The sequence below is a fragment of the Mytilus edulis genome, chromosome 12 (assembly GCF_963676685.1).
Source record: "Mytilus edulis chromosome 12, xbMytEdul2.2, whole genome shotgun sequence".
Taxonomy (NCBI): domain Eukaryota; kingdom Metazoa; phylum Mollusca; class Bivalvia; order Mytilida; family Mytilidae; genus Mytilus; species Mytilus edulis.
In genome coordinates this window covers 20869174-20982205 of record NC_092355.1, presented here as the reverse complement: position 1 = coordinate 20982205, position 113032 = coordinate 20869174, and the positions used below count along the sequence as shown (strand labels likewise).

The 113032-nt window shown below is 31.5% G+C and overlaps 3 protein-coding genes across 20 annotated transcripts; 2 read left to right on the top strand and 1 right to left on the bottom strand.

The window, feature by feature from the left end:
* Positions 1 to 18329: 18329 nt before the first annotated feature.
* Positions 18330 to 39081, top strand: LOC139497960 (dentin sialophosphoprotein-like). Its single transcript, XM_071286212.1, has 11 exons — positions 18330 to 18468; positions 21171 to 21227; positions 22885 to 25818; positions 27889 to 27982; positions 29830 to 29916; positions 31986 to 32039; positions 32720 to 32817; positions 33678 to 33779; positions 35388 to 35466; positions 36107 to 36262; positions 37124 to 39081. The coding sequence occupies exons 1-11, from the start codon at positions 18397 to 18399 to the stop codon at positions 37189 to 37191; spliced, it is 3801 nt and encodes a 1266-aa protein (XP_071142313.1). The 5' UTR covers positions 18330 to 18396; the 3' UTR covers positions 37192 to 39081.
* A 6426-nt stretch (positions 39082 to 45507) lies between these two features.
* LOC139498004 (putative peptidyl-tRNA hydrolase PTRHD1) lies at positions 45508 to 47235 on the bottom strand. The gene is made up of 2 exons (XM_071286293.1): positions 46968 to 47235; positions 45508 to 45741 (listed from the first exon to the last, which is right to left on the bottom strand). The coding sequence occupies exons 1-2, from the start codon at positions 47154 to 47156 to the stop codon at positions 45571 to 45573; spliced, it is 360 nt and encodes a 119-aa protein (XP_071142394.1). The 5' UTR covers positions 47157 to 47235; the 3' UTR covers positions 45508 to 45570.
* A 27-nt stretch (positions 47236 to 47262) lies between these two features.
* Positions 47263 to 108096, top strand: LOC139497999 (dyslexia-associated protein KIAA0319-like protein). 18 transcript variants are annotated; one of them, XM_071286267.1, is made up of 30 exons: positions 47263 to 47348; positions 52070 to 52196; positions 59488 to 59808; positions 60717 to 60899; positions 65417 to 65575; positions 66929 to 67108; positions 67752 to 67943; positions 68598 to 68786; positions 70606 to 70634; positions 71730 to 71790; positions 72513 to 72611; positions 72998 to 73098; positions 73926 to 74013; positions 75062 to 75151; positions 76309 to 76441; positions 77067 to 77131; positions 78213 to 78373; positions 78733 to 78856; positions 79618 to 79750; positions 80684 to 80841; positions 81389 to 81540; positions 82170 to 82308; positions 83852 to 83922; positions 84461 to 84564; positions 85565 to 85713; positions 86585 to 86707; positions 94795 to 94891; positions 96602 to 96693; positions 100931 to 100964; positions 103334 to 103975. In XM_071286267.1, the coding sequence occupies exons 2-29, from the start codon at positions 52121 to 52123 to the stop codon at positions 100948 to 100950; spliced, it is 3489 nt and encodes a 1162-aa protein (XP_071142368.1). In that variant the 5' UTR covers positions 47263 to 47348; positions 52070 to 52120; the 3' UTR covers positions 100951 to 100964; positions 103334 to 103975. The 18 variants fall into 18 exon arrangements, with proteins under 18 accessions (XP_071142368.1, XP_071142369.1, XP_071142367.1 ...); XM_071286268.1 differs by lacking the exon at positions 100931 to 100964 and adding an exon at positions 99251 to 99267 and having other exon boundaries at positions 103334 to 103471; XM_071286266.1 differs by lacking the exon at positions 100931 to 100964 and having other exon boundaries at positions 103334 to 105090.
* Positions 108097 to 113032: the final 4936 nt, after the last annotated feature.

Here is a 113032-nt window from a genome sequence, read left to right as displayed (position 1 = left end):
GTCGGTTCCTTTTTATGAATGACAAGGAATTAACAACAGAAAAGAGACACGGCTTCACCATGGGAAAATAAACGTATGGCTTTCCTACCTGTACAATTTTTGACTTCAAACTATACTGCGTGGAAATGCCGTCGTTCACTTGTACTATGGATTTTTTGGTGTTTTGTGATATTTTTGACTTGGATACATGTACAGAAAATTGTGCCAAGCTATATGTATTTTTGTAAGACATTCGGACTAAAGCATTCACTTATTTTCTTTTGCATTATCTCTGAAATTAGTTGCATTTGGGTACAAACTGAACGATTTATAATAATAATTCATAGTCCCTTAATATTCTGCATAATGGCGTAGAGAAATGATAAACAAAAAATCGTTATGTTTTGAGGAGGTTGTTCAGAATTCTAACTTCAAAACAGAAAAAAATATAATTCACAGTTTCGTCTGTGTCATTTAGGCTTTATATATAAGTTATTACTTTTTTTAAATTGTTATTTGGATGGAGAGTTATCTCATTGTCACTCACACCACATCTTCCTATATCTATTTATATATTATTCTACAAAATAGTATTATTTTGTCCGAAATTTATTACAAATATATTCATTGACAAAACAATGAATATCAGATAACACTAGCAAATCATTCAATTGCATTACCCCCTATATTGCTTTACTTTAAAGAGGTTGACGCCAAAAGGAGTAGGTCCGGTAAGCCGCGGCCTCCGAGTCCAGGTTTATCTGATGAAATATTTTGGACACTTTTTAAACACTTAAGTGTCTATTTCATCTGTTCATTCGATTCAATTAGTTTATGTGAAAGATTTGAACTGATTTACTCATTAGAGACGCTCAAATGCAAGCTTAGCTATGAAAAAATTATCAAATATGCCATAATATGTCGCTTTTCAGATAGTTTAGTTTTTGTCAAAAATGAAAGTGGCAGCATCCGTGTTCATTTTCAACCTTTATATATGTTATGTATCATCATCAAATACAACTTAAAATTAGATATCAAGAATTACCACAAATGCGGCCACTTTCATTTCAGACGGAACCCGTCAAAACCAAAATGCTAAAATTTCGAAGATGTTAGTGACCGATACATGTGCATTGTATTGTCAGAAAAACAGCCCATTTTTATGTAACAGAAGTATTCTTCTTTCAAATAAATAGCTAAAAGTTTACATTTTAACAATTTTGTAAAACTGCTAAATTTTTGGGCAAAAAAGGGTCTTACTGAGCCTACTCCTTTGTACGGACTGTGGATATATATATGGCGAAGTATAGATTTAAAGTTACCTGTTAAAAATAAATTTCTTTAAAAGATACGGCACTAAGGTGTATAGATTTATTATGGAACAAATTCCAATGAGGTCCCAAACTCAAACAATTAAAATATTTTTTATGTATATATTCTGTAATGAAATCTTCTGCATTTCACTTTTTTCTTTTGCTATGTATGTTAAAGGCATACTTTAGTACAAAAAGCTTGTTATAATAGTTTGAAAATGTATCTTCAATTTTATACGAATATGAATAAAAAGAAAACACTTAACAATATGAAACTTTAATATCGTTAAACCAGATGAAATAAATACAGATAAAGGTAAAACAATACTCGAAACTACGGAAGCCGATAAGGGCCATTCAAAAAAAAAGATTATGTCGTAATTACGACATAGCATGTCGTAATTTCGACATAACATGTCGTTATTACGACATCGCTATGTCGTAATTTCGACATAACATGTCGTTATTACGACATCGCTATGTCGTAATTTCGACATAACATGTCGTTATAACGACATCGCTATGTCGTAATTTCGACATATCATGTCGTAATAACGACATCACTATGTCGTTAAAACGACATAGCTATCGCTATATATAAAAGAATATGTATTATGATTGCCAAGAGACTAAATGACACAGAAATTAACAACTATAGGTCATCATAATGCCCCCAATAATTAGAAAAGCCCCACATAGTCAGCTATAAAAGAGGGAGGAAAGATACCAGAGGAAGAGCCCCCGAAATGCTGTGTGGCAGACAGTGTTATAATTAATTATTAGCTCCCTTGGTAAAACTCCAAATTTTATATTTAATGTATTTCATTGTTAAATAATTTACATGAAGCTTAATAAGTACATATTTGTGAATTGCATAGACTTTGCTATTTGAATTCATTGGTTAAAGATATTTATTTATATTGTAAAGTTTAATATTTGCATCGTCGCAAAATCTTTGGTTACCTTCTTTGAATATATTCAGTGAGAAACTTGTATATTTTATAGATCCCATGAAATGATACCGACCCGACCGTGTATGTTAGGTCTAACAATCATTCCTACCAAGGCAAGTCAAGCTATTCATCTCCCTACAAATAAGTGCAAACTTAAGGATTTTTGTTAAAAGTTTGAATTGAAGTCTTGATTGCTCTATTTCTACTTTCAAACGTTGGGCTCGATGTTCCTACAACGCCTAGGATTTAAAACAGAATCTTCGAAATTTCATTCGCAAATAAAATAAAAATAAAAATGTTAGAAAACACGAAACAATATTGTAACAAATTCAGTATATGTTTTAAATTATGTTTTTACAGCTCTTGATCATATACTAAGTAATATCTAGTTTATTTGAGGATTAAAATAAGAAAGCTATGTGAAAAAAACGGATGTCCAACGTTACATTTAAGAAAAACTGTTTTAACTCTTATGTATAGTGATCCTATTTCTTATTCTCTGATCTTCTTGATTCTTGGCAGGAACAACGACATGTGTTGGTTCTCTGTGCCGTTAAAGCCGTTATTTTGCCAAATTTCATTTGACTCGGTGGCTGCATATTAAGCTGGAATAAGAAAAATGTCCAACGACGTTTTTCATTAACTCAACATCTGAAAGTGAATTTTATAAGTAGATATAGCAGAAAATGAATTAAAAGAGTAAGACAATAATAATATCTAACAAAAGTACAAATATTTGCCTCATGTGAGTTCAAATATTGCTGATTCAATAAAATCTTCTCTACACAGTCGTTTTTCAAACGGTAGCCATTTTGTCCAAGTTGATATTTCATTTTTCAAATCAGTTAACGCGTAAGTTGAAGGGGTGTATTTCGACAACTTATTTGCCAGGGAAAATACAAATTTAACCAAGGGTAAAAATGTTCGATTTACTTGCAGAGTGTCAGATATATTTGTATTGATTGAATTAAGATATAGAAATTTTACAATGACAGATGATATGCACCTTGAAAGTTAAACATCCTATGATAAAACAAAAATATGGAAAACCGTATACATGTACTTCCGTCCCATCTTTCCTTCCTACATTACTTGCGACAGTACTGCATTTTTAGTTAAAATAACTTAAAGGGTAAACATTATTAAATCGATTTCCACAACTCGAGGTAATGTTTTATAAAATGACATCACAAAACGAACAGAACCAGAATCAACCAACAATATAAAAAAAACGAATAAAACTTGCAAAAATTAGACGAAGTCACAAACCCTCTTCGACACCGCAATGTGAAAGTGTAACGTCGTGTTGTAGGAATGTCGTGCCCAACGTTTGAAAGTAGAAATAGAGCTATCAATACTTCAATTCACCCTTATTACAAGACGCCATGTAGTTTGCGCTTATATATAGGGAGATGGAATGATTGGCATGCAATGTCAGTCCTCATATATTTCCACGTCTTATTTGTCTATTTCAAAGTTGTCTGACTGAACAGCCCTTCCACGGCAGGTATCTTATAAAACTTAAATGGGATTTTAAAAATATATAAGTTTCTCACTGAAGGTATCCAAAGAAGGTAACCAAAGATTTTGCGACGATGCAAATATTAAACTTTACAATATAAATAAAAAACCTTTAACCAATGAATTCAAATAGCAAAAGCTATGCAATTAACAAATATATACTTATTAAGCTTCATGTAAATTATTTAACTATAAAATACATTAAATATGAAATTTGGAGTTTTACCAAGGGAGCTAATAATTAATTAATAACACTGTCTGCCACACAGCATTTCGGGGACTCTCCCTTTGGTATCTTTCCTCCCTCTTTTATAGCTGACTAATCGGGGGCTTTTCTAATTATTGGGGGCATTATGATGACCTATAGTTGTTAATTTCTGTGTCATTTAGTCTCTTGGCAATCATAATACATATTCTTTTATATATAGCGATGTCGTTATTACGATATAGCTATGTCGTTTTAACGACATAGTGATGTCGTTATTACGACATGATATGTCGAAATTACGACATAGCGATGTCGTAATAACGACATGTTATGTCGAAATTACGACATAGCGATGTTGTAATAACGACATGTTATGTCGAAATTACGACATGCTATGTCGTAATTACGACATAAAATATTTTTTTTGAATGGCCCTTATCGGCTTCCGTACGAAACAGTATCGACAAATGCTCTCAAATACTAGCAGCAACTTCACAGTCCACAATCTATATACTGTTATTTTGAAATACCAGTCGCTGAACTTCAGATGATCGTTCACTGAATCAAAAGTCAATCCGGATAATCTCATTTAAGGATAAACTTTTTCAATGTATACCTGAAAAGAAAAACATAGTTTAATGTAATACAACGTGGAGTAATCTAATGTGTAAAATAAAAACCAAGTGCAAAAGAAAAAAATAAATAAATGACTCATTATATGTCATGTCCTGTGTCAAAATAAAATAATTTTGATCTGACTCACCACTACCCCACCCACCCCAATATACGGAAACACAATATCCAGAGGCGGATTTAGGGGGGGCAGGGGGCCCGGCCCCCCTTTTTGGTAAAAAATATGGTTGCTTATATAGGGAATCACTGAAGCGTGACTGGAGCGGGCCCCTCTTAGGTCAGTCACTGGGCCCCCACTTATGAAAATTTCTGGATCCGCCACTGATATCCTTTTCCAAGAACGTCAATAAATGCTGAAATTTAAAGGACAATTTTTCAGTGTACTTATTTATTTTGACTCGTCTTTCAACATAAGACCATGAAAAAGTCGTATGTATAAAACGTTTACATACTTGAATTGAAGGCCCATAATAAATCCGACCGGGATATATATACAATACTATAAAGAACGTGTGAGATTCATCAGAGGGGATCTAACTTTGAGGGCTCATATCATGGTTTTGTAGAAAATTTTCAAAATGTTCTGAAATTAATTTATAAACTGGACGATTTTGTCTTCTGTAATAAATTGTGCCGTCAGAATCACCGATTTGTCAATTTTGCGCATAGTATAATTCTTTTTACTGGACCATTTGCAAAAGGAGTTGAAATTGTGACCTTCAAGATTTTCTTGATAGAGAGTTGCTGCTCACAAGGAAGCTATATTAAACCAAGATTTCCAAATGGTGAAGTTGAAATCATCCCTTCGTAAGTTTTGCGGACGCCATCACGAGGAGTTGGTTGACCGTTATGGAATAACCGTTTCACAAATGATATCGGATATGTTCCTTACGTCGTAACTATAACCCTCTTCCCTTTCATGAATGTGACCTACCGAATTAGACTTTTTACCGGATTTGTTATCACATAAGCAATACGACGGGTGCCACATGTGGAGCAGGATCTGCCTACCCTTCCGGAGCACCTGAGATAATCCCTAGTTTTTGGTGGGGTTCGTGTTGTTTATTATTTAGTTTTCCATGTTGTGTCATGTGTACTATTGTTTGTTTGTTTGTCTTTTTCATTTTTAGCCATGGCGTTGTCAGTTTATTTGAGACATATAGGAGTGAAGGTTAAGAATACATAAACATGACAGATAAATCGAGATTTTGTTATAGTTTATTTTCAATCAGAAGTTGTGTTGTTAAACACCTTTTTTCAATAGTATATATTATATAAATGCACTAACAATAAGAAAAGGAAAGTATACAATAAGAAGGGAAGAATCTCCCCATTGTAAATTCTGGTAATGTCTCCTACCGTTTGGTGACCACCATAATGTCTGATTATTCTATCATGATTTCCCTTGAAGCAACGCACAAAAATGATAAGGACCATAATAACGTTTGAGTATGAAATAGGGTTGTTTTCTGCTCTCTGGTCGGGTTGTTGTCTCTTTGAGAATTCCACATTTCCATTCTCGATATATATGTGGCAGCCATGTTTGCAAATGAGACAACCATGTAAAAGAGTACACAATAAAATGCCAATTTATAAACAACTATAGTGATCGGTATAGCATGGAAGACTGTATTATAGATACATACGTTTTTATTTGTGCATTTAATAAATATGAATCATTTAATTGAATATCCTTTTGATAAGCTTATGAATAAAATGGAAAATGGAAACTGGGAATGTGTCAAAGAGACAACTAGACGACCAAAGAGCAGACAACAGCTCAATGCCACACAGCGAGAGAATCCTGCACCCTGCGGAGGACTTCAGCTGGCCCCTGGACAAACATATGTACTAGTTAAGCGAAACTGGACGTCGAACTAAACTCTGAAACATATAAATGAACACCAGAAAACACACCCGAAACTTACAAGACTAAAAAAGGCGATTAGCTCTTTACGTAGGACAGGTGCAAAAATGCAGCGAAACTGTAAAAGGGGAACATACTTGAAACGAAGGACATAGTTAATATAAAAATAAGATGTGGTAAAATTACCAATCATAGAACTCTCCACCAGAGACTAATTGACATAGAGGTCAACGACTATTTAGGTTACAATACGGCCTTCTAAAAGGAACAAAACCCATATCATTCATGCAGTAAGCTAAAAAAAAAAAGTTCATAAAACCACCAATGTAAAACAATTGAAACCAGAACTTGTCTATAGGTCTCTGGGACTGTGTCAATGAAAGTATCCTAGGACATGTCCTAAGATAGGTCTTAGGACATTATTTAGGATGGTCTTAGGACGTGTCTGAGACATGTCTTAGGATGTAAAACAAAGGTGTCTTAGGACAGTCCTAACTACGATGGTCCTAGGACCATCCTAACACATTTATTTAATTACAAATAAATGTAGAGATTTGTATGACATAGACTGAATTGTATTTTAGAACCTATATGATATAAAATATAAATGAATTTAATACGAAAACAAAAGTAAATGGTCACAAAACTTTGTGATATTCGTGCTGCAATTTTAGAACATAAACTAGTTTTGTACTTAGGTCCACTCGATTTCATTACATGTATCATATCAGGATAAGGTAAAAAGAAGTAAACTTTTTCCCATATTTTAATTATTTAAAATATGTTGCTTATGGTGATAGTTTTATTTAGGCTTCAAAAAAATTATTAAATAATTTAATATAATACAATAAAATCTTTAACAAACATTAAACAATATTTTTTTTTTTAATTTTATCTAATTATTGTATTTGTATTTTTAGTATTGAGTGTATGCCATATTTGTTGTTTTTATTACATTTTAGGACGATGTAACCTTTAGGACTATCCTAAGACACCTAATTGTATATCCTAACTTTAGGACCAAATTTAGGACATATCTTATTTTAGGAGACTTTCGTTAACTCGACTTAGGACTAAGACGTGTCCTAAGACCATCCTAATACATGTCTTAGTCCTAGGACAGCTTCGTTGACACGGCCCCTGATGTATATCTTCAATTCAATGTCATTTGTTGCTGTGTTGCAAACTTATATTTGTTTTTCCGTTCATTGTTTTGTACATAGGTTGGACCGCAGAGGCGGATTTAGAGGCCCCCCCATTTTGAGAAAAAAAAATTTGGTTGCTTATAAAGGGAATCACTGAAGCGTGACGAAATCGGGACCCCTCTTAGGCAGCCAGTGGGCCCCCACCTATGAAAATTGCTGGATCCGCCACTGGGCCGTTGGTTTTCTCGTTTGAATTGTTTTATATTTATCATGTCGGGTCTTTTTCTGGGCTGACTGTGCGGTGTGGGCTTTGCTCGTTGTTGGGTACCATGTGGTGACCTATGCATGGTTGTTGGTTTCCGTGTCGTTTGATCCCTTGTGAACAGTTGTCTCCACATCTTCTTTTGTTCTCTAAACACATTACTAGAAAAACATATATGATGATATGCACACAGTAACAACCGTCCACTAGGATATCAATTACATGACAGTACATTCTTACCGAGAACCACATGAATACCTTTCTGAGTCAAGTACACATTCAAATACCTCATATACAAAAGGTTATTTCAAAACATAAATGCGGCATTTTTTCTTCGCCAAGGAACATCCCTGTATACATATGTAACTAAATCAATAAACGGATATTTTAAGCGTAGATACAGAGGAATTTAATTAACAAACAAAACAGAGAATAGGAATCGTGAACTATATTATAAAATAGTGAATGATTGTGTTCAAAAAATATTTGAAGCCAATTTAATCAGTTTAATGAAAAATATGGTTACTTTTTAAACATACAAGTTACATGAGTGTTTATGACACATTATCTTTCCTTCTTCCGTGATCATGTGCATGTATATTTACATCTTTCAATGTCTATCCGAATTAATTTTGCAAATATTTCCGCCTAAGCCGGTGCTAGGGACCGTATTAAATTAGAAGTAGGGCGACATTTGTTTTCTCTGTGTTGAAGCTTCCCCGTCACTCTGAGACAAAAAAGAGAAAAAAACAGAGAAAAAAAACCCCGGTGCTTTTTGTGTCTTGAGCATGGACCGATTTTATGTCATGGACGGATACCCCATACCCTTTATTTTTCTAAAAGATTATAAAGTCTGTATCTTTACACATTGAAAATGCAGGGGAATTGAATACACATGCACCCATTAGACTAATGCATAAATATGAATAAGACATTAAGATGAGAAGGTGATAGAGCAATTGTTACCTTCGAAAAGACATCTTTAAAGAGAGGCGAAAGATACCAGAGTGACATTTAAACTAATAAGTCGAAAATAAACTAACAACGCTATGGCTAAAAAAGAAAAGTTCAAATAGCACACAAAACACAACATAGAAAACTAAAGAGTGAGCAACACGAACCCCACGAAAAACTGGGGGTGATCTCAGCTATGTGCTCCGAAATGGTAGCAGGTCATGCTCTACATATGGCACCTGTGGTGGCTAATGCTAGTACACACCCGGTAATAAGCATTATTAGTCGGTAGGTCACATCTCGGGAAAGGAAGCGGGATTGTATTACTACATTATTGCATGTTGAGAGAGAAGTTTATCTTACACGTTTTTTTTTCAAATACTTTTGTTTTATTTCTATTATTCAACAACATAAGGGAACATTAATCAGATAGTTTAATTTTATAAAGGAATGTACATATAGTTTACCTGCATGTATTTTGTTTTGCATTCAGAAAATGAGTTCCGTCGTTTAATTTTTTTTCTCTCAAAACAAATGTTAAAGTTATCTCTTTACAGTTTATCTAAACCTCTAGCATTTAGTTTTTTCCTATAACATAAATTTTAAGAAAAAAATCTGACAATCTTTTCTCTACATGAAGCTTGAATAAGCGAAGGTTTTTGACCAAACTCTTGGTTTAATAGTTTATTTGTGAGCAGCAACCTGTTATCAATGAAACCATGATAGGAAATACAAGCTCTGAAATATCGTATCAACTGGGAGATATATCATCTATATGCAGGCGCTGTTGTAACGTTGCTACATCGAAATGGAAAGTTCACAATTGGGAAGCTGTACTCATCTCTTTTGTCGTAAAGTTTTGTATTCGCCCGACCTTCATGCATCGTCAATTTTTAGATGTAAGTCAAGATATGAGGCAGACTTAACTGTAATTGGTATATGATTTTCAAGTTTGATGGGATGGATGCATTCAATATACCAGTAGTCACCAAACTTTTAATCATTTAATGAAATAACACCATCTATAGAGCGGAAAGTACAGTTAAAGGATACTGGTACCTTCTTTTCTTTCTTTTTAATTGAAAAATTTCTGTATGCAGTCAGCCTCATATGGATAAAGGAACAAATCATCAAGAAATGGGGCTAGCAAAGGTGCTTTTTTCTCTCATTTGGATTGTGTCAATTTTTTTGCAACTGTTGCTGAGAAAATCTAGGAAATGATGTAAAATATGATCAATCGAACCATCATAGCATAAATGCCACATATGAACAAAATCACTGGAAAACAGATACAAAATTTGAATCAATTGGTGACACAAGAAAAAGTGGGAAAAATCAAAAATAAAGTAAATGCGAAAAAAGCAACAGGAGCAGATGGGATACCAAAAATAGTAAAAGGAAGTAGATCTGTCTTTGCACCTCAGCTGATATAAATTGGACTGTAGACATGGGCATATTTCAAGATTTATTTCAAGAAACCCAAGTTACACCCTTATAATATACATAAATAAACAGCTGCGCCATGAGCGCATGATACGCCCGACGTCTTGTGTGGAAGTTTTATGCAATAATCATAAATAGTTTCTGAGAAAGTTTAAGCAATTACCATTTATTGCTTTTGAGACACTGCGGGACATGTGAACCCCCCCCCCCCCCCCCCCAACCCTGTTTTTTTTTACAAATATCACTAAAATAAAATTTTGAATCAAACCAAAAAGTATACAGATCTTTAGATTAATATAACAAAGAAGTGTGTACAGTTTTGAGCAATAATCATAAATTGTTTTTGAGTCATACGGCGCGACATGTAAAAAAAAACTCCCCTTTTTTACAAAATACTCAATAACTCAAAAATAAAATTTTGAGTCATCATCAAAAAGTATACAGATCTTTAGATTAATATAAAAAAGAAGTGTGTAAAGTTTTAAGCAATAATCATAAATCGTTTTTGAGATACGGCACGACATGTAAAAAACCCCTCCCCCTTTTTTACAAAATACTCAATAACTCAAAAATGAAATTTTGAATCATCACCAAAAAGTATACAGATCTTTAGATTAATATAACAAAGAAGTGTGTAAAGTTTTAAGCCATAATCATAAATTGTTTTTGAGATACGGCGCGACATGTAAAAAACCCTCCCCCTTTTTTACAAAATACTCAATAACTCAAAAATGAAATTTTGAATCATCACCAAAAAGTATACAGATATTAAGATTAATATAACCAAGAAGTGTGTAAAGTTTTAAGCAATAATCAAGAATCGTTTTTGAGATACGGTGCGACATGTGAAAAAAACAAACCCCAGTTTTAGTTACAAAGTGCCGTAACTCAAAAAGTTTAAATCTTATTTTCACCAAAAAGTATACAGATCATTTGACCATCATAAAGAACAACTATATTAAGTTTCATGAAATTTAGATAAGTCGTTCTCAAGTTACGGTGCGACATGTTTACGCCGGACAGACAGACGGACAGACAGACAGACAGACAGACAGACAGACAGACAGACAGACAGACAGACAGACAGACAGACAGACAGACAGACAGACAGACAGACAGACAGACAGACAGACAGACAGACAGACAGACAGACAGACAGACAGACAGACAGACAGACAGACAGACAGACAGACAGACAGACAGACAGACAGACGGACACCGGACATTTGTATACCATAATACGTCCCGTCAAAATTTTGACGGGCGTATAAAAACCGACCAATTACTTTAATCAAACTATATATACAGACCAGTCAGTTTGTTACCTTTTTTTATGTTTTTTTTTTGCAATACACTTACATATCCCTTCTTTGTTCTTTGATATTTGCTTTCCTTAGAGGACATGGATGCAAGACTACGTTGTTCAATTACTTGAAGACTGACGTAAATTAAAGCCCTGGACCAAAAAAAATTACAGCTGCAGTTCTTATGGATTTATCTAAAGTATTTGACTGTTTACCTGATGATATTCTATCAGATAAATTATAAGCATATGGTGTACAAAGTCTGTATCTTTGTTAAAATCATATCTTTCTGACAGAAAACAGCAAATTAAAGTCAACATTGTACTGAGTAGCTTTGCTGCCACCCAAAAGGGGGTTCTTTAAGGTTCTATACTAGGGCCCCTTTTGTTTAGTGTCTTCATAAATGATATTTTTTTATTTTGTGAACATAGTACCTTGTAAAAAAAAAGAGACACGTGACAGCATGACAAGAAGAAATCTTTAAAGGGCAGGGAGAAAAGTTAAGTTATAGTTGTTAATTTCTGTGTTATTTTGGTCTCGGGAGAGTTGTCTCATTGACAATCATACCACATCTTCTCTTTTTTTTTTTTTTATATTATTTGCTATACAAAAACAAAAAAAGTATGTATACGATATATTGCCAGATTGAAGTACATAAAGGAATAGTGCTAGTTTATTGAATGCGTGACGCACTGTGAGTCTGAAAGTAAGTAACCTACAAAAAAGATAACTAAAAAGAACAAGAAACAAAAGTAAACACAGGTGATGATAATTCAGCATACTCACCGAGCGGTTCCAATCGAGTACCTACAAATGTAAACATACATGAAAATGTAAACATAAACAGTAGTAACATGAACAACCACAATCAAGTACAATTAAATTAAATCAGGCTACTACGTACAAACGTTATGTACCAACAGGGTTCTTCATTCCCGTTATCACAGCAATACTCCTGCTCTATAGTCCTACATCAGGAATGTACCAACAACATAGTATGCGACATGTTTCGCTTATTACACAGTCACAAATATCACAACAAAAACCGCCATGGGAAGATGAACTATTTAAACGGAACTTAACATAGAGGTCATCAACATTTCTATATCATTGAGAATTAACAGTTATGAACTCAAAAATGTTGGCCATGAAAACGACAAACTAAAAGTCTATAAGAAAGCATTCTAGACTTCGAAATTAAATCAGTATCGAACAATTTAATATTTTTCAATATTCCAGAACTGACTGAAGTTGAAAATTGTTTAGATGTTATACTTGACTTTTGTAAAGTTACACTGAAGCTCGAAAACTCAAATTGATCTCTGATTTCGTTATACTACATATTAGATTGGAAAACTCCGATCAAATTCAGCTGTCAGATGTCTATGGTATTCGTAATAAAAAGGGCGAGAAGATCAATATTAACCAAATTTACCTCATATGTGCACCGTGAACTCTATACTTAGTGCGAAATAACGCTAAAACATTGAAAGGTTCTTCGTGTGGAAAATTAGAGCAGTTACCAATAGATGTTCAAAATCGCAGGAAAGAACTATAACATTGATGTCACTTATAAAAGAACTTTGTGACCGCTGTGTAAAAGCTTGGTTCGTCAGGGACAAAATAAATTCATGTTGGCGTTAGTGGTCACCCATGCAGAGAACATGCATACACGTTAAAACATTTATCATGGAACATTCATGGCTCAGAGTCTTGTTATGATGATAATGATTTCTTGAACTTTATAAATAGTTTGTGTGTTTCGTTTTTATGCGAAATAGGTTAAAGAAAGACATTTGGATTAATAGTGAGGGTTTCGCTATAGCGACGGTAACTTCTGTTAAAACATTTTTAAAGATATATCTATTGAGTATAACCATCATGGCACTATGCTTATAAAGTTTTCAGTCCAAGCAATAATTTAAATGATGATTTATATATATATGTTTTGCTTAAATATACCACACGAACAGTCTAGTTTTAATCGTAATATTGTGATAATGATTTTCATGATGATTAAAGATAATGGTGATATGAATAGCCGCACTGAAGAGCTAAATGATATTCTTGTGACTGTGTTGAGCCCGATGTAATTCCTTCTACTTGTTGTACATCTAGGAGTCAAAGTGTAAATATTAGTTGCTGTTTTTTCCCGACCACTATATGATATTATCAAGAACTTTGGGGTATTAGACTTTGCTGAATTTTCTGATCATGCTCCTTTATTTATCTCTAGCATGGAGATAGGTCTAAATAACCGACACATTTTCATGGTCCCAAAATATGTCTATCCTTATAGAAAAAAACCTGAGTATTCCAACGTTTTTTCTGCCCCCCCCCCCCCCCCCAGCTTGTCGGATTAGGCAAGCTACACTGTACCCACACATACTTAAAATGGGACTCCGGTAAAATCCAAGACTATATATTCAAACATGAATAGTGCCGATGATGGTAATTATGCGGTAAGGGAGATAAACCGTATTTTACATGACCGTGCTTTTACTGGTTTTGTGTGTGTGTGGTAAAACTGTACGTAGCCCAACATATGTAAAACCACCGTGTATCATCAGTACACCGGATATAGGTACTAACCAAGCGGGTGTGATCGATTTTGACCTCACACGGTAACGAAAATCTTTGTTTTGTTCACATAATAGCAATGTGTACCTCAATCTAAACTTAATTGTTGTTTTAAGAAATGATTTGGTCGTAAGTTGATGATTAGAGATGTCTCACTATTTTCCCAAAACAAGAACGTTTACTAAAAACATGTGCAAATACTTGTCAAAGAAGTTGGCACTCGTCTCATCCGATATAATTCTATATTTATTGCAGCTCTTTTTCTGATAGAAGGCCACTGTGCGTGTGTAATAAGTATTGCTGTATCAATAATTGGCATTGAAATCTTTCATGCATACGTTTTTTTCGATATTTTAGTCCGAAAAGAATCGTTGTGTACGGTGTTTAGCTGAACACATAAATCCTTCTGTACGGTGCATAGTTAAGTTGCTGTACACCGTACACAAAAACAAAATTTTCATACTCGTTTATTACCCAAAAAGTGTCATGGAATGAGTAATCACAGGTAGGTTTATGATTGGTAACTATTACTTTTGCCCTGTATTAGCTTTTTTTCAGGTAAAATATGTAAATGTCTCGACAATTGAATCGAAATTGAAAGTTGGTGTTGACATTCACAACTATTTGCGCACTTACAAGTTAATTGTTCTTATTTGAATATAAAAGTTGTCTTGTAAATAGGAGAAGATCGATGCGAAAATCATTTTGGAGCAGGAATTTCAGATGTTGAGAAATGTACACTGAATGTTGACAAAACAAAACAAAGATTTTCATTACCGTGTCAGTTCAAAATCGATCATGCCCGCTTGGTTAGTACCTATATCCGCTGTACGATGATACACGGTGAAAACGCACATGCCAAAATTACGACTGGTTTATCCAATATTGTGCTTCTGCGAGACGAGACTTCAACTCCGTTCGAAATTTTACCAACGTCATCAAACTGATGCAAACTCGTCTTCATTATATTTTAGCCCAAAATACATACAATCGAACAAAACCGTTGGTGGTGACCAACTATAATTATATATAAGCGAGCTAAAGGCTATGATCTCTTCGAATTTGCAAAATATGACCCTCGATGATTTAGGTCGGCATTTAAACCAATGAATAACAAGAATGTGTCCCCAGTACACGGATGCGGCCAATCCGCACTATCATTTTCTATGTTAAGTGGACCGTGAAAATGGGGGAAAATCTCTAATTTGGCATTAAAATTAGAAATATCACATCATAGGGAACATGTGTACTAAGTTTCAAGTTGGTTGGACTTCAACTTCATCAAAAACTTTAACCTGAAGCGGGACAGACGGACGGACGAACGGACAGATGAACGGACGAACGAACGAACAGACGACCCACAGACCAGAAAACATAATGCCCAGAAATGGGGCATAACAATAGATGTCTTGCTGACAGTGACTTATTCATTTCGAACAGGTACTTGGTGGAAATCCTCCTGATATATGTGATGTTATAAATCTGATTGAACATGTTGAATGACATTGTTATAGATTCGTGGGATACGGAAATCTCCGAAGATGAAATTCTTCAGTCTATTTTTATAAACTTAAAACAGACAAAAGGTCGGAAAATGACAGTATTATTAATGAAATGATTATTGGCGAACTTTTTTGCTCTGAATTTGAAATACTTTTTAATTTAATATTCAATATGGGGATTTCCCCCGTTTTTTGGACAGAAGGTATCCTTATAACAATTTCCTTTATGTTTTTTTATGCTGCAACTGAAATTTTGTTTGTACGTTTTTATAATTACAAGAGTTCGGACACAAAATTATTCAGTTTTCGCATATCGCGCCGTAAAAACGATTTATGATTATTGCTTAAAACTTTACACACTTCTAAGTTATATCAATCTATATATCTGTATACTTTGTGGTGATGATTCATAATTTTATTTTCCAGTTATTGAAAAAAGGGGGGTTCACATGTCGCGCCGTATCTCAAAAACGATATCTGATTATTGCTTAAAACTTTGCACTCTTCTTAGTTATATTAATCTTAAGATCTGTATACTTTTAGTGATGATTCAAAATTTCATTTTAGAGTTATTGAGTTTAAAAAAAAAAGAGGGGGTTTTAACTGTCACAGAATATAAGTTCCGTCATAATATTTATTCCAAAGATAATTTATTATGCAACAAAAGTTCCAATTGGAATTATTGTTATGTGATATTTATTCCATCAGCTTAATAAAAGGACCGATGCCTCAGAATTTTTATCACATAAAACAAATTCCAATAGGGTGTTTTATTACATAATAAATTATCTTTGGAATAAACATTATGGTAGAAATTTCATCTTATGACTGGTATAACATTTTGACTTTTATCATTTTGACATATCATATCACTCATTAAAATGAAAAAAATGGAAAAAAATCTTATGTAATAATTATTCCGATTTGAAAAAATATTATTGGAAAAAATATATAATATCTTTTCCAACCCAAAAATATTATTATTTCTATCCATTACTAATGCCAGATTGGTAAATTGGTATTTACAATTATTATAAGAACAGGTATCGTGAATATGGGAAATAATTGTTCCCAATCTTGTAGATATTAAACAATCATTTCTGAATTATCAACAATTACTGGTATGCATATTTTACCTTTAAATGATATTTTTCTCATTAGAATTAACATTTATATTTCGCGCTGTATCTCAAAAACGATTTATGATATAATTGCTTAAACCTTTACACACTTCTTTGTTATATTAATCTAAAGATCTGTATACTTTTTGGTGACGATTCATAATTTTATTTTAGAGTTATTGAAAAAAGGGGGGTCACATGTCGCTCCGTATCTCAAAAACGATTTCTGATTATTGCTTAAAACTTTTCACTCTTCTTAGTTATAAGAGATAAGATAAGATAAGATACTTTATTTTCCAATTATGGGCCCCAAAGGGCATAAACATTACAACATCAATAATTTTTTCATAATACAATACAAACAATGAGATAAATAAAAAAAAAAGTTAAACGAGAACTTTTTAAGTTCTTAAAGAATACGTAGATAAAGAATCTATAGTATGTTTTTTTTTTTTTTAATACTAATGCATTTTATTGCAAGTGTGGTTGATATAGATAACAAACAAGTAGCCCAAAAAGAAAAACAGAAAAATAGATATCCACATATGTATAGTACACAAAAAGTTGGATCAATTAAATATATAATAATTAGCCAAAAAGAAAGTAGAAATTAAACATGTCCATGACTCATCCTGTGTCAGCAGCAAATAGGAAAGCATTATGGTTTCCTAAAGGCAGCTGACACCAGGGGGCGATACCTTATGGGCCATAGGCATGTAAAATGTGTGTAAATGTCTCTTTCCTACCTGTATCAAAAGCAAACAAGGAAGCATCATAGGTAACTTGAATGCAGTTGATACCAGGGGACGATGCCTCAAGGATATAAGAGAACATTTGAATAAATAATATATCTTAACAATTATTTTTTTTTCTTTTCTTAATCGGCTAGTATGTTTGTGATATTCAGATGAATATAATTTTCTATGTCCAATCAAATGTATATACACACATAGATTTCCTTTAACTATATATTAATCTAAAGATCTTTATACCTTTTTGTGATGATTCATAATTTTATTTTAGAGTTATTGAAAAAAGGGGGGTTGACATGAATTTGTAATTATTCAAACGATAAATCTTTTTGAAATTGTACACAAACCAAATTTTAGGAAAAAGTTATATGTATATATTTAAATGTGAAATGTTTTAAATATGTGTCTCGTAAGCCAAACTTATGGCTGGGTACGTATATTTTTATTATGTCATTGTATAATGTTCAATCAGTATGTGACACAATAATAAAATAAAATTTATTATATTATAATTATATATATTAATCTAAAGATCTGTAACAGTTTTACTTTTTGGTGATGATTCAAAATTTTATTTTAGAGTTAATGAGTTTTTTTGTAAAAAAGGGGGGTTTTCACAGTCAGAAGCTATTTATGTTCATTGCTTAAAACGTTACACACTTTTTAGTTATATTAATCCAAAGATCTGATGATTCAAAATGGAGTACATACACTCAAAAATGAGTCCACTCCTTGACGGGAAGATAGATAAACAGAAACGGACGAATGAATGTCCCCTTGTGAGCCCCAAATGGAAACCGGAAGTTGTTAAATTTCTATTTTGACTAGCTCGGCATATATCGACACGAAAACAGATGGGATGGCTGACATAACCAACAAAGTTTTAAAATACAAATCGTATTTAAATGCAAGCAAAAATGATACAGACAAGGTATATTTCAAATTACCCGAACCTTTAATGATTGCTGTCAAAAGTTCTATATTCTTGAAAGTGACAGACTTTTGTTAGTTTTGATATCGGTTTTAAATTTCCGAGTGCAAAGTAAACATGCTAAAAGATTGTAACTATTTCGACCTTAGAAATGGGACGTATTTCTTGCAGGTATTCCTTCATTATCATGAATTGTTATTAAACCATGGCCTCTTTGTGGAACACAGTCATCTTTATTTCCCTGTTGCTGACTTAAAAAGTTCTTAAATGACTTGCTTATGTTGCTTAAGAAAATTTATGGGTCCATGTTTGCAGTATTGGCTCTCTTTGCTTCCAATGCACATTTGATACCTCTGTAACCGTAGAGCATGATTCTTCTTACAAAATCACTTTCTCTCCACTGGGATCTGAACCCAGGATATCTGTGAGGGTAGTAATGTCCTTTACCGCCAGGCTTCTAACAGTAATTTTTCGGCTACCATTAGCGTCAAATTGGTTAAAATTTTACCGGGATTCTTCAAAATATATCCTTATCGTGATTCGTTGTAGGTCTCAAATAATTATCTTTACCGTTATATTCGTAAAAATCATTCATTTTTTTTGTCTAAAAGAAGGTGTATTTTTTATCGTCATGCACCAACAATTACAGTTAACGTTATTTGGCAAGCATTATTACCATTCTATGTCATGAAGGTACCCGCTTTACGACCCTCCTCTTTGCTACAAGGCAGATTATATACCAACTGAGCTAAATAAGTCAGCTTACGGCTGTCTAAATATTTACCACATTAACTAAGGGAAGCAATCCCATCACACTTCATGTCGCATTTGTAATGAAAAAAAAATGAAAAATATATAAAAGAGAAGATGTGGTATGATTGCCAATGAGACAACTCTCCACAAGAGACCAAAAATTTATCAACTATAGGTCACCGTAGGGCTTTCAACAATGAGCAAAGCCCATACCGCATAGTCGGCTATAAAAGGCCTGAGCTGACAATGACAATTCAAACGAGAAAACTAATGGCCTAATTAATGTACAAAAAATGAACAAAAAACAAATATGTAACACATAAACAAACGACGGGACAGGCACATACATACAGAATGTGACAGGTTTAAACATGTTAGTGGAATCTCAACCTACCCCTAAACTGGAACAGTGGTGTAACAGTTCAATATAAGCATGATCATGATGATAAGAATGAACTATAAAAATCAGTTGAAAAAGGCTTAACTCATCAGATTGATAAACATACATTATGATTAGAGCCTTGGTGTAGGGGTTAGTGCATCGGACTACAAACACAAAGGTTCCTGGTTCGATCCCCGCTGTGGGGAGAAAATCTCAGGTAGCAATACACAGTTAGGAGTTTAGTTTCGCATTATGGCCCCTGTGGATTTTTCAAATAGGAAAGTTATTGTGAAATAAAATTCATTTTTAGACAGATGAGTGTTAATTTAGCCTTCAAAGGTAGTTTATAAGAGCATCAAGATTATTTTTTACATGTTTTATGGGCTGTTTTCTGTTTGACAGTCCGTATTTTCATAGCTAGACCGGCCATCGGTCCAGAAATTAATGTACTGTTTACAAACACTCTTTTTCTACACGAATTTTTTGACGCAATTTTACAAAAAAATGAGATGAAAGACATATGATTTTCATTGGATTTGCTGAATGATATATGTACACAGTTTCAGAAAAGGTATTACTTCAAGCAATTGAAATTCTACTTTTAGTCAAATTTTGGGGAAATATGTGACATCTTTCCCCCCCTTTTTGCAATATTTTATAACAAATAAATGCAGATTGTTGCCATGGATACACCAAAAAGAAATTATATTTTACCATTTTATATACTGGAAATAAAATCTATGAAAGATTCTGATTACATACATATGCCCATATATGACACAAACAGTAAGCTTGATATTGCAAGAAAGCAATGAAAAGGGAATGGTAAAATTCATAAGGGCTAATTTTATTATTTTTTCCTAACTGTTTATTGCTACCTCAGGGACTGAATTTTCAGCTCTCCCTTGACACCCTTTGTGAGTATGGGATTAAATTTATTGTTCTGCACCTTGAACCAGAGTTTTTTTTCCCATTAAAACATACTTTGTGTACAACCAAAGATGATTAGCACTAACAAGTAGACATTTAGTGAGATTTTTGGTTGTTGTACAGAACAGCAGCTGATTTAGCAGCTTTAAAGTGCCAGTCTGCCTAAGAATCAGGCAGTGGTGAAAACATGACCAAAAAACCCCACCCAATTTGACATTGATTTCAGTTTGATGAACATAATATGTAGTTATGCACAAAAATAACATTCATTTTCGTTTTCTGTTCTGGTAATAGAAGATACAATTTGGTTGAAATGCACTAGAAATTATCGAATAAGGGGAGATAACTCTGTAATTTGCTATCATTCTAACCAATTTTATAACCGAGTTATTTGATATTACCAGACACACACAAACGAAAGACTAATAATTTTTAACTCAGGATGATGGTTAGTATTAAATAACATGATTAGCTCAGTGGCTTTTTTCTGATCATGTTTTGATTTTTACCTAAATTGCCTGCTTCTTACAAAGACTAGCACTTAACATACTTTCTGCCAGTTCATTTATAGCAATTTCTTATTAAATAAGATAACAATAACCTCAAATTTGATTTGATATACTTTATGTTCTTGCAGGTGCTTCATATTGTAAGAAGACTATCAGATCTACCAATAAATGTTGATGTTTTGCAGGTAAGTGACTATCAGATTAACCAATAAATGCTAAAGCAGGCCTAGGTCTCCAGGTATTCTAAGATCAACTTATTTTGAAGAATAAACAATATCTTACATGTTAAATTAAGAAATAATTCATGGAAGCCATAGATTGTTGGAAATTTACACATGGCCTGGGTCGTGACATTTGAATTTTATCCTGAGCGTTAGCGAGGGATAAAATTAACAAATATCACGGCCCAGGCCATGTTTAAATTTCCAACAGTCTATGGCTTCCATGAATTATTTCGATTCTAATAGGACAAATACGGTCATTAAAAAACTGAAGCGAGGGTTGGTATGCGGTGTGTGTGGCTGTTCTTTTTTTACTCCCTGTTAGATAAAGCTCAAATATCTTTATAAATATGTGGCTTGCGTAGGTTATTTCATGAATAACTGCTAGAAAAAAACTTTTTAATTCTTTAAATTCTCAAACCAAACATTTTTAATTTACATGTTTTTCTCGTAAGCTTCCGTCAAATCCAAAGTTGACCTTTTGTAACTAAGGAGCTGCCATGTTGACTTGCTGAAATGAGTAAATACGCGAATAATGCAATAGAATAGGAAAAAAAAAAAAAAACCTACCTCAAAAATCAGTTTTAATACAATATCATACAAATTCTGATGGTTCACGTAACAGAAAACTTTCAACTTTTATAGCGGTTTCATTTGTATGACGTCATGTTTTGAAATGACTTAAATGCGCCAAAAAGATTAATTAGACTTTCCCGGAATTTTATTGAATTTTAATTTTGTTGATTTCTCCGAGCTCTTGTGCATTACTTCTTTTTATCATGCATACGAATAAGAATAAAAGTTATTTTGTCTTTTTTTAATTGCATTTTTTAAAACAATAAAATCGGCAAAGGGTCTGCAAATAGGTTCCAATACATGTAGATTTACGTGGGAAGTATATATATTGTAACAGCCATTATTATGTATATATCTCTGAGTCTGCGCTAAGTATATTTTATCGAGAATTTTATCACAGTGTTGTTTACAAAGCTAAAGAAGCACGTCATATTAGAATAGTTTATTGTTACATTCATGTAACACATTATTAAAATTACTCTCAAGCTTCATGTTTTGCTCTCAATACATTGAAAAATAAATTGCTCCTTGTATTTGAAACTAAATGATTTGTAGAGCAATTAATCTAAGGATTCAAATGTTTAAAGAAATGCAAGGAATTGTTTCTTTATCTACATATGATCACTCCATTGAGAGGCAACTTTAATTTGTTGTCCATGTTTTGAAACAGGTACTGTGGATTCTTCTAGGGTATCAATTTTTGTGGATGGAGGAAAGCTTTTATTTTCATGGATATTTGTTTTTCCACATTTTGTCAAAGTCTGCATAAGTTTCTATACAATATTTGTTATTTGTTGGACATTGGATCCCAGGTAACCGTGAAACAGACGAAAATTTGTTTCCAACAGATAATAATAATGAATCCCTTGTATTGTGTGTAACTTATCAGATGAGTGAAAACAAAGGATTTTGTTACATTAATGTTAAAAATATTTAGTGAATTATTTTAACAGGGATATCACATTATGTCTTTGCAACACATGTAATAATCTGCTGTTATGTTTTAAAGGCAACACATGTAATAATCTACTGTTATGTTTTACAGGCAACTGGTATTGGAAAGACTGTAAATGGATTTAGAAAGGAGGATGGTGAAGTGGGCATGTATGCTAAAGCCTTGGTCTTTAAATGGAAAATGATGGTTGCTGAAGAAGCAATACGATTGGAGAAGGAAAATGAGGCTGAAGTCAGTGAAGATCAAAATGACCAATCAGAAAGAGGATCAGAGTCACCTGGAAGTAATCATTCAGAACAAAGGTCACCTTCACCTGAGGAGGACCAATCAACTCCCAGATCTCAATCACCTAATAGCAACCAATCAGGAAGTAGATCTCCATCACCTGATAATGAATCTAGTGATGAAAGTCATGTGGAAAAAGAAAATCAACACAGGAGAAATGTTGAGGGTGATAGTAGGTCTAAAAACAACAACGATAAAAAAGCAGAAAGTAAACATGAAAAGGCTCCCCATAGACATGAGTCATCTAAAGATAGGGATAAAAGACATGAAATAGAAAAACACAAATCTAGTAAAAGTGAAAAACATGAGAGTAGTAATGATAAAAAATACGAAAAATCTCATAAAGAGCACAAGTCATCTCATTCAAGTCATCATTCATCTGATAAAAAACTCTCTAGTGATAAAGATAAAAAACAACAAAGTGAAAGTAAGTCTGATACAAAACATTCTCAGGATAAACATGATGATAAACAGCACAGGGACAAAGATACAGAGGAAAAACACAGACATAGTCAGAATAAGAGTAAACATTCTAGTGAAAAAAGTGATATAAAGTTGGACAAAAAAGACGATAAAGAAACAAAATCAGACGATAAGAAAGATAAAAATAAAAGTGATAGCCATAAAAGTAGCAAAGATGACAAGAAACCAGAAAGTAGTCATCGAAGTGAAAGCCATAAAAGTAGCAAAGATGACAAGAAATCGGAAAGTAGTCATCGAAGTGAAAGCCATAAAAGTAGCAAAGATGACAAGAAATCGGAAAGTAGTCATCGAAGTGAAAGCCATAAAAGTAGCAAAGAAACATCTGATAGTAAACATTTAGAAAAAGAACACAAGAGTAGAAGTCGAAGTAGTGAGACTAATCACAAAAGTAGCTCTGATAACAAACACAAAAGTGATACTGATCATAAACGTTCTGGTGATAAAGATATTAAACACTCAAGTGATAAAGATCGTAAAAGTGAGCAAAGTGGTTCTGATAAAAAACATGGAAGTGGAAGTCACAAGTCTGATAAAAATAGCAAAGATGAAAAACATTTAAGTGACAAAAATTCGGATAAAAAACATAGTGAAAGTCACAGAAGTAGTAAGGAAGAAAAGAGTGAAAAACAATCTGTGAATCCAAGCGAAAAATTTTCTCATAGGACTGAACGTAGCCATAAAAACAGTGATCATCATGAAAAAGAAAGGAAAAAGGATGAAAAACATTCTGGGAGTGAAAAAAGTGATAAAAAAGACGAAAAGCATTTTGGGAGTGAAAAAAGTGTTAAAAAAGACGAAAAGCATTCAGGGAGTGAAAAAAGTGATAAAAAAGACGAAAAGCATTCTGGGAGTGAAAAAAGTGATAAAAAAGACAAAAAGCATTCTGGGAGTGAAAAAAGTAATAAAAAAGACGAAAAGCATTCTAGTAGTGAAAAAAGTTCAAATGAAAAACATCGTAGTAGTCGTGAATCTAGTAAAGATAATTCTGATAAAAAACACAGCAGTGAGAAGAGTGAACACGAACGATCTCATAAATCTAGTGAAAAGAAAGATATAAAGAACAGTTCAGAGAACAATCACAGGAAAGAGAGATCAGAGTCAACTGAAAAAAGTAGGTCAGATAAAAAACACTCCAGTTCTAGTAGTGATAAACATCGTTCAGGATCAAAGCACAACTCTGAATCTGATAGAAAAAGTAAGGACTCTGATAAAAGAGAGAAAGACAAAAAGAATGAGAAGGATGATAAGCACAAACATAATAGTGATTCTGCTCACAAGCATCAAAGTGAATCAGACAAGTCTCACAAACATCGTAGTAGTTCTGATTCTAAAAGCAAGGATCAAAGTGAATCTGATAAAAAAGATAAACATTCAAGTCGTTCTAGCCACTCTGATAAACACAAAAAAGATTCAGATGAAAAAGCAAATACAAATTCAGATAAACATAAGAGCGCAAGTGACATCATGGCAGAACTGGCAAAGAATATAATCTCAAATTGTGAAGAAAAAGTTAAATATTCTCAATCAATGGATTCAGATGGAAACGATTTGACGGAAAGTGAACAAAAACAAGAAGAGAATAAGATCAAACCTTTGGAAAATTCTTGGGGTATGGGTATCAGTGATTTTGAAAATGATAATTATAATGAAAACTTGGAGGAGAATTTTTCATTTGAAGATATAGAAAAGAGTGTGAAAGAACGGATGAAATATATTGATCATGAAGCGAAAAACTATAGTCTTGATGATTTTGATGGTTTTGCCGATTCTTTGTTAGAGAATGGATTAACTGAAGGATATGACAGTCCACTGCTACCTCTGCCGTTCTTAAAAAGAAACAAACATAAAAAATCCTCAAGTTCTAGTCGTGATACTGATAAATCGAATAGTAAAAAGTGCAAAGTTACAAGTGAAAGTGAAAAACATAAATCTTCAAAATCTCAAAAGTCAAGTGGTAAATCAAACAGCTCAGGGAAGTCATTTGATGATACTCTATTGGCAGACCAGAAAAAGAAAGTAAAGAAAAGAGAGGTGGACAGTAAATATACAGAGTTAATATCTAAATTCAAAATAAAAAAGAAGGGAACAGAAGGGGATAAATCAACAGGAAATAAGTCTTCTGACACCAAGGGAAGTAAATCTGATACAAAGGGAAGCAACTCGGTAAAGATGAAGCAGGAAAAACCAGACAAATATCAGCAAAGTGGTAGTAAAAGAAAATCTGAAACACAGTTGGAAAAGCCAGTTACCAAGCAGGTTAGTCAAAATGTACACATATTATATTATACATGTTATAAGAGATTATTTGTAAATATAAGGGCAACAAATATAATGGTCATCAAAACAAATATAATGGTCATCAAAACAAATATAACAGTCATCAAATATTATATGTGATGCATGTATGAATAAAAGGTAATCAATAATAAATCATTGGGTTATAAGTCCATGAAACAGCAACCAAACAACACCAACAAAATTCTAATGACATCAGCATTAGATCAATAAAACTTATTTTAAAAGGGTTTCAAAACCAATACCGAGCTGACAGTTGAACCTCAAAGCGATAATGGATACACCAGAAATGACTCGTATGGTTGCAGTTTTGATAAAAACAAAATGAAAAACTAATTGAAATTTTATATTTATATTCAGAAAAAAAAATTGAAGCTCATAATCAGATCATGATGATGTACATTACAGTCCTAGTGGTTCCTCTGAGGATCAATCTCAGTTTGGATTTTTCACAGCTAATGCTAATAATCTTATATTACAGGGATGATTCCAGGTGGTTTCAAATGGGTCCCTAGAACATCAAATTGGGAATTTTTATTCTATTTGGGAATTTTTTAAGCATAAAATCTAAGACAAAATAACATTATTTTCCTGTAAAAACGGAAAATGTATATTATTAAGTTTAACCTGTACACTGATGTTCATGGAAGTTGTAACATTTTGAATAATTATGGATGGGCTACGGTTATTACATGAATATCATTGAACATGATGCACTAGTCTGCTAGTCATTGCTAGTCTATCATCTTAGCTATAGTTACGTAGGCTTATTACAAAAAATATATTTCAGCTGACATAAACCACTGAAAAAAATCATTCATCGGGTATTTTTTCCACAGCAGGTCATCTCTATAAATTTACCTTGATTTAAATGGATTTCAAATTGAACTGGTCAATTGTCGAATTCAGAAAGCAATTACAAAAGTTCATAGACTTAATTGATAAGATATTTAAAGCATTGAACCAGTGTTCTTTAAAATTATTTGGATCATATTCAAAACTTTTGAAATAGTTCCATAATGATGACATCGTATTTCATGAATGGTCTATCATCAACATTATTTTAAAAAAACGCTCAAACTTTTGTCTTTTGAGGAAATAATTTCTTTTACAAAACAAGTTTTCATCATATTATATAACTGGCTCTGCTGGGCGATCTGCTTTTACGAGATCGGTGACCATTAAACTTTATCCATCAATGTTATATCAAAATTTAAATTTGCTCTCTGCCGAGGTCTGCTTTGACACCCATTTTTATCAACCTGCTGGGCGATCTGCTTTTACAAGATCGAATACTCCCATAACATATTAATCAATTGAATTCGGCTGCTAAAATTGTTTGCCACATGTTGACATAATTAAATCGTTGTTACAAACTATGAAAAATTATAGTTGCCTTAATCGGTGAGAGAAACTTTTCCGGAAATATCGATTTTTATTTTATTTTCCTGAATTGGGAATTCATTTTCATGTACATTTTTTTGGGGCCGCTGGCCGATTTAAGGGCCGCTGGGCCTAAACTATATAGTGGAATCATCCCTGTATTATTATAATGTGCAGACAATACACAGTAGAGTGTACATACATGACATATTGATGAATTGAACTAATTCTACAAAATATATTATTAACAGTTTTATTCCAGTAAAAGTTCTTTCAATATGCAGGACATTTCGCTAATGCATAATTGCATTATAGGTCATGGAGGTCATCATGGCCATATGGAGCAGACTTGATGTAAGCGACATTATATAGTTCTGAGAGAAAGAGAAAAAAAACGAGTATTGAATGAAAATTATTTACCTTAATCATGTTAATCAACTGTATATTATCAAACTTTTTACCACAATTATGCATGTAAAAGCATTTGATGTTCAAACTTCAGGTATATGCCATGTACAGGATGTATGCTGTAATAACTTATATTCAAACTCCATTCATATAAAAAAAAAATGAAATATTACCAACATGGAAATATTTCCATTATTGACCATTATAAATGTTTTTCATTATTGTCATGATTATTCACAGATCAAACTAGAGAGTTTCCCTAGTGGCCTACCAGAACCAATGCCAGACTATAAACCAAAGAAATATATACCACCACCAGAGGAAATTAAAAAAGGTCAGATTTGTTATAGTAATACAGCTCATATTGATGAAAAAGTTAATAAATGTGGAAAACTGTAGATTTGTTCGTTAGATACATATAGATTATGACATGGCATTTTTCATATCAGACCCCTTATAAGTTCTAGGTCATGATGGCAGCCCGAGAGCCTACAGACTTGAGGGATGATTTTGACCATGGGCTGATAAGGGGTCTGATATGAAAAATGACATTTAATGTTCTTTTTATCATATACTTCAGCAAAAGCAATACATAATAATATTTTAAAGAAAGGCATGCAATATAACCGGAAGCAGTTGATATAAATGGGAAGCAGTTGATATATACCAGAAGCAGATGATAACAAAATTAATATCACACATCTAAGACAATTGTTCAAATTTAATGAATGATTATATGTTCAAATTAGTTTTATCAAGGGGTACAATTATACCATTGTTTTCTACAAGTATATGATAAAATGGTATACATCAGGGCTTCCAAAACGGTCATATATTCTGGTCATTTGTATAATGTCCGGTAAAATTCCAGCTGGGCAAAGCATGAAACGGTCATATACTTTTTAGTTTTCAAGGCTTTTTCGGTCATTTTTACATAATTCACGATCTTTTTGACCCAACCTTTTGCCTTTAACATCAACAAATTTCCGGTCATAAATGTAATATGATGATTAATTACTATCAAAACAACACCTACTTCAATACCAATTTTCTAAATTTTGGGGGCACAGTAAACCACAAAACTAAAAGTTCAATGATCATGATGATGACAGATCAATATACAAAGTACACATTTTTAAATGTTAAAACAACAAAATCAAATATTCATGAAAATGCTATCAGAGGGAAAATTGCAAAAAAATTGTGCTCACAAATATAAATGAATCTTTATGTAAAGTACTCTGTGCCTTATCAATTTAAAATTGGACTAATTTATCAGTTAACACAATCTGTAAAACAGATAAAAATAACCTTGAAATCCTCCGTCACGGCGCTGTATTTAAAAAAAAAATCATTTCTAGATGAAAAATGTTCCAAAACACAGAATTATTTCATCTGGGTATACTTTCTTACCTGTGATCAGTTCTTATATTCATACACTTTTTAAATTTGACTACAAGGATGTACAGAATATAACATGTATAACGTACTATTGATTCATTTATTTTTGTGGGTACCAATTTTTGTGGAATGAGAAAAACTTATACCTCTGTGCTAAAGTTTAAAATTGAGAAAGGAAATGCGGAATGTGTCAAACATGTTAAAGCGACAACAACCCAACCATAGAGCAGACAACAGCCTTTTTGCATACAAATCTATAGAAAATTTGTAATTAGTTGATCATTTAAATTTGTGGTTCACCTGTTCACATGAATTAAGCGAAAAATTGGTATCCAACGAAAAATAATTATTCCATAGAAAAATTAACAATGTTTAATTGCAGAAACTTGCTTAAAAATGTGGATTATACTTGCATGACTTCAATGCATTCTGTGTCACAAGCTGAAAAAAAGCGAAAATGACTAAATGTGAAAGGTCAACTGAACTGAATAAACTTATTTTCCTGCATGATGCTTAATAAGTTATAAGAAGATGTGGTATGAATGCCAATGAGACAACTCTCCATCCAAGTCTCAATCTGTAAAAGAAAAACCATTAAAGGTCAAAGTACGGTTTTCAACATGGAGCCTTGGCTCATACCAAACAGAAAGCTAGTGTAAAACCATTCAAACTAGAACACAGTCTAATCTATAAAAAAAAGAAGAAACACTTAATGAATGTATTACACACTTAATCAAAGTCAAAATGACTTTTAAACATATAAATGATATAATTTTACAGGTTCTTTTTTTGACGAGTCTGTGATTGGAACAAAGACTTATGATAGGACAAAGGTGTACTCAGGAAAGAAATCAACTGTAGTTCCAGGTCTGTATTTACCACTTATACTTGTATAACAGTTTAGGGTTAAAATCAATGAGTTGTCAAGTCCATGAAATGTTAAAAGACATCTAGAAGTCAACATATGAGCTGTATCGCATAGAAATAGCTCTTATGCAAATGATTATAAATACGTCTAATCATTTACTTCGAGTTGAAAAATGCAACGTCTGTAAATATTTAAAAAATTGAGTTGATACATGAACCTTTCAAAAAAGACCAAAATTCAACCATTTTGTAATTGTTTGTTAAACAAAATCAATCAAAATCATATTCATGTAAATGTAAACGTGCACTTGCATAAGGTCTATTTTTATCCAAAGCAGCTCATATGTTCCTCAATAATACATGTCACAGATACATGTTATAAATTTAAATATCCCACTTAGGCCCCTGTACCATGAACAAAACCTGACTTGGGAAAAACCAGCTGTATGGTACATTACAATAAGATAAATATAAAAGAAAGAAGATGATAGCCAATGAGTCTAAACGATCTAACAGAGACCAAATGATGTAGATGTGTATTTATAGGGGAGATAACTTAGAATATTTATAGGGGAGATAACTGACAATATTAATAGGGGAGATAACTTACAATATTTATAGGGGAGATAACTTACAATATTTATAGGGGAAATAACTTACAATATTTATAGGGGAGATAACTTACAATATTTATAGGGGAGATAACTTACAATATGTATAGGGGAGATAACTTACAATATTTATAGGGGAGATAACTTACAATATTTATAGGGGAGATAACTGACAATATTTATAGGGGAGATAACTAACTCGAATAATTCAAGCCCTTTCCGTGTCCGATTTTCTCCCACACGAGGGCTTGAACTCCTTGTGATCATTGGCCGCGTCGCCTGCTCTCTGTGAGAGAGAGCCAATCAGCGGCGATCAGGATATGAGTCTGCGCAACTCTCTTGAAATTGTCTTAACAAACACGTGTGTTCAATTAACACAAATCCGATAATAATTAATTAACATCAATTAACATCAGTTTACATCATTTATCATCAATTAACATCCGGAACTCCTCCTTCTTTAGCTGCCAATTTAAATCAAAATTCCCATATTGCAAAGCGGTGTGAATTTTCCGGTTGACGGTCTTGATCGAGGAAGACGTTCAGGCGTTAATGTAGCCTTCGTAGATCAGCGGAATATAACGACTGAATTATTCGGGTTAGGAGATAACTTACAATATTTATAGGGGAGATAACTTACAATATTTATAGGGGAGGTAACTTACAATATTTATAGGGGAGATAACTTAGAATATTTATAGGGGAGATAACTTACAATATTTATAGGGGAGGTAACTTACAATATTTATAGGGGAGATAACTTACAATATTTATAGGGGAAATAACTTACAATATTTATAGGGGAGATAACTTGCAATATTTATAAGGGAGATAACTTGCAATATTTATAAGGGAGATAACTTGCAATATTTATAGGGGAGATAACTTACAATATTTATAGGGGAGGTAACTTACAATATTTATAGGGGAGATAACTTACAATTACAATATTTATAGGGGAGATCACTTACAATATTTATAGGGGAGATCACTTACAATATTTATAGGGGAGATAACTTACAATATTTATAGGGGAGATAACTTACAATATTTATAGGGGAGATAACTTACAATATTTATAGGGGAGATAACTTACAATATTTATAGGGGAAATAACTTACAATATTTATAGGGGAGATAACTTGCAATATTTATAAGGGAGATAACTTGCAATATTTATAAGGGAGATAACTTACAATATTTATAGGGGAGATAACTTACAATATTTATAGGGGAGATAACTTACAATATTTATAGGGGAGATAACTTCCATATTTATAGGGGAGGTAACTTACAGGGTTACAATTACAGGTCACCTTAAACATTGAGAAAACCCTATATAGTTTAGTTAGCTATAAAAAGCCCTGACATGGCAAAAAGGAATATCAGTATTTAAATAAAATTACGATATACATGACATATGACTGTTTTTCATGCATTTTGTATTTTTTATTACAGAGGTGTACAAACTGCAAGATATATGTATGCAGATTCTAATGAACAATATAGAAAGTAAGTAAATAATGCATATGTTACAAGTTTTCATCAACATTTTTGTTGTTGAAAGGTACAAATATACAAGAGAAGTTAAAAAAAATATTTTCCAACCTATTCTGACATTTATTGTTCAACAAAAGACAAGTATCGTCATACAAAACTCCAAAACAAATCAATGAACAAAAATAAAAAAATCGTACAAGACTAACATAGGCCAGGACCTCCTGTCAGACTAGGGACAGGCACAAAAATGCTGTGTGGTAAACTTCATTTAGTTATATCTCAACCCGTTTCCTATACCTGTTATTACGTACATGGGGGGACATATACTTGCCTTCCCATGCCGCTAAAGTTATATTTGCTTAAGGGCAACAAAAACACATCTTCCATAGCACGTTTATTTCAAAAAGACAGATAACATCACATGACAAATATGCATCATCATCATACAAAGGGACACAACTCTCATGACTTAATTACAAAACGCATACGATCATACATAACACTGTAGCCAATGTATGAAGAAAAAAGCACACAGCAATATTGACAATAAAACTCAGTTCAAAGGAAGACTTAGTCCAATGTCAAAATAGTTAACAAAACTTCATGGCATTAGCAATCGTTAAAAAAACGTGTTAAACAGTTTTTTTAAACCCTATAATGAGACACTTATTCTAATGTATTGTTTATTACAGGTTTAGACTATGTTGGTGGTGTGCCATTCTACATACTAAAGCCTGTGCTAGAGAAATGTACACCAAATGATTTATACAGACTCGAAGATTGTAACCCTGTAAGTTATCTCCCCTATAAATATTGTAAGTTATCTCCCCTATAAATATTGTAAGTTATCTCCCCTATAAATATTGTAAGTTATCTCCCCTATACATATTGTAAGTTATCTCCCCTATACATATTGTCAGTTATCTCCCCTATAAATATTGTAAGTTATCTCCCCTATAAATATTGTAAGTTATCTCCCCTATAAATATTGAGATTCGAAAAAAATTAGTTCAACATATTTTTGTAAATTGTGTGTATTATGTAAAAAAAAAAAACCCAGAAGTACTATTATAAAATTGTTAAAGAAGGTGTTGTATGTTAGCCAATGAGAAAACTCCTTACAAGAGATCTTATGACTTAGTTCTCATTCAATGATAGACCAGCTATCATAAGAACTGAAGTACTTATAGTGAAGCTAAATGTCTTTCCATAAAAATATACACAATTTGGATCGGCTGTTGATTTACTTACTTTTCATTTCACATTTAGGGTCCAGTAATATGCATCATATTTCATTATCTATGTTGATTAAAAATGCAAATGACCAAAATAAAATTGATTGCTTTTACTTTTTGCAAATATTGTTAGAAATTTTGTGTCCTGAATTGTCATTTCCTGGAGTTTAGTAACAAATGTAGTATGTACCAATTTCATTAATTGATAGTACGACAACGAAGAAAGGACATAAAATTTCTAGGTTTGAATTAAGATACTGACAAACAATAAGACTGGGTATAAAAGCTTTATATGAAATAAATGAGCAACCAAATATTTGATTTAAAAAAAAAGATTGAGTATGTTTGTTAAAACATTGTATTAACTGCTGAATGTTAACTTGTATACTATAAATAATTGTTTTATAATTTTTAGCACTTCCTTGAAGATTCAGATTATTTATGGAGACAGCATTGTAACAAGGAATTTAAAGGTGTTGATCGAGAAGAAATGGAATCATGGAGAGAATTATACTGGGTATACTCATTAAATATATTTCACCTGTTAGGAGTACAATGTAGTAGCACAAATATTCTGTGTTTTATAAGATTTGTCCATAATCCTTTCCTCCATAATGACGCTTTTTGACGCCACCCCCTTTACTCCATAATGACGCCTTTTGAAGCCTGTGTAGTATCTCAGTTAAAACGTCTTACCTTAGACAAATGAGAATCAGACTTAAAAAAAAGTTGTATCTAATATAAACAGGTTATTCATGAGAATATCTGACTGGAATTTCATTGATGAAATATTTGTTTTAACAATGCATTTCAATACTTTAAACCTGATAATTTTTTTTTATTGAAAAAATCCTATGCGAATCAAGTATGTTAAAAAATTATTTCCATGGAGTAAAGGGATAACCAATAAAATCAAATTTAGAACCATTCTTTTTTTCATGATGCCTTTGAAAGTTATAACAAAGGTCTAAAAGGGTTTAGATTTTTCTTTTTGATTGTTTCGATGCAACTGTCTGTCATAAAATATCAATGGCTCTCACAAAATTTTGATTTTGTTTTCCCTGGTAGATGCCTTTTTTCAGTAAATGCCAGCAGTTAAAGACAGATAACCAACTGACAAAAAAAAATTAAATTTAAAAACTATGACAGTATCTGAATGTATTTCATTTCAGCTTTTTAGACTGGTCAAAATTTTAACTGCATTTTAAGTAAGGAACAGTTTTTAAAAGTTAAGAGACAAGTTTTCAAGAAAGTTTAAACATAAAAACATTAAAAAGCAATATGTGTGTTTCCTATTTCAATAAAATAGGATAGGTAGGATTTTTTTTTTTTACCGTTTTAAAAAAAAAATTGATTCTATGGGAGGGACATTCTGACTTTAACATTGGTTATTAAAAAATGACAAAAAAACTTTAGGGCAAGCTATTTTTTAGCTTTAAAAACAGGGAGGGTAGGGTAATGGGAAACACACATCTTTTTTTTTCATTTTGCATTTGAACTATAAGCACGAAGCAGGGTAAATTTTTATTTAAAATGTGATTTATTTTTTAAGTGAGTTCAAAAATAAAGCGAAAATAAATTGTCACAAACATTTAAAACTTTCATCTTTTCTTATTGAACTACACCTAGTAAAGTAAAATTGCAAAATTAAAAAGCCAGGAAGTGGACTAGAAAAGGTCATACGTGAAATAAATAAACTCATCATAGATACCAGGACTAAATTTTGTATATACGCCAGACGCGTGTTTCGTCTACAAAAGACTCATCAGTGACGCTCGAATCCAAAAAAGTTAAAAAGGCCAAATAAAATTCGAAGTTGAAGAGCATTGAGGACCAAAGTTCCTAAAAGTTTTGCCAAATACAGCTAAGGGCAATCTATGTCTGAGGTAGAAAAGCCTTAGTATTTCCAAAAATTCAAAATTTTGTAAACAGTTAATTTGTAAATATAACCATATCAATGATAATTCATGTCAGCACAAAAAAAATGCTGACTACTGGGTTTGTGATACCCTCGAAAATCTGCGAAAATAAGTTGGTTTGCAGTACATATTATTGTTTGGACTATTCATTTGTTATTTGAGCTGATCGTTAAGTAGTGAAATATCATTTTGTCATTTTTTTTCAGAGGAGGTCTGATGAGAGAGAAGAGAAACTAAAAGCTATAAGACAAAGTATATCTGCTGCTCAAGTCAAGAAAGATCCATGTAAGTAATCTAAGGGAGGTAATAAGACAAAGTATATCTGCTGCTCAAGTCAAGAAAGATCCATGTAAGTAATCTAAGGGAGGTAATAAGATAAAGTATATCTGCTGCTCAAGTCAAGAAAGATCCATGTAAGTAATCTAAGGGAGGTAATAAGACAAAGTATATCTGCTACTCAAGTCAAGAAAGATCCATGTAAGTAATCTAAGGGAGGTAATAAGACAAAGTATATCTGCTGCTCAAGTCAAGAAAGATCCATGTAAGTAATCTAAGGGAGGTAATAAGACAAAGTATATCTGCGCCTCAAGTCAAGAAAGATCCATGTAAGTAATCTAAGGGAGGTAATAAGACAAAGTATATCTGCTGCTTAATTTTTTCTGTACAATTTTTGCATCTCCAGATGCAATTGGCTTATGTTAGCTTTTCTTGTATGCTGTACAATTAAAAACACCTACTTTCGTTACAGAATAAGTTAAAATAGGATGCTTAACATTAACCTTGGAATCAGGGCCTTTCAGATAATGTTATTTTTTCAATAAGGAAATAACTGTATTTGATTTTATTTTCCACATAGAAATAGTTGTGCTTCTGCTGTTGAATTTGATGTAATATATATATTGACATTATTGTGTGTTTATTTCAGTGCGACAGACAAAGTTAGCCTATGTAGATTCAATGGCTAAACCACCTCGTGAAGTCAGACGGCAGCAGCTTAAGTATGGTACCAGTGTTAATGTAACAGGAGAAAGGTTTAGAAAATTCACACCAGGCATGATGGATGTTGTCCCATTGGGAAAATGTATGTATCACTTAACTGCAGTGGTTTAGTTTATATCATATGTAGAAGTATCACATGACTGATTATTATTAATTTTTAAAAATACCACCTCAGGCCTCACGGTCATAAAACTTTCGAGCATTTTTTTTTGTACTCAGACTCGAAAATCAACCAATCAAATTACTGGATTTAATGTTTCGAGCATGATTTTTGTGCTCAGAGCACTGAGCAAAGTTTCATGCCTTCAAGGCCAGGAATTCACCATTTGAGACTCGAATACATTCTGGATAACACTTTTTAAAGCGTACATTGAAACCCTGTGATAAGCTAACAACTTCCTAAAAAAACTGAGTCAACCAATGACATACACATTTTTCAATTTTGGGGTTCAAATAATAAAACCATGGTCCTTTAGATTCTGAAATGGCAAATACATCAGTTCTTTCACAAATTCTGCAACTATTCTATACTCATGATACTGTACATACATAAACTTTTTGAATGTATATATATTTTATTGTGATTATTGAACAAAGAACAAAACACCCATTTGTGATTCAATTATTTAGAGTTCTTAGTAATATAAATTTAGAAATTAATTCATACATTTATTATTGGGAATCACAGATTGCATGGTCTAATTGATGCGATTACAAAAAATGTTAAGTAAATATTTTTGCATTTCTTTTCATTAATAAATCATCCCAACAATTTTACAGTACCAGGGTTAGTTTTAATTATTTTAGGTAAATTCTAAATGTGAAACTTTAAAACACATTAAATTTATGTGTCAGATACAGAGCTGTAGTAAAGGCTTCAGTTTTAACCATTTAATTGTTATTGACAAATGAAGAATATATGTTTGTTTTTTATCATTTACAGCTAGACCAGTCTCTAAAGCTCCAATGATGGCGAAAACATTAAATATGATAAAGAAAATTAGAAAATGAAAACAATCTTGTGATCTACAGAAAACAATCAACAGAGAGAAAAGTGGATACAGACATTGTCAGAGATGCTGCTGTAGAAGGCAGCCTGAAAGATTAAAGTGTATTGGTAACACACAAGATTCATATTTCACCCAAGTTCCTGGTTACTGATTTATGCGAACTCCAGAAGGGAATAAACTTACACATATGTATTTCAAAGTCATGGATGAAATAATTTATTGATCTTTTTAAAAGAACATTATTAATTATGTGCTATAATACTGTTCTTGAGTTGTATGTAAAGTGCTTTATTTTAAGTTTTTATTTATTGTAGTGTAATCCTGAAATACACATCAGTTATGTCCCCTGAAATACACATCAGTTATGTCCCCTGAAATACACATCAGTTATGTCGCCTAAAATACACATCAGTTTTGTCTCATGAAATACACATCAGTTATGTCCCCTGAAATACACATCACTTATGTCCCCTGAAATACACTTGAGTTATTTCCCCAGAGATAAACACTACACAATAAATCTCTATTTTACACATTGTATATTTAAAAGCTATTTAATCTTTTTAAATAAGATTTTGCTGTATGTTTTTAACTGCTTTGAATTAATTCATATGTATATATGGTTTAAAACAAAATGTAAACATTATGTGATAATCTATGTATCCTTATATGACTGTTGGCAAGCAGATGATTGTAAATGAAGTTACCACGATCCCAATATGGCGGAGGGGAATTCCCGTTAGATCTTTCCTTCTTAATTTCTTTGTTTTTACATAAATGTGGCTAACATTACTCAGCCGTCGATTGGTCAACAGTGTGTATGAGATCCAGTCTTGAATTACATTCCCTTGGACTTACTTTCAGTTTGAAAAAAAAGGCTTTAATACATGTGTAGGAATCTGAAAATTAAAATTTTGTTCTGAAAACTGTTAGATTGGGTGGTTGAAAATAATATTTAAATAAGTACAAAAGTTTCCTTTAATGTATGGGTTATAACAAAGACCTGCAAATCTTATAACACAATTTTGGTACTTTAAAAAAATATAAATTGGGATTTTGTCATTCTATTATGTCTAGATTTAGATCTTGACTAGCAAGTCAAATTTTAAGTGCAGAAAGGAATTTTAGCAAGTTTTATTTGTTACTGTTTGGGATATGTGGGTATATGGTGCTAGAAAGAAATAGAAAATTCCAAAGCAGTTCCAAGCATTGACCCCAAATTATTTCTTATGTAAGAGCTCCCAAAACAATAAATTATAAAGTGTATTTACTGTATGTGTATTTTTTATTTTTTTTAAATTTTTGTTTGTTTTGATATATTTTAGTTTTTAAGGTTGCATAAATTAATTCATAGCAACTTCTTTATAATCCATATGATAGAAAAAAAATTTTCAACGATGATCTTTTGCTAGAAAGATAATATTGAAGCGTTCTTTTGTTTAAATTGTAATAACATAATTTATTGAAAATAATATTGTTTACATTTTGAAATTAGAATTTCATTCTTTTCATTTTTTTGAAAACATGTTGTGTCTTAAATTAAGGATGTTTGCTCCTGTTTCAAATAACAAACCTTTTAAAAAAAATATTATAATTTGATACATTGTAGTATATAAATAACAGAAATAATAAAATATAAAAAAGGAAGGGTCCTTGTCCATGATTTTGAGATATTAGCCATTAAAAATTATCTCCAGATTTTGTATACATTTAACATTGGCAACTTTTTCTTTCAAAATTTATGGAAGTTTCTGTAAGATTTTCAAATATGACTTTTTAAACTATATGTTATAAAATTATGAAAAAGAAAAATAGTGGTAACGGGGCGAAGTTTTCTTTGGTACTACACAGATATAACTAGACATTTCTGAATATATATCTGGCAAAAATTGAGTTGCCAATATCCTTTTGTAAAGTAATAACAATTGAAAAATCATTCCATTTCTATATTGATTCCTGAAATTGTGTTGATAACTGACATAATTTAAAAAAAAAATCCTTTTTCTTGTTAGGGACAAGACATTAGTAGACTTAGTTTTGAGGACATTTCATGTTCTTTCACAGGAATGCAATTTTCAAATTCTTCTTTGACTTTGTGATTATTTTATGCTTTTAATTTTTGTAAAGCATATATTGTTTTATTTAAATTAGTTTAATTATCATATTTATTCAATTAAATTGAGTTTATTATAAAAAAAATTATTTCAAATATAAGTTTTGCATTGCATGCAATTCCCATACACCTTTGATTTGAAAGGTAAGGCCATGTGAACTTAAAAATCTGCGTATTTTATATTGAATGAAAAACTAATAACTGATTTATTTCACATTTTTACACAAAGGAATAAGACATGATTTTGATGCTATAATGTCTACAAAACATGATGGTATTTTAACCATGCTTTTATATATGAATTTTATGGCTAAGCAGTGTCAGATAGCATCCCATGTTGCTAAAAGACCCCGGAGAGACCACAGACAGGTTGATTGATTTTTTAAGGTTGTGTTTTTTTCACCGAATAATGAAGTATAGTATACTCTGGGCTTTCATCAATCATCAGACTCTCAGATTCACCATACCTCATTTTAATTGTCAACTCTCTATAATAAAATTTCTCAAAGTTAAAACTGCTCCACAAGACTCACATCTTAATTTAAAAGCTGCAAAGGTATTGCTGGCCTGAAATCCCTAATTACACTTTATCTGATAGCCCTAAGGAGAAAATTGAGCCAGTCTAGAATTTTAAGCATAGAATCAAAGTAATTTATATAATTAACTTAGTACCTATTGAATTTATCAATTTTTACCTTTTTTTTTGTTGAAAAAAGTACATAGAAAATAATGGCAACATGACCTGCAAGTAAAATAAACCCTCATCTGAATAAATAAATTGTCATCTGCGGCTTACTAAGAGACTGAAAGTATTGGAAGTGTAATGGCTTCAATAACTGAGGGTTTGCTATTTAATTCATTTTAAGTTATTTTCCTTTTTCACCATGGTGCTAATGCTTGGAATAATTTTTACTTCCAAGGGTTGAGAATAGCACAAATTTCTAACCTCTTCTATATATTTTGGGTCCTGGGTGTGCACATTTTTTTCTTTAAAAAAATAGTTGGCTAGTCTTTGCTTCTGGTTTTTTGCTTACTTTCTCATAATATTGTCTTAGAACATAAACCTCACATGTATTATCAGTGTCATACAGTTATGTTTTCAATCTTGTAAATCTGTTACACTGACTGGATTTCTATATTCCATTGAAAATCTGAAGATTTGAAGTGTTAAGATATTTGTTTATAAGTTGGCCATATAATTAGTTTGGAGAGTATTAAATTCCAATATTATTTTTCCAAGTTCCAAGCAAGTTTATTCCATTGTTTTGTTGTACTTAATTCGTAGTTACTTTCATATTAGTTTCGCCAATGATTACTCTTATTTGGTGCTGTACTATCTTATGTTTTTTTAAGAAAGAATTTTTGTCTAGAACATTACCTGTACAGCGATGACATTATTGTACTTAAAAGATAAACAACTTCATTTGTTTCTAGGTAAGCATTTATTACTTTTATATCAAGTCATGGCTTTGATTATAAAATCTATAAAAGTAGTGTACAACAGAAAGTTACCCCATTGTCAGCAGTTTTATATTTGTTTAATATACAAATTAATAAATTGTACTAAAAATGTACCGTTAAATGTTTTGGAAAAGTTCAGCAAGGGTGATCAATTTGTGATGCATTTTAAACATGTTATTTATTTTGGTTTATTTGAAGTGAATGGTGCTAATAATTAAATAATGGCTTACAAGTTATGTACAGATCATCATACATGTATGTAAATACAAGAATTGTAAATATTTACTATTTATTCCAAAGAGGATTGTTCCTGTATGAGAAACAATATGGATTATCAACCTGCAATAAAGGGAGATAACTTTAATTTGCTATGACAGGGAGATAACCTACTGTTTATCATTGTACATTGTGATGAAATTTTGTGTTTTGTGATAAAATATTCTGTTGTTGTTACTGATTAAATGTGGGCTTGGACTTCTTTTTATTTTGCCAAATATTGATTGTGAAATAGATTCCAAACAAAGTAGTTTAGCTGCTTGGAAAGATGTGAGATAATGTGGGATAATTTTCAAAAATACAGTTAAAAGTAAAATAACAAAAATACTGAACTCCAAGGAAAATTCAAATGGCAAAATCCAAAGCTGAAATAAATCAAATGAATGGAAAACAACAGTCATGTTCCTGACGGTGTACAGGCATTTACTTATATAGAAAATGGTGGATTAAACCACCTGGTTTTATAGCTAGCTAAACCTCTCGCATGTATGAAAGTCACATAGAGAACCATCAAAGACTTCTAGAGGTCAACATTTATTCTACAACATTTAATTTAACAGACACAAAGTTCTAGAAGAAAATATTAACAACAGTGATATCATCAGTGAAATCATTGAAGGCATCTGCCAAAAAAATATAAGATTGGTTTTTGTTATCATGAATCTTTAAAGCCTATGAAAAAATGTTAAAACTTGGGTACATTAACAGGTGTAATAATGTAGTGCCAGTCAACTCTCTTAGATTAATACCATTTTACAAATAACAATACCAAACTTGCTTATATGAGCACAATAGAATATCGAATCAACAAGTAAGAAGACACCAAAAATGCAGTCAAAATCATTAGTCTGTGAGGGACTGGTAGGCAAATTGGTCCGAGTACACAGTTATCGTCCCTTGATTTTCGTTGTCCACGAATATAGTCCCTACTGTGGACAGTGTGTTACTTGTCAATTTTTTTTATACCCCTTCCAAATTTATTTATTTATGTTTTATGCCTCAAGTAGCAAGAAGGGGGATAAAATTACACTGTAAAAAAAATTGATTCATGAATTATAATGTAAAGTAGTGATTTGGTCCAGTTGAAAAAGGTCAAAAATTAGCATTTCGGAAGCTGTCAAAAGATTTCAAGCCCCCCTTCACATAAAATTGTCCATATTTTGAGTTAGAGCTGATGAAGTTTTCTATAATTTTGATATAATTTGTCCCAAAAGTAGTACAACACACTGTAAAAATATTATGGAGAAAGCGCAGGTGGGATTTTTTTTATTTCCATTTATTGTCTAAGGGAAATGCACTACGAAATAACTGTGTACTCGGACCAATTGTTGAAGAAGAAATTTAAATGTTTTGCAAAAAAATAAAGATTTATAAAAATGAACACTGTACAAACCAATGAATAAACTTATGTTCTAATTGCTTCACTCAGTGGGTTTAAAAAAAAATCAAATCATTGTCAGACAGGAACTGATTACTCAGCATGTCTATGATACAGAAGACGAGTTATATACAACAAAAGAGAGATGTGTGCAGCAAAAATGCACATGCAGTAAATCACCTACTACAACATTATATGAGTTATGGTATAAAAAGGAGACCAAACATATTCCTACTGTTAAAAGGACAAAGGAAAAAAATCAGACCATGGATTTTGTCTTGCCTCCAAGGAAAGTAGCAGTATGCAAGACATAGGTATTACTATCTGGCAGCAATGGCGTAAACTATTTGTATAAAGCTTTATATTTCAGAGGGTTGAAACCTGGATGCTTCCTATTTTGTATGCAGATACCTTTAATATGTTATGAAGTTTCTGTCAATCAAATGTCCTTGTCCTTGACCTCATTTTCATGGTTCAGTGACTGTGAGAAAAATATAATTTCCTGTTATGTGAATTGCTTACTTATTATGAATATTAGAACAACTATATTTGAAATATTGGTTTGTTACAAAGTCTACATGTCAGTCAAACAGGGTTTACTTGACCTTGACCTCATTCATGGATCAGTGATCAAGGTTAAAGTAACATGATAAGGTGAATTTCTCAAATACTATGTCTATAAGCATTAGGTGTATGAATTCACAGGCAATTGCCCAAGAATTTTGTTCCCCTATATACATGTACCTTAATATAATGTTACATTAATGTATATAGGATTTTTTTCCCTACTGAGACAAGTGCCTATATAGCTATGGTGGATTGCTTATAATAGGTACATGTCATTCTGGGAGATTTCATCTAAGCTTGGTCTTATTTTCATAGATAATTCATTGATCCATGTTAAGTTTTTGTGTTTTGGTCTTTTTTTTCAAGTACTATAAATAGGTCAACTATATTTCATGTATGAAATGATTGTAATGTCTGACATTTACTTAAGTTTTATGGTTGAATGTTAAGATTGTGTGTTTCGGTCTATTTTTATACGACCGCAAAATTTGAAAAATTTTTCGTCGTATATTGCTATCACGTTGGCGTCGTCGTTGTCGTCGTCCGAATACTTTTAGTTTTCGCACTCTAACTTTAGTAAAAGTGAATGGAAATCTATGAAATTTTAACACAAGGTTTATGACCACAAAAGGAAGGTTGGTATTGATTTTGGGAGTTTTGGTCCCAACATTTTAGGAATTAGGGGCCAAAAAGGGCCCAAATAAGCATTTTCTTGGTTTTCGCACTATAACTTTAGTTTAAGTAAATAGAAATCTATGAAATTTAAACACAAGGTTTATGACCATAATAGGAAGGTTGGTATTGATTTTGGGAGTTTTGGTCCCAACAGAATAAGGGGCCCAAAGGGTCCAAAATTAAACTTTGTTTGATTTCATCAAAATTGAATAATTGGGGTTCTTTGATATGCCGAATCTAACTGTCATGACTGTGTATGTAGATTCTTAACTTTTGGTCCCCTTTTCAAATTGGTCTACATTAAGGTCCAAAGGGTCCAAAATTAAACTTAGTTTGATTTTGACAAAAAATGAATCAGTTAGGTTCTTTGATATGCTGAATCTAAAAATGTACTTAGATTCTTGATTATTGGCCCAGTTTTTCAAGTTGGTCCAAATCGGGGTCCAAAATTAAACTTTGTTTGATTTCATCAAAAATTGAATAAATGGGGTTCTTTGATATACCAAATCTAACTGTGTATGTAGATTCTTCATTTTTGGTCCTGTTTTCAAATTGGTCTACACTAAAGTCCAAAGGGTCCAAAATTAAACTTAGTCTGATTTTAACAAAAATTGAAATCTTGGGGTTCTTTGATATGCTGAATCCAAAAATGTACTTAGATTTTTTATTATGGGCCCAGTTTTCAAGTTGGTCCAAATCAGGATCTAAAATTATTATATTAAGTATTGTGCAATAGCAAGTCTTTTCAATTGCACAGTATTGCGCAATGGCAAGAAATATCTAATTGCACAATATTGTGAAATAGCAATTTTTTTTTTAATTAGAGTTATCTTTCTTTGTCCAGAATAGTAAGCAAGAAATATCTAATTGCAAAATATTGTGCAATAGCAAGATTTTTTTTAAATTGGAGTTATCTTTCTTTGTCCAGAATCAACTTAAATCTTTGTTATATACAATATACAATGTATATTCGCTTTTTACTACCAACTGATAAATTAAAATAATCTTTACCATTCAGTGATAACAAGCAGTTTTTTACATCTTAATATTTTATGATGTATTTAAATGAGTAGTTATTGTTGCAAACTCCATTAGAAATTTTAATTGAGATTAGTTTTGGAATAAGGGAAAGGGGGATGTGATTAAAAAAATTGGGTTCAATTTTTCTCATTTGAAATTTCATAAATAAAAAAGAAAATTTCTTCAAACATTTTTTTGAGAGGATTAATATTCAACAGCATAGAGAATTGCTCTAAGAGAAAACAAAAATTTTAAGTTCATTAGAACACATTCATTCTGTGTCAGAAACCTATGCTGTGTCAACTAGTTAATCACAATCCAAATTTAAAGCTGAATCCAGCTTGAATGTTGTGTCCATACTTGCCCCAACCGTTCAGGGTTCAACCTCTGCGGTCGTATAAAGCTACGCCCTGCGAAGCATCTGGTTGAAATATAGATGGCAAAATGTTAGCTTTATTTGGTGTATGGACTAATTGTAATCATGGTAATGTGCACATGTCAGACTGACAGGTATAATCTGACCTTGACCTCATTTTCATGGTTCATTAGTCAATACGAAGTTTTTGTATTCTAGTCTATTTTTCAATTAGCATACACAATAGGTTTTCAATATTTGGTGTATAATAAATTGATATGTTTATATGTCTGTTGGATACAATTCATTTGACCTTGACCTCATCATCATAATTTTTTTTAAATGTAAAGTTTTTGAAATGCTTTTAGTAAGAAATTGATCTTTAACCGTTTTTTTCCAGATTATAATTCTAATATGTGACACTAGTATCAACAGACACTCAGTTAACAGGAAGGATGAAGAAATATACATACACTGTTCACTGTTTATTATGTATCATTTAAAAAATAACAAGATTTTTATAAGCAGGACAGGTTTATCTAAATAATTTAAATTCTTTAAAGAATTTTTGCACTGTTTCTTTGTTGTAAGGTCTAACTGCTACACAAGTTGATATATTTTCTGGTTGTTCAATCCAAAGTTTATGGTCTATATTGTTTTCTGTTAGGACATTTGACAAGGATTTTAAACTCTCTTCATCTTTTGCCTGAAATGTATCAAAGAAACTCAATCAGAATGCAATTGAATACCAGAACCTTTACAAGTGTTTCGGAATGGTGTGAGGCGATGAAGATATTGAAATATTAATAGTATTGTTACAACAAGTTCCAACCCTGACTGATAATTTTTTTATAATAATGTAGAAATATATATTATTGCAGTATTATGAAAATATTGTAATATCTTGTTTATTAAGAGAAACCTTTTTGAGTTGGATTAACTTTTGTCTCGTCCTTTCTGTTATGTTCATCTACATGAACTTTAACATTTAGTAATATCTTTGACTTTATAAAAGATGTTTTCCTGATGATGAAAATTAGTGATTTCATGCAGCAGACTTGGTACATGTACATGTATGCTACTTTAATGTAATTATTTTATTTGATCTTTTGAACAACATTTTTATCTCTCACTTTTCTAGTATTATCTGACCAATTTCAAAATATTGTATATAAAATTGAAAAATGAACATGATGAATCAAAGAAGATTTATATGACAGCAACCCTATGACTCCAATAACCAAATAATGTACCATCTTTTAAGGTCCATCCCATAAAGTTTGATTTCATAAGAGAAAAAGTATGACACCATAAAAAAGAGAAGTTATACTGCTATATATAAGACTTCAATTGTTCAAGTGTCACAATGTTATGTTTACTGTTGCACAGGCCTTATCTAATTCACAGTGGTTAGGTCCATGAATACACCTTATGGCTATTTGGAAATCTGCACCCTTTGAACTATTGAGGTCATACAATAATTACTTTTCCATTGCACTATGTCAAAATTTTACAGGAACTTTTGTGATGTCTCGTTATTGTGGACAAATAGCGAAAAGAGGTTTAGATCAAGAATGTATCCATTTTATGATTTATCCTATACAAATGCAACGATGATACTACAATCGTGACAATAGGCCAGAGTGTAAACATGCACCTTGTGGCTATTTCAGTATTGAAGATCTGTTTCGCTCAAACAGAGAATCTGCGCCAGTTGGACTTTTGACATCATTCAACAACCGCTTTTCCATACATAGCGTCAGATATTTGCTATTATGACTTCAAAATTTTACCTCTGCGATGTCCACTAGTAATGGCAGACAAATAGCGACAAGGTGTATTCTTTTTTATTTTGTTGTGTTTTAAGCATTACGGATTGCAATTAAATACAATCTGAATCACATTATTACTAAAAGATATTCAGCAATATACCTCTAAAATAACTTTATGCATGTTATCAAGATCTTTTAGATAGTTCTGTGTGTCCGGGTGCTCATAAAAATTGTGCATTACTGCAGTACATGCGTGACAGGCTTGTGCAATCAATGCTTCCAGAGGCCATTTTAATGTTTTAACCACATCACGTCTAACAACTACATATTGCACGATATTTGTACTCATAATGACTATTTCACAAAAATACTCTTAATTTTCATGGGCGCATCCATATTGTAGGCCCGCACTTGTTTACAAAGTAAAAAATTGTTTCATTGGATAAAAATATTTACACTGACCAATCAGGAAAGGTTTTATCTTGGGTGACGTTAGAAATTCTATCATCGTCAAGTTGTAAACTGTCACACGTACTAAAAGGTAAATAACAACACTGATTTTATGTTATCAGCACCCTAGGGCCTTTCTCGTTAGTCAAGATTGACAGTTAATGAATTAAAGCACAGTTAATATGTTTTTAATAAGTGTACACCAAGCCTAAAAATTGGGTCAGATCGATGTCAAGTCATTTGTGATCATTGGTTATTTGACACTGTAGTCTGTACATGTCGCACAGATTTCAATATTAAAGACAGCTAATGATTTGTTAACCATGTGCACAGAACTGTTAAATATGCAGATTTGTCAAAACAGTAACATGATAGTTCTGTGTGTCCGAGGCATTAAACATGTAAAACTATGCCAAGAAAGCCATATATAATATATATATATATATTTTTTACATCAACATTATTTGTTTAGATCTATCCATCTCCAAGAGGGTTGTATTGGGGGTACTTTCATAACAAATAATGGTAAAAATTCTTGCCAAATGATGTTAACCGTAATTTTGTGACGTGATGATAAAATATATGCACTTTCTAGTAGATGGTGGTAATGCCCTTTACTGTCAGATGTCAAACGATCATTTTTTGCTATCGTTATAAGAGTCAAATGGGTTAAAATTTTACTGTGATTCGTCAAAATATCCTTATCGAGATTCTTCAGATGTTTTAGATAATTATCATTACTGTTATTTTTTGGAAAAAAATAGCGTGATTTGTCAAATTCAGCTGATTTTTTTATCGTCTAAAAGTAAGTACATTTTATCATCATGAACTAAAAATTACCTTTAGCGTCATTTGGCAAGAGTTTTTACCGTTATATGTCATGAAAGTACCCCCATTACTACCCTTTAAAACATAAGACAATAAAACAATCTAATGATTTAGACATGTTAGACGAACCACTTTAAATATTTTCCAAAATTAACGGTAGCAATAATTATTTTAGACTTCAGACGAATCATGATTTGCAAATTTAATTAACAGTCATGCTTTTTTCAATGAAACTTATTCATTTTTACATGACCATGATGACCATGATGACATATTGCAAATTGCCAGTAATTGTCCATCATGATGTTTATCTGCAATTCATCTTGACCAGTCATTGGTCATGTCAGTGACTCATTGGTCAGTTGCTTTCAGTTTCACACATTTCAAATAATCCCCTTGTTTATTCTTGACCTGTTAAATAATGATTGATAGCATTTAGTAAAATGTGTAATGTAAGGATAAACAATTAATTTCATAATAATCAAATAATGGTTCAATAATAGATTTAACATGTTTAACAGACCTGTAATCCTTAGCCAGTTCATTGACCTTTAAATTGACTATATTGATTTAAAGTTTGACCAATTGATTGCATTGAGATACACGATTTAAGAGATATATTGAATGATGCATTGAAACATATACAAATGTATGTACATGATGTATATGAAAATTGCATATTTCTAAAAAAATATTCAATTATTGAATTTATCATGTTTATGTACAACGTCAAACATTTTTTGGGAATGGATAATGCTATCATTTTGTTGCCTGTGTTGTCGTATTTGTACGCAGACATTTGATCTCCTGACATTAACTTGAGTTTATAATGTGTCAAATATTTAATTATATAAAATAAAAATTTAGACCTGTATCTGTCAAGCTTGAACACTGTGTTAATTTTTTAACTGTTTAGGGTTGGACCTCTTCAGTCGTATCCAGCTGCGCTCGAGAGAAGCAGTATATTTTAAATAATGTAAAGATCCCAGTCAGCATATCATACTAAAAGCAAACAATAAGCATCCAAGTCTTCACTCTTATCTGATCTACATGTACAAGAGTAATCAAAAAGATCTGACAAACTCTTCCCTCAGCACATATACTCAACTTGATAAAATAGCCTTTTTCATATAAAGTTTAAAATTTTAAAATATAAATTGCGAAAATAAATTTGTAAAATTTAGTAAAGAAATGCAGTACATTTACTGTATATTATTGTATGTCATTGTGTATGTCAGTGCTCTAGCTAGAAATCAAAAGGGGCAGGGTGCCAGTGGAGGGCAGGGCACTTTTTATGATAAGAAAAGGCACTGCTCATTTTTTTGTCTACGTTTCTGTGTGTATCACGAGTTCAGGGGTAGATGCAGGAATTTTCGAAAGGGGGGGTGCTAACCCAGGGCACCCAGGGCAAAAGGGGGGGGGGGGGTGCAAAACATATGTCCCGATACAAATGCATTGATCGGCAAAAATAAAGGGGGGGGTGCGGCTGAGGGCACCCAGGGCGCGGCGCCCTTCTATTTTGGGCTAGCGAGACCACTGTATGTTGTTCATGTTGAACCAAGACTCACAATGAAGAAGTGAATGCTTCTTTTGGTAATTTTATCTTATTGTAAAAGCGTTGACAGAAGCTGACATTTGTATGAAGCTTGGTGTTAATAATCAAAGCTTTTACACCCCTTAGAAATTACAAAAGAAAAAGAAATTTATTGTCATAAAACTATAGTCATGATAATCATGATAATTACATCTGTATATATACATATATATGTAGGACTCTAAAATTTGATGGGGACGCTAAAGTACGATGGTCACGCTTAAGTGTGATGGTCTGCGCTAAAGTGCGATGCTTCATACGCTAAAGTCTGATGGTCTGCGAAAATATATAGACATAAAAAATGTAGTTGGATTATGACGTTAAAATTCGTTTTTACAAACTAAAAATGAACATGTCGGAAGATAAAACAAAGAATGGAAGCGAACAGATGCATTTCAATGTTTCATTGCAGTTCACTTTGCGGTCCCCGTTAAAATATTGTCTTAATATATGTATCAGTGCACGTGTTGTTCGGTCACGAGTTGAATATTTTTCAATATTTAAATTCTTTGGTTAGTTATTCTTTTTATTACATTGGCAAATTTTTTATGAAATTAAAGCAGAAAATGTAAGGAACTATATCTTTTTCTACGCATTCACAATTTGTTTTGATCCGTGCATTCGTGAATTAATTTGTTGTTCGGTCACTCATTGAATATTTTTCTCTATTTGAATTCTTCTATTAGTTAATCTATAATTAATACTCGCTACGTAAAAGGAAAAGCTGGACCAACCCCTTTCTCTTGCATTTGAATTTAAGCTTACAAGTACAAATATTTTTTTTTAATTTATTCCGACAATGACTGAATTTTGTATTTGCAACTAACGACTTTAAGGGGACATTACATTTACATTAATAGAAGAAGGAAGAAAAATACTAGAGGGAGAGTCAAACTCATAGCTGTGTGAACTGCAAGCTTTACCAATTATCCACTACGCCCCTTGTTATGCTTGTCTTGAACATGCATGAATGAAATATATTTGCCACTGGACGTTAAGCAATCAACAATCGATCCAATACGCTTTAATTTAATGTGAAAAATTCATTTAAAGGATATATAGTATTTTGTGTCACCTGAATTACCTTTTAGCGGGCAGTCTTCTAAATTTAGAAACAGTCACATAAGACTATCAATATATCATAAATCTTTAAAATACCACATCATATGTTATATCATAGCATATATTAGAGCTTGCAAAAAGACTTGTTTTAAACATCAATGCACTTCAGTGTTTAAGCCCTTGAACCTTACTCTATTTTTCCATCGCACTTTATCGTACTATACCCTCCCATTTTAGCAAACAAACAACCATCATACTTTAGCGTGAGACACTTCTATTATGTCTGTACATGTATGTAATTCTTAACAACTACAATGTATATCACAACTATGGTACAATAACTAAAATTCACTATCGTTATAAGTTAGAAAGAACAGAAATATCTGTTTTTATTCAGACTAAGTAATAAATTCTAATACTTGTACAGACAAAAATGAATTATTTGATGAAGTATTAAAAAAAAGAAACCATTTGTTTGACACATCAATCATGTTTTATTGAACAAATTATATGAAACACATTAAATCTGATATGTATTTAATTGTTTTATTATTTATAATGCAATATTTTCAGAGGTATTGATCAAATACTAAATGAAGAAAATAGATGCAGATATTTTAGCTTTACAATTTGTTTTAGATCAACGTGGTGAAATACATGTACTTAGGGAGGACATCAAAAATTCAATGAAGGATAAAAAAATTATTTCAAATAGTTTGGGGATGGATTTTGGGGGGGGGGGGGGGGGGGGGGGTGTCAGTGAAAAAACTATATAGATTAAGTTTGTTATCCTACATTGAACTTTTGATGTCGTCCCTTAGATAAAATGTTTTTTTTTTAATTGTTCAGTGGCAAGTATTTCATATTTATTCAAAACAATCGTTTTAATGTATAAAATATCAGTAATAAAAGTGTTTTGAGTTTTATGCATCAGTAAGCATGGTAAGGTCATAGACACAGAGTTCGCGAAAAGTGGTTGTCCTCAGGATTTTACCACCAAAAGTTTGCAAAAGGATTGACACAATTTAGTATTTTTCAATATAGTTATAGTGAGGACCAGCAGATTTTCTTCAAGGACCACCAGGGAAAAAAAGATTTCGCGAACTCTGTAGTCAGGGTAGACAAGGAAATAAGCTACCAGTAGACTGCAGAGGAGAAGTTTCAGATCCAAACAAGGGATGACTAAATAAAGGAACAAACACAGTATAATTTTGATGATGCAATTAGTTGTTACTGAGGCAAATCCATGAGTCCTGGATAAACCTGGAATAACTTTGTAGTACATTTACCTAAAGCTAATGTCTTCAAATTGATATTTTATCTTTCAGATTTGAACTATTGAAAAATGGACATACTGATTTCTACTGACAAGTATTAAGATGTGTTATGGAGAACGGATAAACAGAACACCCTGTTACACTGTGGTATCTGTGACCATTTATTTACTCATATCAGGTAGGTTAATTTTTAATCTTCAATGATACCTGAACATGCTTAGATGTCTAAATGCTTAATATTTCAGAGTAATTTCTAAAACTTAAATTAGCTTTCTGCTATTAATTATATAAAAACAGTTATATATTTTCTAGTAATGACTTTTTTTAAGGTTCTTGCCAACAACTAAAATGAATTTGGAATTAAGATTTAAAATACAAAAGGAAGTAATTACATAGAATATTATTAAAGATCTAGCATGACTATCCATGCTCTTTTTTAAGAAATTTCACTATATTTTTTTATCAGTTGCTTATTTTTTGGTTATCTAAATGTTAATTGTATTTATTTTCTTATAATCATGGTAATAAAACGGCTGATTGATCATGTTGGTATTTTATGGAAATTCACAATTCCTTACTGAGTTATGGTTGAGTCTCTCCAGAGATACTAATTAACAACCACTTTTACCTTTGTTAACACCTGACTGTCATCTGAAAATACTGACCAATATATATGTATAGGGGCCAGCTGAAGGACGCCTCCAGGTGCGGGAGTTTCTTGCTACATTGAAGACCCATTGGTGGCCTTCGGCTGTTGTCTGCTCTATGGTGTGGTTGTTGTCTGACACATTCCCCATTTCCATTCTCAATTTTATGTTTATCATGTACAAATGTATATAGACAATAAACTTTATTATGAAATACTTTTCAGCAATGATAATCAATAGTTTTGATTATAAAATTCAAACTTAATCCATGTTGAACATGCTTAAAAAATCTATGTATTATGCATGTATTCATGTACCACCCTCCCCCTGCTACAAGTACAAGTACAAGATTAGATGCTTGATCATAAATTCAATAAAATTTCATGCCAAATTACACAAGTGTAAATATTAACATTCACATTAAGAATTGATTTACTGCAATTTGGTAGTCAGAAGTGAAGTCATAAACAGGAATTGATTCATTAATTATAACTTAGTGGTAAACTCTAGTCCATCAGGGCTAATCACAGAATTTAATTGGTAACCTTAACTTAAATATAAGCTCATATATCTCCTCTGAATAGAAATTTAATATTTCACAGTGGTCAAATAATTGCTTACTACCACTTTAACTAAACTTGGATGGATAGTTGTTTCAGTGGCATTTGAATAAGCCCCTTTACTGGTAGTGTTCCAGTAGAAATATAATGTGTTGGTTTCATTTGTGACTAGTTTTAATATTGTGTGCTATAGAGCATGTAGAGATACGTAAAGATTTGACTTGTAAATTGTCAATTTTACAGACATGGAGATCAATTAGCTGTCTTGTTAACGGAGAAATTTAAGAACTTTCTGTAAGGACATTTTCAATAAAAGATCATGCAAATTTCTTTTATGACATGAATCAATATGCCGTGGTAGTTTATATTGTTACGTAATTTGGATATTGTGTCATGCAATAGATTGAAATGACATCCTGTTTAGTGAAGATGTTTAAACAAGATTTATATTGTCATAAAGATTAATCACATCAAATTGATGACTTTGAAATTTATAAATATTGCATTAAAAATTGTGAAATCAGCAAAAAATGTGTATTTCAGTTAAAATTAATGAATTTATCCTCTTTGTGGTCCCGCAATGCATGCTAAATGGAGTACATTAATAAACGTTTTATTGTGAAACATGCAATATAAACATGATTTTGATTTTATTGCTCAGGACATGCAAACATTGATTTTGTAATGTTTACAAATTCTTTATATTAGCCTTTTACATTTCAACTTTTATTGGTTGAAAATTGAGCTTTTTTGATAATCATTTGGCAGGACTATGCAAAAAAATCTTTTCCATCAACTAGTCCAGAGTCTGATATTCCAACAATTTTCTGATGTGTCAAAACAAAAATTTCCAAATAGTTACTAGTCCTATTTTTTTTTTACTAGTCTTAGGCATGAGACTAGTGGCTAACAGTGCAGACTGATGATTTGCTTGTTTATGGAAAAGCTTTGTTTTTCGTGTGAACTTAGACATGTTAAAGTACTGTATGAGTTTAGTTTTGAGAGAGAAAGAGGGAAAGAGATAAAATGTTTATAGAAAATATGTATGATGACATTTAGCATGTTTAAACTTGTTTAAAAGTCACTGAAAGTTTATTGTGAACTCTTAACATGCTTAAACAATCAATTGCAAATGACCAAAGTGTGACAGTGACTGTGACATATATTTGATCAATATTACATATATATATTTAGCTACAGACAAATAGGATCAATTGTTGTCATTAACTGTGATTTTGATATTAAAAACAATGGAATAGCTAAAATAAGTACTTAAATCTGTCTGTACTAACACAGTATCATTTGAATGGCATGCCCACCATGGTAGATATATTTTACAATGTCTGCAGTAACATGAGTAATGTCACTTGTTGTTTTTAAATGGTAATTTTGAGGTCTTTTCTTTTGTAATTAACTCCACTACAATACATCTATATCTTTGGGACCTAAAAAGTTTATCTCCTTACATGTCAACACAGAGGTTTTGTGATCAAACCCAGTTGGTGGCTGGGTGTGTTTGACTGCTATCTCAATTACCAAGATCGTCATGAAAGTGCATGAAATATATATACATGTACCACTGGACCTAAATAAAAAAACAATTATTCAATTGACTAGGATAGTCAGTATTCCTGTCAAATTTCATTGGTTTTCTCTACAAACTCTTGCTACCATGACATAACCAAGAGTCTTGCTAGTGGCTCTAAATACCACCAATCAATCAATAAATCTTCATTAATTATATTTTAGAATATTTTAGAGAAAATCACAATGAGAGGTTTAAAGAGAAATAAAACATGTATTGAATTGATAAAAGAATTGATAAAAGATTTATAAACATAAGATTTCCTTGTTACAATGTCTTAACTTTAACAAGAGGATTATGTTGTACAAAGGTATAAGATCTACAATGTAACATGTATCTGACAGTTTATTGGATTTGGATTAAATCGTATGACATTATATGCAGGTGTTACATTATATACTTTTAAAATGAGAAGGGTATTGCATACATGTACCTACTGGATGTATTAGATTACATGAGATGTATGCACCAAGAGAGCATTATAGCTGTAAGAGATGTATCTTATTTACATCGAAGATCATTGTCAATGCAGGATGATAATTTTCAATAATAAAGGAGAGGGGGGGTCTTTCAGCAATTTGATCATATGTTATTGAAAATCTAGTTAAACGTAGAGTATTTGATTTCATTTAACAACAACTTGGTGTAAGTTATCTTACGACTTTTTTATGCCCCTGCCGTAGAGCAGGGGTGCATTAAGTTTTACCCTAGTCAGTCTGTACGTCAGTCTGTCCATCCATACTATTTTTGACACAGTTTAAAATTTCATTCCTCCGAATCAAGTGCTTTTCTTGATTTACTTGCATCAGGAATACCTGGTATAAACTTTTTATAAACATAGTTGAACATATTTATACAGATCCATTATTCATTCTTTATTTTCTTATTGTCTCTATTATTTTGAAATAAGATACATAAGTTAAAAATGCTTTTTAAATCAGATTTATAAAGTTTTGGAATGTAACATTTAAATGTATGTTGAATAAGGTACTATGGATTATAATAACCTGTATTAACACTAAGTAGAATGTTAATAATATTTATTTATAAGATAAATTAGATCAATATATACAATATGTCATGTATGTATAATGTATCATCAGGAATATCAAGATTTTAGAAACAAAACAAAGTTGAAAAAATTTATTCAGATGAGATTCATTCTTTATTTTCTTTAGTCTGATAAAAATATACATAAGTTTTAAAAGTGCAGTTAAATTAGATTAATATAATTCATTTCTGACATAAACAAATTTCCTGATTTAGGTATGTAATATTTGAAATATGTTGTATTTATATAAGGTACCACATGTACCAGAGATTATGTGTTATAAGTACCAGAGTTTATAATAACCAGTTTTACTTTAATACTAACAGAATGTTAATAACATTTATTTATAAGATAAGCCAGATCAATATATAATATTATGTATTGATCTTTAACTCTCTGATTTGTTTACTTATTCACATAATGGTTAATTTAGATTGATGATGTGTAGGTTAATCTTAATATGGTGTGTGGTTTGATTGGTAATTTATTTACCCTAGTTAAGTATATGAAATAACATGATTCAATTTGCTTGAAATTTCATAATCATTTACAGCAGAATGCATTGAGTGTGTAGGTAATGGTAATAACTTTGCATTCTGCTGTAAGGAATATTGACTTCATTTTTATGAATGTAAGGATTTATGGGATAAATGTCAACGAGACAGTGACCAAAAAGCCAACTTACAAGAAGACTTTAGTGTCAGAGTTAAATAACAAATATAACACTAAAGTGTAAATTTAATTATCTATGCCTGTAATGACAATTTTTTTTCACCATGATGCATGCTTTTAAAGTCATATCTGAATTATACATTACAATCTAAAAATTCTTTATGAACATCTCTACACAAAATTTGGGAATGCATCCTTATAATTCAACACACAAAACTGCATAAAATTTTAAGTTATTTAAAGTTGCTAGTTCAGAATTGTGTGAATAAATTGAACATAGACCATAAAAAAAATCTCTGAACTTTAAATTCCATTAGTGATAACACATTAAGATACAAAAACCAAAAAATTATCCAGAAAAGCAAAAGAAAAAAATGTAGACTTTTTAAAAGGCTAAAAAGATTACGACTTAAGCATTGTTAAGCAGAAGAAAAATAGAAAAAAAATAAAGTAGACTTTTTATTAGGTTCAAAATAATGAGATAAGCTGAAAGCTACAGTCTGGTTTCATATTTTAAGGAAATTGAAAATTATAATGCATTTCAATTTAAATTTTCAGGTGTTTTTTCTCAACATTTATAGAGTAGTTACAAATATAGTTTTATTCATTGTTTACTAAGTCTATGGCAAACACATACACCTAAGATTTTTCTATTTTATATCATAGAAACAGATCACATTAAAAGGAAGCAAATTATTTCTGGTCTAGACTCAGACTGGTGAAATTTGAGTTTCTTTAATAATAATAATCTTTATTTGTCAATATAAGTAACATTATACTTGTGACATAAACAAAAGTAACAACAATAATGACATTTAACAGCCGTAAAACAATTAGTTCTTTCTATGAAATCATTTGAATCGATGACACTCTTCATGCTCTTAGAAGTGTAGTAATTAAACAAGATACCACTTCTATTATGCAATCGTTCTGGTTTTAGATGTAACACTAAACCTTTATTTGTTTTTGATGCAGACAAAATGAATAAAAACGATTTTGATTTTGGTTTCATATTCCATTATGAATCATAATATTAGAATATAAATGAAGTTAGAGTGTTTGAGCTCCATTTAGATATTAGTAAAATGTCTATCTTTAGAAATAGCATCCAGCCAAAAAGCCCTTTATTGAGACTATTATCTTCTTTAATTTTTATGCCCCATTTATGGGCATTATGTTTTCTAGTCTGTTTGTCCGTTCCTCTGTTCGTACTTCCGTTTGTTCGTCCATCTGTCCAGCTTCAGTTAGTTTTTGATGGAGTTGAAGTCCAATCAACTTGAAACTTTGTACAAATGTTCCCTATAATATGATCTTTCAAATTTTAATGCCAAATTAGATTTTTTACCCCATTTTAACGGTCCAATGAACATAGAAAATGATAGTGCGGATGGGGCATCCATGTACCATAGGGACACATTCTTGTTTTTATTTTTTTCCCCACAATAACGATCAATTATCTTACCTGTGATAAATATAAACACCGCAGTACATGTATTATCAATATTATATAATGACAACTCCTTTTTAGATTTAGAAAAAGTTTATTATTTGTCACGTTTTCTTGGTGATGAATTCTATGTGTACAGGTAATAATAAGAAAATAATTGTGCTTTCTGCTTAAAAGCTAATGGCCTTGCAATAAAGTATAAATAAAAGATCAAATTTTATATTTACATGATGTATAAGTTTTGACACTTAATAAATTTGATTTTTTCAAACTGCATTTTGTTGACTATGTTGAACATATATATAATTTGAAATTTAGCCATTACAACCTTATTTGTGATGATGTGGAGTAATGCATGCAACAATTATTTATAAAGAAGAGTGGTATGTTTTGAGAGGGGTGTTGTGAAATTTGGATTATTTTACTCAATTAGTTTTATCTATTTCTTCTGTATTTTTACTTAAAAAAAAGAAAATATTGGACAAAAACAAAACTCATATATTTTCTTGCTTTGGCCTTTGGGGCATAAAAGGATAACATGCGAATACCAATTTATTTTATGATTGTAGCTGACAGTCTGGAAACAATGAGCTTCATTGATAAAAACTGTAATGGATCAATAGTTGCGATAGTGGACTGAATTGTGTCATTAGAAATCGGCAGAATTAATATTACTTAATAGATAGTCAATCAGACAAAATTTATTACTTTTAACCATCAGATGGTATTATTGGCTATCATGGCTATAGATCATGTAGATAAGTGGTTTGTGACTTACAAAAAATGTTATACATAGGCAAAGGAAATAAAAATTGAAGCAAATGTAGTCCCATATCTTTATTGCTTTATTTCATGTGTCAATTTCTTCATATAATAAAACTTGAGTGAGAAATTTGTACAAAGTATGGTATGAATCCAGAATTGATGATTAATCAATAAAAAGTACTTGTATGATTATAAATTTCAGCAATAATAAGTTTGTTAATGAATATTTTGATGGGGAAAAAGCTCTCAGAGAAAATTTGACTGAAGTTTCCAAAAAAATTCATACAAAAATAAGAAAAAAAGGTATGTTTGTCAACTCTCTACCAGCATGAATAGAGCCCAAATGTAGTAGAAGTTATCATTGTACAGCCTAATTAACAATAAGCCTATACAAGTTTATTCTATATTAAAATGACTATTCTTAAAATCAATTCAACATTTACTCATGTAATTGCAATTGCAAAGTATTTCTCTTATAAATACCTAGCCCCCCTCCCCCACGTAATAAAATATATGACACAAGAAGCAATGAAGAATTAGATAATAATATGAAGTATGGGGTCTTTTTAACTTGACAAATGATGATGGAAGATTTTATTGACCTTGACTGGCTATATACAGCCCTCACACGGTCCGTGTCTACTGTCTTCACAAAAGATAATTCTTTAGTATTTTATAAATCAATTTTGTTTGCATTTGACCTTGAAATTTTCTTTTATAACTGATCCCCTTTCTATTTCAGGTGTTCTCAGTGTTGATATTTGTCGTAAGGATACCAGTACAGAAGAACTAACCTCAGCGTTACACCAAGGTGCCTTACCAGTAGGACAATTTCAAGCAGGGAACTTTTCAAAAGACACGAAAGCGACCAAACTTTCAACCTGTATACTAAGCTGCTGTAACCAGGACAACTGTGATGCTGTCTTCTTCTTTCATAATCCAAAAATAGATTCAGTCACATGTTATCTGATACAATGTAATAAAACGTACTCAGGATCATGTGATCCAGGTCCAAAAGACGCAGCTACAAATAAAACTTACTTTGTAAATGTTCGAGATGTTGGTAAGTAGACGGTACAGTGGCGGATGCAGGAATTTTTGAAAGGGGGGGGTGCTAGCCCAGGGCAAAGGGGGGGTGCAAAACATATGTCCCGATTCAAATGCATTGATCGGCCAAAATAAAGGGGGGGGTGCGCACCCCCGGAACCCCCCCTCTGGATCCGCCACTGCGGTAGATTTAAGAAGATGAGATATGATTGCCAATGAGATTCTCCATCAAAGTCACAATTTGTAAAAGAAAACCATTATAGGTCAAAGTACGTTCTTGAACAAGGAGCCTTGGCTCACACCGAACAGCAAGCTATAAAGGGCCCCAAAAATGACTAGTGTAAAACATTCAAATGGAAAACCAACAATCTGTATAAAAAAATGAGAAAAGAGAAACAATTATGAACCACACCTACAAATGACAACCACTGAATATCAGACATGTATTAAAGAATTAAATTTCAAACGTTACTTTGGTACTTTCAATCTTTGTGTTTTAAATAAATTGCAGTATTGATATGTCTTGTAGGCAGGACAACAGCCATTTTAAACATAGATGGATGTCTTAAACTATATCTGTAGTACATTAAGCAAAATACTAAAAAAATTTAAACTCATAAGTACTGTATTTCCTTTTTTTTTTAAACTGAATAAAATATATATATATATATTGTTTGTAAATTTTCTTGACCCATTATCATAACTACAATGCAAATATATTATTTAAACAAAAATAAACATCTAAATATAATATGGTAGAATGATTCTTTCTGTAAGACTTCATAAGACCAAATGAAGCAATCCCTGCATCCTTTTCACAGAAAATTAACCTTTTTCTTTACCTTTTCTAATCAGTTTTCAAAATTAAATTTATCATGTTTATTGGAAATAATTATTAAATATACTTTCATTTGGTTTTTTTAGTTTATTCCCAGGGAGGTAGTACCCCTGCTCAGCGTGAGGGATCTTGTAACATACTAAGTGAGAAGTCAGGTTGTGAGGAACATGAAGTGTGTAGGTTAAAAGCTACAGCCTCGTCCTACGAAACGGAATGTGTCTGTATCAAAGGATACAAGTTTGACGAAGACCAGAAAATATGTGTTCAAGGTAAAAATGCTTGAAGAACCATTGGTGACCTTCCGCTGTTGTCTGCTCTATGGTTGGGTTGTTGTCTCTTTGACACATTCCACATTTCCATTCTCAATTTTATTGAGTCTATTTTGTTTGATTACTAGACAGTCTTAGTACTGCCAACTTAAAGAATCATACATAGGTTAAGAGTCATGTTTTCCATATATTTCTCACACTCAATTGACAAATGATAATAAACTCAAAGAAAAGTTTTCCTCAGTCCATGAAAATTGATACCCATGAAAATAAATGAATGCACAGTATACAAACTTCCAATATAAAAAAGAAGATGTGGTATGATTGCCAATGAGACAACTATCCACAACAGAAACAGTTGAACTGTTGACCAGCTTTGTTTCTTATTACCGTTTATTGGGTTATTTTGGTTGTAGTTTTATTTTGGTGTATTTGGTGCCTCCAAAATTAAACACACAAAAATAAATCAAACACTAAAATTTTAATCGCCAAAATCGTGTACCTGTACAACAATATCGTTATGTTAATCGTTAGGGAAGACATCTTATGTAATCATATCTTCCATAGATTAACTACTATTCTATACATAGTTAAATTTGTAAATAAATACCTGATGTAATTTGACAATATTACTATACAATGATTAATTAATTGTCAATTTTCAGAAATTATTAAGAAAACACAACATGAATTTTTATTCACATATGTCATAAATATGCCAAGCTATTGCTGATTAGGACATAGGTTGGTAATTACAATATCAACAAAGCACCAAAATAAAACACATGCTTTTTGAGAGAAAACCGCTAAAATATCCTGACGCCAACATTTCCCAATTTACGATACTATAGTTTTTAAAACAATCACAAGCTGTTGAAATACAATATTTTGGAATGGTTCAATTTCGGTAATAAATTACCCTAGATTCACTGAGTATGGTGTTGTTAAATGTATCATTATTTTTGCTTATTTTATCATTTTCAAATTGAATAAAAGTGATCTATAATTTATTCCTCAACATTTAATTTAAGTAACAAATTTCATTGATTTAAACCAAAGGCAACAGTCTGTCTTATCAATACATTGTCACTAGGTTCAATGTAATATAACTCGGTTAAATCATTTCAATTTAATCTTTATTGTCACATATGTTGCTGTGTTAATTTAAATCAATGGGGAAAAAAATATATTTTTAATAATTGTTATAGAATGATAGACATGATAGATAAATACTTTTAATAAAAGATTAAAAAATTGGTTTCCTATATTTGCATATGAAAATGTCTGTTCTAGGCGTATAGAGCCACTAATTTGGGCCTTGTTAGACAGAACATACAAGAAAGTATTACATATTTTAAACAAAATATTTGGGTGGCTTTAGTATCAAATGAAAGCTTGGGGACTTGGAGTGGCGTAAAACCCCTGTTGAAAGATTCTTATGAATGATAAATTATTATAGGAGGGCACATTTGCCCTGTTGTTCAGGTCAGAAGTCACATGTTTTTCTGTCTGTCCGTCCATCCGTCCGTCTGGCAAATCAGTTTTCCACACTTTTTTCTTCATGCTGAAGGATATTTACTTGATATTTGGTGTATTGTTTTATCATGACAAGTTATAGAGTCTAAATTTTGTTCTTGTCTGATGATTTTGTGCAGAGTTATGGTCTTGCCCTACTGAAAATTTAATTGGGATTTCCAGTGGAAGTTCCAGTGGAAATCCACTGCAATTTCCACTGGATTCACATTGGGAAATTTGGTCGGGATTTTCTTTGGACTTTCTTAGGATTTCATTGGGATACCAATGGATTTCCACTAGAATCTCGGTGTAAAACCACAGCAGATTTCATTGGGATACCAATGGATTTCCACTGGAATCTCGGTGTAAAACCACAGCAGATTCCACTGTTTTTTCAGTGGAATCTACTGTGGTTTTACACCGAGATTCCAGTGGAAATCCATTGGTATCCCAATGAAATCCTAAGAAAGTCCAAAGAAAATCCCGACCAAATTTCATTAAAGTTCATGAACAAAAACACGCTTGTCCATTTGTAGTTCATGTCCTGTTCATGAATGATTCATGAATTTGTCCATGAACCATACCAGTTTATGAATCATTCATGAACACATGAACTACTGTGTTCATGAACTGTTCATCAGTAATTTAATTCATGAACATTGTTTGTCCACTTGAAGTTCATGAATTGTTCATCTAAAGTTCATGCAATTATTAAAAAGGATTTTCTTGAATTTTCATTTTTTATTTTTGTGTTATTATCATAAGTAAACTTCTCTTCCTGTCTGTAATTAAAATTGCTGTATCAGGACTTCCAACTAGAAATGCTAAATAACATCTTGGTGAAGTTGTTCTGCTTGAAATTCTTCACAGTTGAACAGATCTTTTAATCAATAAATGCATCTGAGTTTCCCCCTGCAAAATCAAAAATCACACCACAAAGAATCAAAAGTCCTTGATATTTGTTTTAAATAAACACCGATCAAGATTAAACAGTTTCTAACAGGTAATAATTTAATTTGATAAATGTTGTTTTTATTAAAATATCAATACAATGAATCGAGTATAAAGATTAATAACATGAATATTAATTCAGCCTTTTCATGACATTTCAAATAATGTACCCCCCCCCCTCCCTTTCCCCCTTTTAATTTACCCACACACAATCATAAGAATGGCTGAAGCATGAATTACGTTAACCTTGAAATAAAATATATTGTACAAATCTATCAGTTATTCCTGAATGGAAATCATTAAACCACCATTAAACCAACACTTTAAAATGTAAAGGCTACTTTCTGGTGTTTCATATTTATTATAATTATCAATAATTATTATAATGCTTCAACAAATAGTTATTCAGCAAAAAAAAATAATCAAAATATATATGATTTACTTATCTGATAACAAATCTGCTTTATTTGACAGCTATTTTACTTCACATCAACCATCTTCATTTGTATTATTAGCGTCAAAAACACCATTTTGCTGACGTAATTATGACGTTTTTTCTATTCCCAGTCACTTGTAATCATTTGTCTGCATTGCAATCTTTTGTCAAAGTCATTGAAGCGTTTTACAATAGGTAAACGTATTTCATTAATGATGATAATTATTGACACCGGTCTGCAATGTTTGGGAATGAATGAATTGTCATTAATCTGTGCTTTTTTCCAAGTTCCTCTATGTGCCGTATGATAGTTAAGAAAGGCACATGTTTGAACTCGGAGAGACAATCAGAAATTACATCTTTAGAAGAAAGAAATTAAGTTTACCATTGTCATGATTGTAAAAACGAAACTTGAGAAACATCTCCAGCTCAAAGACAAAGTAAGTTACAAAACTTCTAAGTTAGTCCCAAATTTTGTATGACTCAAAATGTAACACTCTTCTGGCGTAGTATAAAAAAAAGAAAAAGGATCTGAGCTAATTTCTGTTGTTAAATGAAAAGGAAATATTTTTTCATGGACATAATTTTGCTTTATTACTTAAGATTACACTACATGTACATTTGTAAACACATCGTGTATCACATGTATTGAAGTAACAGTGGTGTGGAAATAATTGTTGTGAGCACTTGTCCCCGGGCAAGTGAAACCTAAAATTTTACTTGTCCGGAAAATAATTTACTTGCCCAATAAATATTGAAGTATTTCTTGTTAGCTAGTCTAATATATGATTCTTACTTAGCACTGTTGGATTTGTTTTTATGTGTAAAAAATAGGAAAGTAGGAAATGGGTTAACATCAATAAGACAGAAACCTAGCAGCAAACCAACCAATGAAATTACATGTAAAGGACAATTTTGCAGCAGTTTTTTGATAAAAAATTGTAGCCAGTAGGTAGTTTGTTACTACCAGGAACATTTGAATTTATAACCAGAATGATTTTTTTTAGTTGCAATTATTTTGTGGAAATTCCACTAGAAAAATAAAATTATGATCATGCAGAAATTTACTTGTTCTTCCATTGGAATTTCATTGTTTCGGAATTTCATTGGAATTCTTGTTGAGATTCCAGAAGATGCATATTTTTTTACAGTGGAATTCCATTGTAATTCATGATTCCAATGAATGCCAGTGGAATTCCAATGGCACCAGTGGAATTCCACTGAATTCCTCTGAAATCTCAATGGAATCCCAATGGAATCCCAATTAAATTTTCAGTAGGGTGGGACTTACAAAATTTACTGAAATAATCAGTTTTCCGCAATTTCTTTGTCATGATTGAAGATGTTGATTTGCAAAATGGTACATACTGTTATCATGACAAGCTACAGATCAAGTTAGGATTGTGTTCCGGTCTGATGATTTTGTGCAGTTATGGTCCTTGGACTTACAAAATTTATTTAAATAATCAGTTTTCAACATTTTATTTCGTCATGCTTAAAGATATTGACTTAATATTTGTTATATAGTTAGGGGACTATATATTGCCATGCAATACTCACAGAATGCTTGTTTATAAAGTAATTTAAGTAAAAGATGAATACTTGTATTTTTCAGAGAAGAAGACTAATAAGATATGTGATCCCTCCAAGTCTGAGTGTGGGGACCATGAGGAGTGTTACACACCCAGTAACCTGAGTCCACACCTAGGCATCTGTGTGTGTAACAAAGGGTACGAGAAAAATGACGAAGGAGTTTGTACTTCAGTCATTCCAAGTAAGTTTTAGGTCATTTTTTTTTTTAATTTGACAATATTGTAATAATTTGTGTGACCAGACATGCTTGATACTGTGTTGTGCTCAGGTTTACTGAGAATTAACCAAATTGTATTCCTCCCTCATCTTTGTGGTTGTATTTGATGTGACTTGTAGTAACTATGTGGTGGGAAAATTTATTTTTATGTTTCAAGACTTTTTCCAGAACGTATTCTTAACCTTTATTTGACTTTAGTTTTGGAATTTGTTATTTGAAGTAAATTGGTTTAATACCATAGATTTTTGTTTCTAACCATTGTTTATGAATAAGAATGCTATATTTGCATGAAAATGTTTTTTTTCTTGGAATGCATCTGTACAGCAGTTTGCTGTGGTGTTTATTAAAAATATGCATGTGTTAACTTTACCCATAAACAAATAATGTCAAAATGATACTTAAAAAAATGAAAGAGTAGATCGTCTTTTGGTAATTGAGTTGGTATACTGTGGATTCATTTATATTCGTTGGATACCAATTTTTTCGTGGATGTTGTGGGTACTGGGGAACCACGAATTTAAATGTACAATGAATTGCAAATTTTCTAAAGAAATGTATGCAGACTTTTCCAAAACAACGAAATTAATTATCCACGAAAATGCAAGTTTTCCTCAATCCACGAAATTTGGTACCCACGAAAAATAATGAATCCACAGTAGGTCTGATTAGTAAATGATTAGGTTTATTGTTTCACCTGTGATGGCATATAACTGTTTATTGTGATTTTAAAATGTTTTTGGCTATATTTTAAAATACTTAAGGTGGTACCTAACACTACAGGGAGATAACTCTGTAAAATCAGCAGAACGTTTTAATGACGTTGTGTTCTTAAGGGAATATTAAGCTTCTCAATGATCAAAATAAGTGTTTGTCAAACTAATATATATAACCAGTGTAATTTTTCTGATTAAACGGTTGGTTCAATTTTTTTGATTTTTTTATATTTTTGTCAAAGGGTCAAAGAAAATACTTTGTCAAAATTTTAAGAAAATTAAACGAGCCAAATTAGTTTTAGTTCAGGTGTTAGGTACCACCTTAATTGGTATGGTTGATACTAAAATTGATAATGTTACTTTCAAGCAAATATAAAATGTCACAAACATGACAAATATAGACCTCCTTTAAAATGAAAGAAAATTGTAAAAAATAAAATAAAAAGTCTGAATCTGTAAAAAAATCCTTGAAAATCAGTTGGTTTACAGTTCTACAAATTAATGTGTCTGTTATTTACTGATAAGTATATTAGACTATACATCACAATATTCAGTATATTTTGCATGGCTTTTGAATCTACCTTCCCTAACCAAACCATTTCAGCATCATCGCCTGTGCATAACCATCACAAGTCTAAAGTACGTCATTGTGAATATGGACTTCATCGCCAATGTGACCATCACCAAGAGTGCTATATTCCTAAGCACTCGCACAGTAGAACTGGTATCTGTAGGTGTGAAAAAGGGTACCAGTTTGATAGCAATAATAAATGTGTTTCTATAGGTAAATATAAAAAAAAACAGTGTGATAATAGATATGTATTGACCTAGCTGTCATTACTCATGTTCATACTTTTTAGTCAGTACATTTGTACTTAGTTTCATTACAAATATGTTTCTTCTGCTAAAGATTCTGATCTCACATATGTTCTGTTACAAATTTGAAATTTAGTGCACATATGCATACTTTCTTGATGATTACAAATATATATATGTTTCTATATGATGTTGTCATGTATAGGTGAATGCGTCCTTTCTGTACCCCAACCACTTTTATTCAAATTTTCAAATGTTTTAAATGTAAATTTCTTGTAGACACATGGACATTTTATTTGTTTCCTATCTTGCACATATGTAAACATGTTGAAGTAACATAAACTATTATATGTATCAGTTTTTGATGTCTATTTATTATTTCACTTTGATATGGTAAACATAGTTATGTTAGTTCAACATTCGTATTGATAATTTTTGTATAACTATAATGTGAATTTTCGTAGATGAAACCAAAACATTTATTAGTGAGAAAAACATTGTAAAATGATAGATCTAAGTGGTAACGATTTGACTTAAAAAACTGAAAAGTAATAAAAGTAAATTTTGATTGTAAGATAGAAGTTAAAGAAATCAAACTTTGAAAATTTCAGTAACAACAACAGAAGCCAGCAAAGAGAGTCATAAATCAACCCATTGTGAATATGGCTTACGTAATCAGTGTGACTCAAATGAGGAATGTTTTATTCCTGAAACTTCTCATAGTCGTACAGGCATCTGTGTCTGTATCCATGGCTACGAACGCAATCAGAATTACACATGTGTTGATTCTTCGTTTGGCTTAGGTATACATTGTGTTTAAAAATACTGTTGAAAGTTTATTACTTAAATGAAGATCAACAAAGTGGTTTATCCGACAATAAACTATCAATGTTATTTTTACATTGCTTGTAAATATCAACAGTTGAGAGTTAACTAACATGTTATTTTTTGCCTGCTTATTTAACAGTTCATACGTTTGAATAACTTACAACAGAGGTCATTTACTGTTAATTCAGAAATTATTGTGTGAATTTATTACTGCAATTTTGTCAATTTAGACTAAAATGCGATTTATTTTTACAATTCAGTTGTTCTTACAAGTGGTCTATTTCAGTTTGATTGTTTGGGTAGCTATTAAAAACCCTAATTAGGAATTTTAATTTAACTTTCTTAATTTACAACACGTTTTCGGGTCTTTATCATTCGGGATGAGACTGAATAAGTCATATCAAAATTATCTAATGATAGAACTGACCTCTTGTAAGAAAATGGGTCAACAGATGACTGATTTTTCAAGAAAATTATGTAAGATTTTTTTTTTTTTTTCTCTCAAGAGAATTGAATTCCTATCAGTAAATAGAATAAAAGAAAATATGAGATTAAGAGAAAAGAAATGTTATAAGATAAACTTAAAACACTTGTAATAAAGAAATTGAGATTGGCAATTCAAATTTCAGACAACACAACAGATGCAAGTTTCATACCCGATAATAATCGAACTCAATGTGAATATGGTCTACACGATCAATGTGACTCTAATGAGGAATGTTTTATCCCTGATAACTCACATAGCAGAATGGGAGTCTGTATCTGTATTGATGGCTTTGAACGTGGGGACAATTACACATGTGTTAATGTCTCGATAGGTATAAAAAAAATTGGTTGCATATATTTTATTAGCCTTTCCTTTTGATTACAAATACTTAACAATTCAATATTTACCCTCATAGATGTAGCATATTTCTTGTAGTTGTCCGTATATATATAAACTTTAGGCTATGCATAGATACCCTCCAAACCTGATGATTAGTCTGATTGTTCCTCTAATCTTAAGCTGATTAAATTTTTCCAGACTAATTGATTATCTATTTATAATATCCCTATATAGATATTAGAAGATGCGCTATTATTTCAAACCAGACAACTCTGCTCCAGGGAAAAGAAACAATAACAAAAAATACCTGACACTGATGAAAATTAAAAAAAAACGGAAAGTCCCTTATTAAATGACAAAGTCAAAAGCTCAAACACATCAAATGACCATATTATCTATCCATTAAAGTTTTAATTAAAAGAACAGAAGGGAAGTGTTTCAAACAATAATAGGCAACCGCCTGGTCTTTGCAGTAAAGTCTATTTAGAGCCAGATTCGTAACCACCAAAATCTCGCGCAATACAATATTAAACTTCTTTCGACAATTTCATTTTATTTTAAATATCTTTACTCTTAGCAAGCCTCAATTTAACTGTTTTGATTACAGAAATGTAGGTCACTCAGCCTCAGGATGCAATGGTCGAAACCTAAATAATCATTTCAGATTATTTAGATTTATAGGACATTCTCTACTATTTTGTATTGAGGATTTCTTTGGTAGTTATCTGTAGTTGCTTTATATCTATGTAATTGCCTTGCTGCTGATCATGTTTCCAGGTTTTAATATTTTTAGGAACACTGTTAAATGAAAGAAAAGCAATTTACCAAGAGTTAGTTTAATTCAAAGGTTTAAATATTTTACAACATTTACAGGAACTTATATTTACAAACGTTTTAACTTTTCAAAGAAAAATATGCCTTCAATATCAATAATATCTTTTCAGTGTTGTTCATAAAAAATTTGATTTCCAGACCATAATAAAGAGCATTGTTACGTTATATGCTCCTAATAGATTATTTTTATGCCTTAGCATTTAAACCTTTCAAAGAAAGATATATGTTTTCAATATCAATAATATCTTTTCATTGTTGTTCATAAAAAAAACCAATTTTGACATCAGTATGATTTCCAGACCATTATAAGGAGCATTGTAATGTTATGTTCCTAATAGATTATATTTATGCCTTAGCATTTAAACCTTTCAAAGAAAGATATATATGTTTTCAATATCAATAATATCTTTTCATTGTTGTTCATAAAAAATTTGATTTCCAGACCATAATAAAGAGCATTGTTACGTTATATGCTCCTAATAGATTATATTTATGCCTTAGCATTTAAACCTTTCAAAGAAAGATATATGTTTTCAATATCAATAATATTTTTTCAGTGATGTTCATAAAAAAAAATCAATTTTGACTTCCGTATTATTTCCAGACCATAATAAAGAGCATTGTAATGTTATGTTCCTAATAAATTATATTTATGCCTTAGCATGTGCTTGGTGGTGGAATATTCTGATTTAACATGTCTTTTTATTCACTTACATAATATTGCAATAAATTGTACTTATTGATGAATTTTATTTGCTTATGTTACATGTTGATCCTATTGTAATTTTGTTTTGTTAACTTATTGTTACTTTATTGTTTTAAGAGAGAAAGTAAATATTTATCATGTTTATAAGACCAAAAAATGGATAATTTAAATAAATAATATTTGCAATGAATTCTCTAACATCATGAACATTCAACATATTCAATACTTCTGTTTGGTAGGCATTAATAATTTACATTTGTTTGTGTTTCAGGTGATTTAGATATCACAGCCTCCAAGAGGGTAGGTGGAATTAACCTAATTACTTAAGGTGGTACCTAACACCTTAACTAAAATTAATTTGGCTCGTTTAATTTTCTTAAAATTTTAACAAAGTATTAACTTTGACCCTTTGACAAAAATATAAAAAAATTAAAAAAATTGAACCAACTGTTTAATCAGAAAAATTACACTGGTTACATAGCAGTTAGAAAAACACTTATTTTGATCATTGAGAATCTTAATATTCCCTTAAGAACACAACGTCATTTAAACGTTCTGCTGATTTTACAGAGTTATCTCCCTGTAGTGTTAGGTACCACCTTAAGGTTATCTTAGTTGGTTATAATTACAGCATAAATAGTCTATGTGTACGTACAGACATACGTCCCATTATTGGTTTTCATTCTCTAACTTTAGTTTGCTTCAACCAAATATTATGACACTTATACAAAAATTGCAGTTCAAGTTTTAATTTAATTTTGGTGGCATCACTTTTACCGTTCTAGAGTTATGCCTCATTTTAAATGAAAAAATTTGCCTCAACCCAATGTTAATAAACTTATACACAATGCTTATGACCACAAAATATAGATCAAGTTGAATTTTGGTGGTGTCACTTCAACTGTTCTATAGTTATACCCCTTTATAAATAGAAAAATAGGAATCTTTTATCTGTTCTAAAAATATCAATGATGTAATTGTTAACAGAATTTTTTTAAATTGGAGTTATCTTCCTTTGTCCTGATTGTAGTTGAATTAACTACAACCAATGCTTTATACAATGCAATGTTGAATATTAAAACAATCTTTCCCCTTCAGTGCTTAAAAGCACTTTGATTAATGTTCTTCAGTTTTGTTCCTTTATAACTTTATATGATATGCAAGCAGTGACATCATCTGTGTCCCATGGACACATTCCCCATTTATTGATTATAACTATTTGTGATCGTTTAGCTTTTGTTGTACACTGTATAGAGATTTGGTATTTTAACCAGTTGTTAAATTTCTTGTATCTTAGATCTTTTATCTATACATGTAAATGTTAGGACTTTTGTAATTAAGTAGTTTGTCTGTATTTGAAGTTATAGTTACATTGATCCATTATTTCTATTTCAGAATAAATCAACAAATTCTCCAACAACTACTACCACCACTGCACCAACCACTACTATAAAAGGTAATAATTTATCTGCTTGTCTGAAAGACATTTTAATTAGGTTTTTCAGATTTCATATTTTATACCTCATGTCTGTAGGGGTAAAATGTTCTTCAGTCTATATGTCTGATTGTTTGAAGGTTCATCCTGTATTAGGTTAAAACTTTGGTCTAACATCATATAATTTAATTTTTGGATGTAACACCTCTTCTGATTGGCTTAATGTGTTTTTCTATCAGCTCATAGACATGATTTTTATTAAATTATAAGAAATAACTGTAATATAAAATAAAATAAAAATGTGGTGCACACTTTAAAAAAACCTGCTACAAGTTTTTCAATATGCACTACATATTTGATATGATTTATTCTTTAACATGAATTTTTGGTTGAAACTTAGTTTATGTGTGAGCCAGCCATGCTGTCCTATGTACACACATTCTTGTTTAAGTCATATTTTCAGTACTTTACTTTACAAATCAGTGGAATTTAATGTCCATAATGGCCATGAAACCAATAACTATGGTGACCGATACAATTTGTAATAAGAAGTTTAATTGGTGAAAAATATTTACAGTTTGATTAAAGAATATTCTAATTATGCAGTTAAACAAGTCTCTAAATGCATGGTAAAAAAAGAACATTCAAAACATTACACACAGAAAATCCTTTTCCCATTTAAGGTGCAAAGGTTATTGCGTATGAGGTCAAATGTTATAAATGAGAAACTATTTTTCTTTCAGTTACACCATTAACAGTGTCTGCAGGAAAAGATAAAGTTATACAGCTACCTATAAACGAAGTCACATTAAATGCTTATGTCATCAGTAAAGATGAAGAAGGTAAAGGGAGATAATTTATTCAGGACTATTAATTATATAATAGAAAACAGTAAGAGAAAAAATGAGAAAATAAAAAAAAAACACAAATAAAAGCAGTAATACAGCTAAAATAAATAACAAGACAAATATAACATAAGATAATCAAAAGTCCACAAAACATCAGATTGAAAAATAGGAGCAGCTATTCCCAAGAACAAGACATTAAATTGGTGAGGTTAAAAGCAGAATACATTGATAAATAATTTTGTGTGTGACATTTTATAGATTTTTGTATTTGTATATTCTGATAATCAACATTATTTGCTACATGAACACTAAATAAATAAGAATTACGTCGATACTTGAAAAATTATGACAGAACTCACCATTTCGTTATATATTTGTAGAGAAGAAATTTGATTATGAGTGGTCTATCACATCCATGCCTGAAGGAGGAGAAATTGGTACAATGGTGGGCAAAAACACAGACACGCTCAAATTGTCAAAGGTAAGATATATTCTGCGGATTCAATATTTCTTTTGAGGATCTAGTGAATTACATATTTATAATATAAGTGTTTAACAATATTTACTTAATAGCAGTCAATACCACTATCCTACGGGCAGTCCATGTATCACAATAATGACCGTTCTACAATAACTGTTATGCTTATTTCATTGAGGGAACATGTTTTTAAAAATTCTAATAAATTCAAATTGTTCAAAACAATCTCGAGTTATTTTATGATTTTTATAGAAAAGAATGAAGACCAGTCATAGTGATACCTATAAGTCACTGTAAATGATTTTTTCTATATACATATTTGTGATTTGTGAGAAAAATTGGTTAATGTAATGAAGTATGAATGTGAGGATTGGGATATACTTTTCATTCTGTGGTTCAAGGAAAAAAAATACATGAAATGGGTTAAGGGAGTTAGCTTCTCAGTTTTATTGTAATTAACTTTTCAAAACACTAGCATAAATTGATAGGGGATTGATAAAGGAATCAAAAGAGCAAAAAAAATATATAGGTCACCGTGCTTGTTCTCGAGATAAAAAACAGCTTATCATTATACATGTAAAAGAATTATAAAAAGAAAAATGGGGGTCACCGGGCAAAATTTGTTAAGGCATTCAAATGGTTAAAACCAGAGAATTCCGAAAATCTGACCAAAATTCCAAAACTTGACAAGCGAGCTTCCTTGATCTCTGGGTCATGACATCAACAAGGAGTAAAATAAAAAACTACATGAAATTCTTTAAGATAAGACATGATTACAGCAATTAATAATAATTGTAATAATAGATTATTGTTAATTTACTTATTTTCAGTTAATAGAAGGACTGTACACATTTACAATCCATGTTAGAGGACCTCACCAATCAGGAGAAGCCTTTGTGAACGTCACAGTATTAAAAGGTAATATCAGAACTTTTGAGTTTGGTGATGAAACTTAGCATGATTATTTACCACTTCTAGTAGGTGTGTCATAAAAAACATGAAAAAGAAGAAAACCTATTTATAGAAAGTCAAGGTGAAAAAACAAGTGCAACATAGGCATACTTGTGCCTATGTACAAAAATTGTTTCTGCTTTAGAAGTTCAAAACCCCTTGAATTCAATGATGAATCTTGGTATCAATAGAAAGTTCTTAGACTATGTGCAAAGTTCTTGTGTATATATAGAGAATAATACATGGCAAAATCCGTATCATATGTCGTATCATCCCGAGACATCAATATCAGCCCAAGGGCCTTTAGGCCCGAGGGATGATATTGGTCGAGGGTGATACGGCATGCGATACGGATTTTGCCATGTATTATACACTTTATCATATATTTCAACAGAAGAGTATTATATTATATGAACTGTTTTCTGATCCATAGCACTGGGTTACTTTCAGTTCTACTTTTGTCTCGTTACAAAGGCCTTAAAAGAACTGCTCAATTACTTATCCGAAGCACCTGGGTTACCTTACAATTTGCGTGCTGTTGTTTTAAAAATATTTTGTTTATTATTGTATTAATTTGTATGTTTTGTATTTTTCATAGTTGCATTTAGTGTGCCAAAAAATATGAAAACTTGACGTTCGTGACGTCACATACATTGTACAATATGAAATCTCGACGTTCGTGACGTCACATACCAAACAATGACGTCATTCAAAAAATTTACCTATTTTGAGGAAAAATTTTCTTAAGCAAAAAAACAAAACAAAACTGACTATGTAAAAAAAAAAAAAAAAGTAGGGGTGTGATAAAGGGTAGGGGTGTGATAAAGGGTATGCGATAAAGGGTGCGCATCAAAGTTGCGCGATATGGATTAAACAGCAGGCTATTTATCACATATGCAAAACTACTGTATTTATTACTAAACATATGATAAATCTTTTTATATAAATAATACCATCTTATTGAATAAAGATATGATCTCATTCTGGTTTTATAAAATATTTTATTTTGTTTTAGCTGCTAGACAGAACACACCCCCTGTAGCAGTCATCAAACCAATGAACCAAGAGGTTAAGCTCCCTAACTCTGCCATACTGGATGGTTCAGGTATGTCACTCACTGTAACCTAGTTTGTTATGAAGGTCACTGTAACCTAGTTTGTTATGAAGGTCACTGCAATCTTATTGTGTTTTAGATGGAATTTTACATATGTAGCTGTGATCAAACCAATATACAAAGACGTTAAAGAGATATAAGAAGATGTGTTATGAGTGCCAATGAGACAACTTTCCATCCAAGTCATAATTTGCAAAAGTAAACCATTATAGGTCAAAGTACTGCCTTCAACACAGAGCCTTGGCTCACACCGAACAGCAAGCTATCATGGGCCCCCGAAAATGGCTAGTGTAAAACCATTCAAACAGGAAATTAAAACCAATGGTCTAATCTATATAAAAAAAGAGAAACAAGAAATGCTTATGAAACAGTTCAAAGGCATATTAACAAAAACAAGTGAATAGACACTGAACGAATAAATTTGATCTACCAGTATCACTTAATGTACTTGATTGTTCAGTTAGGCCTTTTCTATGATATAAGGTCACTGCATGCTAATTCTGTTGTAAGATTAAATACTACACATGTGGCAGTCACCCAATCTACAATCAAAATTGTTGAATTCTCCAATACATTTGTACATTCACACTTGATAGACCATGTAGGTCACTGTAACCTTGTTTATATTGTAGGCCACTGCTTATTAGTTCCAGTGTCAAATTGAAAACTTCACATGAAGCAGACATCAAACTATAACCAATGAACAAATTATTTTATTATTCAATTTCAGAAGAATGAAAATATTGTATGGCAATCTTACCTTTAATTTCTGTGATTTTTTTTTAGCAAAAATTGCTACAGAATAGTAATCACATATAAATTTAAATAGCATTATTTTTATACTGCATTTACTGAAATGCAATTATATGATTATAGATGCACACATAATTTCTGAATACTGTAAATTCAGAAATTATTGCGAGGTTTTTATTAATGTGAATAATGTGACTGAATGAGTATTGCAATCTAATAAGATATCCCATTCTTAGATCTGATACATATAGTTATATATAGATTTCCCTGAAATCACAAATATCAATTTTGCATCTTAGGCTATCCTTCAAAATTCCACCCCCAAAAAATGGATGTGAATTTGCAGTAAACAGTAATTAATAGTAGGAAATGAATTTGTATATCTTCTATTTCAGATAGTAAAGATGATGATAAAATAGTGAAATATCACTGGGAGGAGAAAAGTGGTCCATTACAAGGTCAACAGCTACAGGACGATACAGCCATGTTGACCTTGAAAGATCTGGCTCCAGGAGTTTACATGTTTGAGTAAGTTAGCATATTAATATGGAGAAACCAGCCTTGTGATCAAGACAATTTTGTTCTTAAAATTTATAGATATAAGTTCGTCAAATCAGTGTTGTATGGTCCGAGACCACAATTGTTGTCCCTTGATTTTCGTTGTTCACGAATATAGTCCCTAGTGTTGACAGTGGGTTACTTTCCATTAATTTTTATACTCCTTCCAAATTTATTTCTCCATGTTTAATGCCTCAGATTGCAAGAAGGGTATTACACTTTAAAAAAATTTGGGTCCAGAATTTTAAAGGAAAGTAGTGATTTGGTCCAGCTGAAAAAGGTAAAAAATGAGCACTTCGGAAGCTGTCAAAAGATTTCAAGACACCCTAAACATAAAATTGTTCATATTTTGAGTTAGAGCCAATGAAGTTTTCTATAATTTTCATAATTTGTCCCAAAAGTAGTACAACACACTGTAAAAGTTTCTTTGAGAAAGCGCAGGTGGGATGTTTTTTATTTTCATTTATGTTCTAAAAGAAATGCAGTACGAAATAATTGTGGTCTCGGACCGTATGTGAAATTCATAGATTGCTGCCTTTTTTCATAGCCTAGTGTGACTATGAACTAAGATATCAAATGTTTGATTTTATTTCAGATTAACAGTTACAGATTCAGATGGTGCCTCTAATTCTACAGTAGCAAATGTAACAGTGATTAAAGGTAATAAAAATGTAATGATGTAAAAAACATAAATTGATTAGAAATTATTAAAAAAAAAATTGTATAAAGATGCTGGTTGGTGGTCAGGAGGTACATTTAAAGGAGTAGATCTGTTAAAGGCTGATTTTGGCCTCAAATTTAGGGTTCATCTGATCAAAGATTTTGGAAATCTTTTGAACACTTAAGTGTCTACTTCAGTCGATTCAATTAGTTAAAATGAAAGATTTAAACAGACTTAATAATGAAAACCCATAAATTGGCGGAAACCATCTAAAATTTAACTCAAATTTTTAAATTTTGAAGATTTCAGTAATTTAGCATGACTTACTGATGCTAGTACCCGATATATATGTGAATTATATTGTCAAAAACAACCCATATTTATACAACAGAAGTAATCTACTTTCCAATAAATAGCTAAAAGTTTACATTTAACAATTTTGTAAAACTTCTATATTTTGGGGCCAAAATGGGGTCTTACTGGACCTACTCCTTTGTTGTGGGTTGTACTTATCCAAAGACATATTTAAGAATACATTAGATTTTCAGAGCTTTTATAATGTGACTAGTTGGATTATACATACAATGTACGAGACTGTGGTTATACATCAATATAACAGCATCCAAAAGAACCAACAATCTTTCTACCCCATATTTTGTAACAGCCTCTGTGGTTTCATGTTGCAGGGGTGTATAAATATTTTGTGATTTGCTTGATATTTTAACAAAGAATTGTTACCAATTGGATATCTGAGTAAAAGAATTTTATTACTTAAACCCCTTTCCTAATAAGAAAAATCTTTAAATATTGATATACTGTGAATTAATTGTTATTTGTGGATCACTAATTTTGTGGATTGTCTATGTAAATATTAGCTCTAAATTCAAATGATTTAAAAAGTACAGAGTTTTAATAAAATGTATACAGACATCAGCAAAACCATGAAATCAGGTGTCCACAAAAATATAACTTTTCCTCAATCATGCATAAAAAATAACGTCAACAAGAATGAATGATTCCCCTGTAAAAATAAACAATATTTTAATGTTTAGATTGATTATGTATTTTTTGTTCAAACAGAGACAGATTACCCACCAAAAGCTAATGCAGGATCTGATGTAATTATCCATCTACCACAGAACTCAGTTATACTGAACGGTAACCTCAGTACTGATGATAAAGGCATAGCTGAGTATGAATGGATCAAGGCTGCTGATGATAAACTGACCGCTGATATGACGGTAAGGTCTACTCATATAACACATGTATACATGTGTATATAAGGAATGGCAATGAGTACTTGCTGAGAAGATTGTGTACTTCAGTGTAAATTCACTTCTCAGATACTTGAATAAATTAATTTATGAAAACTCCCCTAGAGTTTAAATTGTTGAAAAGTTTGTCTTTTTTGTAAAGGTTAATTAAAGGTTATATCAAAAACTTCCAGACAAGTTTTAGTTGTATTGAACTGCAAGATCTTTTAATGTAATATCTTAGTTCTATAGCATGACATTAGTGTTAAGAAATCTACACTTTAAGAATTGAGTATTAAAATTTTTGGTGAAAAGTGAATAAAAAATTTGTTGACATTACATTTCAGGGTGTGCGGACAGAGTTTCTACATTTATCTAATTTACAAGAAGGTGACTATACCTTTACATTGAAAGTAACAGATGCAGCCAAGCAGACATCATCAGCAGAAGTACATGTGTTTGTCAAACCAGGTAAATTGAAAATATGAATTAAAAAAAAAAAAACATTAAAAAGGAATAACAAGCTAGATATTTGTATGAAGATTTGTTTACTAGCATTTTTAGAAATAAGAAGATGTGGTATGAATGCCAATGTGACGACTCTCCCCCAGAGATCAAAGGATGTAGAAGGTAACAACCATAGGTCATTATAGGGCTTTCAACAATGAGCAAAACTCAATTTGGATAGTAAGCTATAATGAAAAAAAAACAAAAACTATTGGCCTTATATATGATAAATGTACAAAAACAATACACTATTTTTATCTGACTGGTTCTGATATTATTTCAGATGTGAATCATCCACCAAAAGCCGATGCTGGTGGTACAAAGACTATCTCCCCTTGTTGTTATTATTTCAGATGTAAATCGTCCACCCAAAGCTGACGCTGGTGGTACAAAGACTATTAATCTCCCTGGGTTTTGTTATTATTTCAGATGTCAATCATCCTACCAAAGCTGATGCTGGTGGTACAAAGACTATTTATCTCCCCTTGTTGTTATTATTTCAGATGTGAATCATCCACCTAAAGCTGATGCTGGTGGTACAAAGACTATTTATCTCCCCTTGTTGTTATTATTTCAGATGTGAATCATCCACCTAAAGCTGATGCTGGTGGTACAAAGACTATTTATCTCCCCTTGTTGTTATTATTTCAGATGTCAATCATCCTACCAAAGCTGATGCTGGTGGTACAAAGACTATTTATCTCCCCTTGTTGTTATTATTTCAGATGTGAATCATCCACCTAAAGCTGATGCTGGTGGTACAAAGACTATTTATCTCCCCTTGGATGGTATTGTCCTAGATGCTTCCAACAGCACAGATGACAAAGGAATCACTCAATATAACTGGGAACAAATCCCGTAAGTATTTCTTTTTATGCCCCACCTACGATAGTAGAGGGGCATTATGTTTTCTGGTCTGTGGCTCCGTCCGTCCGTCCGTCTGTGCTTTCCGTTCGTCCGTCCGTTTAGGTTAAAGTTTTTGGTCAAGGTAGTTTTCGATGAAACTGAAATCCAATCAACTTGAAACTTAGTACACTTGTTGCTTATGATATGATCTTTTTAATTTTAAAGCCAAATTAGACTTTTGACCCCAATTTCACGGTCCACTGAACATAGAAAATGAAAGTGGGAGTTTCAGGTTAAAGTTTTTGGTCAAGGTAGTTTTTGATGAAGCTGAAGTCCAATCAACTTGAAACTTAGTACATATGTTCCCTATAGTATAATCTTTCTAATTTTAATGCCAAATTAGATTATTACCCAATTTCATGGTCCATGGAACATGGTAAAGGATAGTGCGAGTGGGGCATCCGTGTACTTTGGACACATTCTTGTTTGATCTTACAAGTGGCAGCATCGACTCCAATTATAATTGACTGGTATTTTTCTTACACAGATCTTGGTTTTTCTCGAGGCACTCTGGCTCTCCTCCACCAACAAAAAAAAATATTGCCAATAGTGCTGAAAGTGTCATTAAACAATCAGTCAATCTTACAAGTTCTGTCTTTAACCCTTTCACTGATATCAGCACTTTCAGCTGTCTGAAGTGTGAATAATGGGATTCATCGGCTAAAGGGTTAAAGGACCAAGGACTCGCAAATGGGTCATTATGGATTTGGTTGTAAAGCTTGATGCTCTATTATTAAGCATGCTCCTTAATAAAATCTGGTAGTGATGACAGATCTTGTAAATATAACAAGTTTAACCTGGTTTAGAGGAAAAAAAATCAAACAAAAAATATAATGCTTTAACTTGTTGTAAATAAGTAATGTTCTTATTCCATATGATTTGCAGTGGAGTTGGTGGAAGTAAATTAGATATAAAAGACCCAAAATCAGCTGTAACCAAGGCAACAGGGGAAGTAAAAGTTGGAAAATATATATTTGTATTGACTGTCAAAGACGTTGAAGGAACAAGTTCCGTTATCAATCATATAATAAATGTGAAGGAACGTGAGTACAATTTTTTTGGATTTAATTACAAAACTTTCATGTCCTTTTTTCTTTAAAGATATTGGGGAATAAATGTCATTGACAATGTGTACTTGTTCTTATCCATATAATTTTATAACAACAGTACAGTCAACCCTGTATTAGGAACCACTCAAGGTTGGTTGTAGTTTCCAAAATAGTAAAACAAATCTAATATTTTTGAAATTACAATAATAGTACAGTCAAGCTCAGTAGTTTAAAACCACGGCCAGTGGTAGTTTTCAAAATAATAAAACAAATCTAATATTTTTGAAATTACAATAACAGAGTAGTTTAAAACCACGGTCAGTGGTAGTTTTCGAAATAATAAAAAAATATCTATAATATGTCTGAAATATATGTAATGAGTAAAGCAAAAACACAATCTGATAATTTGAGGATAGAGGAATTAACAACATAGAGGCATCACAAACAAAATTTTCTACAATTATCTTTGAACCTTTGTTCATAAAAATGACTGCTCCATTGCTTGTACTGGTTTACATTTCAAATTTGATACTTATTGTAGATCCTAACTCTAAACCAGTGGCCAACGCAGGAGAGGACCAGATCCTAATGTTACCCATTGATATTGTCAAACTAGATGGGTCCAAATCATCTGATGATAAAGGAATTGTCAAGTACAGCTGGACCAGAGACCCAACAAGTCTGGCAGCTGGGGTATGTATAACATGTGGTAAATCTTTCAACAGAAATATTAAGTTATAGATAATGCATATTTTAAGGTTTTTCTTGTCGTAGAACACACCGAGGGGTGTCAGGATTGATCAAATGAAAGACCGACCGATCGGCAACAAAAAACTATTAGACGAATAAAGTTTTGAAGTAAATTATAGATTGCATTTTTATCAAGGAAAATAATGACCTCACACAGGTCATTATTTTATGCCTTGGAGCATATATCATTGAAACATGGTATCGTCCGGGTTGATTCTGAAAAAGAATGACCTGTCGTTCTGAAAGAAAATAACTCCATATAGGTATATAAAGGAACTTAAGCAATTTTAATAGATATCTTGAAACAAAATGATAAATTTATTGCATTATATTGGCTTAGAAAGTCATTAGTGTGGAACTTAAGTTAAGTTTTATAATTGTTTTAAATGAAAAGTCTTTCAACCTAATACAAGTTCTGAAGTTCTGCTGTAGTTCTCCTAAAAAATATGATTTCTGTATTAATTTAAAAAAGATTTTTTCCCATCTTGATAGGAGGGAGATCCTTTAAACAGTTCAGTTTTTAGATGACCTGATTTTCTACTTTCATTTTGTATATTTTTTTTACATAACAGGATCCTCTAAATGGTTCTGATCACAAGGCAGTACTACAGTTAGTTAACATGGTGTCAGGACGGTACACATTCAAGTTGACAGTTTTAGATGCTGAGGGTCTGTCCTCAAGTGACTCTGCATCTGTTCTCATCAGAGATAGTAAGTACAGACTGGTGGATTCAATATTTGTTGTGGATTGATAACATCCTGACTATGCCATGGCAATTTTTTTTTAAATGAGCAAAAGACAAACAGAGAAATGGCTGTTTTTAGATCTGACATATTAATTTTTATATGGTATGGTAGTCATAGGTGACCTTTCTGCACTTAAGAGTCCAGATTATATTAATATTTTCATTTATTAATAAGATCAACATGCCTATAACTGCTTACATTTTTAACCGGATTTTTGTGACAAAAATGTCGGTTATTGATTTGGGGATGTACGGCGGGCGGGCGGGCGGCAATCAAATGTTGTCCGTGCATTAACTCATGAACCGTTCAACCAAAGCTTTTAAAATTTTAATATGTTATTACTGACAACTATACGAAGGTCAAGTTCAATAATGGCGATTTTGACTTTTACCGTTCAGGAGTTATGGTTCTTGAAAGATTGAAAAATGGAGTTTCCAGTCGTGTTTGTGCATTTACGCATGAACTGTTCTACCAAAGCTTCCCAAATTTTAATATGTTGTTACTGATGACAGAATGGAGGTCAAGTTCAATAATGACGATTTTGACTTTTACCGTTCAGGAGTTGTGGTTCTTGAAAGATTGAAAAATGTAGTTTCCAGTCGTGTCCGTGCATTTATGCATGAACTGTTCTACCAAAGCTTCCGAAATTTTAATATGCTGTTACTTATGACAAAATGGAGGTCAAGTTCAATAATGACGATTTTGACTTTTACCGTTCAGAAGTTATGGTTCTTGAAAGATTGAAAAATGGAGTTTCCCGTCGTGTCCGTGCATTTTCTCATGAACCATTCAACCAAAGCTTTTGAAATTTTAATATGATGTTACTGATGACAAAATAGAGGTCAAGTTCAATAATGACGATTTTGACTTTTACCGTTTAGGAGTTATGGTTCTTGAAAGATCGTAAAATGGCGTTTCCATTCACTTTATTGCATTTACTCATGAACCATTCAATCTAAGCTTTTCAAATTTTAATATGTTTATACTGATGACAAAACAGAGGTCGAATTTGATATTGACGGTTTTCACTTTCACCATTCATCAGTAATGGTTCTTGTGATATTGCCAGGACACAAATAAATGTTAATAAATCCGGTTTGCTGTCGTTGTGACAGCCTCTTGTAATAAACTTTGTCTCATTTGCAATTATGCCACATCTCGTTATTTTTATATAGATTTTCATGGTTTGAACACATTTATTATTGTTGCAATTATAGGGGCCAAATTTTATACCTCCAACATTGAGTTCTTTTGTTTTTTTGTTTTCTATGATAAAAAAAAAACCCAGACACTAAAACACTAAAGTGGTTCTAATCATTACATTTATGTGTTTGAACAGATTCTCATCAAGAAGATATGTTACTTTAGAATTAATTTATTAATGCTGCAATTATAGGGGCCAAATATCATACCTCTTCCATTGAGTTCTTTTTGTTTTCTACATATTAAAAAAGCAAACACTAAAGAGCTTTAATTATTAAATTCATTTATGTTTTTGTTTGAACAGATCCTCATCAAGAAGATATGATAGAACTAGATATAGACACAGACATAAGACAGTTTACAGAGAAAGACAAAGTAAGTATACCATAAAAGTAAATAACTTAGGTATGAAGGTATATATATATATTAAAAATTAAATTTAAAAAAGAAGGGCAGATGATACTAAAGGAATATTCAATAGCATAAGTTCATAATAAACTGATGGTGCCATGGCTAGAAACACTAAAACAATAAAAAGACCAGTGGAAAAAGACAATCAGTACACAAAATAATTTTTTTAAGACTGAACAACATAACCACAGATCATGTTCCACGTTCATCAACTGTCAAAATCTTGCCATTGTATTCTTTTTTTCAACAACTATTGGGTTCTTTTTTCTGTATATACTTTTATTTATCTTTGTGAATGAAACTTAAAATCTTTTGAAGTAATTTTTTAATTAAATACTTTTCAGGATAATCTCAATGGTCAATTTTAATGTTGAATCTGACTATGATCAGATGATTAAATCTTCAAACAATTATTATGCAATTTTTTTTTTTGCTTTAACGCTAAAAAGGATACTCAGCTAACGCCCATTTGTTAATAGTCATTACAATATTTGTATTGTAGGAAAATCTACAAAGTCAGTTATTGTTGATGTTACCAAAAAAATCTGACAGTGTTAAAACAGAGGTAGTGATGGATCATTTAGAGGAGGAAACATCTAGTTCATTGTAAGTTCTCCCAACTTCACTGTATTAAATTCTCCTAACCTTCTTGTAAGAAATCTGACAGTGTTAAAACAGAAGTTGTTCTGGATCATTAAGAGGAGGAAACAACAAGTTCATTGTTAGTTCTCCCAACACTACTTTATCAAAATCTCCTAACCTTCATCATAAAATCTGACAGTGTTAAAACAGAGGTAATCATTTAGAGGAAGAACCATCAAGTTCATTTTAAGTTCTCTCAACACTACTTTATTATAATCTAACCATCTTGTAAGAAATTTATGCATATTCGATATTTTACCATTCAAAAATAAGATGTGGTATGGTTGTTAATGAGACAACTCTCCAAAAGAGACCAGTGGACTAAAAAGTTTGCAATTAAAGGTCAGCATACAGCCTCTAAAAATAAGCAAAACAAATACATGTATCTTTATGTCATAGCAAGCTATAAAAACCATTTTTTTTTTTTTAAAGTTTTTCCCTTTGACTAGAATTCTTAATGTGACTTCATTGTAAACAAAAGTAGTAAAATGGGATGTTAAACATTCATAATCTGTCTTCTTTCTGTCTTTATCACTCTTTTCTAACCTTCATATAGTTGCATGTTTTGGGTTTATTATGTTTTAAAATGCTTTGATCTGGCCTTATTTACGATGAACTATACTTATCACAGACATTTATATAATGTTAAAAATGAAGTTTATAAGTTTGCCCCTTGTTTATCAAACCCTAGTTTGATTGCAGATTAAAACAGAAAAACAACATGATTTCTATGCAGAAAAATCCACTTATACAATAGGAAAAAAATCAATTATCATATTTTCATCACTTTGGTACTTTGAATAACCAGCTGCTTGAAAATTGGTACTTACATGATCAAACTTATCTCCCCTGAAACAATCAATTCCCTTTAAGTCAGCTTAAAGCAAGTAAAGGTGTTGAATTAGAGTGTTTCAAGTGTAGCCTAATCTAATTTCATCATATGTTGTATATATTGTTGTTTCAGGATGAAGGTATACTTCCATGTAGAGGATGAATACAGAGATGCTGTAGAAATCAGAAATGGTATGGAGACTAAGAAGTTGTTAAGTGAGAAACTGAGATCTGCAGGCAATCAAATACTCAGCTATCAAGTTATAAATTTGGATACAATTAGTAAGTATAGTAACTGTGGTCAAGGGTAAATGTTCCAAATATGATAGATACAATTAGTAAGTATAGTAACTGTGGTCAAGGGTAAATGTTCCAAATATGATAGATACAATTAGTAAGTATAGTAACTGTGGTCAAGGGTAAATGTTCCAAATATGATAGATACAATTAGTAAGTATAGTAACTGTGGTCAAGGGTAAATGTTCCAAATATGATAGATACAATTAGTAAGTATAGTAACTGTGGTCAAGGGTAAATGTTCCAAATATGAATTTATTAATTATCATCATCAGGAAGTTTTAAAGCCTAAGCAGAGATTGTTCAATTCAATTATATTATTAATATATTCAATATTTTGTAAATGTTTATAGTGTTCAGTATTACACTAAATATCACGATGTCATTAAGTAATTTTGAACAGTTTTTAAAGGCATATATAGATATCTATTCATATCATTCCAATAGACAACTTTCAAGTTCGATGCATTTTCGTCAAAAAATTTGGTTTTTGTTAACATCATTCGTGCATTTAGGGACATTGTCGCTTCTGTTCCCATGTTCAGTGAGTGGTTGGAAAACTATGATGCTTGATTGCACAAATTATTTTCGGCAAATTGAATTCTCATAATTGACAATCATCACTGCTGTCATTAGGCAATTGTGATTAAGAACCTACAGAACAAACATTATTTCGAGTTTATCCTGCACAATGACGATCACTAAGTAACAAGATGAATGTTAATAGTGCAGTGATACAGGCGATCCCCTCTATCTGGTAAATGACGTCATAAAAGCGTGCATAATTGACAAGTTTTTTCCAGTGAACAACAAACTTGAAAGTGGTTTATTGATATGTTTTTATTTTCTATTTCAGTTTGTCAAAACAATTGCTCAGGTCACGGTCACTGTGGTAAAAAGAATAGAAACTGTATCTGTGATGCTTTCTGGATGGAAAATTTCTTAAAAACTTTAATATTACATGATGAAAGCAATTGTGGTATGTATCACCTACTTAATCTCACAATAACACATTTGTCTCCTTTTCTTTCAACAGTCGGGGGACTTACTGAAATAAGTGATTTTTAAATCACTTAAATGAGTAGCAAATTCAAAGTTTTGTCACTTATTGGGATTTTGTAATTTTTTTCAAAATTTTAAACCACATAGGTTTAAATAATATCTTTTAATTAGTAAAATTGAAAAAAAATGAACTTTTTGCTTCTTTTAAGTAGCAAGGTTTATGCCTTTGGTGCTATCATTTAGCTGAAAATTCTATTTTAGTTGAAAAAATGCTATAATAATGGCTTTACACAATGAACTGATACTTTCTTAACAGATTTTTCGCAGCAGTGGGAGTATTTTTCCTGTAAAGTTCAAGGTTTCATCTTTCAGATTATGTAATAAAATTGTACTGTTCACGATAAAAATGTCCCTGTTCGGGGGTGTTGAAATTAGTGAGGGTTATTAAAATAATGATACTTAAATAAGTGATTTTTGGGAAGGAAATTGAGGTATGATATTTAAACAAGTGATTTTAATGTCATTATCCTAGATTCAGTACAAGGTCATCACCTGAAATGACCTGGTCATCCTAGACAACACAGATGTTGGTTCTGATAAGTTTAGAAACATAATTAGTCCCTGGATCATTTGTATTCTATATTTAAAGCTACAATAAGATTAAATCATTTCTTCTAGTGATTAATTTATACTACTTAAATAGGTGATTATTAAAGAAAGACAACTCTTACTTCCAACTTTTATGGAAATAATGTTACTTAAACCAGTGATTTAGAAAATCACTCATTTAAGTAAGTCCCCTGACTGTTCAAACACCTGTCAATCTAGGCAAAACATAATTCTAAGTTTGCCATAATTTCTCCTGAAGATAAACTGTTCTCTATTTCATAAAAGTATTTTGTTATTAAATTGTCAAAGCTTTGGATATTCTGATTGCCAAGACATTATTAACAAGAGCAAAGAAGTTGAGGACAGAAGTTATATTACTGAATCAGTTGTTTTTTGAACTGAACTTTTTATTTTGATGAAGAAAAAAATTATAAGATGCATTATGATTGTCAATGATAGGGACTCCAGGAGAAATTTATGTATGTGTGCCATACCAAATATGATAACTGAATTAGATAGCTCTTGTAATCATGAACAAAACAAAAAAAACAGTTTGAAAATTGATCAAAAAATAAAAAAGTTACGCAAGTTTTAAGTTGCAGATTTTGGCTATTATTTTGGAAAATGTGAAAATTTTACAAAATTTTGCGTCCCATTGGTCAGGAAATGTAATTATGTATGGCTTCTTACCACTTTAGTATTCAAATATGACTATATATAGTTGTTTTCTTGCATCAACTCACTGACTTTATGAAGACTTGTGTAAAAATCATACTTTTGCATGTACAACTTAGTTGAACATAAGTGGCAAAGTGGGCGTGACAGAGTGTGGACTTAGTCATTTTTGCAGTGGCACCGAAGAAATTTGTCAAAAATTGAACAAAACCCACTTTTCAAACCTAATTTAAAAACAAACCACAAAACCAATATCCATGAAATTTGTTGAAGTACATATATGTATAGAATTAAACAAAATTAAAAAATCTTGGAATCATTCTCTGGCTAAAAAAAATCCAAAATGGCCATCCAAAATGGCCGACGAGGGCAATTTTTATTCCTCAAAATGATCATGTGTACTGAAAAAAAAAAAATTCTCCCAAAATTGAAGATTTATATACCAGAAAACATCAGGAACAGCACAAATGTGTGATTATAAGGAAATTTGAGGACAGCATTGATATAAATCATGCTACAAGATCCAATATGGCCGTTCAAGATGGCTGCTGGTGGCAGTTTTCACTCAAAATGATTTTTTTTGCCTACAAAATGGTTTTTCACCAAAATAATAGATACATTTTCCACAACTCTTTATGAAAAGTTTGTAATTATTGGGAAAGTTCAGAACAGTATTGATGTATACCCTGATACAAAATGCAATATGGTCATCCAAGATGGATGCTGGTGGCAGTTTTCAATAGTCCAAATGAAAAAAAAATATTGAACTTATTCTTTGAAATTATGACGTCCAAATTTCTTTCTTGCATTGTGATAAGCATATGCATAGAGTAAATCAAAATCCATGGAAATCCAACATATTTTTTAAACAAAATGAACACAAAAAACAAAGTCTATAAACAATTTAATAAATAAATAAATATTTGATTGCAATTATATGTCATTATATTTAAAATCTTAAACGATAACAACACATGTACATTCAATTTCAGGGATCATTAAAGATAATAAACAAAATACAGGTTTTATTCATTAAACATTTTATCAACCAGTTGTTGTTCTGGTACTACCCATAGCCTTCCATTTGATATAGGTTCAATGTTTATTTCACAAAGAACACCTGCTACATGTACTCTCTCATTATCTACCTTTGCAGGCCACTTGTAATTTTTGCCTGATGGGTGTAAAAATTCAAAAAAAGCAGTATCTTTATCTACCAATTCAGAACACCTGCCTGGGTACCAACGATCAGTGAAGGCCACAGCATAATATTTATTTACTTGAAATGCCAGTTCATTGTTTATTACATAACTTTGTTTGTCAGCATTTGTGCGCTTTGATTTTTTGTTCTTTTTTGCTATATTTGCCTTCTTAACATGTACTGTATTTTCTGTAGCATTATTCAAAGTGACTACTTGTGGTGGTATATTTTCAGTGAAATTGCTTTGAATAATTTTTTTCAAGTTGTCAAATAGTTGATCTGTGCACAACTGTTTTTTTTTGTCTTGAAACTTAATCAATCCTTTAGATGTAATTTTAGAGTTAATAACTTTGGAGTGAAACAAGATTTGATTTCTGATCAGTTGTCTTTTCTTGGTATTAGTTAAACCTGAGGTTTTTGCAGCTGCTTCTTCAACGCTTACCCATATTCCTTCTTTTTTTGCTTGTGTCTCAAGTTTGGTGCTATACAATTGTTTGCGTTCTTTTTTTCTTTGTTTTTGTTCTATCCTTTTGTGTTGTAAAGCCAATCTTTTTTGTCTAAGTTCTGTTTTTTTTCTTTTTTCGTTTTTACTTCTTCTGACTGCAACTTTTCTTGAAATTTCAAAATATTTCTCTCTTTTTTCTTTTGACAACTGTTTTAAAAAGTTGCTTGTTTTGTTATTAGAGTAATTAATTATACCAGATTTTGCTACTGTGCTTTTTTGAGGTGCCTGCTTGTCTAATCTGTCCAATGCTGAGAAGTCAGCTTCAGATATTCTGTTTGTTTTTGGAACAGATTGACATTCATCAATTAGATGTTGTTCAGGAATGTAATATACACCACCAGGTAACTGGTCTTTCAACTGACGTTTCAGCATTGGACAGATTTCTCTGCAAATTGCCTGTAAGGCCTGAAGTGTGAGGGCATCAAATTTGTCATAAGTTTCAAATAGACAATCATATATTACATCCTTTTTAAGGATGTCAGCACCAGCTACATGAAAAATTTGGTCACCTTTTAGAAGTTCACTAGCATCATTGGAAAGCTCGTCTATTTTTTCAATTAAAATTTGCCAATAAGCATTCATCTCAAAAAAACTAATTTTGTCATCTTCTAAAATTCTCCATAAAGGACCACAAATGAGCTTTCCAATGATGCCAAGAGCTCTGCACTCTGACAGTAGTGTTTCATTTTCAATTCTAGTTGAAATTGAATTGATCAGTTTGTTTGTCTTGCTACATCTCCCAGAGGTGAGATAATTATTGATGTGCCCTCTATGGTAAAAAACTGTGCCACCATCAACAAATAAAATATTGAATCGGTTATGTAAAAAGGTCACCAGGTAATTCTTTTCATTGATAGATGCAAGGTAATCATTAAAATCTAGAGCATCACCTGACTTTTGGCATCCAGACATTGATATAAAGGCCTTACAGATTTCATAAATCATGTTGTTTGCAATTGAATTGTTTTCAAATATACTGTTAGATGTTATGTTGTTCTCTGTTTCAAATTTCTGTAACCCTTTCAATGCTGCAGAGGCCATATTAGGCAGGACATGCAAGCCACAAAAGAGACCATTGACAGAAGCAGCAGATTCCCTTTCTTGTTCTGTAATATTTTCATCAATAACAGCACGTTTTTCAGCCTCAAGTAACTTTTTATAACTTTTATTCACAATATGACGGTCTGTCATAATGTTTTTAACACTTAGCAAAAGCTTTGCTTCATTTTTTTGCTTTTCTTCAATATTTTCAGAAAAGGATTCTGCTAGTTCTGAAAAAGTCTCTTTTGTGGCCTGTATATAGCTATCTGCATCACCTGATGGCATAACCTGGTGACTTAAAGAGTATGAGCCTTCCTCTGTAGAAATTTGAAAGCCAGCATACTCAGTGAATCTTTTTTTTGTACCGTCAAGGTGTAAGCAGTTGTTTGTATGATTAAGCATAGCTTCAGCTGCTTGTGCCTGGGATAGAACATGTGCTTCAATAGCCATAATTGAGGCTAAACTTTTTTTTGGTAGTCTGTCAACTTCTATATTTAACAGATTATTAAGGACAGATCGCACAATACCTTCACACCTTTCAATGGCTACACCATTGCCCACTAGATCCATATAAACTTGCCTAATTTCATTTTTGTACCTCCCCCCGCTAAACATTTCTAATTTTTCTATTTTATTATCATCTGCCATTGCTTGTAAACTTTCAACCTGTTTCTGTAAAATATTAATTTCTTTTTCATGTTTTTTACTGTCAGTTTTTGACTCCTCTGCTTTTTTATTCACTGACTTATACTTACCTTTAAAATAGCTTTTCATTTTCAATGCTTGTGTGTATTTTGTTTTTGAATGACAAATTTTACCCCTTAAATCTCCCAACTCCTTTTCCAACTCATTATTTTCATTTAACATCATTGTAATTCTGTCATTCAAAATTTCACCTTGAGTTTTAACCTGATTTTGTAAATTTTGAATTTGCTTTTTACACCTTTTAAACCTTTTGTTGACATTTCTTGGGTTTAAAGAGGCAATTTCTCTCTTTAAATCATTAATAGCATTACACTTATATCTAATTTCATTTTTCAGTTTCTGATAGTCTCCCATCTGGCCCTCTAAGGTTGCATTGTTCAATGTCAGCTGCTCCACTTCATCAGTAGCGTTTATTAAGGAGGCATAAGTTTGAACAAGCTCTACTCTCATTTTTCTCATTTTCTGCTGTTGAGAAATTACCACTGTTTTCAAATTTGGTTTTGTTGATTTACCATGAGTAGTTGGGTGATGGTACTGGTCACTCATAAAAGTGGACAGATCATCACCAGCACCTGGAGAACCACTTGTTCTATAATGATGGAACTTCTGGTGAATGTTGTTCCATTGGAGACGAACAGATTTGACGGAAACAGATGTGTGTAAAAGGGTATTCACCCAGTATTCTGCATGTGTCCATGGCAGGTTCTTGTAATGCAATAATCTCCTCAAGAAGAGGACATCTTGCACAGACAATGAAAGTGGATGATCAATCGGCAATATATTTTTATCCACAAGACATTCAGTAGTAATGCCATATTTTGGGAATATCAAGGGCAATTCCAAACCAGGATCCTTCTGCAAATCTTTGAGGGTTGCTAATTTATCACCACCACTTTCTAAATATTTTTTCACTTTCCTAGTTAGGTTGCTAATTTTTTTTGGGATAATTAAAGTATCATCAATTTTGTTTAGTATAAACGGCAAATTTTGTTGGACATTTTCCCCCTTAGCTACAAGTCCATCAACGAGTAAACTGTATGTATGGTATGTTACATCAAGAGCTGGTAAAGGCGAATCACAGTGTAAGTTGTCAAGTATATGGAGAACTGCTGACTCCCTATCGTCCACTAAAAAAAAAAAAACACACAAAGTACTACATTGTCAAACTTTAATTTGGGATAGTTGTGTTGATATGAATTTCGGTCAACTCATTTAAAGGATAAATTGGCTTGGAAGTCGGAATATACCCCAAATTGTTTATCTTTTTTTTCCCTCACACATACATGTACATTAAACTAAATTAACTTGAAATTAAAATTTGTTGGAGCAAATTAAGTTATAACATTTAGAATGGAAATTGAGCATGTGACAAAATGGACAACTCAGCTAAATAACAGACAATAAAAGAAGGCCGCCAATAAATCTTCAACGCAGTGAGAAAATCCTGAATCCAGAGGGGGCTGTATCTGGCCCCTAAATAAAATTGTGTACTGTAGTAGTTCAGAGTATGCTTTTACATTTTTACATATATTAATGAAACTGAAAACCTTTACTTTATTCACATACATGTAGTATTGTTATTCTCATGTTAAAACTTTATTTTTAGTGTAATTTATATCTTCTACATATCTCTGTAATCACATAAAAAATTAAAAAAAATCATATAAAAAATTAGATATAAAAATATACTTCCCTGATATAACAACTGAACAAACTTCAAACAACAAACATAACTTCAAATAACCAGCCACTGAAATATTAAATTAGATAAAATACATATATGTCAACTTATAAATGCATAAATAAAGATCAATAAATATTAGGCTTAATAAAATAAATATATGTGTCAAGTGTTTCAATGTTGAAGCAAGTAATATTAGGTACCCTATGCTACCCCCTCCATTATAGTAGCCACTTCAATTAATATTTAGGGTGGTCATATAAAATAGAAAAGAAAAAAAAATAAACAAGTAAACCCCAAAGGACACATATATATTTTTTATTTTGACCTACATAAAAAATGGACAATCAATATTGAATAATGAAGTAAAGAAGATGAAATCATTCTGGCACTCAACTGTTACAACTAAAGGTGATGCTCTTTATTTTTATCTCATGAATCCTTTAAATTATTTGGTAATATGAGAAAATGTAATCCCGAATTGATTTCACAATCACTTTACTTTACATTGCATTGCGTTTCTATAAATATCTCAGATTTTCCGTAATTACCTGTGAAGTTGAGATAAACAAAGTCAAAGGTCACGTTACTTCCAAAAGAATATGTTATACTTACATATTACTAAAAATTAAATTACCTATGAACAAGTTTTGAATAAGAATCAGAAGTCTGGAAATCAGTGTACTGGAAATATAACGTAAAACCGAGATGTATCAACGTAAAGAATCGCTATCACATTCACTGAATGACGTTGTTGATTTGGGCCGCCATTACGCTGTTTGATAAAAATAGACAACGAGGTCAATCAACTTGTTGGACAAAAAAACAGTGAGCCAGGCGGTATTTCTTCTTTAAACTTTACCGGAACAACAAAAAACATTGAAAGTTTATGCAGATTGGATTTTCAAATTTTTAACTTACTGTTTACATATTTTTTTCAAAGTTGTTATCAGGAAAATTATTTTTCCGGTTCGTTCTTGAACCCTGGTTGGAAAGAAAATTATATTTTTAGAACCAGGGGAAGATCCGCCGTTCATTGGTTGTTATTTTAAAGTCGTAATTTGATTGGCTCACCGTTTCTTTTCATTGAGATCACGCGTGTACTAAATTATTTCGGTACCGTTGCACTTCCACGGGAAGTGCAGCATCACGAACGCTAGAGTTTAGCGACGACGTTCACAATAATTAAACAGAATAAATCAGCAAATGGACACAAAATAGAACAGTAGGGAATAACAAATTTAAGGCTGTAATTTTTATTTTATTTAAGCACACAATCAGATAGAAATTAAGACATGAAAGTCAAGTGTCAGCTCGTAAAAACGGCTGTTCCAATGCATAACGTCGTGACGTTGGAGTCCCTATCAATGAGACAACTATACAACAGGGTACTAATGATATATATGGCCTTAAACAAATAAACAATTCCGATATTGTACAGTCTGCTTCAAAAAGTTAAACCATAACAAAATATTTGCTGTGTGACAAACCAATAAAACAAGGAAAAAATATGACAGCCAGTACATAACAACAAATTTTCTGATTATTATTTTATTTTGAATTTAATAATTTGTCCTGTAGTGCTCTCAGTGCTTTGATATTCATTTGTCAAGTTTATGAAGCTAATATAAATCCTTATCATTTCAGATTGGAGTATATTATATTTTGTTATCGTTTCATTCCTCATTGTGGTAGCCATCACAGCAATAGTGTGGGGTTTTATTTGTTGGTGTAAAAATAGAAGGTAAATCTATAAATAGAAATGGTCTAATTTTGACAATTATCAATTTAAAATCTGTTTGTTTAACATAAAAGGCAAATCTATAAATACCTTCATATAAATATAGCCAGTGAAACCAACCCCTGCATAAATGGGTAACTTGTGTAAACTGAAGTCTTCTAATGCCTGACAGTCTGAACATTTCTAAATTACCTGCCCCCTATATTAGTAGATTCTTGCCTCTTGTCAGAAATTAGTAAAACATATTTTCCATTGATTCTCTTTTTGTCTTGCCTGGACTACAGTAGACTCCACCTAATCGGATATCGGTTAATCGAATATATCGGCTATTGTAATATTATTTCAAAACACCGAACCATTCCCTATACATTTCAGTCAAAATACATCGGATAATCGAATATCGGTTATAAGAATATATCGGCTAATTGGATAGGAATATTCATGGAAAATGTGTGAAACCCATGTACAATCGAATATTTTGAAATAATTTCATATTTTTTTTGACAGGAAATGAAGCCGGAAGTTACGCCATTACGAAGTTTGAGAAAACTTCAGTACAGAAATGTTTCATTTTATTAATAAAAACGATCTTTCATAGTCAAATAAAACATATTTTTTCTTATTGTCTTGTTTATTTTATGAATTTGATATTATATTCTGCCCAAGATGTGTTTGTTATGTGTTTATCCAAATGTGAACGTTATCATTTACTTCACAAACAATGACACGACAGAAATGATAAACTGTGCGTGATGTTCATCAATGTTTATTAAATATGAATGAAATGTACCTCTTTCTCAACAATTTATTAAAATATATATAGAAGTCACGTGTAAAAACAAGGAATCGTGTGTCAAAAGCATGTCCCAGGTGAAATAGAATTATGTAACTTGTACACACGTACACCATTTTCCTTTTACTTTCAGCCTTTTATTTTGAACCACGACAGATAAGATAGAAAAGGAAAATTAATTTTACTCATCTTGATGCCCAATTTTATAATCATAAACATAGTTGTATTACTTGAAATTGGAAATGGGTTTCATAAATAAAAAACTAGAAAATTAGATCCGAGTACGATTACAGTTAGAAGTTTATAGTCGGCATGAATTCGTAGCTATTTATAGAATTTACCTGTGGCCTACTTCCGAGAATTCATAGCTATTTTTAGCTTTTACCTGTTTTAACACACAAATGAAACAAATCACGCAAAAACAACAAGTCACATTATTTAAATGGTACATATTTTATTCAGATAATCATTCAACACATAATTAATAATTAATAATCAATAGACTGAAAGATAAACAAAATACATTATTATCAACTGATCGATCTGTTACTCAATCAACCGAATTATCCGAACTTGTACCTGAAAGAACAATGAGAATAGTTACAAATTTCCATTAATAAAGCAGCTATAATAGCTATTGGTGTCTTAGGGTCGTGTCTGTCAATTTTGAAAAAAAAACTTGGAGGAATATACGTTCATCGGCTAATTGAATATATCGGACAATCGGATATTTTTAGCTGACATTTTGGGTATCCGATTGGCCAGAGTCTACTGTATTGAATTTTACAAAGTTGGACTGAAGCTTCTAATTCAAGAGCAAAATTTTAAATATTCAAATACCGGTATTTTTTATTTATTTTTGTAAATGGAGTTTGTTAAAGTCAATATAACATTATTCATGACATTATATATTTTATCAGATGCAGATTTAGATGGCGGACGAAAAAAAGACACAGATATTCTCTGTTAAAGGACAGTGAATATAAAGATGAAATCAAACTTCTTCCAAAAGGTAAATACAAACATGATTAATTTCCAAATTGGTGATATACTGTAAATTCAGAATTTTGTGTGCAGCTATTATTAGAATTGTTCATCATAATGTGAGATTAATATTTGAACATGTAGGAAACGATACTTTCAAGTGATGATTTCAAAAATTGTTTTGCTACAGGAATTTAATCACGATCCCACAATTACAAACAGCCCAAAATTTCCGAATGTAAAAGTATATTAAAACATACCATTATGATCCATATGATCTATCTCTGTCCCATGCTGTATATTTTATTTATATAAACTTTTTAACATTGTCAGTATTGATTGTGAAATTGGAAAAGGTATTCTCTTTAAATTTGTATCATGGTGATGATATTGCAAATTCATTAACCTTTTCACTGATTGCTGCCCAGACAGAAGCTACTCTGAGACGATGGCTTCCCTGGCTACTATTACTTAAGTGGGAGATCTTCATAATAAATGTCAACAAAAACTTGTTTGTAGTTATTTGTGTATTTATATCATTCACTAACACTATGTTCAGTTTTGTTCATGTTTTGATAATTTTTTCTTCATAAAATATTCAAATTTTCAAATTTTCGGCATTATCTAGGTGAAATTCTCAAAATTCTGCTCTTTGACCCCAAATCGTAATTTTTTAACCCAAATCGTAATTTTTTTACCAAAAACGGAAAAATTTTGAAAATTTTTACGAGGCTGTACAAATTCCTCACATTGAACAATGTCCATTCCAAGTGTTTTGTACATAAAACGACATTTTATGTCAAAAAAGTATACTAGTTTGGCTTCAATTCTTCCATTTTCTTTCAAAAAAAATGTTCCCTCATTTCAAATTCTCGTAAATTCCGTAAATTTCCTCTGATTTTGACACCGTTTTCATCAAACGTAAGCGCGATGTTTACACTTTCATCCGGGTATTCATCAAAGAAAGATAACTCATGTTTGCACTGTTTTGAGCGGGAAATATAAAAGAGGTATTCCGATCCCGGTAAAACGGGACTCATAGTCATCTGTCTAAAGCGTGAGTCCCGGTAAACCTGGACTCATCGGCGAAAGGGTTAAATGGAATTTAAAAACAAAATTCCTTTTCTGTAACAAAAGTATAACACGAAGGCAAAAAAAGAATATCTTCCCATAATAGAGACACTTTAACCAGACTTAACAAAAATTTCTAACATCCAATAGACTATTTCACGTTATCTTTCAATCTGCATTTCAAAGTTAAATCAAACATGGCATGAATAATGTCTACAAATAGTCCTGATTTGATTCTAGGAGAAAAAAATCAAACAGCTATTTGAAGGTACAAAGTAAATTTTATTTTATTGGTCAACTCTCCACTAGCTATTAGTTATAGGATACATGATTTGTAATTTCTACAAGCAAGTTGTTACAGGATTGATGATTGGTTAACTCTCCACAAGCAAGTTGTTACAGGATTTATGATTGGTCAACTCTCACCAAGCCATTTGTTAAAGGATTGATGATTTGTCAACTTTTCACAAGCCTTTTGTTACTGTTGCTATATTTTGTTCACATCCAAAATAATACAAATGACTCATATAGACTTGGAGCCTCTAGTTTTTATAGTCAGGATTTTTATAACATCATACACTTTAATAACTAGCATTTACACGCACAGATCAGAGATGGAGCTTGGTTTACTTGCATGATTGATCTCAACTTAAGCTTTTACATGCACTAATTACTGATCACTGTATTTTTGTGGATATATGATTTCATGGTTTTACAGTAGTCTGTATATGATATAGCTTATACAAACTTTTGAGTTGAAATATTTTTTTAGAAGTGAAAAGTTAAAGTGTAAGTAGTAGCATCCATAGAATTGTTTTTAGGAATCCTATGCATTTGATTGGCTGTATCTATTGGTCTGAATTAAGTGGCTGTTGATATTAACTAAAAAATCACCAATATGTATCGAAAGAAACAACTGCATGTTCACATACTTCATCATCCCCGACCTTGTAAGGGGTGAATAGCCTGTCAAGGTCGTTAAACACTTCTATCACCATCACTTTATCATCTTCTCCCCCTTCACTGCTTCCCCTCGTTACCACTTTTGTGTTTCAGAAGCCAATCAAAACCGTTTTCTCTGAAGATTATTCTCACATGCTAAATTTTGAACTTGTGTTGTTTTCTCTAGTTGTAAAATCGCCTGTGAACATGGCATGTGAATTTTCATCTGCAAGTAGGTTCTTACACAGCTGAAGGATAAAAGCATGACTGTTTGACAAAATTCAATGATGCAGTACTACCATAAAGATGATAAATAGTATTTTTTACACTATTTTTTTGACATAATACTTGTAACATTTAATTTTTGTATTCAATTAAATCATTTAAAGGACAATGTACTATTCCTTTTTCACGAAGACAAACAAACAGAATGGGACCCCTCCCTCCCCCCCCCCCCCCACCATTATGAGTGGTGTTCTTTAAATGAGGAACTGTTCCTAAAAATAAGGTGTCATTTTACTGTTGAAAAAAAAAGAAAGAACATTTTTAAGATCAAAAGTATATTTTTTTAGAAGTGAAAAGTTAAAGTGTAAGTAGTAGCATCCATAGAATTGTTTTTAGGAATCCAATGCCTTTGATTGGCTGCATCTATTAGTCTGAATTAAGTGGCTGTTGATATTAACTAAAAAATCACCAATATGTATCGAAAGAAACAACTGCATGTTCACATACTTCATCATCCCCGACCTTGTAAGGGGTGAATAGCCTGTCAAGGTCGTTAAACACTTCTATCACCATCACTTTATCATCTTCTCTCCCTTCACTGCTTCCCCTCGTTACCACTTTTGTGTTTCAGAAGGCATACGGGTAATTTCATTGTTCATAGGCCTAAAAGAAAAAAATACTACATCATCAAGTAGATTTCTCATTGTATCGAATGATGTGAGCCAATCAGAATGTTTTGGTGTACAATTTTGAAAATATTACCCAGAATGCATTATAGTCTGAAAATGTGGGTTGAAGTCATAAAATAATGTTTCCTCTCTAACATGAAATTTAGGCCAAAAAGAAAATCGATCTTGTTTCTGGTTGTTCTGACAAACCCTTTCTTCACTGAGAATTTATTTCCAATCGTAAAAATAGAAACATTGATACTTTGAAGTAGTTTCTGACATTCACCTTTGGCTTTAACTTTGGCAATTTCCAGCGTAAATGTATGAAATTCTTGTTGGAAATATTATTTATGGCAAAGTTGTTGGTTGTTTTATGTGTGTTTACTTCATTTACTGGATTAATAGCATTACCTTCATTCATTTCCTAGATACATGCCATTTTGAACCATTTGATTAAAATACACATCTTGTCTCCAAGTTTTGCTTACAAGTTTATCTTTCTTTTCTGGTAATTAGCCAATGAAAGGACAAGGTTCACTTATAGCACAAAATGGCCTTAAATATCAACTTAATCATTAAACACCTTAAAGGTCACAATTTGATTTATAAATGGGTCTATTTCAAAAGTTCAATTGCTAAACACATCAGTTCTTTTCATACAGTACATAATATTCTCCAAAGTAAGCCCATTTTTGATATTTTCTCAAAATATGATGGTTTTGTGCAATTTTCAGACCTAAAAGCTTTAGAAACACCTTGGCCACAACCTATGATCCAAAATGTGTTGTGACCAAAAGATTCCAATTTTGATATAGTATTCATCAATATAAAAACTTTTTGGATTGTGGATGGCGGCCAAAGTTAATTATGCCAAAAACAATTAAAATTATGGCAAAAAAGTACCAAAATTGACCTTAAAATACAAATAATGATTACTTATGAGGTCATAGCTTCATAAATTGTAAAGGAAGTGTTAGAAAATATATTTTTGTCTTAATAGTATTATCACAAGTATTTCTAAGTGAAGTTTGTATGTTTTTGGTCGATTTTAAAAAACATAAAAATTTTAGGGCCAATTTCAACCCTTCGTGAACCTTCTCCTTCCAGCCTACAAATTTATGAAAGTGTGTTTCAGTTAGACAATACCAAAAGATCCCAAAAGGTCTTTAAAACATAAAGTAGAACTGGATGTTTTCAGGACCTTGTAAGCAAAGCTTGTATACTAGATCTGTAATTTGATGAGACTGCATTTTGAAACACCACTTTTCATCATGCTTCCAATCAAAATCATAGATCTAACTTATAAATCTGTACCTTATACATGTATTTTACTTAATAAGAAAATAATATTTTATATAGAAGATCAGATTGAAAAATAAGCAATTTATAATTGGTAAGTCATCTTGCTATGAGCATCCAAACTTATTTGTTATGTTGAATTTGATATTTAGAAATGTTAAATTTGCCAGTTTGCATGTACATTAGGCCAAATAAAAAAGTAGGTGTGGTTCCAGTTACATCTGAAAAAAAATTAGGGTAGGTAGGTAGGGATTTTTTTTTAATTTTATGTTTTTTTTTTTACATTGAGTCTATGGGAGCAACATTCTGACTTTAACAGTGCTTAATGAAAAATGACCATAAAATCTTTAGGGTAGGCTATTTTTAAGTCGAAAAAGTAGGGACAGTAGGGTTACTGGAACCACACATATAATTTTATTTGGCCTTATTAACACATATAAGCATTTGTAATACTGCAAGTTCAGAAATTGTGATGCTTTTTATTTGGGCAATAAATGAGACTATCAGATTCATTATTATATAAGCTTGCATTCATAATTCTTTCATAAAAATTAGCATGATTGTTTAACTAGATTTCACAATTTTGCTAGAATGCAAGGATTTGCAATTATAAATGATAAATAAAAGCCTTAAGGTGGTACCTAACACTACAGGGAGATAACTCTGTAAAATCAGCAGAATGTTTTTATGACGTTGTGTTCATAAGGGAATATCAAGCTTCTCAATGATCAAAATAAGTGTTTGTCAAACTGCTATATAACCAGTGTAATTTTTCTGATTAAACGGATGGTTCAAATTTTTTGAAATTTTTATATTTTTGTCAAAGGGTCAAAGTAAATAATTTGTCAAAATATTAAGAAGATTAAACAAGCCAAATTAAATTAAGTTAAAGTGTTAGGTACCACCTTAATTTCAGAATTTACATTATTGTCATCCATTGATAGTGGAACACTACTCTCGGGTTTCATGCTGAAATCTATGTACTCCTGTTTGATATTAAAAAATATGGTCACCCATCTAAAATGAAAAATGTCTATGTAAAACTTAAGTTACTTTTAAAAGTTTGTCATATATATTTCTTCTTTCATCCAAGCACATGAAACTGCTATGTATATCGTTCACAACTCCTGACTGAACTTTCTTTGAATCTTAAAAATGTTTGTGTGCATCAAAAGTTTAATTTTTTAGCCCTCATGTTTTTTTATAGACAAAAATTTTGCCATTTCTATGAAAAAGAGTAGGCATTTGTATTCAGAAGTCCTCATTCATTATGACTTAATTTCATTTAAACTTTTACAGAATTTATCATTTGACATTGTACATCTATTTTTAATTTTGGATACGAATAATTCTGAGGACACAGAACACATACAAAACAAGTTCAGATAATATCTGCTGTAATATTTGTCTAAATACCCCATATATGGCTCTTTACCCCAAATATATAAAGATTTCTTAAAATCTTACACTTCATTGATTTCAACCATGATGTTAAAAGTTCTGATTGTACAATAAATACTGTACAAACAGAAAAGGCTGACAAACAATGTCAGATTCTTCTGAAAATTGAAACTGGTGGATTCATCCTTGATTAAATAAAAATGGTTTGACCTAATTTCAAATACTAGTAGCTGACACGAATTGTCAGAACCTTTTGAAAATTGAAACTGATTTATTCATCCATGTTTAGAGAAAATTGGTTGGACCTAATTTCAAATAGCTGACAAAAAATTTTCAGAACCTTTTGAAAATTGAAAATTATTTATTCATCCATTGTGGGGTATGTCAAGACAAAAATGGTGGACTTACAATGCTTTAAAACTAAAGGGGAGTAACTCTGATACATGCTACATACATAACTATGGAACACAATACATGACATCTATGTTGAGAGAAAAATGAATGGACCTCATTACAATGCTTTAATAACTAAAGGGGAGTAACTCTGATACATGCTACATACATAACTATGGAACACAATACATGACATCTATGTTGAGAGAAGAATAGTTGGACCTCATTACTATGCTTTAATAACTAAAGGGGAGTAACTCTGATACATGCTACATACATAACTATGGAACACAATACATGACATCCATGTTGAGAGAAAAATAGTTGGACCTCATTACAATGCTTTAATAACCAAAGGGGAGTAACTCTGATACATGCTACATACATAACTATGGAACACAATATATGACATCCATGTTGAGAGAAAAATGGTTGTAGTACAGTCAATCTAGCATAAATTTGACCCTAACCTAAAAGTAATTGCAACAGAAGATTTTTAAGTTTTAATCTTTAGGATGATACCCTATATATACACAAAAAATTAGTCCCATAAATTTTAACTTGAGGAAGATGAAAAAAATCATGATTTAAAATTCCTAAGGAGATTTGCATTGAAAAGGGAGATAACTCTGCAAAAAGACATCTCATTAAAATCTATTTTATTTTCAGGTAAACCACAGAACAGCAGTGTGATGATATCAGAATCAGATTTCTCAAGTGATGAAGAAACATTATTTGTCAATCACAAGAAAAATGGCTTTGTCAAGAAACCTCCAAATGGCATATCTAAACAGCATTTGAAAAATAAACTTAAAGCTTGAAATTAGAGAGTTGTGTAAGGGGAGATAATTTGTTAATGACATAATTATCTCCCTTTAAGAAATCTTTACTGTTTGTAAATTTTCAACAAGGGTGATGGTAAATCATTCATATGTATTCAAAATGTTTCTGATCTAGTATTGGGTATAAGTTGAAAAACTTCATGAATTTCTGTATTTTAATTTCACTAATTTATGATTGAATTATAATTTTGAACTTCATCAGGAAATTTATACACAATGTTTGAAAATTTTCAGGAAATCCTAGACTTTGTCTAATCAAGATTGTAATCATTTCTGATTCATACTAGGCCTTCACAATTTCTCTTTCAAATTTCTACAATGAATACAATTTTGTAAATTGAAAATAAAACTATGATATAATTTTTTAATATAAAATTATATTATGACATTTTAATCCATATCTGTTTGTTTTAGATCCTTTCTAGTGACACTGTTTATTGTTACAGAAAAACTTAATGAATATTGAAAATGACATAAAAGAAAATAATTTGATTGTGTGCAATTATATGTTTATGATAAATTAACCATTAATACAGAATGTTGTTTTTGTCAAAAGTACATATATAACTATGTTGTTTAATATTGTTCACAAGATGTCATCAATAATATATGCAATATTTTTCTATCAGAGGTCTTATTTTGATATTTTCATTTAACATCTGAAAACATTCTCATTTTAATATTCCCAAACATATTCATACCCTGAATAATTTCAAAACTGTTGAATTCTGCGACTTTTTCTAATAATGAAAAATCAGAGGCGCTTTAATCAAGAGCTTTGAAATAGTCAGTTCACATTGTATAAATGAGTGGTCGTATTGTTTTAATCATTGGGAGTTTGGTCATCTTAATATTATTCTCCCTTACAAAATACATAACTTATTTTACAGAGTACACCTGTAAAATGCTCAGCTCAAATTCAGTAAAAGCAGGGCTCTTGGTCATAAAACTTTACTCAGTACTCCGAGTATAAAATAAGTGCTAGAAACACAAAATCCAGTATGTTGATTGGTTGATTCTTGAGTACAAAAATCGTGCTCAAAAGTTTTATGATCACAAGGCCAGGTCTATCTTAATTGACTAGGATTACCAGTTTTGCTGCAAAATTTGTGGTTAACTTGTGGCGCACTGGCTTTCTCCACTAATTAAGACTCTGAAATCGTCAATTTGAAATTCAAAGAAAGTATTTAAATGGCTATGGGTCTGTTTCTGCAAAATTGTTAAAAATACATCTGCTATTAAAGGGAAGTAGTCTAAATGACAAAAATAGGTTACTTTTATTTGGCAAGCCTGTGTTTAATAGACACATATCAAATATATAGCCAAAAGTCTAGATTTTGTACAAATATTTCATGTATTTTTGTGTTTTGAATTATATACACAATAAATAAAGAACAATACCACTGACTGAACAATTGATACTTATAAACTTTGTCAAATAAATACTGTGGTTATCCACAAAGTTAACTGTTAAGTGTTCAATAAAATGGTCATTTTCTGAGGGGATAAATGTAAATTTTTAAAACAGATGAAATCCAGTATGCAATTTTACTCAATCCATGAAAATTGGTACCCGTGATAAAACAGTGAACTGACAGTGGAGTTAAAAATTGACGTAAATTTTATTGTTTCAATTGTTTCAAGTTTTATCAACTTCTTATTGGATTTCATTTTTTTCCCACTTCTTGTTGTTAAAATATGTTAGAAATGTATTTGATTTTGGCTAAATGATTCTTAATTAAAAGTGTTCTTTTATGGTCACTTTGCATCTTCAAAAACAATTATTTTCATCTCATCATACAAAACTGAAATGGGATTTAGCGGAGTTATAATAAGTGTATGTTGAAATGTAAATTACACAATTAATAACGTCTTCATCAAAAGCAATATGTATTAATGATTGTGTGTATATGTGGTATTGTGTGTATAAATGTGATGTCTGAGATCAAATGGCTTTTGTTCGGAGGTCATAGTGTGAAATATTATTGCTACATGTCTTTCAATGAAGAAAACTAAATCCAAAGTAAATAAATTGTGCTAACAGTAAAATCTAGGAAAGATATGTATATTGTTTCAATCCAATGTATACACTAAACTTCATTTGACCTTTTGACCATTTTAAATTTCTTTTGACAACCTTCACTTTTTGAGACAAACTTAATTTATTAGTTGAAACCTAAATCCAAAGTGTAACTTTTGTGCTGCAAAGCACTTTAAAGTTGTATAATGTTCAGCCTTTCAGCATTCTCACAGTTTATAATTATGTTTTTGTTTCAGCAATACACTAATGTTATAAAACTATTATTTATATCTTTATTTGATTTTCTTAGTACCTTTATTTTGCTTTATAAATGTTTTTATTTATTTGTGTATTTTGTGTTTTGTGTGGTATATTTATTTGGGGTTAAAATTGCATGAAATTCATTCAAAATCTTCTTGCCACCTTAAGTATTTATTTCAAGAGCCTCATATCTTCCTTTGAGAGCACATACAACATAGTGTAGTGAAAGAAACATTCTTAAGATCCTATCCACAAGTAAATTATTATTGATATATACTCAGACATTCAAGTTACAAAATAATGTTTATATGCATAACCCTAATTTCCAAAACAGCTATTTTATAGAAAATTACACAAGATGTGCATAGTATATGAATAGATGGGTTCTAAAAATAGATTCAACTACATATATGGTCAAAGAAAGATAACTCAAATTAAAAAAAAAAAAATCTTACAGTGCTAATACAATGCTATGTTGAATTTATTACCCTTACATTGAAAGTAAAGCAAGTATTTCCATTCAGTACACTTAGATTCTATAAATTGTAATGTTATTCAAGTCCTCCTCAGATTGGTAATGTAACCTGTGTAAAACTGTAATCTGGACACAATCTTGGTGGGATCATGTTAAACAGGTAACACTATATTTTGTTTGTTTGTGTAATGTGCAATAACTTGTTTCAATGTCATAATACAAGTGAGATTTTTAAACATCGATATTAACTAGAATGGTAATTTGTTATTGTAATTTTGAAGATGCAATTATTAATATCCATCATAATTCATTAGATCTAACTTATGTATTGTAGAGGATATATAAATACTGTAAATATTGTAAATTCAGAAATTATTGCAATATTTTTAATAATGCAAAAAATGCTAAATATCAAGTAGGTAATAATAAAAAGTCACATTTATAATTTCAGTAATGATTTCCCTTCATACAATTTTGCAATTGCATTAATCTGATTTTGCATTTTTTCCAGTAGTCAAGGATTCGCAATAATAAGTGCACACATTTAATTTCTGAATTTACAGTAAATGATTATTGAAAGAGGTGTTAAGATATGAAAATTGATTATTATTTTAAATAACTTGTCAGTGATTGGTTAATTTATATAAAATTGTTATTTGGTAGTGTCAATTTCTTTTCATAGATTTATTTGATTTAATTCACCATTAGATCGTTAAAAAGCCGAAATATATGTGTGTTCCCATTTTCAAAAATTAAAAATATGTTCACTGTTTTTTTCAACTTACCTAAACTTAAAATAAATATTTTGAAATTAGCAAATCTAAAGTTGATGTTTTCTATTTTAAATTTTCTCTGAAAAATGATATGATAGTTTTGATTTATTTATGTATTTGTGAGTTGACAATAACATGTGCAGTGTTTTGTTTTTATATTAACCTCTTTGAACTGGGTTATTAACCTCAATTCCAATGCAATTATTTTGTAAAAAAGGACCAGCATAAAATTTTAATTGAAGAATTATTGATATCTTATTTCTGCAGAAGTAAATTTGGAAATCAAATTTTCTATAAAATAAATATTCATACCTGCCAATTTTTCAAAATCCCCATGGGGGTTTTGCGTGCATGATGGCTGTCAGAATCCTTAAAAATCTTCTAGGGGGCCTGCAAATACCTTTTAATGTTGTTTTTTTGGCTTCTTCATACTTTTATAAGCCTTAAGTCATTGTAAAATTAATTGTTTTGTTTAAATTGTTGACAAAATAGCTCTTTCAAAATTTCAATTTGGGAGCCTCCATGGGGGAAATCCCCTGCAAATAGTGACAGTTGGCAGGTATGTCTTTTTCTTGTGTAGAAATTCAAATACATTAGTCATTGACTGTTCATTTTATTTTTGTTTACTTTTATCTGTTTTGAACTACAGATAAATCTTGGCCAAAAAAAAAGATTCAACTGTCATACAGGCAGACCTCTCCAAAGTAAGGTCAAACCAATTGTTTTCTTGTTTTCCACTAAAAATTCTAAGGAATAATATGCACCCTCCTTCATAAAACTTTACTCTGTACTTGGAGTACAAATGTTTGCTTGAAATGCAGAATCCAATATTAAATTTGATTTGTCAATTTCTGAGTCCAGGTATGATAATTGTGCTGGAATGTTTTTGGCTGCAAGGCCTGGACTAGAAAATTTTTTTTTTTAATAATTTTTACAAATATTATATATTCCCAGAGAAAGTTATGTACAATTTGTTATTGTTTAGGTGCAGTTATTTGTATATAAATGGTTGAGTGCACTTGAAATCATGTTAAAAATAAATTTGTAATGAAATCTTGAAATCAATTGTTTTAAATCAGCCACTATAGAATTATGATTGTTCATACTTTCAAGTTTTCCTGCCATTGAATGAACAATAATTTGTTTAGACACTTTTAAGCAGCATAATTGGAAACTCTTGACATGGGATTGTTTAGCAAGTCAAAAGTCAATTGTCACAAAATTGAGATCAGTTATCTTACTTTACTGAACATTCTTGCTGTTTACAATTATCTGTATTTATAATTACCTTGACCCAGTAGTTTCAAAGGAACAGATTATTGTAAAAATTTACAAAAAGATTTTCACAAAATTGAGATCAGTGGTATAAAACAAGAATGCACATGTTGCTTATCATTGCCTCAATTATAATTCAGAGTAACTAAAAAAAGGTAATACTAGTAAAGTAGTTGTTTGACAGATCTAAAAAGTGGACACATGTTACAACTCATTACTGTCAAGGTGCTGGTTCAACATATAGTTAATATTTCTGTTCACAATTTACCTTGTACTGCAAGGCCTGGATTCAAAGTTCAATGTTACAAGATAAAAAATGGTTTGAGTTGACTTAAAGACATGTGAAAAAGTTATATAAAACTATTTCTGTCAAAGTTTTATTCTAAAGCATTGATTTTTATACGACCGCAAAAATTGAAAATTTTTTGGTCGTATATTGGTATGATGTTGGCGTCGTCGTCGTCCAAATACTTTTAGTTTTCGCACTCTAACTTAAGTAAATGTGAATAGAAATCTATGAAATTTTAACACAAGGTTTATGACCACAAAAGGAAGGTTGGGATTGATTTTGGGAATTTTGGTCCCAACATTTTAGGAATTAGGGGCCAAAAAGGGCCCATATAAGCATTTTCTTGGTTTTCGCACTATAACTTTAGTTTAAGTAAATAGAAATCTATGAAATTTTGACACAAGGTTTATGACCACATAAGGAAGGTTGGGATTGATTTTGGGAGTTTTGGTTTCAACAGTTTAGGAATTCTGGGCCAAAAAAAGGCCCAAATAAGCATTATTCTTGGTTTTCGCACAATAACTTTAGTATAAGTAAATAGAAATCAATGAAATTTACACACAAGGTTTATGACCACAAAAGGAAGGTTGTGATTAATTTTGGGAGTTGAGGTCCGAACAGTTTAGGAATGAGGGGCCAAAAAGGGGCCCAAATAAGCATTTTTCTTGGTTTTCGCACCATAACTTTAGTATAAGTAAATAGAAATCTATGAAATTTAAACACAAGGTTTATGACCACAAAAGGAAGGTTGGGATTGATTTTGGGAATTTTGGTCCCAACATTTTAGGAATTAGGGGCCAAAAAGGGCCCATATAAGCATTTTCTTGGTTTTCGCACTATAACTTTAGTTTAAGTAAATAGAAATCTATGAAATTTACACACAAGGTTTATGACCACAAAAGGAAGGTTGGGATTAATTTTGGGAGTTGAGGTCCGAACAGTTTAGGAATTAGGGGCCAAAAAGGGGCCCAAATAAGCATTTTTCTTTGTTTTCGCACCATAACTTTAGTATAAGTAAATAGAAATCTATGAAATTTAAACACAAGGTTTATGACCAAAAAAGGAAGGTCGGGATTGATTTTGGAAGTTTTGGTCCCAACAGTTTAGGAATAAGGGGCCCAAAGGGTCCAAAATTAAACTTTGTTTGATTTCATCAAAAATTGAATAATTGGGGTTCCTTGATATGCTGAATCTAACTGTGTATGTAGATTCTTAATTTTTGGTCCCGTTTTAAAATTGGTCTACATTAAAGTCCAAAGGGTCCAAAATTAAACTTAGTTTGATTTTAACAAAAATTGAATCCTTGGGGTTCTTTGATATGCTGAATCGTAAAATGTACTTAGATTTTTGATTATTGGCCCAGTTTTCAAGTTGATCCAAATCGGGGTCAAAAATTAAACTTTGTTTGATTTCATCAAAAATTGAATAATTGGGGTTCTTTGATATGCCAAATCTAACTGTGTATTTAGATTCTTAATTTTTGGTCCCGTTTTCAAATTGGTCTACATTAAAGTCCAAAGGGTCCAAAATTAAACTAAGTTTGATTTGAACAAAAATTGAATTCTTGGGCTTCTTTGATATGCTGAATCTAAACATGTACTTAGATTTTTGATTATGGGCCTAGTTTTCAAGTTGGTCCAAATCAGGATCCAAAATTATTATATTAAGTATTGTGCAATAGCAAGAAATTTTCAATTGGACAGTATTCAGCAATAGCAAGAAATCTTCAATTGCACAGTATTGTGCAATAGCAAGAAATTTTCAATTGCACAGTATTGCGCAATAGCAAGAAATCTTCAATTGCACAGTGTTGTGCAATAGCAAATATTTTCAATTGCACAGTATTGCACAATAGCAAGAAATATCTAATTGCACAATATTGTGCAATAGCAAGAAATTTTCATATTTTCAATTGGAGTTATCTTTCTTTTTCCAGAATAGTAGTTGAAATCAACTTAAATCATTGCTTTATACAATATACAATGTATATTCACTTTTAATACCAATTGATAAATTAAAACAATCTTTACCATTCAGTGATAACAAGCACTTTTTTTACATTTTAATATATATTTAAATGATTAGTTATTGTTGCAAACTCCATTAGAAATTTGAATTGAGATCAGTTTTGGAATAAGGGAAAGGGGGATGTGAAAAAAAAATTGGGGGGGGGTCAATTTTTTTCATTTCAGATTTCATAAATAAAAAGAAAATTTCTTCAAACATATTTTTGAGAGGATTAATATTCAACAGCAAAGTGAATTGCTCAAAGGCAAAAAAAATTTTAAGTTCATTAGACCACATTCATTATGTGTCAGAAACCTATGCTGTGTCAACTATTTAATCACAATCCAAATTTAGAGCTGAATCCAGCTTGAATGTTGTGTCCATACTTGCCCCAACCGTTCAGGGTTCAACCTCTGTGGTCGTATAAAGCTGCGCCCTGCGGAGCATCTGGTTACATTCCAATTAGGTCAAAATAAGGGATTTTGGCAAATTTTGCCAGATTTCAGCTCAATTTAGGACCAAGGTACATTATATTGAATTATGGACAGGAAAAATAGAGTGCAGGCGACGACAAACTAAATATTCAAGTTAAACATGTAATATGTCATTACAAACATTTTTTTCAAATATCTTTTTTGTCGACACATGCACTCTATGTTTCCTGTCCATAATTCAATATGAAATGTACCCATTTTCAATGATTTTACGTGAAAAATAAAAATAAGTACTATTTGTGACGACATCAATAAAACGCAGGGAAGTAAATATTCAACAAAAAGACTCATTTCCAATCTAGTCACTTTTTAAGCTATGACTCATTGTGATATTGGTCAATAAATTTTAATTTGAACTTTAAGCTAAAAAAGGGGACATTTTAGGGCCTTATTGAACCTACTCTTTTGATAATATAGAAATTCCATATTCTATATGTGCCTGTCCTAAGACGGGAGCCTAAAGTTCAGTGGTTGTCATAAGTTCATGTCCAACGTTTGATTTTTTTTTGTAAATTGTTTTGTTATAAATTAGGTTGTTGGATTTCTCCATTGAATTAATTTATATTTTCCATGTTGTGGCCTTGTTTAGCTAGCTATATGGTATAGGTAATTCTCATTATTGAAGGCTGTACCGTTGGCTATAATTGCTTACATTCACTTAAATTGAACTTTGGTGGATAGTTTTCATTAGCAATCATACTGTATCTCCTTCATATTATTTAAGGAATGGCTTATATGTTTTTGTGTCTATGAAGAAATATTAGAAATGTAGTGCACATTGAATAAAGTGCCACATGGTAATTTAACAGCGTGCAGCACATATATTATGTGATTTCAAATAGACAGGAAAAAATATCACTATTTTAGTGAATTAGGAATTAGTTAAAGAACCCTGGAATCTGTGTGGTACATGTGAAATGACATTGACCAAGTTCAACAGTTATGTTATCAGTGTGGTACATGTGAAATTACCTTGACCAAGTTCAACAACCCTGATATCAGTGTGGTACATGTGAAATGACCTTGACCAAGTTCAACAACCCTGGTATCTGTGTGGGTACATGTGAAGTGACCTTGACTTAATTCAACAACCCTGTTATCTGTGTGGTACATGTAAAATTACCTTCACCAAGTTCAACAGCTCTGTTATCTGTGTGGGTACATGTGAAGTGACCTTGAACTAGTTAAAGAACCCTGGTATCTGTGTGGTACATGTGAAGTGACCTTGACAAAGTTCAACAACCCTGGTATCTGTGTGGTACATGTGAAATGACCTTGACTAAGTTCAACAACCCTGGTATCTGTGTGGTACATGTGAAATGACCTTGACTAAGTTCAACAACCCTGGTATCAGTGTGGTACATGTGAAAAGACCTTGACTAAGTTCAACAACCCTGGTATCAGTGTGGTACATGTGAAAAGACCTTGACCAACTTCAAAAGCCATGGTATCAGTGTGGTACATGTGATCTGACCTTGAATAGGTTAAACAACCCTGGTATCAGTGTAGTATATGTGAAATGCCCTTGACCAAGTTCAACAGCCCTGATATCAGTGTGGTACATGTGAAATTAACTTGACTAAGTTCAACAACCCTGGTATCTGTGTGGTTCATGTGAAGTGGATTTGACTTAGTTAAAGAACCTTGGTAACTGTGTGGTACATGTGAAATGACCTTGACCAACTTTTAAAAGCCTTGGTATCAGTGTGGTACATGTGAAGTGACCTTGACTAATTTCAACAACCCTGGTATCTGTGTGGTACATGTGAAAAGACCTTGACCAACTTCGAAAGCCTTGGTATCAGTGTGGTACATGTGATCTGACCTTTACCAAGTTCAACAGCCCTGGTACCAGTGTGTTACATGTGATCTGACCTTGACTAAGTTAAACAATCCTGGTATCTCTGTGGTACATGTGAAGTGACCTTGAAC

Excerpts from the sequence above, each read along its gene's own strand:
- LOC139498004 (XM_071286293.1), bottom strand. The coding sequence starts at position 47,156 with ATGAGTACAAATATCGTGCAATATGTAGTTGTTAGACGTGATGTGGTT. Across the intron at positions 45,742-46,967 it reads TGCATAAAGTTATTTTAGAG|GCAAAAGATGAAGAGAGTTT; the intron begins GTATATTGCTGA and ends GATACATTTCAG.
- LOC139497960 (XM_071286212.1), top strand. The coding sequence starts at position 18,397 with ATGGCTGACATAACCAACAAAGTTTTAAAATACAAATCGTATTTAAAT. Across the intron at positions 29,917-31,985 it reads GAAATCAACTGTAGTTCCAG|AGGTGTACAAACTGCAAGAT; the intron begins GTCTGTATTTAC and ends TTTTTATTACAG. Across the intron at positions 32,818-33,677 it reads GACTCGAAGATTGTAACCCT|CACTTCCTTGAAGATTCAGA; the intron begins GTAAGTTATCTC and ends TATAATTTTTAG.
- LOC139497999 (XM_071286266.1), top strand. The coding sequence starts at position 52,121 with ATGTGTTATGGAGAACGGATAAACAGAACACCCTGTTACACTGTGGTA. Across the intron at positions 67,944-68,597 it reads TGATTCTTCGTTTGGCTTAG|ACAACACAACAGATGCAAGT; the intron begins GTATACATTGTG and ends TTCAAATTTCAG. Across the intron at positions 73,099-73,925 it reads ACACGCTCAAATTGTCAAAG|TTAATAGAAGGACTGTACAC; the intron begins GTAAGATATATT and ends ACTTATTTTCAG.